The following is a 144,179-nucleotide window of genomic DNA, read 5'->3' on the forward strand; positions in this document are numbered from 1 at the left end:
CCCGCGAAGGCTGGAAGGGGCCGCAGTGACACGGGGGCACTCGGCGAACCCGCGGGGACACGATGGTCAGAGTGCCCTGAGACAGGCGCACGCTGCGGGCCAGCAGAGGGCCGCGTAACCACTCCGGGCCTGTCCCCGCTGACAGCCGCGCTCTACCCCGCCCCGCCTTACGTTCCGGCCCCGCCCTGCCCCGCCCCGCCCCGCCCCTGCCAGGGTTTCCTAGAAGGAGGGGCTGCGAGTGCTTGCCCTCTCGTTAGCCTGAACCCCAGACCCCTGGGGCACAGAGCGCTGAGGCCATCTAGGCTTGGCACTGAGGGGACTCATCAACAGTGTATTCCCAGGCTTTTTAGAATGTTTCAATTTAAAGTATCAGTTTAAATGATAAAAGCAATGGATGCTTGTGGTGTAAACTGTGCAAGCAACTCAAATAATTACAGCAGACAAGCACAAAAAATTAAAAGTTAGTGATTTCTCACCTTGCCACTTTTTAGTAGAGAGAAGAAAAATGTCAGAGCCCTTTTCATTATTAATTATTATACAATTCAACCTTATTTGAATTGTTTTTAAATAGGTTTTTAGATTATGATGTCAGATGGAAAATCTTATCACTCAATCCGAATGGGCTTTCAATTAAATGTAACAAGCTCTTACTGGGTACATCTCATCACATGGCAGAGAGAGATTGGGCTTTGGCGTGGGTTCGAATGCTAGCTTTGCTACTTACCAGCTGTAGGGCTCTAGGTGAGCTCCTTAAACCTCCCCGAGCTTGATTCATTTCAGCTGAGAAAATGGGGAAATTATCTACCAGGTACTGCAATTTTCAGAATTAAATGAAATCAAATACATACAGCACCTAACATTTTAGGCAAGCAAATAAGAGAGGACACAATAAGTGTTAGTTTCCTTGCCCTGTGTTCAAAGCTTTGTAATTGAGTGAGAGTCACGATCGGGGTGCTGGTGGGGGGAAGGCAGATACACACTAGTTATTCCATATACAGGCTTCAGTAAGCACTAAGGAAGTACAGTAACTGTCCCATCCCTTATGTCCCACTAGAGCTTTCTTCACATGTAATACTGACGTGGCATAAAAGGGTGTATTTCGGTTTCTCAAAGACATACACAACCGTGCTACTGAAGTTGAGGTACCATCATACGATGCATTTATTTACTTATCTAGCCAAGATCCTAAATGTGACAGCCTTTTAGGAAGGATGAGACTTATGTGTGAAATGACAATCAGCATGCTTCTAAAGCCTTGTTTCACAGTAATTAGACCACAAGAAAAACACACTTCAACTAACCACTTGTGCACATATACTTTAATATTTAGGCTTAGGTGAAGACACCTTAAATGGCAGGTATTAAAATATGTTTGAGAAGACAACCCAAGAATTGCACAATCCACAACAAAATTTGAACGTCTAGGCCACATAACTGTGTTTTCAGGCCTGAAAATCTCCTGAAGCTGTTCCAAAGCTGCTTTATTAACTGGACAGGTATATTTAAGCTTTAAAATTTTTTAAACGTTGATGTTTTTTCAAAGGCACATGGAGATTCTCTTAATATTAAAGATATAACATTTACTTCATATTCCGTGACCAGAACCTTTTTGGTAAGTGACCTTCATATGGATTATAAGATTCTCTACATGCCTTTACATAGCAATACATTTGCCAGCTCTAGCTCATACCTGAATGCTGTGGACAACTGCCTTGCACGCTGGGCTGGGACCCAGGCCCTCACAGGCTTGCTGAACTAACTGGACAGTTTGTCAAATAGCAGGAAATGCAACCAGGCTTCTCTCCCTCTTGCGTGTCAATGGCGTACACAGTGCTAACAGCCAACGATTGTTCAATTTAGTCACAATATTTTAAATCAAAGTTCCATATTCTTAGATCAGAAGGTACCAAAGAAAGCCACCCCTATTGATGGAATTTTAAAAACAACACAGTTGCAATTATAAAAAAGAAATTGGTTAAAAGGCAAAATGTGTCCTTTACATACTTATTTGACAAATGGCAACAAACATTCAAAAATTTAGAGTCAGTGCATTGGTGACAGCTATCACAAAATTGATTACACTGGTTTCAGCTGTCTCAGAAACAAGCTTCCTAAGTTGGAGACCGTGTCCATCTTAGCTGGGTTTTCACACCTCAGTGCTAGCACCTGCCATCAGACCAACACTCAGCACCAAAAACAATCACCAGCCCCTCACTGAGGTTTTAAGTTCTTGTGGCAGTCTGCAGGGGACAATGGCCTTGACTTCTTGGTTAGAGATTTAAAAAAAAAAACAACAGCATTTAACATTTTAAAATTGGGAAACAAGTCCAGATGAGGTTATAAACTTTTCTATCTGAAGGCGCAAAGAACAAAGTTGGCAGGTAGCTGATAAAACCAGGCATATATAAATACAGTTTAAAACACTTAAAAAGTATAAATATTTGTGTATTGTTTTTCCTCCAGTCTGGCTGTTGCTGAAAATACCTGCTAGTTCCACTTGGTAACGTGATTTCTGAAAGATGACTGCTGGAACCTTTGACGCTCGAGAAGACAGAGTCACCTTAATTCATCAAAAAGGTCATCGCAAAGGGCATCGTTGCCTGAAATTCCATAGAGTTGCCTGAAAACTGAAATAACTTAAGGCAGAATTTTTTAAAATATTTAGGTAGTTCAAATCTAAACAGAATGGCCTGATAAAGTGCAGATACATAATTATCAAACATGTACAAGAATAATACATGACGTGCGAAAGGAGACTGCAGAAAGGGCTGGCTCTTTTGCTAGTTAAAAGTTTTAAGCATTTTCTTCCTTCGCAATTGCTGATGCAGGAGACACACAGCCTAACCGGGCAGCCTGAACTCCCAGGAATGGTTGTAAGATGACCAGATGAGGCATAAATTTCTTGCCTATTAATAGTTTCCCGGCTGTTAGAAGCCTACAGACATTGGCAAGCAAATGTGATCACAGGTTTTTCTTGTCCCAGGGCAGGAATGCCACAAGGGACCACAATGGGGGTCACACTGTACATTGTTTACAATGGGCACAAACACACAAAATGACTTTTTTTCTTTTTTAGCTTATTAAATCCAGAATGTTCCGAAGAAGGCATCCACCAAGGGTAAAAAGTCCCAATGTCACAATGATGACAAATAACAGCTATATTCACAGAGACCCAATCAGGACACACGCAAAAGCCACAGGCTTTCCCAGCGGGAGGATGCAGGCCTTTCCAAAACCACCTGCCTGGGCCTTCTTCAGAGGGGCCAACGCACCCATGAGTCTACCCACCCAGCACCCTGCCCCAGCATAGGACACAGCTCGGCCTTCTGGCACCTGAGCTTACTTTTTAGACCAAGTGACACAGACGATGCAAGTAGAAGACAGGACGGGCCATGCCAGCACACCTTACAGTAGGAAGTGAGGTCAAACGACCTCAGTTAGGAGATGGGGTGTGAGAAAGGGCCACTGCCCAGATGCGACAGCCCAGCCAGGAAGTGAGCGCGGGTGCGGCCTGCGCGCGGAGTCTCAGATGAAGTGAATCCAGCTCTCCTCGCACTCCCCGCGCGGCATGTGCAGCGCGTGGTTGCGGCACGTGAGGCTGTAGTCGCGGCCGTCGTTGTTGTCCCAGTACTCGGCGCCGGCCACACAGTAGCGCAGCGCGAAGTGCACGCGGGAGCCGAGCTCCAGCAGGAAGGGCGGCACCGGGAAGCCGAAGGTGAAGACGTCCTCGGCGCCCTCAGTGCCCGCCGGCCCGCGCCACCGTGCCACAGCCTCGTGCACGCTGCGCCAGTCGGAGAACGTGTAGCGCACCACCACCTGCTTCTCGAAGGCCAGGTTGCGCACGCGCACCGTACCGCTGACGCCCAGGTCTGAGCAGGTGACGCGCTCCAGACACACGAGCTGCCGCCCCAGGCGCTCGCCGAAGTCAGGGGTCTCGACGGGCGGCGGGAAGTCAGGCACCAGGCACTGCAGGGTGAACTCCAGGTCCTGGCTGCTGCAGCACAGGTCCGAGTTGATGGCGAGCCGCGACAACACGTGCAGCGGCACGGACGGGTCGTCGCCCGCGTTGAACACCTTGACCTGCGCCAGCTCCAGGCCCAGAGCGTCGGCGAAGCGCACGCGGTTCTGCCGGCTGCAGCCCGTCCGGCACGCAGCGCCCTGCGCGCCTGCGCCCTTACGGCGGCGCTCAGGCAAGCTGGGCAGCGAGCGCGCCCGCCTTAGGATAATGGGCCGCAGGCAGGGGTCGCAGCCGGACGGCGCGGGCGGCGGCGGCGCGCTGCCCGGGCTCCCGGGGGGCCTGCAGGGCCGCGACTCCCGGGCCGCGCCGCCGTCCAGGTCCGAGAGGCAGCTGAGGCTCCGCGGGGCGGGCTTCCGGAAACCGGCGGCGGCGGGGAGGACCGCGGAGCCTGGGTCTCTGAACATGGCCCGGCCGGCCGTCGAGCGATGGGGAGGTGGAACCGAGGGGCGGCCTCCCGACCCCGCGTCCGCTCCCTCGGTGTCCCCGGCCGTGCTCAGCTGCCCCTGGGGAGGGTCCGCCGGAACCTCTGACTGCAGGGGATCCAGTGGGCCGGCTGCGCCCTCCCCTCGACAGCCACTTCGCCCCTCGAGTCCTCGCCCGGGTTTTTCGCTTTGGGCAGCAAAAAAAAAAAAATGCTGATTTCAATCGATGAGTGCTTGCTCTCGTGGAAGCTTTTCGGGGCCACCGCGGAGCGCGGGGTGGCGCCGGCCTTCTGCTTCCTCCCGGGTGCCTGGGGGAAAGCGGTGTCCGCCCAGCGGCCGCTCCCACCCCCGGGGCCCTGGCGTTACTTACACGGCTGCAACTTGTCGGTGCAACTTCCCGGCGAGCCTCCGCCCCGCCCCTCGTGACGCGACCGCGCGCTGACTCCCGCAGCCCGAGCGCCGCCGCCGCGCTTGCAGTAGCGCGCCGCAGTCCGGCCTCCCGCCCGGGCCCGGGAAGGAAGGCCGGCGGCCGCGTCAAGTGTCCTCGGCGATCGCGAAACAGGTCTGATCAATCTCTGTCCGCGTCTGCCTGGCCCGCCCGCCGATCGATCATAGTTCCGCGTCTGCACAAACGGAGGACCAGGAACGTGCATGCTGCTGGTCCTCGGATTTCTGGGTTAATGGGGGCGGGGGAGGCGTGCAAAACCCGGCCTTTCCAGGAGCTCGTCCCCAGGCTGATTTTAAGCCTCGAGGCTAGCCAGCTCTTTGGACGTTTGCACTGCAGCATGTACCCTAGGCCAGACCGAGGGAGCCTCGCTGCGTAGAGGAGAAGCGTCCTGTCCCCACGGCACCCACAATGCTTTGCCGCCCGGGACCGTCCCCGGGGGTGGGGAGCAGGCGGCGTGGCTGCGGCTGCGGCTGTCTCGTGGCGCCGCGCCGGAGAGGAAGATGTGGGAGTAACAGTTCATACCCTGGGTGACATATGCGGTTGCCTTTAAGCAAGCAGCCTCTGGCGCTTGGGACGCGTTTCTGGAGCCAGAATCTCAGACTTTCAGCTTTGTTCCGATGGGAGCCGGAACCGTCAGGGAAACCGGAGCTTGTTTTCTGCGTCCTTAGGGACCCTGCAGGCTGTCATCTGTCTCTAATTTGGTGCAGAAAACGGCACAGCCTAGGGTGTAAAGCTTGCCAGGTGAAGGCGAGAAGATGGGCGTGCACCAGGCTAATTGGAGGAGGGTTGGTAAAGAACGTTTTCTACGCCCAAAACGAATCAAGCCGTTGATTATGGTATAATTCATTCACTGTGAGGGCCCGCATGTGTTTTTTATTCCCATCGTATGTACACTGACCAAAATGGCACACGTGCTTCTTTTGAAAAATAACACAGCAAAGTTTTAGGAAGGAAATAAAAATCTTCTATAATCCCACCTCTTCCATTTTTCAGAGGCAAGGGATATTATGGAAGAAAGAAATACGTATTCACGTTCAAATGGGGCACTTTGAGTAGCCCACTCAAAATAAGAGGCGAAAAGCAACCTTGGGTGGTACAAATCAACAGAATGTCACAAAGAGATAACATCGTGTGATGTGTATGAAGATACTGATATGACTTTTTCGTGGATTGATGTGATAGTGAAGGCAGGAGACTTGAAAGAGAGCCTCCACAGCAGAGTTTAAGCTCCACAAGAGCAGGGCATGTGTGTAATCCTGCCGTTTTCTAGGCACTCCTGTAAGTGTTTGTTGAAAGAACGAACGAATGAATGAATGAATGGACATGGGAACTTCGGAGCAACACCCGACCTTAATTAGCCCCACAGATTTCCACAGCATGTTATTTCCAAGGGGATTTTGTGTGTGGGTATGTGTGGGTATGGGGAGAGAGAGAGAGGGAATCCATTTGTAGTAGTGTGATCTTGTATCTAATATCCACTGTGAAAAACAAACAAGATTAAACCGTAAATAGAAGGCAATATCCTTCCACCAGTTTTTCTATACAATTTGAATATTTAAGAACAAACAAGTGAAAACCAACAATACTGGTGATAGGACCGTTTGCAGTCAGTACTTACCGACACTTCTGTTGCTTCTAGTTCCGGTGGTAAGGAGTCCTTTCCAAATATAAGAGGAATAAAGAAGTTACTTCCCCTGCTGCCATCATCTCCCAACAGACTGAGCAAGAATATTTCGAGCGCTACAGCAAAGGTGATGTAAACTTTGAAGTAAAATCTTATTTAGATTTGTTGGGTTTCTTTTCCTGTTTGTTTCGTGTGTGTGTGTGTGTGTGTGTGTGTGTGTGTGTGTGTGTTCAGGGTATTTATTAACTACGTGTCTGTTTTTTAGACAGTCCATCAAACCCTAGATGATGATCAGCCGTGTGACTTTTTCAAGAAAGGGAATAGGGTGAATAAATCTTATCAGAAAAGCAGGTAAATCGTTTTTCATATAATTGCTTTATCTTGCAAAAGGCACGTTATCTCAGTTCTCCAGATTGATATGTGTGGTTGGGAAAAAATATGTCTGTTGATAGGAAATATATATTTCTTGTCTGGCAGAAATGATTTTAAACATTACTAGTTGGTAAAAATTCCAGAGGTCATAATTCTTGCACTGCTGGCAGAATCCACAATTTTGGGTAAATCCCTTAATCATCTGTCTATGTTAGTTTCCTTTTATATAAAAAGGATACTGTTAACGTTTATGGATGCACACAGACAGCTAGAGGTAAATGAAAGTTTTAACAATATTGGCTATGAGTTCTAAATAATGGCAATTCCTTTATCCATTTCGTCAACATTTATTGAGCACGTGTTATGCTACTGGCAATGATTTAACCTCCAACGTGTTTATTTGTTAAGAAGTGACACATTTTCAAGTAATTGCTTAGTGTGGTGGAAACACAGACGAATGTAAACCAGACAGATGAACCTCTGAGGTTTCCACAAAGCATGTTTACCACCCAATTCTTTTTTTTTTTTTTTTTTTTTGCGGTACGCGGGCCTCTCACTGCTGTGGCACAGGCTCCGGACGCACAGGCTCAGCGGCCATGGCTCACGGGCCCAGCCGCTCCGCGGCATGTGGGATCTTCCCGGACCGGGGCACGAACCCGCGTCCCCTGCATCGGCAGGCGGACTCTCAACCACTGCGCCACCAGGAAAGCCTTACCACCCAATTCTTTTAAGCCCACCAGACTGATATTGCTGAGAAGTATTATTCATCTTGGCAAAATGCTACGTTCTTGGTAAATAAGTCAAAAAGAAAATATTTTCAACTCTGATATGAGACCCTGTCTCAGAATAAATTAGAGGCAGGATCAGTTGCCATGCTGGTAATGCACACGGTATTCACAACGTCTACTTCCCCGCCATTTGAAGGATTGCATTAAACCTATTTTTTAAATTCATATTGTGTTAAAAGGTATGATTTTATTCCTATTCCTCTAAACAGTTTTTCTGAGTGTGTTTTCTATTTGAAAACACTTTGATAAGCTTTTGGTTTAAGGTGTAGGTTGTACATGCTACACTTTTCCTTAAGATTTTTGTCAGCTCAGAATTACCACCAATCAGTGATTAAGTTCTGTAAAACTTGCATTTTACATCCTGTTTACATTTAATTGAAAATAGGTATATGAAAGAAAGCTGTGGGTTTTACTTGTTCGTGTTATTAAACACTGCTCATCATTAACAGGACAGAGTCCTATGAGAGATGTTACTAATGTTTAAAATGATAATATAAGCACTTTATGAAATGTTAGTGTTTTTCTTAAAAGCTAATGTTTGATGTAAAACAGAATCCATGCATGGACTCTGGCACCTGCTCTATGATGTTTCCTAAGTAGAGTGTGAAGTGGAAAATTGTCCTGTAACTTCTTCTGTGAGTTTAAAGGCCTCACATTTTCTAATGCCTCGCGATAGCTGAAATCTACCACCAGGGGGTTCTTTTGGTTCCGTTGTTCAATCATTGGCTGGCCAGTTTTTGTCAGATGGACTAAGAATTGCAGGTTTATTTCTCGCAGCAATATGAATGCAGGCCCCTCTTGGAATAAAGTACAGCGTCCAAAGAATTCAAGAAAAAGGCAGAGTAAATCCCAAGTCCCCCATCTCTCGTCCCAGCCGAAAAGCAGTCTCGGAGGATGTGTCCCCCAACCAACTGAGGATAAACTGAAGGAAAGCATTTCCCCGGAAGGAAACCCCAAAAGGAGTCCCCTTGGCTACAGGTGTCGGGGGTCCTCAGGGAACAAGTTGTTTCTGGACTTTCAGACGATGAAAATTATCAAAGAAGATGCTGAGGAGGACAGTGCCAGTGACCTCTCTGATTCAGAAAGAATCCCCGTCCCCCCTTCTCCCCTCACGCCTCCAGATCTTCATCTTCGGGCCGAAGAGATCGATGCGGCTCACTTCGATCTGCACCCAGGGCAGGGTCCCACCCAACAGCCCGAATACTCCTACCCTGACTTCCTCCCGGCCCCGTGTAACTCCTGGGACCTGCGGGACATGGCTGTGCTCTTGCACTCTGAGCGCAGGACAGAGGCCGTGCCCAGAACCGGGGGGCTGCTGGGGAAGTACATCGACAGGCTTGTCCAGCTCGAGTGGCTGCAGATCCAGACTGTCCAGTGCGAGAAAGCAAAGGGGGCCAAGGCGAGGCCTCCCACTGCCCCTGGGACCTCGGGGGCTCTGAAAAGCCCTGGGAGGAGCAAGCTGATTGCCAACGCTCTGTCCAGGCCTCAGCAGGAAGGGCCTCCGAAGTCAGGCCCTTCACGAAAGAAAGACGTGCACCGTGAAGAAGTCCATCCATCCTATTACACATGTGAGGCTTCCACCAAACCCCTCGATGTGCTGAATAGCAGCAGACTGTGTTCTCAGAAGCAAACCCTCGACGTGCAGACAGAGGAGAAGAAAAAGAAATCCAACAAGAGCTCCAAGCTGCAGCACTGGGATCTGTCCTGTGGGGACAGCGGCGACCCTAAGATCAAGAGTAGCGTGAACCTTCGCCTTCCCAGGCAGCCAGCGGTGATCGGGGACTCCACGGACACCTACAAGGCCTCCAGAGCGCCAGCACATGCAAGTCTTAAGCAAAAGGGAAATGCAAATAATTGTGCTCGAGCCACTGTATCCAGCGAGAAAAAGCTCAAAACAAATGGAGTAAAACAAAACACACACAAATTCAAATCATAACTGAGATGATGAATTGCAAGGACCTGCAGGTGCCTCAATATTAGAGTTCTTCCAAAAGTTACAATACTGTGAATTTTAAGAGACTTTGGGATTACTGACACTGAAGAGGTTGACCAGTTCTTTAGTCCACGCCACGCCCACCCAAGCCACAACAGGGTCGTTTCCAAAGAAGGGTGTCTTTCAGTAACCATATTTTGCGTTGACAGTCTTAGGCAAATGAGAACCCTTCAGATAAAAATTAACCAAGGTCTGTGCCATATAAAGAAATAAAACGACAGCTCTCCAAGGGAAGAGTGGACTAAACTTCTGAAACCTCAGCCAGGCCACGTACAGCGCAGGTAAACTAGTGCGTCCTGCTTCAAACGGTGTAGAATCCTGAAGGTCTGAAATAGGGCTCTCTGCATCCTCATCCTAAACTATTCAAGCAGAAGGTCCGGGCATCTCACTCCTGGGGAAGCTTCGGCTCTTCCTCGAGTTACGGAGCAGCTATTATGAGCAAAGTCATTTATCACTAAGCTGCCTGCTCCTTCCAGACAGTGGAATCTAGTGCTTTCAAACACTTTCCCTGATATGGGTTTAAAAAAAACAAGGCCGGGCTTCCCTGGTGGCCGCCCTCCCACTCCCAGCAAGATTATAAAGTCCTGCTCTTGCAAATGAAGACAGATCATCATTCTGATGATTTTTCCCACGGCATCTCTTCAGAGAAGCCACACACGCCGGGGATTCTGGTGCCAACTGTTTCATTCTTCCTCCCATCACGTGCTAACAACTGTGCTTAGACCCACCGACATCCACTGGGACGAAGCCTGCACGCTATTTTAAGTTCAGCTTAGAAAATACAGAAATGGACTTCGCCACCACCTCTAAATTGAAAAGGCCTTTTTTTTTTTTTTTTTTGCGGTACGCGGGCCTCTCACTGTTGTGGCCTCTCCCGTTGCGGAGCACAGGCTCCGGATGCGCAGGCTCAGCGGCCATGGCTCGTGGGCCCAGCCGCTCCGTGGCATGTGGGATCCTCCCCGACCGGGGCATGAACCCGTGTCTCCTGCATTGGCAGGCAGACTCTCAACCACTGTGCCACCAGGGAAGCCCTCTCTGCTAGATTTTTATGCAGCTGTTTATGAAGTATTCCGGGTCGATAAATCTCTGTAAGCACATTACATATATTTACACACATCTATATACACGTATATACGCCTGATATTAATCCCACAGGGTTTATGCTGAGCTGCCGCCTCTACCAGTAATGCACCTGTGCAGGTACCCTCAGAGACCTTTCCCGGCCTCGCGTATGTCTGAGCTGATTGAGAAATGCTGAGGTAACGCCTCGAATGTTCCATTTGTTCCTAGCTCTTTGACTTGAAGTTGGTTGCTTAATTGGGGGGGATAGCTATAATGTCACATGTTAAGACAGTTTTAAAAGCCTGAAAAAGTGGCTTGTTTACTTTTTTGCCTCGGGTTGGTAGTTTATTTTAACCAACATTATTGTGATTGGATCAGAGCTCCTAATGAATACAGGTTCATTATGGAAGATAAGCACAATTTTATGATTTCTGATGCACACATCTTAATGCACTAAATGCGGCAGATAAAGATCTTGCCATTCAAGCAGACAACATTGGAGAGTTGAGTCAGGAGCTCATTCAGTTCATCAAATCGAAGCCATTGAATCTTGTGACACGAGTCATTGTATTTCTAAGAAGTGCCTCTCATTTCTGTGGAGATGTTTACATACATGTTGCATTTAAACCAATTAAAATGATCCAATAAAATAAAATAAATGGTAGCAAAAAAAAAAACCCAACGTTTAGAGAATGTAAGAAGAACTGCTTCAAGCTTAGGATCAGGGGAAAAAGTTGTAAAAACAGTACAAAAATGAATTACAAATATATATCAGTATTAGCTACAATTGTTTAGGTTGAGACTACTTCTCAAATCTTTAATGACTAAACTGGCTGCAGGTTTGTAACTTAACTGGAATAGGGTGGGATTGGTGGCTACGACAGAAAAGATGGGGGAGAGGATATCATTGATTAGTAGTGGTTCTTAGGCCTATTTGGTTAGTTTCCAGAAGGAAGAATTTCTACCTTCCATGTTTAAATATTATCTATTTCCTCTTTCCTTTGTGCTCATTTACGTGAGTAGTAAAATAAAAATATAAAACTCTTGGTGGTACCGTATTTCAAGGTAATAGAGAAGCAGCATTTATTACTTATTCATGTACATGTACAGAGCACCCTTCAAAATGGCCTGAAAATATTCAGCATGTTATTTGCTGTGTAATTATTGTATGCTTGGTTTTGTATATAATAAAACAATACACGTAGGTTTTTGTGAATCTGGACTTTTTCCTTCCTTGAGATCAATTAAACACTAGAAAAATATTGCCTGGATTTTTCTGGTATGGTTTTCATTTGCCTTTTATGCAGTTTTATTTCAGAGTTTGTCTTATTTCTCTCCCTGATTAGTTCAAAAAACTGCTTGAGGGGGAAATTCTGTTCCAATTCCTTTCTTAATACTGAGCAGCGTGCATGGCAGCAGTACTAGAGGCATCTGAGGAGCACCCCTGGCTGTACCTTTCTTGGGTCCCTCTTCCTTTTATGACCCCCAAAGGTGGTTAGGGAAGCAGATGAAAATTCAATAAAATTGACGTAACGTGGTAGAAATCTATTGCACGTGAACTTACACATCCAGAAATGAGCCCCGTGCCTTTTCGAGGAAGCCCCCCGGCTGGGAGATGGCAGTTGTGGGCAGCTACTGGCATAAGCATTCTGAAAGGTTTCCTGCCCCTCTCTCTAAACTCACTCTGACAATGAGGCGCCCTCTTTTGAGTCTACCAAATAGTGGCAGTTTAAAAAAATAATTTTGGGGTGTAAAAAAGCAAGTTCACTGAGTAAATTTCAATCTTACTGACTTTATTCTGTGATTCACGAATCAGCAGCGTCGAGTCCAGCAGCTAGAAAGGAGCTCTGCAGGGCTGTATAAAATGGAACGACAGGCAGAAGGGAGCCGGACGAGAAAGTTATACCAGCAAAAAGCAGATTGGTTGTGTCAAGGTCGCCTGCCTTTAGGGGCCAGGATGGCAGGGGGCGGACCAGGCAGGCGACTGAACGAGTCCCGACTGGGCTGTTCCGACAGACTGGCTGAAGATTCCGTCTGGGGAGAGCTGAAACTAAGTCTCGGTTTGGTGAAGTGGGGCTTAGCATAAGCGACTCATTTGGGGCCTGCTGTCTTGTTTTTAACGGGGTTTACAAATAATTTTTTGATAACTTGCAAGTTAACCATGCTGGAGGTTTTAAATCATTTGTTTGTACAGAAAACGGTAGATTATCTTTGGATGCGGCTCTTTTCTTATCCACGAGGTGGCATGTAAACCTTTTCGGGAAGCACTGAAGCGGTTCTGTGAATGCCTTCTGCCCAAATGGAGACATTTTTCTTGTAATCAAAAAGACATGGGGAGTGGGGAGGACTGTTTGATTTCAGACACAAGAAGATTAAGACTTTTCTCTTTGAAAGATTTAAGGATTGATTTGAGCAAAAATCAATTCAAATTGAGCAGCAGCAACGCCTTAGAGGTTCGGAGCACTACCTACTTCCCAGACAGGAGCTGAGGGCGGAAAATTTTATAGAGAGGATGCAGAAGCAAGGAAATCATTTGATTGGCTGTGGCTTAGGTGGTCCTGCCATTTGGGAAAGCCTGATTGGCTGCTGGTGACTGGGTTGTTTCTCCTGCTCTTGAGGCATTTGCAGGAAATACTCCGCTTAGGGTTTGGTCTGCTTAGGTAGGCGAAGAAGGGGTTAAAACCACCTCAGTCCAAAAGCCTCCCTGCATCGACTTTGATATCATAAAACACTATTTATAGCATAGAAACAATGCTCCATGAAGGAACATAAATCATTCGTTTATAAAAATCTTCAGAGAGACCCTGTTTCAAAAAATACCAATCGTATATCTGTCCTCAGCAATTTGGTATTTAAGGAATTAACTGTGATAACACTGGAAAATATATATGGAACTTTAAAAATGGGAGAGTCGTACATAGAACTGTCCCAGCTTGCATGATATTTTAGAGAAAACTAATGATGCATATTTAACTTTCGATCCCGTTCAGCTAGCACAATTTTAGGCCTTACTCCTCGTATTGTGAGCCCCACTTCAGACCCACTAATGGTGAAGGAGTTCAGAACACACCACCCCGAAACACGGCGCTCTGGCGTTTGGATGATTTTGAGTTAGAGGCACTCGAAAAACAGCAGGTACAAGACAAAACACTCCTACCTTTCTGCATTCTCCTAAAAGCAGGAAATTACATTCCTCTATGAAAGATGTGCTCCTTATACCAGGAGGAAAGTAACGTTTTTCATCGTCAGGGATGAGAAGTTGAGACCGAGAGAACTCTACACAAACTTGAGTTGTTCAATGATTCTTAACTTCCTCTAGCCGTCCACATCGTGGACGACAATTGCCCACTTTGTTCAACCTAATATAAAAGCAAGTTAGTGTCACCATTTCTCTGGGTCTTCATTCTTTATGAAGGCTTCTGGGTCCTGGAAGACCCGTGTTGAATAAATTGGCGTGCTTTTCTCCTGTTGATCTGTCTCATGTCAATGTAGCTGTCAGGCCCAGCCAAAAATAACCGTAAGAGGGTGGAGAGGGGCAGAACTTGCCGCCACAAAATATGCCTCTTTGGCATGAGGATTTTTTTAGGCTGATCATTTTTGAGAAACAGCAGACACTGGAGAGGCTTTGAAAACTGAGACGTTACCCTTTTGTAAAAAGATATTTACATTAAGGGAAATCTCCATCTGTAAGGGTGTCTTCCTCTCTGTGCCTGGAAGAGGAGGATGAACTAAATCTAGAAATTCTTATCAGTCTTATCAACTCTTATATTAAGGCAGGAGTTAAACCTGCATAACAACTATACTCCCGTTTCCTGTGCTTTTCCTGACAACTTCCTTTTTCACTCGCTCTCCCAAATCCAACATCTTTTGTCTTTAGCTAGAGATGGTATTTATGGCGGCTGGGCCGTGTCTGGGAGTTCCTCACTTTTCCTGGGTGTCTCCCATGTATGCAGGGAGCATACAGGTTATTCAACTTCTGTTGGTTTTCCTTGTGTTAATCTGTCTCTTATTACAGGGGATGTCAGCCAAGAGGCTAGAGGGTAGGGGAAACATTATTTTTCCTTCCCCATGTCAACTACAAATTGGCGCTTGCCATCCACCTCTGCAAGGGTTAAATCACATGCTGCTGCAGCTGCTGACCTTCGACACCCCCTGAAAGGAGCTCAGGGTGGAGAGCAGAGATGAGGGACTCTGTGCTCTGAAAAAAACTAGCACAACAGGTCTTCAGATAGTTAGATATTTCCATGAGTCATTTTTAAGAGCCCACTTCTTGTATCTCCTCGTATCTAGAAAAGCACTACAATCCTTCATGGTGACGTCTGCTCCTCGTTGACTAGCAGAAACCTTCTGCCAAAAGATATGTGTTTGACTGCATGTACTCCCCCTTCACCAAAATCACATCTATACTGACCTTCCCCCCAACCTCTTTGGAGCGATTTCTCAGAGCTCTCTGAGATGCTGTCTCCCAGGCTACAGTCCTCATTTTGCCCCCAGTACAACTTAACTCACGACTCTCACATTGTGCTTTTTTTTTTTTTTTTAAGTTGGCACTCACAAGGGTAAAGGTAAACGCTGGCTTCCAGAATCAGAGTCCGTGTTTTAACAACATCTTTGGAGGTTAAAGTTTGAGAAAACTGCCTTTATGGCACTTAAAGACTGCAAGGTTGAAGTGGCTGCTTTGATAGCATCTCACCTGCTGGACCAGTCCCCTCTCATGCTTTGGCCACTAACAAAGCCTTTTGCTTACCCCGGTCTACTTTCTCCAGGGCTTAAAGGCACTTAGCTGGCTCTTCACCTCAAGAATAGGTCACTACTCAGCCATCAAAAAGAAGGAAATTTTGCCCTTTGCAACAACATGGATAGACCTGAAGGGCATTATGCTAAGTGAAATAAGTCAGACAGAGAAAGACAAATACTGAATGATATCACTTACATGTGGAATCTAAGAAATATAACAAACTAGTGACTATAACAAAAAGGAAGCCGACTCACAGATATAGAGAACAGTCAAGTGGTTAGCAGTGGGGAGGGGGTAATATAGGATAGGGGATTCAGAGGTACAAGCTGTTATGTATAAAATAAGCTAAAAGGATACATGTAGGGAATAGAGCCAATATTTTATAATAACTATAAATGGAATATAATCTTTAAAAATTGTGAATCACCCATAACTTATTAATATTGTACATCAACTATACTTCAATAAAAAAGAAAATAGGACACTAACCTGCATGCTTCATGGCTCTGATGACCTGTGCCACAGGTGGGTATGAAGGAGTGGAGGTTTCTCAGAACACATCCACCTTGAGTATGTTTTTCTTACATCCACACTCTTCTATTTTTAAACTCCAGGTGTAGAGAACTCACCCTCCCTTCAGCTGACTTTTTCACATTCTTCATTCAACATTTTGGCCAGGTTTGGTAAGGTCACCACTTCCTGTCACCAAGGTTTTCCTCTGAACTCATCTCTCTGGAGATGTCCACCTTAATAAAGGAAACAGAAAGAAAAGGAAGGCTTGGCCCTTTTCCTATGTTGTTCAATTTTCTAAATACTGAAATGAAATGCTTTTTGCTAACAGGTCTTCTGCAATAATGAATGATCTACCAAGTTTAACTGAAAATATTCTAATTTAAAAAAGAAGCATATATTTTTACCTCAACAGGATAGCTTATGTGCGGAGACAAAGTAAATAGCCTCAAATCTTTACCTCCCTTCTTCTTCCCTAAAAAAGCATAAAAACATTTACATACATAAACAACTGAAGAAAGAGCTTGGTGATGCTACTATCAGAATACTTGCACAAAGCGAAAAACGCTCCAATCTGTTGTGTTTGGCAGCATCCCCCCCCCAATTGTTCATCTACAATGATTAGTTGAACAAATAGGGGCAAGAGATTAAAATCTCTCAAAGGCAATTTTCTGGCCAGCTCTTGGTGGCGGACTCAAAATACTGAAACATAAGGGACCACTTCTGATCAACCTATGTGACTACAGAGCACCCATATAGGAGACAAACATTTGTGAGTCACTGAAAATAAGACAGGAAATACAAGTGATAAATTATTTTATTCTCTCATGAAATCTAACACATTAGATGTGTTCCCCCGCACATGTGTTAGATATGGGGCTACAACTAGATACATGATATTAACATGAGTAAAACTACATTTAGTAATAACTTGGATATTTTTTTTTTTTAACTGCTGGAGTCAAATTCACTCCAGTGACTTTTTTCACCAATATTGTATTGTAAAACATTTTGAACATACAGAAAATTTGAAAGAACTGTGCAGGGAACACCCACACGCTCAGTACCCAGATCCTGCATGAACACCTGGCTCTCGGCCCGTCTGTCCATCCTCCGTCTGTCCGTCCTTTTCTGGGCACCTGGTTCCCTTTAGTTTCTGCGCCTTTGGTCTCTCTCCAGAGGCTCCAGGCAGTTGTTGTTTTATGTTTTGTTGAAAGGTGATCATTCTATAAGGCAGGGCTGGGCTTGTGGGAACCACTTCCCCATTTCTGGAAGCACAGCCCTTCCTTGGGTTGTCTTCTGTTTTGTCTCTTGGAGACTGTTCTCAGAAGTTAAGCTTTTCCCATGACTATGAAGAAACAGACTCTCCCCTCTTCTCTCTAGCTCCCACCAGCACAGGAGGGCATGGCTGTGGGTCCCACTGGGACACCTTCCTTCCCTCCTTCTTCTGTTTCCAGGTGGTCGCTTAGGTTGTCTCACCTCCGTGGAGAAGGCGTCCAAATGTCCGACTCTGGACTCCTCTATGCATATGAGGTATCCCCCCCTCCCAACCAGCAGCATCCCACTGCGGGGGCAGGAAGAAGGCTCATACCCGACCATTTCCCTTCTTTGATGTTGACTTGACCAACGGGAGAAATTCGGTTTCCTCGCCACACTCAACGGAGGAAGTGATGGGCACTTTTCCGTTATCCTTCTCTGAGTCCTGCTGGCCACCACAAGGCCCTTCAACTCAGCTGGGCACAGGGCTCGGCCAGCCAGCCACTGTCCGAGCAGAAGTCTAAGCCAGGCTGGGACGCCAGGGCCTTGGCTTGCAGCGACCCTCGTGCTTGACCAGTGATCCGCAGGAAGCTCCCGTCCCATTCACAGGAAAAATCCAACTCACCGATTTCCTGAGGTGGAAAGAAAGCATCCCATCCATCTGCAGCAGGGAAGGTGGGATCAGCTCTCACTGCAAATGAGGCCCAAGGAAGCCAGCTGACACCCGCCCCCCTGGACTCCTCACCAGTGGGTGGGCTGGGACCAGGAGACTGGGTTGTGGTGCAGGTTGCGGGCCACAGGGGCAGTCCTGCCATTTGGGGGAACGCTGAGGTGTCTGGTCCTAACTGTTGGTGTCTCTTTTCAGAACGTTGTGAACTACTGCTTCTTTATTCTCAGTTAATGACTCTACTCACCACTTCCTGGGCCAGTAGAAACCTCCCATGAAACATGCTTTTCCCTGAAAAGATGGAAGATGAACATGTTTCAGTCGTCTTGACTAACAACCCTGAAAATGAAACTCAGTGAGTGCCTGGCAATTGTAGGAACCCTGATTGACAGGGATAATTCAAGACAAAATCCTTGCTTAGATGCACTCACGATGCGTTTATCATTATAAAAAACACTGAGAAGACTCTTGGAGGGCTCACGCCAAGGAGTACTTCCCAGAACTTCTGCTGCCAGTGTCCTTGTCCCCACGGTGAAACAGAGCCACCCCCTACCTCTGTAGGAGACCCTCTAACACTAGCAGATACACCAGAAATACATCTACACATGGAACAACTCCTACAGAACACCTACTGAACGCTGGCAGAACACCTCAGACCTCCCAAAAGGCAAAAAAGTCCCCACGTACCTGGGTAGAGCAAAAGAAAAAAGAATAAACAGAGACAAAAAGATAGGGACGGGACTTGCACCAGTGGGAGGGAGCTGTGAAGGAGGAAAGGTTTCCACACACTAGAAAGTCCCTTGGCGGGTGGAGACTGTGGGTGGCAGAGAGGGAAAGCTTCAGGGCCGTGGAGGAGAGTGCAGCCACAGCGGGGCCGCGGAGGAGAGCGCAGCCACAGCGGGGCCGCGGAGGAGAGCGCAGCCACAGCGGGGCAGAGGGCAAAGCGGAGAGATTCCCGCACAGAGGATCAGGGCCGACCGGCACTCACCAGGCCGAGAGGCTTGTCTGCTCCCCCGCCGGAGCGGGCGGGGCGGGGAGCTGAGGCTCGGGCTTCGGTAGAATCGCAGGGAGAGGACTGGGGTTGGCGGCGTGAACACAGCCTGCAGTGGGCTAGTGCACCACGGCTGGCCGGGAGGGAAAAGTCTGGAGCTACCGAAGAGGCAAGAGACTTTTTCTTCCCTCTTTGTTTCCTGGTGCGCGAGGAGAGGGGATTAAGAGCGCCGCTTAAAGGAGCTCCAGAGACGGGCGCGAGCCGCAGCTGAAAGCGCGGACCCCAGAGACGGGCAGGAGACGCTAAGGCTGCTGCTGCCGCCATCAAGAAGCCTGTGTGCGAGCACAGGTCACTCTCCACACCCCCCTTCCAGGGAGCCTGTGCAGCCCGCTACTGCCAGGGTCCCGGGATCCAGGGACAACTCCCCCGGGAGAACGCACGGCACGCCTCAGGCTGGTGCAACGTCATGCCGGCCTCTGCCGCCGCAGGCTCGCCCCGCACTCCGTGCCCCTCCTTCCCCCCGGCCTGAGTGAGCCAGAGCCCCCGAATCAGCGGCTCCTTTAAACCCTTTCCCGTCTGAGTGAAGAACAGACGCCCTTCGGTGACCTACATGCAAAGGCGGGGCCAAATCCAAAGCTGAGCCCCTGGGAGCTGTGAGAACAAAGAAGAGAAAGGGAAATCTCTCCCAGCAGCCTCAGGAGCAGCGGATTAAAGCTCCACAATCAACTCGATGTACCTGCAGCTGTGGAACACCTGAATAGACAACGGATCATCCCAAATTGAGGAGGTGGACTTTCGGGGCAAGGTTTACGATTTTTTCCCCTTTTTCTCTTTTTGTGAGTGTGTATGTGTATGCTTCTGTGTGAGATTTTGTCTGTATAGCTTTGCTTCCACCATTTTTCCTACGGTTCTATCCGTCTGTTTTTTGTTTGTTTATTTTGTTTTTTGTTTTTGTTTTTTCTTTTAAAAAAATGTTTCTTCCTAATAATTATTTTTTATTTTAATAACTGTATTTTATTTTATCTTCTTTCTTTCCTTCCTGCCTTCCTCCCTCCCTCCCTTCTTTCTTCCTTCCTTTTCTTCCCTCTTTCTTTCTTCCTTCCTTCCTTCCTTTCTCTCTCTCTCTCTCTCTTTCTTTCTTTCTACTTTTTCTCCCTTTTATTCTGAGCCGTGTGGATGAAAGGCTCTTGGTGCTGCAACCAGGAGTCAGTGCTGTGCCTCTGAGGTGGGACAGCCAACTTCAGGACACTGGTCCACAAGAGACCTCCCAGCTCCACATAATATCAAACGGCAAAAATCTCTCAGAGATCTCCATCTCAACACCAGCACCCAGCTTCACTCAACGACCAGCAAGTTACAGTGCTGGACACCCTATGCCGAACAACTAGCAAGACAGGAACACAACCCCACCCATTAGCAGAGAGGCTGCCTAAAATCATAGTAAGTCCACAGACACCCCAAAACACGCCACCAGACGTGGACCTGCCCACCAGAGAGACAAGATCCAGCCTCATCCACCAGAACACAGGCACTAGTCCCCTCCACCAGGAAGCCTACACAACCCACTGAACCAACATTAGCCACTGGGGACAGACACCAAAAACAATGGGAAGTACGAACCTGCAGCCTGCAAAAAGGAGACCCCAAACACAGTAAGTTAAGCAAAATGAGAAGACAGAAAAACACACAGCAGAAGAAGGAGCAAGATAAAAACCCACCAGACCTAACAAATGAAGAGGAAATAGGCAGTCTACCTGAAAAAGAATTCAGAATAATGATAGTAAAGATGATCCAAAATCTGGGAAATAGAATAGACAAAATGCAAGAAACATTTAACAAGGACCTACAAGAACTAAAGATGAAACAAGCAATGATGCACAACACAATAAATGAAATGAAAAATACTCTAGATGGGATCAATAGCAGAATAACTGAGGCAGAAGAACGGATAAGTGACCAGGAAGATAAAATAGTGGAAGTAACTACTGCAGAGCAGAATAAAGAAAAAAGAAGGAAAAGAACTGAGGACAGTCTCAGAGACCTCTGGGACAACATTAAATGCACCAACATTCAAATTATAGGGGTTCCAGAAGAAGAAGAGAAAAAGAAAGGGACGGAGAAAATATTTGAAGAGATGATAGTTGAAAACTTCCCTAATATGGGAAAGGAAATAGTTAATCAAGTCCAGGAAGCACAGAGAGTCCCATACAGGATATATCCAAGGAGAAATACGCCAAGACACATACTAATCAAACTGTCAAAAATTAAATACAAAGAAAACATATTGAAAGCAGCAAGGGAAAAACAACAAATAACACACAAGGGAATCCCCAAAGGTTAACAGCTGATCTTTCAGCAGAAACTCTGCAAGCCAGAAGGGAGTGGCAGGACATACTGAAAGTGATGAAGGAGAAAAACCTGCAAACAAGATTACTCTACCCAGCAAGGATCTCATTCAGATTTGATGGAGAAATTAAAACCTTTACAGACAAGCAAAAGCTGAGAGAGTTCACCACCACCAAACAAGCTCTACAACAACTGCTAAAGGAACTTCTCTAGGCAAGAAACACAAGAGAAGGAAAAGACCTACAAGAATGAACCCAAAACAATTAAGAAAATGGAAATAGGAACATACACATCGATAATTACCTTAAATGTATATGGACTAAATGGTCCCACCAAAAGACACAGATTGGCTGAATGGATACAAACACAAGACCCATATATATGCTGTCTACAGGAGACCCACTTCAGACCTAGAGACACATACAGACTGAAAGTGAGGGGATGGAAAAAGATATTCCACGCAAATGGAAACCAAAAGAAAGCTGGAGTAGCAATTCTCATATCAGACAAAATAGACTTTAAAATAAAGACTATTAGAAGAGACAAAGAAGGACACTACATAATGATCAAGGGATCAATCCAAGAAGAAGATATAACAATTGTAAATATTTATGCACCCAACATAGGAGCACCTCAATACATAAGGCAAATACTAACAGCCATAAAAGGGGAAATCGACACTAACACATTCATAGTAGGGGACTTTAACACTCCACTTTCTCTAATGGACAGATCATCCAAAATGAAAATAAATAAGGAAACACAAGCTTTAAATGATACATTAAACAAGATGGACTTAATTGATATTTACAGGACATTCCATCCCAAAACAACAGAATACACATTTTTCTCAAGTGCTCATGGAACATTCTCCAGGATAGATCATATCTTGGGTCACAAATCAAGCCTTGGTAAATTTAAGAAAATGGAAATTGTATCAAGTATCTTTTCCGACCACAACGCTATGAGACTAGATATCAATTACAGGAAAAGATCTATAAAAAATACAAACACATGGAGGCTAAACAATACACTACTTAATAACGAAGTGATCACTGAAGAAATCAAAGAGGAAATAAAAAATACCTAGAAACAAATGACAATGAAAGCACGACGACCCAAAACCTATGGGATGCAGCAAAAGCAGTTCTAAGAGGGAAGTTCATAGCAATACAATCGCACCTTAAGAAGCAGGAAACATATCGAATAAACAACCTAACCTTGCACCTACAGCAATTAGAGAAAGAAGAACAAAAAAAACCCAAAGTTAGCAGAAGGAAAGAAATCATAAAAATCAGATCAGAAATAAATGAAAAAGAAATGAAGGAAACGATAGCAAAGATCAATAAAACTAAAAGCTGGTTCTTTCAGAAGATAAACAAAATTGATAAACCTTTAGCCAGACTCATCAAGAAAAAAAGGGAGAAGACTCAAATCAATAGAATTAGAAATGAAAAAGGAGAAGTAACAACTGACACTGCAGTAATACAAAAGATCATGAGACATTACTATAAGCAACTCTATGCCAATAAAATGGACAACCTGGAAGAAATGGACAAATTCTTAGAAATGCACAATGTGCCAAGACTGAACCAGGAAGAAATAGAAAATATGAACAGACCAATCACAAGCACTGAAATTGACACTGTGATTAAAAATCTTCCAACAAACAAAATCCCTGGACCAGATGGCTTCACAGGCGAATTCTATCAAACATTTAGAGAGGAGCTAACACCTATCCTTCTCAAACTCTTCCAAAATATAGCAGAGGGAGGAACACTCCCAAACTCATTCTATGAGGCCACCATCACCTTGATACCAAAACCAGACAAGGATGTCAGAAAGAAAGAAAACTACATGCCAATATCACTGATGAACATTGATGCAAAAATCCTCAACAAAATACTAGCAAACAGAATCCAACAGCACATTAAAAGGATCATACACCATGATCAAGTGGGATTTATTCCAGGAATGCAAGGATTCTTCAATATATGCAAATCAATCAATGTGATAAACCATGTTAACAAATTGAAGGAGAAAATCCATATGATCATCTCAATAGATGCAGAGAAAGCTTTCGACAAAATTCAACACCCATTTATGATAAAAACCCTGCTGAAAATAGGCATAGAGGGAACTTTCCTCAACATAATAAAGGCCATATATGACAAACCCACAGCCAACATCATCCTCAATGGTGAAAAACTGAAAGCATTTCCACTAAGATCAGGAACAAAACAAAGTTGCCCACTCTCACCACTCTTATTCAACATAGTTTTGGAAGTTTTAGCCACAGCAATCAGAGAAGAAAAGGAAATAAAAGGAATCCAAATCAGAAAAGAAGAAGTAAAGCTGTCACTGTTTGCAGATGACATGCTACTATACATAGAGAACCCTAAAGATGCTACCAGAAAACTACTAGAGCTAATCAATGAATTTGGTAAAGTAGCAGGATACAAAATTAATGCACAGAAATCTCTGGCATTCCTATACACTAATGATGAAAAATCTGAAAGTGAAATCAAGAAAACACTCCCATTTACCATTGCAACAAAAAGAATAAAATATCTAGGAATAAACCTACCTAAGGAGACAAAAGACCTGTATGCAGAAAATTATAAGACACTGATGAAAGAAATTAAAGATGACACAAATAGATGGAGAGATATACCATGTTCTTGGATTGGAAGAATCAACATTGTGAAAATGACTCTACTACCCAAAGCAATCTACAGATTCAATGCAATCCCTATCAAACTACCACTGGCATTTTTCACAGAACTAGAACAAAAAATTTCACAATTTGTATGGAAACACAAAAGAACCCGAATAGCCAAAGCAATCTTGAGAATGAAAAACGGAGCTGGAGGCATCAGGCTCCCTGACTTCAGACTATACTACAAAGCTACAGTAATCAAGACAGTATGGTACTGGCACAAAAACAGAAAGATAGATCAATGGAACAGGATAGAAAGCCCAGAGATAAACCCACACACATATGGTCACCTTATCTTTGATAAAGGAGGCAGGAATGTACAGTGGAGAAAGGACAGCCTCTTCAATAAGTGGTGCTGGGAAAACTGGACAGCTACATGTAAAAGTATGAGATCAGAGCACTCCCTAACAGCATACACAAAAAAAGCTCAAAATGGATTAAAGACCTAAATGTAAGGCCAGAAATTATCAAATTCTTTAGGAAAACATAGGCAGAACACTCTATGACATAAATCACAGCAAGATCCTTTTTGACCCATCTCCTAGAGAAATGGAAATAAAAACAAAAATAAACAAATGGGACCTAATGAAACTTCAAAGCTTTTGCACAGCAAAGGAAACCATAAACAAGACCAAAAGACAACCCTCAGAATGGGAGAAAATATTTGCAAATGAAGCAACTGACAAAGGATTAATCTCCAAAATTTACAAGCAGCTCATGCAGCTCAATAACAAAAACACAAACAACCCAATCCAAAAATGGGCAGAAGACCTAAATAGACATTTCTCCAAAGAAGATATACAGACTGCCAACAAACACATGAAAGAATGCTCAACATCATTAATCGTTAGAGAAATGCAAATCAAAACTACAATGAGATATCATCTCACACCAGTCAGAATGGCCATCATCAACAAATCTAGAAACAATAAATGCTGGAGAGGGTGTGGAGAAAAGGGAACACTCTTGCACTGCTGGTGGGAATGTGAATTGGTACAGCCATGATGGAGAATAGTATGGAGGTTCCTTAAAAAACTACAAATAGAACGACCATATACCCAGGAATCCCACTACTGGGCATATACCCTGAGAAAACCATAATTCAAAAAGAGTCATGTACCAAAATGTTCATTGCAGCTCTATTTACAATAGCCAGGAGATGGAAACAACCTAAGTGCCCATCATCGCATGAATGGATAAAGAAGATGTGGCACATATATACAATGGAATATTACTCAGCCACAAAAAGAAACGAAATTGAGCTATTTGTAATGAGGTGGTTGGACCTAGAGTCTGTCATACAGAGTGAAGTAAGTCAGAAAGAGAAAGACAAATATCGTATGCTAATACATATATATGGAATTTAAGAAAAAAAATTTCATGAAGAACCTAGGGGTAAGACAGGAATAAAGATGCAGACCTACTAGAGAATGGACTTGAGGATATGGGGAGGGGGAAGGGTAAGCTGTGACAAAGTGAGAGTGGCATGGACATATATACACTACCAAAAGTAAAATAGATAGCTAGTGGGAAGCAGCCGCTTAGCACAGGGAGATCAGCTCGGTGCTTTGTGACCACCTAGAGGGGTGGGAGGGAGGGAGACGCAAGGGGGAAGAGATATGCGGATATATGTATAACTGATTCACTTTGTTATACAGCAGAAACTAACACACCATTGTAAAGCAATTATACTCCAATAAAGATGTAAAAAAAAAAAAAAAAAAACACCGAGAACTTGAGGTGGGTTAGGCACCCCTCAACACCCAAGGTGTGAATGTAGAGTCTAGATAATTAGTTCTCACCCTCACCTTCCTTTTAATCAAGAAACTTTTATCTCACCATCACTTTCTTCATTTCAGCTTACATTGAGCTGGGAGCTGCCACCTTGTGGCCATAAGGTATTACTGCACTTCCAAGGACACAGGAACACTGATGGTCTTTCCCCCGAATTGTGGATACACAGAACAGAGAAACTTGACATCTTCCAGCTCTGACTCACCTAAGACATGAGGCAGGTGAAGCCCAGAGTCACCAGCCGAGTGAGTCACAGCCTAACTGAGAAGGACTGCCATATGGGAAACTGGCTTCTTGCTCAGTTAGTTTTAAATGTTTGAGGATGTTGAAAATTTGTTTGCTTTTTAAAATATTAAAATACTAATTTTCTTCAACTTAAAGCAAATATAAAAGTGGAACCCTTCACTCGCATTCCCCAGCCCCTCTCCGGATCTCTGGAGGCCAACACATTGTGTTTCTTTTTATTTTATTTTATTTTATTTTATTTTTTGTGGTACGCGGGCCTCTCACTGTTGTGGCCTCTCCCGTTGCGGAGCACAGGCTCCGGACGCGCAGGCTCAGCGACCATGGCTCACGGGCCCAGCCGCTCCGCAGCATGTGGGATCTTCCCGGACCGGGGCACAAACCCCTGTCCCCTGCATTGGCAGGCGGACTCTCAACCACTGCGCCACCAGGGAAACCCCACACTGTCTTTCTTGATCAACATTTTCAGCGCCAGCATTAGGAGTGTACGACCTGCATCTCTCATGAACATTCCACATGGTTTAGTTTACCTCACCTATAAATTCTGAATTAGTGACTCTAACTTAATCAAGTTTTTGAATAGACTTACATGGAATCAAAATATCCACTTTGAGGGGCTTCCCTGGCGGTGCAGTGGTTGAGAGTCTGCCCGCTAATGCAGGGGACACGGGTTCGAGCCCTGGTCTGGGAGGATCCCACATGCCGCAGAGCAACTGGGCCCATGAGCCACAACTACTGAGCCTGCGCGTCTGGAGCCTGTGCTCTGCAATGAGAGGCCGCGACAGTGAGAGGCCAGCACACCGCGATGAAGAGTGGCCCCCGCTCGCCACAACTGGGGAAAGCCCTCACACAGAAATGAAGACCCAACACAGCCATAAATAAATAAATAAATAAAATTTTTAAAAATCCACGTTGAAAATAAATGCAAGGTTGTAAATTTGATCATTACAGTTATGCTTCTCTTTATGCACAGGAAATACAGAGACGTCTTAACATTACATTAGTTACTCTTTTCAATAGCAAACTATTAATTTGGATTCAGATTATAAACTATTCGAATTAAAATGTGCAGCAGCCTCTCGTGGAACTATGATGTACGGTAAGGCAAGAAAGCCTCCCTTCTATTTCACCTGCTCAAAAACTGTTTACCATTTTAAACAAGGTGATGAGATAACAAGGTAATAGGTTAAGGTAATGAGGACTAACGGATGTCAGATTGTGTTTTAAACTTGGTCATTGCAGCCTTAAGTATTGGTATGGTAGAACCTCAACTTGTCTTTTTTTCAGAATTCTAATGCAAAGACCCCAGGTTGGTACAGAGACCCCACCCGTAGGGAGTCTCTTTCCCATCCCTCCTCCCTCTTCCTTTAACCCCAAACTCAAAAAGCCAGACTCATCTAAGCATAAAAGAGATTTTGGTAGAAAAAGTCTACAAACCCCAGAGCCTCGAGACATGGTTGGGATAAAGATTGTTAGTGCTTTGCAAAGTAAAAAGTATACTTTTTCTTTTTTCCTTGATAAAGTTATCCTTTCCTTTTCCAGTTCTTTGGTTTCAAATGATAGAGACTATAAGGAAATAAATATTAAAATACCCTGCTATAGAAAGAGATCACTGGGCATTTCACTGATTTTTGGAAACTAAAAATAAAGAAACTAAACCCCTAGTTCCTCAGAGCCACTGGTTTCACTTTCCTCTGACTGAGCCCTAATCTCCTGGGGTCAGATTCCCAGCCTCATGTCTGCTGTATGTGTGGCAGGGGCAGTTTTATTTCCGTCCACTCCCTTCCTAAGAATTCTGCTTGTAGCTAATGAGGTTAAAGGCTAAGGCTCAGCCCACCCCACTCTGATAAACCAAGAAAGGCCAGGGATTAGTTTGCCTAATCCACCAGAGGGAGGACAGCAGAAGCAAGAAGAACTACAATCCTGCAGCCATTGGAACAAAAACCACATTCACGGAAAGACAGACAAGATGAAAAGACAGAGGGCTATGTACCAGATGAAGGAACAAGATAAACCCCAGAAAAACAACTAAATGAAGTGGAGATAGGCAATCTTCCAGAAAAAGAATTCAGAATAATGACAGTGAAGGTGATCCAGGACCTCGGAAAAAGAATGGAGGCAAAGATCAAGAAGATGCAAGAAATGTTTAATGAAGACCTCGAAGAACTGAAGAACAAACAAACAGAGATCAACAGTACAATAACTGAAATGAAAAATATACTAGAAGGAATCAATAGCAGAATAACTGAGGCAGAGGAACGGATAAGTGACCTGGAAGACAGAATGGTGGAATTCACTGCTGTGGAACAGAATAAAGAATGAAAAAGAAATGAAGACACCCTAGGAGACCTCTGGGACAACATTAAATGCAACAACACTCACATTATAGGGGTCCCAGAAGGAGAAGAGAGAGAAAGGACCCGAGAAAATATTTGAAGAGATTATAGTTGAAAACTTCCCTAACATGGGAAAGGAAATAGCCACCAAAGTCCAGGAAGTGCAGAGAGTCCCAGGTAGGATAAACCCAAGGAGAAACACACCAAGACACATAGTAATCAAATTGGCAAAAATTAAATACAAAGGAAAATTACTGAAAGCAGCAAGGGAAAAAGGACAAATAACATACAAGGGAACTCCCATAAGGTTAACAGCTGATCTCTCAACAGAAACTCTACAAGCCAGAAGGGAGTGGCATGACATATTTAAAGTGATGAAAGGGAAGAAACTACAACCAAGATTACTCTACCCAGAAAGGATCTCATTTGGATTCCACAAAGAAATCAAAAGCTTTACAGACAAGCAAAAGCTAGGTGAATTCAGCACCACCAAACCAGCTCTACAACAAATGCTAAAGGAACTTCTATAAGTGGGAAACACAAGAGAAGAAAAGGACCTACAAAAACAAACCCAAAACAATTAAGAAAATGGTAATAGGAATACACATATCGATAATTACCTTAAACATGAATGGATTAAATGCTCCAACCAAAAGACACAGGCTAGCTGAATGGATACAAAAACAAGACCGATATATATGCTGTCTACAAGAGACCCACTTCAGACCTAGGGACACATACAGACTGAAAGTGAGGGGATGGAAAAAGATATTCCATGCAGATGGAAATCAAAAGAAAGCTTGAGGAGCAATTCTCATATCAGACAAAATAGACTTTAAAATAAAGAATGTTACAGGAGACAAGGAAGGACACTACGAAAGGGATCAATCCAAGAAGAAGATATAACAATTATAAATATGTATGCACCCAACATAGGAGCACCTCAATACATAAGGCAACTGCTAACAGCTATAAAAGAGGAAATCAACAGTAACACAGTAATAGTGGGGGACTTTAACACCTTATGTACACCAAAGAAAAGATCATCCAGACAGAAAATTAATAAGGAAACACAAGCTTTAAATGATACAACAGACCAGATAGATTTAATTGATATTTATAGGACATTCCATCCAAAAACAGCAGATTACACTTTCTTCTCAAGTGCACACGGAACATTCTCCAGGATAGACCACATCTTGGGTCACAAATCAAGCCTCAGTAAACTTAAGAAAACCGAAATCATATCAAGCATCTTTTCTGACCACAACACTATGAGATTAGAAATCAGTTACAGGGAAAAAAACATAAAAAACACAAACACATGGAGGCTAAACAATACACTACTAAATAACCAAGAGATCACTGAAGGAATCAAAGAGGAAATAAAAAAATACCTAGAGACAAATGACAATGAAAACACAACAATCCAAAACCTATGGGATACAGCAAAAGCAGTTCTAAGAGGGAAGTTTATAGCAATGCAAGCCTACCTCAAGAAACAAGAAAAATCTCAAATAACCAATCTAAACTTACACCTAAAGGAACTAGAGAAAGAAGAACAAACACAACCCAAAGTTAGCAAAAGGAAAGAAATCATAAAGATCAGAGCAGAAATAAATGAAATAGAAACAAAGAAAACAATAGCAAAGATCAATAAAACTGAAAGCTGGTTCTTTGAGAAGATAAATAAAATTGATAAAGCATTAGACAGACTCATCAAGAAAAAGAGGGAGAAGACTCAAATCAATAAAACTAGAAATGAAAAAGGAGAAGTTACAACAGACACCGCAGAAATACAAAGCATCCTAAGAGACTACTACAAGCAACTCTATGCCAATAAATTGGACAACCTGGAAGAAATGGACAAATTCTTAGAAAGGTATAACCTTCCAAGACTGAACCAGGAAGAAATAGAAAATATGAACAGACCAATCACAAGTACTGAAATTGAAACTGTGATTAAAAATCTTCCAACAAACAAAAGTCCAGGACCAGACAGCTTCACAGGTGAATTCTATCAAACATTTAGAGAAGCGCTAACACCATCCTTCTCAAACTCTTCCAAAAAATTGCAGAGGAAGGAATACTCCCAAACTCATTCTATGAGGCCACCATCACCTTGATACCAAAACCAGACAAAGATACTACAAAAAAAGAAAATTACAGACCAATATCACTGATGAATATAGGTGCAAAAATCCTCAACAAAAGAGTAGCAAACAGAATCCAACAACACATTAAAGGGATCAAACACCATGATCAAGTGGGATTTATCCCAGGGATGCAAGGATTCTTCAATATACACAAATCAATCAATGTGATACATCATATTAACAAATTGAAGAATAAAAACCATAAGATCATCTCAAGAGATAAAGAAAAAGCTTTGGACAAAATTCAACACCCATTTATGGTAAAAACTCTACAGAAAGTGGACATAGAGGGAAACTACCTCAACATAATAAAGGCCATATATGACAAACCCAGAGCAAACATCATTCTCAATGGTGAAACACTGAAAGCATTTCCCCTAAGATCAGGAACAAGACAAGATGTCCACTCTTGCCACTATCATTCAACATAGTCCTGAAAGTCCTAGCCATGGCAGTCAGAGACAAAAAAGAAATAAAAGGAATCCAAATCAGAAAAGAAGTAAAATTGTCACTGTCTGCAGATGACATGATACTATACATAGAGAATCCTACACATGCCACCAGAAAACTACTAGAGCTAATCAATGAATTTGGTAAAGTTGCAGGATACAAAATTAATGCACAGAAATCTCTTGCATTCCTATACGCTAACAACAAAAGATCAGAAAGAGAAATTAAGAAAACAATCCCATTCACCACTGCAACAAAAAGAATAAAATACCTAGGAATAAACCTACCTGAGGAGGTACAACACCTGTACTCAGAAAACTGTAAGACACTGATGAAAGAAATCAAAGATGACACAAACAGATGGAGAGAATACCATGTTCTTGGATTGGAAGAATCAATATTGTGAAAATGACTATACTACCCAAAGCAATCTACAGATTCAATGCAATCCCTATCAAACTACCACTGGCATTTTTCACAGAACTAGAACAAAAAATTTCACAATTTGTATGGAAACACAAAAGAACCCGAATAGCCAAAGCAATCTTGAAAGAGGAAAATGGACCTGAAGGAATCAGGCTCCCTGACTTCAGACTATACTACAAAGCTACAGTAATCAAGACAGTATGGTACTGGCACAAAAACAGAAAGATAGATCAATGGAACAGGATAGAAACCCAAGAGATAAACCTATGGTCAACTAATCTATGACAAAGGAGGCAAGGATATACAATGGAGAAAGGACAGTCCCTTCAATAAGTGGTGCTGGGACAACTGGACAGCTACATGTAATAATGAAATTAGAACACTCCCTAACACCATACACAAAAATAAACTCAAAATGGATTAGGGACCTAAATGTGAGACTGGACACTATAAAGCTCTTAGAGGAAAACATAGGAAGAACACTCTGACATAAATCACAGCAAGATCTTTTTTGATCCACATCCTACAGTAATGGACATAAAAACAAAAATAAACAAATGGGACCTAATGAAACTTCAAAGCTTTTGCACAGCAAAGGAAACCATAAACAAGACGAAAAGACAACCCTCAGAATATGTGCAAACGAATCAATGGACAAACGATTAATCTCCAAAATATATAAACAGCTCATGCAGCTCAGTATTAAAAAAACAAACAACCCAATCCAAAAATGAGCAGAAGACCTAAATAGACATTTTTCCAAAGAAGACATACAGATGGCCAAGAGGCACATGAAAGGCTGCTCAACATCACTAATTATTAGAGAAATGCAAATCAAAAGTACAATGAGGCATCACCCCACACCAGTTAGAATGGGCATCATCAGAAAATCTACAAGCAACAAATGCTGGAGAGGGTGTGGAGAACAGGGAACCCTCTTGCACTGTTGGTGGGAATGTAAATTGGTGCAGCCACTATGGAGAACAGTATGGAGGTTCCTTAAAAAACTAAAAATAGAATTACCATATGACCCAGCAATCCCACTACTGGGCATATACCCAGAGAAAACCATAATTCAAAAAGACGCATGCACCCCAATGTTCACTGCAGTACTATTTACAATAGCCAGGTCATGGAAGCAACCTAAATGCCCATCGACAGACGAATGGATAAAGAAGATGGTACATATATACAATGGAATATTACTCAGTCATGAAAAGGAATGAAATTGGGTCATTTGTAGAGATGTGGATGAATCTAGAGACTGTCATACAGAGTGAAGTCAGAAAAGAGAAAAACAAATTATCGTATATTAACGCATATATGTGGGACCTAGAAAAATGGTACAGATGAACCGGTTTGCAAGGCAGAAATAGAGACACAGATGTAGAGAACAAACGTATGGACACCAAGGGGGGAAAGCAGCGGCGGGGTGGGGGGGGTGGGATGAATTGGGAGATTGGGATTGACATGTATACACTAATATGTATAAAATGGACAACTAATAAGAACCTGCTGTATAAAAAAATAAATAAAATAAAATTCAAAAAAAGAAAAAAGAAAGGCCAGGGAGAAGGGAGGGGAGAGTTGAGATGAGAATGCCTGGGACAAAGTGACCGAAGAGTGACTGGAGGAGAGGGCCTGCTGGAAAGGCTGGGCTGCAGGTGAGCCCACGGCCCGGAGGACTGACCATCGCCCGCAGGCTCTGGGTGTATCCCAGGCATCCCCACATCGGCATGAGCTCCAGGGCCCAGTCCGTGCTGCTGCTTCTTCTCGCACTGCTGATGCTGCAGGTGAGCAGGGACGGGTACCCACAACCTAGGGTGTGGGATCTATCTGCCAGGTGCCAGGAACGGAGAGCACAGCTCCAGCTGGCTCTGCCCCTTCGAGGATAAGGGGTCGGGGGTGGACTGCATGTGATCGGCTGCAGCTGAGAGCGAGGGGGCTGGGAACTTTAGTACAGGGGAGGAAAAGGATTTTCCAGAATTTATACAAAGGAAGGGTTTAGCGCCATGATCTGTTTGGGAGAGTAGTGGGAACAGGCTAAGGGGACTCGCCTTAAAACCGGTGTACGTAGTACACACACTTTTAGATTTATATCAACACATTTCCTAAGGATACGTCTATTCACCTTACATAAGACTGAGAAAATCTCAACTGAGTATGTCAAAGACGGTTCGAGCAAACCGATGGGGGTGGGAAAGCTAAATCCCCCCGTCCCCCACCAGTTGCCTCGGCTCAACTGGGAAACAGTAGAATCAAGGTGAGAAAAGTATGGGCTTGTTCTGTTTGTACTTACAGTGGACGGAGTTAACGCTGCTGCATATGCTTGTGGGTCACGACCTGCTTAGTCACTTTCCTCAGAGTGGGAAGGAGAACCGTGAGACTCCCGCGTTGCTGCTGAGTTCCTCCTTATAAACCCGCCGAGGGCAGAGGCAGGAGGCCCTGCAGTGGGCGGGGGTCAAGATGCTGGGCCTGCGCTGGGTTAGTGGGGTGTGGCCTGGGCGTCCGGTTTTTAAAGGTTTTAACTTCACCTTATTAAGCCTCATTTCCTCCACCTGAAATTGGAGCTAATGCTTGTCCTTTTCTGTGGGAGTCAATGAGGTAATACAGAGAATCTGCATCTTTCTGTTTTCGCAGCCCTGGTGAAATGGTTGCTCTGTTTACTCAGGGCCGGGGCTGCTACTACTGATTGGCTACTCGTTCTGAGCCAGGTGCTTTCATAGCCACTGGGGTGTAACAGTAAACAAAAGAGCATACAAAAAGTTCCCAGTCCTCTAGCCAGCTCTGCTTCTGAAATTTGATGCCTCATTTGGCACCCTTTGCTTGGTGTTCGGAGGACTTTCTTGGCTACTTTTTAACATGGAAGAAACTTTTTTTATAAATTTATTTTATTTGCTTTTGGGCTGTGTTGGGTCTCATTGCTGCGTGCGGGGGGCTACTCTTTGTTGCGGTGCGCGAGCTTCTCATTGTGGTGGCTTCTCTTGTTGAGGAGCATGGGCTCTAGGCGCACAGGCTCAGTAGTTGTGGCGCAGGGGCTCAGTAGTTGTGGCACAGGGGCTTAGTTGCTCTGCGGCATGTGGGATCTTCCCGGACCAGGGCTTGAACCTTGGTCCCCTGCATTGGCAGGCGGATTCTTAACCACTGCACCACCAGGGAAGCCCTCTTGGTTACTTTTTGCCATGAGGAGTTGTGTGTTCTGGTAGAATCCTGTTTCAGTAGCCCATGTTCACCTGGATTTGAATACATCACAAATCAAACCCTGTCTCCATCTTTGTCTTGCTCCTGCCCTCACCCCTAACTGGACTCATTAGAAAACAGAGGTGTATTTTTTCTCCTTTCTGTTGTGTTAGCACAGAGCCCAGGCAGGTCAATTCACGTCGGAGGGTGTGGTGGGTTGGCTGGGCAGTAGGACTGGACTGTGGGTAGCAATTCCGTGTTTGTTGAAAGCAGCTTTATATAGATTCCAGGGTATCAAGGCCAAGGGAGAGAATGGGATGCAGCAGGATTCAGAGGTTTTGAGCAATCCACACTCTGGACCCTTAATTGACGAAGACCTTTGCACCTGGGAGGTGCCCAATTATTTGCTGAGCGGGCTGTAAGTAACCTATTCCTTTCCACCCCTACCTTTTCCTCCCACACTGGCTTCTGACCAGCTCTGACATGCAAAGCAGGCACCCCCTCCCCCTCCTCTGATCCAGATTTTAAACTGGTACCCATTCTGCTGAAGAGCTGCAATGTCTACGACAGTTTTCTCCCCAAATCCCCCACCCTTGCTTTGTCATCCTGACATGAAGCAAAGGACAAAGCTGTGACTCTGCTGCAGGTCTTTGTCTCAGATTCCACGACAAGCCACAGAAGCAGGGTCCTGCTCCCGTATTTGCCATTTCCAGTCCTGAGAGCCTGCACATCCTCAGCTTTGGGCTGTGGCAGCTTCCAGGACCCAAGAGAAGGGAGGGTTTGGGAAAGAAGTTAGTGCACAAAGTCTGTTACGGTTGGTTGTTGTTTTTAATCTGGGAAATTCTGAGTCGAGTTATCTTTGAAAAGTTTGTTAGCATTTATGCTCTGCCTGATTAACTCACTCAACCACTTCATTCAAGAACAACAGAGCTGGCGGATTGCAGGAGGTGAGGGGTCATATGGTCAGAGGTGATGCTGAGCCCTCAGCAGGGGGCAGAGTGGCTGGTCTCTGTCCTAAGAGCCCTGAGAACCCCATTTTCTGTTGCTCTATGCCAAATCCGCACCTGTAGACGATCAGCCAAGCTTCCATATGCAGAGAATGTGTTTGGACCCGTGTGCTCGTCTCCAAGGGCTGTTATTACAAAGGACAAACTAGGTGGCTTAAAGCAACTGAAACGTACAGCATGGCGACTCTAGTTAATAATTCCAAATTGCATATTTGAGACTTGCCAAGAGAGTAGATCTTAAAAGTTCTCATCACAAGAAAAAAAATCTGTTACTATAAATGGTGACAGATATTAAGTAGACTTATTGTGATGATCATTTCGAAATACATACATATATGGATTGAATTATTGTGTTGTGCTCATGGAACTAATATAATGGTGCATGTCAATGATACCCCAATAAAAAAAATTGTTCTTGAATTCCAGTGTGCTGTGAAAAATAGTTTCAGGAAAGAATTATTTCCATATAGGTCTCTTCGTTCTTTACGACCTTCTATAGACACAAAGCCTTCATTTACTGAGAAAACTTCTCCCCAGAGTTGCCACGGCTCCTCAGCCTGGCCCGCACAATGCCGGTGACATGCCCTCAAGTCAGCAGCAGCTATTATGTGATGGGCAGGCTGGACCTTACAGTGACCGCCCACCTGCCACACTCCCATAAATAGGTGGACAGTGCAGCTGGAGATGCGCTTGGAGAAAGTTTGCTCCCCAGTCGCGTTACAGAAAGCATTACGTAAATCTTTTGAATGGCATCCTCTTTGGACAAACAGCCTAAAATTGGCAGGGATGGGAACTATAATAAGCATACTTACAAGATCATTTCGACAAATATAACTGTTTCCAGTCTTCCTGCCTCACCAGTCGAGACAGTGCAAATGAATTCCAAGTGGTGCATAAAGAGAGGAGAAACAACACACATGTGCACACAAGGATGTGAAATTTCAGGTGTCTCTGGGCGAAGAACTACACTCTTTCAGACCTCTTTTCCAGCGCTCCAGCCGGCTCCTAGTGACTGTCGGCTGTGCTGTTTATGTGCCGTCATAGGAAAATGAAACTAGAGCTTTCCTGTTGAAAGGGCCCTACACCTCGCTTCACACCCTTGCTCACAGAAGGGGAAACTGAGGCCAGAGAGGAGACAAAACCTTCATGTATCCTTGTTCATGACCTGGGCCACCCGGAAATACACCTGTCTTAGAAATGGAATGAATTTCTTCATTCTGTTGCAAGACCTGCAATTTTCTCCATTTAAAAATTCCACATGCGGTTAGGCTCTTAACTTAAAATTAACAACATTAATCAGGAAGCATTTGTGGTCCGAATAAGTCGATGTTTGAGATTTTGGAAAGAGTTTAAAAAAATTCTTTGCCTTTAGGGAAAAAGATAGAAATAGAGTCTGTGGCAGGAAACAAATACGTTTATATTTGACATTAACAAAACCAGATGACCCAATAATATACCCCACTCACTGGAAGGGTGGCCGACCACAAGAAATGAAGATTTGGAGAATGTTTCTTTACTTTCTATGACGCTGTTATTTACTACACAGTCCTTTATGCTGCGACAGATCCTTATAGTGGTGGGGAGGCGACCACAACAAGGGGTGTTTGGCAGGCTCTAGGTGGGCTGGTGAGCTCTTACCCTGTCCCGGGAGATCTTAGGTATAAATCCTAGAGGAGCAGCTATCAAACCTCTTGCTCTCAGGATGCCTTTCCACTCGCAAACTTTATGCAGAACCCAAAGAACTGTTGCTTATGAAGTTACATTTACTGATGCTTACCATGTTAGAAATTAAGACTGGGAATTATTTTTTCGGCCACGCCATGTGGCTTGTGGGATCCTAGTTCCCTGACCAGGGATCGAACCTGGGCCTCCTGCAGTGGAAGCATGGAGTCCTAACCACTGGACCGAGAGGGAATTCCCAAGACTGGGAAATTTTAAACGTATTTCTCAATTCATTAAAGTTAATGATAAGTCCATTACATGTTAATATAAATCACACATGTCTATGAAAAATAAACGTTTTTCAAAATTCCATTCAGTTTGAAGAATGGCACTCTTTTATGTTTTTTGCAAATCTCTTGGCTGTCCGGCTTAAAAGCAGACAGCTGGATTCTCCTCTCTGATTCCGAATTCAGTCTGTTGTAAATGTTGTTTGGTTAAAGTATGTGAAGCAATTCTGGCCTCACATAGGTATATATGGAAAGGGAGGAATATTTTAATCGCCTGGAACAGATAATTGTGGGTATTCTTTTTGACATCACACCAAAACTTGACAAGTGGTCCTTTTTTAACACTTACTTGCAATGTGGAATCCGAAAGCATATTAATGAACTTTCCTTACTCTGTTCCATTAAAACCATTTGTGTCTCTTGCATTGCAGATGACTCTCACCTGTGCATGATTTTGGACCGTGACGTCTTAATCAGTAGGAAACTCAGCTCTCGGAGCAACGAAGATCTTCCAAATGTTGACATATTTCATTCTACAAAATCAAAAAATCACATTCATCAATCTGTCCACCGATATCAGCAGAAAACTCTTTACCTGTTGGGAAGCTGTCAAGCTCGGAGTAGCAGACACAAATTTTCCAAAATTCTAATTTTTGCTTGAGAGCTTAAATTTTACTGTCGGCAACATGACTGTCCATTGTTTTTCTCGAAGTGACGGGTTGACTCTGTTCATTACCAACGACCTGTCAAGTACCGGATCCCGAACAGCCATGGTCAGGCAGTCATTCTTTCGAGGAAAATGCTGCTTCAGAAAAAAGTGGCCTGGGGCTTCCCTGGTGGCGCAGTGGTTGACAGTCCGCCTGCCGATGCAGGGGACACGGGTTCGTGCCCCGGTCCGGGAAGATCCCACATGCCGCGGAGCGGCCGGGCCCGTGAGCCATGGCCGCTGAGCCTGAGCGTCCGGAGCCTGTGCTCCACAACGGGAGAGGCCACAACAGTGAGAGGCCCGCGTACCGCCGGAAAAAAAAAAAAAAAAAGGGGCTTGTTCAGCTGTCAACTCTGATAATCACAAAGGTGCTCTTCTTTGATTCAAACCTTCTACACTGATTGGCAGCACAGGGGTTCATGCATCCTTCCCATGTAGACCCAGAGTGCTCAAAAGATAGACATGCAGGTGTGGCAATGGGATAAATTAATAACATTTCCTGCCTCGCCCATCCTCAAGTGATTTCAATAACTAAGTGAATTCACCAATTACATCATTCTTAAAGGAGACTGGCTTTTTTTCTTTTCCTTCCTCTCTCCCTTCCTTCCTCTGTCCTGCACGTGCGCGGTGATGAAGAATGCATGACTATCAGAGGAATTTGTGCCATGGCCTCCAATGGTGCTGAGGCATCAGCAGTTTTGTCACCAATCTTTGGTACCATCAGTGCAAATGTCACACAGCAAAACAAATAGTATCTTAGATTATTATGTACGTGTTTGGCCTTGTGGAGTCTCTGATAGCGTCAGGGACCACAGTGAACCAAAGTGAAAACCAGGGTCCAGAGACATTTTCTATGTGCATATGGTGTTTATAACATTTTTTATAACATTTTTATAACATTTTATAACATTTTTATAATGTTTTTGTGCGTGTGTAATAACAAACAACTGGAAATAACCTAAATGGCCATCATTAGGAGAATGATAAATAAATTGTCCTCTATTCATATAGTGAAATGCTACAGGGCAGTGAAAATGAATGAAGTAGAACTATGGGTGTCACACACATGCACATACATGCACACACATACACATATACATACAGACACACATGTTTTGTGTTGGTTTGACATCCATTGCAGGGCTCATCTCTTTCTCTTGGTACTTCAACACTCTTACTGTACATGTTTGGGGTTTTTTTTTTGAGAGGGAAATTTGTTGAGATAAAAATGATAAACAATTCTCAATGTAAATAATTATGTAAACGTAAAGTACCAAATTCCTTAATTTTATTGATGACTGTATGATAAAGTCTAAAAATAAGGTAAACATAAAAGAAAAAACAAAAAAAAAGCCCACTTGAATCCCACCACCAATTAACGTTTGGTGCTAATTTACATGTGCCCATGGAAATACATTTGTGCTCACCCTGAACAGACAGTTTGATTACCCATTTATTATGTTATGCTAACATAACAGTAACATTTAGGGTTTTAAATGTCCCTACTGTTGGTAATACTTAATCAGAATTCTCCTCCAGCTACAGAAGGGAAGTGGTAATTATGAATTGAGATGTCAAGAACGAGAAATTATAGTTATCAAAACTGAATGCAGTTCCTTTTTTCCCCTTTCTAATTCTAGAAGATTTGTGTGACTTTAGGCAGCTTCTACCTGATTCTGCTAAGTACATTCCCTACTAATTAATGTCATTTTTATTTTTAAGGTCAACAGTGTCCCACCAGAAAATGATGGTCTTGCTAATCGAACAAAGGTGGGGTTTGGAATTCAGTTTCTTGATAAACCAAGTGAGACTGTACTTTACTTAGAAGCTGGATTGCAATTTTGAGTTTTTCAGTGCCCTGTCAATATTTGGTTGAGACAAAATAAATTAGTAACTAGATGTGGCCTTTTAGAATCTCAAAGGACTGAAGAGAATTGCAGACGATGCTTTTATGTCTAATTAGAACACGAGCAATCTGTGAACATCAGGAATCAAGCACACAGTGCTGGCCCAGAGGTTTGCCCACACTCTTTTCTTCTTTAGGGAATTAGAAACAGCAGACTTGCTATTTCCCAGTGTGTGAGCACAGGGCAGTGCAGGGATGCAGTCACCACCACCATCATGAGGTTTTGTTGTATCCTCATCCACCTTATGGTTTCCTTCCTGTAGTTCTTGTGATCTACTCACTTTCTAATTACATAATTTTTTTAAAGCACATTCTTGTGAATAAAAATGAATGTGACTAGAAACCTGCTATACTGTAAAATATATATAAAACAAATGAAACCACATAGTTAAATTCTATCTATATTCCCTTGCCTGGCAAATCTCTGACCCTAACGTCTGAGTCTAAGTCTGTTACAAGGGACTTGAGTAAACAGAGGGGAATTCAAGACCCAGCTGCGCTGAATGGAGACTTTCTCACCAAGGATTTCAGAAAGATGGAGAGAGAAATGGAGGGGCGGTAAACCTCCCACTAATTCAACAACGCTGTGCCTGTCTACTTTACAGCAGGTGCTAGCACACGCTAGGCGATGATCTTCAGTGCTGTGTCTTCATGGCCCTGAAGTCATCTCATGAGCCACATAAAAATGTAAAATCCTGGGGTGTCACATGCCCCCCAGCTTAGAACTGACTCTGTGGTTGTAGAGAGAACGGGCACTTGGAATTGCTGAGCATCGGAGACTGTTGTGAGGATGGGAGAGGAAAGGGCTATCAGTCACTGCGCCCCTGGCACCACAAACACCCTCCTCCTCACCACGGTCACTGTGATTTCCAGGGAGACAGCCGGCCTCTACGGCGACCCAAGAGAAGATGGGTTATCACGACCCTGGAGCTGGAGGGGGAAGACTCGGGACCCTTTCCCAAACTTGCGGGTGAGGTAAGGCAGCTGCTCTAAGGAAGGGCCCCATCATACCCCATCCTCCCCGATTGAGCATGCCGCTGTTGGCAGGAGGCTACGGACGCCAGGTAGCGGCGTGGTAGGGGCAGCACTGGCCAGGGTCAGGAGTCAGGAGGCCTGGGTCCTAGAGCCCACCCTGCCTCTACCTGAGTGTATGACTTTGGATAAATCGCTGCTCCATGTGAGAGTGAGCTGAGAAAGTCAGAATCACATATATACACGCAGGGCTGATTCACTTTGCTGTACAGCAGAAACTAACACAACTTGTAAAGCAACTATACTCCAATAAAAATTAATTAAACAAAAAAACAAAAACAAAACAAAAAAATTAATTAAAAAAAAATCACATATGGCAACAGGCTGGTTAGTTCCAGCCTGCAGGCCTGTTTCATATTGTACCATGATTTTAAAAATTGGAAAAAATAGGGTGATTGTATTAAAAATTCTGCACATCTAGAGGCTTTTTAAAAATGGGAAGATCTGATTCCTTGGAGAGTACATCCCCACATGGTAGGAATTTGCTGGGGCTTGAGTCACTGTCCCCACCACTCCCTATTGTCTCCCTCACTTTGAGGTTTGAGTGTCAACTGAAGCATCAAAGAAGTCCCATGGGGATGTTGGATGCCAGGATTTTTATACTCAGCCCCTGCTCTTCATTTCCACCACCTTCCTGACCTCCATGGGTCTTTGAGTTACATACTAAGTCCTCTACAGCTCTGACGTTCTATGATTCCTAGAAAAAACTTTTAAATGATTCATATTTGTTCAATATTTATAAAAATAATATATACCTACTGAGAAAAACCCATCTATAGACAGTTTGGAAGGCCCAGCGGTTAACAGTGAATACTCCCAAGGGTCAGGGGACTCAGTGGGTTCGTATTCCACAGGTACCACATCCTCACTACACAAATTAGATAGACTTTTTGCCTCCTCATCTGTACAATGGGGTCAACGATAGTACCTTCATTATAGGGTTGTTAAAAGATTAAGCAGGGCTCCCCTCGTGGCGCAGTGGTTGAGAGTCCGCCTCCCGATGCAGGGGATACGGGTTCGTGCCCCGGTCCGGGAAGATCCCACATGCCGCGGAGCGGCTGGGCCCGTGAGCCATGGCCGCTGAGCCTGCGCGTCCAGACCCTGTGCTCCGCAACGGGAGAGGCCACAGCAGTGAGAGGCCCGCATATCAGAAAACAAACAAACAAACAAAAAAAGATTAAGCAGGTTAGTGCAAGTAAGGCAATATATAAGCTGGCTCCTTCTAAGCAATTTGTAAAGTTAGCTGTAAGATTACTACTCTTCTTTGGAGGAATAATCAGTATGGACAACTTGGTATGTATCCTTTCAGATGTTTCTTTGCACAGTCACTACTATGAATCTGTATTAACAAAATGGGATCACACTGAGTATACTGTCCCGCTGGTGGCCTTTCTTGTTTTACCGTGTGTCACAGCCCTCATTCTGGGGCAGGGAATATAAATCCTGAAAGGCAGCAGAGCCCCATGCCACGGGAGGGGAGAACCACTACACGATTATTTCCATAGGGATGGACATTTATGTTGTTTCCAACTTTTCACTATTACAAACCAAACTGCTGCTATACCCCTTGTTCCTTCATCTCTACCTATCTGTTTATTTCTTCAGGGTAAATTCTCAGATCTGTAATTGCTGGGTATGGTTCTTTACAAATGCCTTTGAATCTTAGCCTAGATATTTGATAGGCGTAGTGGCTTATTCTTGCCCTCATTTTTCCCTTATTTTTTCTCCTTCCAGCTGTTCAATAATTTGTCTGCCGGCATGGAATTAGTATATTTAATCATTGGACCTGGTGTAGATTAATATCCAGAGATTGGTTTGTCTTTAGAAGAAGATAATGTGAATGGAAAAATACATGTTCACCGCCCTGTTCATCGAGAGAAAACACCATCTTTTACGGTACTTTAAATTTGATACATTCTAAGCTTGGATTTATTGTAAAAGTCTTGCAGGAATATTGTATTCGGTAAGCATTCTGTAAGTTGGCTGTGTGCCAGGTTCTGGGAGACTGACATCTTATAAAATGTGCCACGCTTCAGAAGTAAGCCTGGGACACAGAGGTTAATTTTGTAATCTTCTTTTCCAGTTCTGGACTTTGTCTTTGTAATCATATCTGTAATCTGTGAACTGCTACAGGTCTCCTTTCTAATGACCAGTATGCTGATATGATTCAGGATATCTGAAAGCATTGGGCTATAGAGAGACAGAATGTTTATAAAATGGGCTGATTTAGTCTTTGATGAGTCATAGTTGAAGTCTATGGAGAGAAGCTACAAACAGACTCCATGGATTGCATAATGATGAATGAGGAATTGCAGCCCTTGGTCATGGTTTCTTACTGTGAGTCTAGGTGTTCTTTATGATTTCATCACACCCTAATACCAGGAAGCTGAAATTCAAGTTCTAAACCACAAAGGAAATTCAAAATAAGCATGCCCCAAACCACATGGTGGTATCTCGTGCTACCAGCCTAAGCTTAGCGGGCTTCTGAGGGAGCCTGCAGCCTCGTCTGGTTTGGCGTCTGCTGGAACCTGTGCTTGGGTCTCAGGCCTGCTTGGCTACACACTGCCCCCTTCAGGGGGGCAGAAGTCATTTGTGAAGGTTTTCTCCAGTGACTCAAAACGTTTATATACAAAGTAAACTATATACCCTTAACTCATTGACGGGCTTGGACTCTCTAATTCTTAAACAGGCAGAAATTCTCCCAGACTCCAAAAGACATGCAAAGATGACTGTCTAGGTCTTCTCTCGCCACATAATCCCTCACCCACCTCCACAAAACGTGCAGTGTTTGTTTAAAAGAAGGAATATACAGTGGTCATAAAGGAGACCCTGGGACAGCACTTCTCAGTCTCTACTGAGCAAAGAGGTCACCCAGGAATCTGGTTAAAACGTGCGTTCATCATACTTGTCCTTTTACATCGATTTCTGCCATTATTTACTAGTTGGTCCCCTCTGACTGTAAACTTTCAGGAGGGAAGGTACAGGCTGGGGACTCCAAGGCCTGCCTCCACTGCCCCGAGGCTCTCGGTCCTACTACCTGCTTTACTTTCTCCTCAACACTTTTCATTACCTGAAATGTACACCTGGATGGAGGTCCTCACAGCCCTGCCGGTCCCTCTTCACCCATCACAGCACCGCCTGGCCCTGGCGACTGCCGAGCGTGAGAACCTTGCCCGGCCTCGGTGCATCTGAGCGGGACTTACATCTCCCACATTCTCTTTGCTCTATGTTCCAGGTCAGGGTTGGCCAGGAGAGTAGCCTCTGGGCCGTCTGGAAGGCAGACACGAAGCGGCGTGAAATGGGCTCTGATGGGCCGGGCCTTGTGGAAGCTCCTGCTTGTTGCCTCTGACGGGGCCTCACCTGATTGTCCCGGGGCAGCAATGGGACCAGCGGCTCCTCCAGCTCCAGTGAGTCGTGGACCAGGTGCATGGCCAGCGATGTGTGAGGGTGGCCATCCAGCCAAGCATCTTGTGGGCTTAGAGGTGGTGTGAGACAGAGGCAGGTTCTAGTCCATCCTGGGGGCTCCAGTTTCTCCCCGCCCCTCCTGCTCTGTGTGCCGCCCTGCTCAAGCCGGGAACTTCGGGCCAACCACCCGATGTAAAGGCATCAGCCTTCCGGAGACTCGCTCACCTCCTTCGTCACTGCATAAGGTCGAGCCCCATCATAAATCTTATCCCAAATCGCTCACAGGGTTCGATCAAGGAAGCACAACTTCTTATCAACACAGCCCTGGACTAGATGGTCCCCGAGGCCACGATTAAATTCTGGGGGTCACAGGTCAATGTGAGAATCACATGAAAGCTATGCGCTCCGTCACAGACACATACTTGGTTATAAGACGTTTGGCCCAATGGTGGGTGTTTGACCAGTGGGTCTCAAGCTTCGATGTGCACACATGTCACCTGGGGATCTTGGTCTCTTATTGAAATGCAGACACAGGGGCTGCAGTTCTAGGGCGGGGCCCAATATTCAGCATTTCTAACAAGCTCCCCGGGCAGTGCCAGCACTGCGGGTCCACGGACCACACTTTGAGTAGCCAGGTGTCAGAGGGTTCACGGACCGCATGTGAGGAGAGGTCCACAAAGGTTTGCCCAGTAGTTTGACTGAACAGTTTGTCCAAACTTTCACACACGGGGAGAGGCACAGTGTGATACACACAGCAGGTTCTCAATAAATATTTGCTGCACGGATGAATAAACGTGCAGGTTTCACAGGTTTACCCTAAGTTGGTGTCCCTTGGCCATCTGGACCTCCATGCTCCCTGTCACACCTCGCACCATTCGTTTGTGGGTGTTCAAGGACCAGGGACCCCTGTCACCAGCATCTTCACCACAGTCTAGTCAGAAAAGTGAGCCAACGGTTCAAAGGCTGTGGGCACGGCTCTCAGAAGCAAAGAAGAAGGGTAAGGGCAGAAGGTTCGGGTTTGGGCAAGCATGTTTAAACTCAGGCTCCCAGGGCCCCAGCCCAGACCTGCCGAAAGAGGCTCTGGAGGTGGGACCCAGGCATCTGCATGTTAACAAGCTCCCCGTCTGGCACATTCCGTCCATCGTTGCTGTGTGTCCTGTAGCCATCCGTCCTCAGCATGAACCAGCGAGGGGCTTTGTCCACTCATCTGCTACTGCAGCTCACTCTGATGAAGTGTCCAGCTCGTGCCAGGCGCCGTGTACCACAGAAGCGGGTAAGACAGCACTTGCCCCCAGAAGGCTGGCCTGCAGTGGGCTGGGTAGGCAGACAAGCCAGGAGGGGGCATACTTCCCCAGTGCCACGTGAGGGGCGGTGTGAGGGGCCGGGGGCCAGAGGAGAAACACGACCTGGTCACGGATGCGGGCCAGGCCATCCCAGCTGGCACCCGCAGGCCAAGCATGGGAGAGACAGGCTGGAGGGGCACACCCAGAGCCTGGTCTTCCCTCCAAGAACACAGCATGCGAAAGCTGCACCTCGTGGCCCCACCCTTACGCAACGGGTGTGAATGGCCCACATTCTGTAAGTGCCCGGGAAGCGCTGGAATATCGCCCGCTCTTCAGAACCTAAACGAATATCGCCCGTCTGAAGACAGTTTGCAATAAAATAGTCTTTATCATTATTGAGAGTTTGACCTGAACCTGCCAACCGCCATGCTCGATTTAAAATCCTTCCATCTGGAATTCTTAGTTAAGGGCAGTTTATCAAAGTAAAGATGGATGGTGTAAGCAGATTTTGCTGCCGGCATTCAGAAAAACATGTCATCCCCTGCCATTCAGCAAAAGTTCTTTAATCACGGTTGAATGAAGGTTACCAGCTTTGAATTATTAGTTAATGGCATCTCTGCAAAAGAATGATTTATTGGGCACCTAAACTTTGCAAACGAACGCAGATCCTGAATTGCTGGGTATTTCATCCAAAGCTGAAATGTGCATTATTTGGCCAATCTGTCTTCACAGTGAAAACAAAGTCCAAAGCAGAGGCTGACGTTTAGCCTTGAGCTCCGATCTCTCTGTGCATTCGAGATGTTGGGGATACTGAAGCCTGAGGCACAGCAGAGTCCCCAAATTTTCTGTTCACCTACAGCCTGGAAAGCGCCCCCTCAGCAGGCCTCGCCACTTTGGAGCAGCCGTCAGGAGAGACGTGTGCTTTCAGTGACTGTGACTTGGTCACCCTTCTCTAGGGCCCTGTCCTGAAACACCAGCCCAGCTGGGCCAGCACCATTCACTGTCCCACACATACCAGAGACCTGACACCAGCCCCCAGCCCAGCCCTTCCCGAGAGGGACAACTCACCATCAGGCCCCACTCACCTGGACCCACCTCAACCCTGCCTGTCAGCACAGCAGTTCTCAGGGACCATGGGGAAGGAAGTGAGGGGGACCTGTCATCTGCCTCAGCTATCGTTCTCAGACTCCTGAGCCTCAGAGCCCTCGGGAGGGCTTGCTAATACCCAGAGCACTGGCGCCACCCTGGCTTCGGAGCCTGCAGGCCCGAAGGCTCTTTAAGGAGCTCCTGGGTGATGCCACTGCCGCTGGGCCAGGGGCACCCTGCTTTGAGAACCGCTACTCTAGTCTGAGCCAGAGGCTTCTGGGCCAGGAGAAAGGTCACCAGGAGCCCTGGGTAACACCCCACAAGGGATCCAAAGTGTGGCTTCTATTTTAGCCTCAGGATTCTGGCCAAATCCTACCTTCAAAAATAACTAGACTTAGGATCATGACCTGGCCTTATTAATCAAGGCCCATGAGATCACTCAGTGCACCGAACGAGGGCTCCCTGCCTGCCCAGACCTGGGAGCAACAACCCAGGCAGGTCAGCAGTGCCCGAGGACCCTGGGCCAATCCCCACTCTCCCCTGACCAGCAGTGGGTGTAAGCAGCCCATGGGGCCCTGGTGAGCAGAGCAGAGGCAGCAAGGGTCCAGCCAGGTGAACGTGCCATCGTACGCATCGTACACATCGTACCATGTGTACGATGGCACACAGAGAAGCTCTGTGTGCTTGCCACGTACTAGGTGCTCAGTTAAAGCAGCTGCCGTGAATTATACTATTAAAGAGCCGCTCCTGCCCCACGAACGTCTGCTTGAAGAGACGGCTTGTGCTCGTAAATCATTACATAGCAGTCTCGCGTTTCGTGTGATTTCTCAGTTACGTGTCTTCCCTGTCATAGCTGGGGCATTAATCAGCTCCCCCAGCCCCTGCACCAGGCTGGTCAGGAGCAAGAGTTGGACAGAATTCCTGCCCACAGCTGTCCCTCCTCAGAAGCCGAGACATGAAAGCATGTTGCTGGCACCCAAGTTCCCGTGAGATCTACTTGTGACTTGCAGTGATCTCAAAGGCAGCTTCCCAGACACAGTGGGGGAGCATTTCTGAAGCCCTGTCGGGTTAAAGCCCCCCCCTTCCACTCGAGGGGTTCATTTGCTAAGGGGCCGGCAAAGTCTTGCCGTTAAGGTAGTAGAACAGACAGAGGGCTCGGCTGCACAGCTCTGAAAATCTCTTAGGCAAAGGAGCTGGAAGTGGCATTTCATTTGAGCCTGAGTACCAAGGCCGTCTTGGCAGAAGCTGAAGCTGTGAGCACCCTGAGCTGGCTGACCTTTGTGGCTGGGCGGCCTGCCTGCTGCCCGTGTTGTATCAGCTCTCCCCGGGGCTGCCTCTGGAGAGCAGTTTTCTAAATGCAAGCCCTCGGCCCACGACCAGGGTATTTTTAGCCCATCTCCTGGTGCCCAGGGCTCAGAGAACATTCTTGAACTGTGAGTCCCTGCTCTAGGCTGGGCTGACTCCCACGGCTACTTTAGCACTGTGTGGCCTCCCTCCTGACCCTTTCCCCAGAGCTCAAAGCTCCTCCTGACCATTCCGAGGACAGACTTTGGCCCTGCAGGTCTTAATACTGGGAACAAATCATCCCTTCATGGTTAACAGCAGCAGGGACGCCGTTGCCCGCACTGGGAAGAATGTGACATTACTGACAAAAGAGCCATTGGCACTCAGGACAAACTTCAAGTGTAGAGCTTCTAAGCTGGAACGGACAGAAACACCCTCTGGCCCAGGGTTCCTGAATCTTCAGCGCTCCTGGGCTTTCCACCTTCACTGTTTTTACCTTCCCTCTCATACTCCGTAATGTTATTGCTACTCATGCACTTTCTTAACCAGTATATTAACTTTAGCTGCATCCCAAGAACTACCATATATAATTTCATGGGTTTGACATGCTAGTTATTCTTTTTCTTCCTACAATGCTTTAAAGGAACTTCTATTAAAATTTGTAGGAAGAGAAAAAGAAACTCTTCTGTGTGCCTCTGATAAGCAGTAATGAAACCAGTGGAGAGGAAACACCACTGTAGCGCAGTTCCCACGGTTCACGCCGGAAAAAATATTTATTGCCAGGCCTTGGCATATGTTATTTCCTCTGCCATGTTTTCTCTCTCTCCCTCTCTCTCTCCCTCTCTCTCTCTTTCTCTCTCTCTCTCTCCCTCTCTCTCTCTTTCTCTCTCTCTCTCTCTCTCTCTCACACACACACACACACACACACACACACACACACACACACACACACACCTCTTGCCCACTTGGATAACTGACACCTGCTCCAGGAAGCCATTTCCAAGGCCCTAACCTCCGAGAACAGACACATGACCCCCACTACATTCTCCTTAGCCCTGGGGTGGCCTGACAATTTTACTGCCTATTATGCTCTGCTGGCTCCTTGCAAAGACCCCTTTTTGTTAAGGGGTGATAAGGAATGTGAGCTCTGGACTCAAATGTCCCCTGTTCACTTCCTGGCTATGTGGCCCTGGGCAAGTTACTCGTCTGTTGTCCCCAAGTCTACCTCCCTCATCTACAAAACGAGGGTGATAACAGCATGTGAGAAATAACGTAGGGAAATGTTTAACATAGGCCTTAATCAGTGCTCAATAAATATTCGTCAAATGCATGAACACATGAATGGATGCAGTCTGTATACAGGCTGAACTTAAACAATAATCCACAACTTATTCAAGAGCTACTAACAATCTTATTTAAAATACAGGTTCCCAGACCTGTAGCCAGACTTCCTAAGTTAGATCTAGAACCTGTATTTATGCAAGCCCTCAGTGTGATCGTTTCAGAACTAGCCTATTTCTTCGTAGGGACAGTGCTCAGAAGCTGAATGACCACTGAGAATCTGTAGATGCTTCCACAGATGCAAAGTCCCCAGCTCACCTCACATTTTCCCATTACCCTCACACTGTACGCACCACTGCTTAAACTTAAGTGGAGTTCTCTCTGAAGCTACGGCAATAGGAGTTAGAAGTTAGCATTTAGAGACCCTTCCATGGAAATGTGGTGTCTAAATAATAAGTGATTATGATGATCTTGGTGGTGGTGTTGGTGATGATGGTGATGACAGTGGTGATGGCGGAGACGGTGGTGGTGGTGGTGGTGGTGATGACAGTGATGGTGGTGATAATGATGGTGATGGTGAAGCTGGTGGTAGTAATGGTGATGAGAATGTTGATGATGGTGATACCAATGATTTCTCGAAAACCTACAGGAGAGGGATCATTGTCTTCCTCACTTTACAGACAAAGCAACGAAGGCTCAAAGTGTTGAATAAACTCAACCATAAAGGAGGTGAATGATGGAGCTGATTTCAAGTCCTGGCCTTTTCCCAAACCACAGCAGATGTTCTAAACACCTACAGTATGTCTTCCATACACAGTGTTTTCATCGTCTGTGGGACATCAGGGTTGGAAATATGTTAGGGCTACATTCAAGTTCTTCATAATTCCACCATCTAAATCTGCCAGCAATTCCCTGGCAGTCCCGTGGTTAGGACTCCACACTCTCACTGCCAAGGGCCCGGGTTCGATCCCTGGTCAGGGAACAAAAATCCCATAAGCCGTGCAGCGTGGCCAAAAAAATAAATCAAGGGCTTCCCTGGTGGCGCAGCGGTTGAGAATACACCTGCCAACGCAGGGGACATGAGTTCGAGCCCTGGTCCGGGAAGATCCCACATGCCACGGGGCAACTAAGCCCGTGCGCCACAACTACTGAGCCTGTGCCCTAGAGCCTGCGAGCCACAGCTACTGAAGCCGTGCACTCTAGAGCCCGTGCTCTGCAACAAGAGAAGCCACCGCAATGAGAAGCCTGCCCACTGCAACAAAGAGCAGCCCCTGCTCGCCACAACTAGAGAAAAGCCCGTGCGCAGCAACGAAGACCCAACGCAGCCAAAAATAAATAAATAAATTTTAAAAAACGAAAAAAAAGATTGAATTAGATTGTGTTGTTTAAATCAATCAATCAATCAGAGTCTCAAGTTTAGTTTCTGACTAACAAACACAAGAATAGAAATCCATCTCACGGTGGTGGAGAGGTACTGTGCTTTCAGCATCCATGTGTTCCACTCCGTCTCACAGCCTCCCTTAAGTTCTGGCCAATAGAATTTAAGAGCCACTGTGATTTCTTCATCTTTTCCCTGCCGCAGCAAACTTGGAGGCCCAAACTGTACAGTTACTGGCTTTTGCCTACATGAGAAATAAACCTTTGTTGGGTGAATGGAATTTGTGGATTTATCTGTTCAAGCTGCTTGCACTAACTTCCCTGACTAACGTAGAAATTAATTTCAGGGTTAATTTCTCATGCCAACTTCTCCCATTCATTCCAACACTCAGGCCTATATGGTAGCATTTTAATAATTATAGTTATTGAATTATAATACTGTTAAATTATTTTTAAATTGTTCTTAGCCTGTACGGCTTTTGAGGAACAACTCAGTGTTTGTTCCATATTAAAAACTGACTTATAGAATGAGTCAAGTCTTCCACTCCATGTCACCAATGTTATGAAAAGCTAGGAGGGGCTTCCCTGGTGTTGCAGTGGTTGAGAGTCCACCTGCCAATGCAGGAGACACGGGTTCGTGTCCCGGTCTGGGAAGATCCCACATGCTGCGGAGCGGCTGGGCCCGTGAGCCATGGCCGCAGAGCCTGCGCGTCCAGAGCCTGTGCTCCGCAGCGGGAGAGGCCACAACAGTGAGAGGCCCGCATACCGCAAAAAAAAAAAAAAAAAAAAATGCTAAGAGAAGCAGACAGCTGTCTGTTGGGGGTATCGATTTACAAATCACATGATAGATTAAGTTAATATGCTTCCAAAGTAGGAAATAAAATCTTCAAAAAGATAGATCTGGAAGGTGAAAATACAAAGACAGTGCTTACCTCCCGGCCCCTGATGAACACCCAGAGTGAGGGCAGGAATCATGCAGCCCTCTCACCTGTCCCCTTCCTGCTCTCCCTCAGACTTTCTTCCAAAGAACCTTGCATATCTCGCAAAGCTGCTCACAAAATGCAACAGATGGGCAATTACAAACAGAATTTCATGAATATTACCTTCCTTTCATCTAAAGAACATGAGGAAGTTTTTACAAATAATTAATTAAATTCAATTAACTCTCAAGTATTAAATTTCAGATGCCTGAATCCATAACCAAACCTTTCTAAGGAGGAGAAATCTATTACATGCACAAATATAGAGACTCAAACCTCAGTGACAATAAAGAACTTTCTTGAAAGGGGCCATTTGGGTCAAAGCCCAGTGTTTCCATTTCCCAGGCTCTGCTAGTCTTGGTTTCATCATTTCCTCATAAATATTCTGATGCAGCCCTTGTCAGCTGTGGCCCAACTCAACAACACCGTCCCTTTAAGCCACTCAAAGCAGGGGCAGTAGCTCACGAGGAGGGGTCTCTGGGAAAGTTTGACTCCTAGTTAAAACTTTTGAAGCAAGTCATTTCATTTGAGGAAATTTTCTTACTCAGGCTGGTTTCTAAAAACCTGAATTAGGCACAAAAGTAACCTTATCAGTACAGGTAATTGTCCAGGGGAAGTTGTGGAGTCACAACTTGGTGCAGGACAAAAGCAAGGTTATTAGGAGCCAGGCTCTGTCCTTCTCTCGTCTCAGCTCCCCTTCATACTGCCTGATGCGGTGCCCTCTGCCCCCAAAGCTCTGCAGCTTCCCCTCATGGTTGCAAAGTGGCTGCAACTGCCCCTGCACTTATACCCACTCAGGTTCCAGCCCTACCCAAAGACTTGAGTAGAACTTGGCCTGACCCTCATTGGCTCAGATTGGCTGACATGCTCATCTCTGAGCCAATTATGGTTGCTACGCTAACTAGCCTAGGTCATGCATGATCCACCCCTAGAGCGCATGTGAGCAGGGGATGAAGAGAAAGGGAACTGCGCGTAGGAATTCCCATATGTGCTTTCCCAGAAGAAGGGTGAGGAGATGCTTGTGGAAAGACAGACATACAGATACCTATAATACCAACAGACCAAAGTTCCTCTGCCATAGTTGATCCTGGGTCACACTGATGTCCCTGAAAATGCTGAGACTCTGGGGAACTCAGGTGGGAAAACCATCCACCAAAATGAACCCTCAGTCTTACAGGTAGATGCTGATGCCCAGACCAGGGAAGTCTCCAGCAAGGGGGTGGCAGAGCCCTGCACAGCCAGGAGCCGGACCCTTCTTCAGACCACGTGTCCCATTGTGGGCCTGTGCCTGCCTCTGGGCTCTGAGAACTCTGAAGATTCCATGTAGACTTCCTGTTAAGCATAGTGTTTAGCACAATGAGTTCATTTTTCTGGGTTGAAGGCATGTAACGTATGAGTTCTGTCTACTCTAGGTTGATTTTGGTCAGGGGCGAGCAACTCCTGTCTAATTATCTTTATTCTGTTTTCAGTCCCCACAAGCAGTGGCTTAAGAGCATTTTGATGACAGAACAGTGTAAACCCAGGGTAAGTCGTGTGAGGGTGGCAGCCCTGGCCCAGAGGGAGCCCTCGAGATACACAGTTTACTGTACTGCTTAATATCATGTCTCTCAGCTCATCTCAGAGAGGCAGTTCTTTTAAAACAGAGGTCATTAGCTTCTTGCCGTCCGCACGGTATTTCAGAGCGGGTCTCAGTGGGTCTAGGGCAGGGTTTTTCAACCTTGGCACTGTTGGCCCTCTGGACTGGATCATTCTCTGTTGTGGGGACCATCCTGTGCCCTGTGGGACGTTTAGCAGAATCCCTGGCTCTACCCACCCCTTGCCAGGAGCACCCTCTCCCAAGTCGTAACAACCAAAGTGTCTCCAGACATCACCCAGGGTCCCTGGGAGCAAAATCGCCCTGGGACACCTGGCCTGTGGAAGGAGCCTTTAAAACACAGCCTCCTAGAGCTCTCAGCGGCTGCTGACTTCATTAAACTGGGCTTCTCCCCACAGACACTGCAAAACATAGAGTGAATTCCAGCTGTTGGAGGTGGTTCATTAGGACGATGTGAACAAGAATAGCAATAAAATCATTCTTTTTTTCCCTCACTTAGTTATGTAAATGATTAGTTAAAATGGAAACTGCAGGGTCTGGAGACCCTGAACAGTGGACCCTGGCGATATCATTCCTCAAACCCGGGAAATGCTCACCGACCTTTCCCTGGTGAAGGCCTCCTTCATGGGTTCAGATCTATGTGTGGATCCTCCTGATGGCCAGACACAGCACCATCTTGGTTGACACAAGCATCCTGGTAACACCGCCTCTCCAGGCATGTGAATTCATTCTGCCACAGAATCCTAGGGGGTTCTGAACATCACAAGGCAAGAACTAAAGAATAAAATTGATTGAGCTCACCTGGCCCAGCTGCACAGCGATGCCCATGGGCTCAAACGTTTTACGGGTTGTGGGCCCCATCCTCCACCTTCAGCCCCATTCCCAGCCCACAGTGCTGTCACTCAGGCTGATCCCTCACCTGCTTACCCGGCGAGGCCCTGAACGCCTTTCGGCAGTTTCCAAAAATCAGACCCAAGCTCAAAATGATACCGTGTGGACAGAAAAAAGGATATTTAAAAGAGTCTTGTCACAGGGTAGTGACAACCGTTTTGGAAAATAATCTTAGAACTATATTAGCCTTCATGCAGCACAGGGAAGAATGAAACATTCATTGTACAAATATTTGAACATAATGGAAAAAATCTGTTCAATGAATAAAATTAACTACACAGGTAATCACTCTGAAGCATAATGCACATATTTTGTTATGTCAATGTTTTTTCTATTTATTGGTTTGTTTTTTAGGTTATGTAACCTGAGTTAATTAGTACGAAGTTTGGCTGTGAACGACAGAACACGAACCCCCTATAAATAGAGAGTGTCTATTTCTCTCTTGTAAAAAGGGAGGTGATTCAGGCTCTCATGGTCTCCAGGGTGAGGGATGAGGCTCTAACACATCATCCCATGGTCGGAAGCCTCCGTTCCCAAGGTCTCCCGATAGCCTGCTTTTACAGCCATGTTCCAGCCTACAGGGAGAGGAGAGGGCTGGAAAGAGGCATCCTGTTCTCCTCAAGGACCCATCTCAGCACCTGCACATATGCTTCTGCTTCTGCAATGTGAGTCCCATTGGCCAGAACATGGTCACCTGGTCACATCTAGTTCAAGGAGGGCTGGGAAATGTCATTTTCACTTGAGGAGGCCGTAGCCCTCACTCAAACTTGGGGAAGAAGGAAAGAAGGGACAGTGGGGGTTGGGGGACAGCAGTCTCCGCAGCCGTCCATGCTTTGGCCGCCCACATATCTGCTTGCCCTTCTTCTACACACAGAACCCCTCCCACCCCCGCCCCAAGGGAATCAAGTGCAAAGCCCCACCCAATTACTGCATCTGGCTCACAATCCAAGATCCCAGGGTAAAGCCCAGTCCTCTCCAACAGATATGGACGAGGTTCTTCATGGTTTTACAACCTACAAACTAAATCGTAAGTTCCTGGTTCCCAATACACCCAGCATAAGGTAGGTAAGTAAGAACAGTAAGACGCCTGTAATAAAAATGCCCATTTGGAGAAAAGCAAACTAATAAACACAATTATCATTGATCCATACACATGAGCGAATCCTGGAGGCAGGAACAGTGAAGACACCTCTGCAGCCGTCGCCACCCCCGGCCCCTACCTGCGTGCTTGCTGTTGTCTCCCCTGCCACAGCTGACCGGCGTGGGTACCGGAGGGGATGCCCTTCCTGGGACCTGCATGGTTTTCACAGCTTGCTCCTTGTTTTCAGGGATTGCTTTGGGGTTGAACAATCGCAGGCTTTTTCAGACCATGCTGTGGCTTCTTTGGCAAAGCATTTTTTCAGAAACGTAAAGATTTCTGATCTATTTGTTTCCAGACAGTTCTCTCTGTTGAGACATAGTTTATAACCCTGGAGCGTCTGGCCTGTCCTTGTTGGCCTCCACGCTCGCTTGGCCAACGTCTCCTGTCCCTCAGCACAATGGCACCGCCCACCTTGAGTCACCTGAAGCAACAGGCCTGGGTAGGAAGGCAACATCCTTAAAGTGACTTTTGCCACAAGGCTTACAAATTGGTAGGACGGGGCACTAGTTTTATTTTCCACTAAGTGCACTGCTTTGCACAGAACCTTTCCAATGATTGATGTCATCTGAGAGATGCAGCGGTTGCTTTTTTCAACCCTGCAAGGCTCCAAATTACCCAGTTCTCAGTCAATTTAGATTGCGGGCTTCAGGCAGAGATGGTCTCCATGAGCATAGCTGCCTTACCTTTCATGCCACACCCGCCCTGGCCAGCAGTCACCCATGTCCATCTCTTTTGTGGGACTTTGCTATAAGCAGTGAGAAGCAGCTAATGCATTTCTACATTATGAATTTCTCCTACCATTTCCTTCCTCAATCCTTGTTCAGAGCAAGGGCTGCTTTTCAAAAAACAACAGAGGAGAGTGGTTAGCAAATGCTTTGTTTCTGCCCTTATGGGTCACCTGTCCTCCAGCCCCCACTATCTGAGTCTCTGCCCCCGACCACATCCATAAGCCAACGCCCCAAGTTTCAGCTCTCCTACTTACAGCTTGCTTACCTTGGTCCTATATTTTGTATCAGTTAAGATTAGAATTGGCCATGAGTGACAGAAAATCCAAAATAGCATGGCCTTGAACAAGACATATTTAATTCTCTTTCAGTTTGAGTCCAGAGTAAGGGAGTCCTGGGATGGGTCCAGTAGGGCTCTCTGGTGTCAGAGACCTCCACCCCTTCTATCCTGTTGGTGTACCATGCGTCAGCTCTAACAACGATGTCCAGGATGGCTGCTCCTATGCCAGCCATCACATTTTCATTCCAGCCAGTAGAAGAGAAGAGGGGGAAGAGATGAGTCTACATCTCCATGCTTCAAGGACACTTCCTGGAAGTTGCCTTCCATTGGCCAGAACGTAGTCACATGGCCATACCTGGCTGCAAGGGAGGGTGGGAAGTGTCATTCCCATTCTCGATGGCCAAAAATTCAGGGTTCTTTTATTGAGGAAGGAGAAGTGACAGATATTGAGACAATTAGCAGTTGCTGCAGCCATTCCAGCACCAGTGTCCTCATGCTGGGAAAAATGAAAGGACAAGTCTTTCCTGTTTTTATATCTCCAGCATTCTTTCTCCTCTTCCTTCTTCCTGATGGCAGATTTGTTTGGCCTCTGACACACACATTTCAGGAGAGACAATGACTACCCAAGGTCTGCAGTCTTCTGCCCACATGCCATCTTTGAGGGGACTGTTGCTATGCCTACTTTACAAGCACATAAAATAAAATTTCCTGGGTTAGTGTTTCACTTGGGCAAGTTTTTTTTTTTAATACTTATTTATTTTATTTATTTTTGGCTGCGTTGGGTCTTAGTCACGGCACGCAGGATCTCCACTGCAGTGCACAGGCTTCTCTCTCTCTAGTTGTGGTGCGTGGGCTTAGTTGCCCCGCGGCATGTGGGATCTTAGTTCCCCGACCAGGGATCGAACCTGCATCCCCTGCATTGGAAGGCAGATTCTTTACCACTGGGCCACCAGGGAAGTCCCTCACTTGGGAAAGTTTTTAACAACCAAGATAGCTTCTGTGTTTAGTAAATCATAAAAGTAAGCAAAACAAACTCCTCTGATGAAAAACTCCATAAAGCCAATGAGACCGTTAATATAAATGGAAACCCAAAATTGATGAAATGCAAAATAAATATTTAATTTATGAGATGGCAGCTATCTTTGGATTGCTAAGTAATTTGGAGGCTAATGTTCTTAATAAAATCACATTTTCTAGGAAAATATTTACTATTTCTGTTTTATTGCCTTCTTCGTTGCCATTAGTAAGACTTCGTTTAGTTCATGAGTGTACATAAATTCCACTGGAGGCTAACATTTTTTTCCAAAACCTCCTGGTGCTGATGTTTCTAATGGAAACCTTTCTAAGCATGTAGATAGACTTGAAAATGAACTTGTGGGGAGAACCGGCCAACATCCAAGGATGTTCCCTGCAGACATCAGTTGGGACAGGTGATAATATATAATATAGTCTGGCGTCTAAAGGGAAGAGTCAAAGTATTACATGCCAGGTATGCTTCATAAAATGCCAACAGGGCCAGTGTCTCCACTGCACAATATATCCCAAAGGCTTGAGACCTACGAAAACTTATATATAGGATTCAAAATACACAAAGAAAGCAGCAAAATCAAAATTAATACATGTCTAATTAAGTACCTACAAAAGATAACATTTTGTTCTTGCTAAGTGTTAAATTTGGGATTCATGAATTTTTCATGAGTATTTTATTACTTTTGAGAACAATTAGCTGGAGAGAGCCTCATAATGCAAGAATTCACAAATACGCACAACTGCCCAGATTTCATAACCATTAGTGAATGGGCCAAGTTACCCGTAGCCCAAAGCAAAGTTATCTAAAACCTTCCTTAACTGTATGGCAATGTATTTGTTTTTAACATAGAGTACGGATATATCTTAATACGTTTGTTACAATGTGGGGTTCCCAAAAAGAATGCCTTAGACAAGGGGGTCAGCATACTTTTTTTCTTTAAAAGGCCAGGAAGTAAATGTGTTGGGCTTTGTGAGCCATACGTCTCCATCGTGACTACTCAGCGCTGCTATGGCAGCACAAAGGGGTCATGGAGGCCCTTAAACAACATATGAGCACAGATGTGTGCCAATAAAACTTTATTCACAAAAACAGACGGTGGGCCACATCTACCCCATGGCCATAGTTTTCTGTCCCTTGCCTCAGATCCAGGAAGGTCCAGTGACCACCTATGCTGATCCTTAGCAACCATTCAGACTCAAAAAGTATACTATCCTAAGATATTACTGTTATCCTGAATTACCCAGAAAATGTCCTATACTCTCCTCGGAATCATTCCAGCATTAGCATAGCTGTTCTACACGACTGTGAGTCAGCTTTAGACTTTCCAATGCTTTGGAGATGGTTTTTCTTCTTTTTCAGTTACTCAAAGCAGTAGGTGATACATGAAATAACTATGTACAAATTCTTGAGATCTCTTTAAAGTAAGCATTTGCACAGCTTCTTTAAAAAGAAAGGGAAAGTTTTAAGCTTGCGTCAGCTAAAACTTAGGTTTAATATAGCATTTCACTCATTTGACATAAATGTGCTTCTCCTGATTTATCCCTCAGGTTCAAGAGGGGACTAACAAAAGACTACGCTCATTAATTATATAAATTTTGTAGAATTTGCCACAGGCTTTTAGATATCTAATATATACATTAAAGTGTCCTGGTAGCATTTAAAATTCTGCTTAACCAGTTTCTTATCTATTACTCAGACAAGAAAACTGAGTATATATAGGGCACATGTCCTACTATTTACATTTTTTTAGATATTTAAAGGAAACTATCCCCTCCCCCACAATTTACACTAGTGATAGGTGGACATGTAGAAATCAATTAAAGTTTGTGGTTTTGTGTGTAGATAAAATTTAATCAGAATCTATTCACTCAAAGTCTCCTAAGTTATTTTACTTACATAATACATGCAAGTTAAATTATGTCTGTTTGGTTTTTTTAGTATGTACTGCTCATAAATTTTAAGTATAATCATTTCTCTCATGATAAAATATATTATCTATTTATCTACTCAAAAAGTACAATGGGACTAATATTTATGTTTTTTAAAAAATCACTAAAAATACTGATCACAAATGTTCTAGAAAACATTTCCCTATTTTTCACTTAAACTGAAGCAGAATCATAATTATAGAAATTTAAATAAGCACTTAAAAAATCTGTTTCCCCAGTTTTTCCCAAATAGCTGGGGGTAATCAGTGGATTATATTTTATTTACCCTCAGAGTTGGGCTATGAGCAGCCATGAGCTGCTTCCACGAGCTGAAGCAAGGAATTACACAATTCAAGTTTCTCTAGAAAATCTGCCTGACAAATCGAATTTTTATAAAGTATAACCTGCTGTTTCACTTTGGTTCAAGATGTCTGGTCTGCAAATGTCCAAGCATTTAATCCAGACTCAGTTTAACCTCATTCAAGAACTAGAAGGTAATTTTTTTAAAAAGGAAGTAAGGAAGAAACATTCTAGAAAAGTGATTTCCCCTTCATGAGTTATTCCAGTTCACCATAATATGCAGTTTTTAAGAAACGAAAACCTGACTCAGAATATATTTCTTCGAGTGGAGCAGCCTTTGGCCCCAAAGAGTCCAGCAAGTCAGGCCACAGGTCATGTTCGGAGAAGGCGAGAGAACTGCGGGTCTCTACTCGCTCACACTTGCCCTGCTCTGCGTAGACGTGAGGTGGGTAATCAGGGTCTCCCTTGGGGATGTCAGCACCACTGAGCTGCTGCAGGGGAGCCGCGAGAGAAGGTAAATGCCATGGTGGGCAGGGCCTTGTCCCCACTGTCGCAGACGTTTCTACAGACTGGTCTTGAATGAGGTACCTAATTTCTTTGTCCCTGAGTTTCCTCATTTTATAATAAGGAAAATAATAGCACCTGCCCTGGTGGGCTGATGCAAGAACTGAGTTAATACCTTTTGATTCCTTAGGACAGGGCCTGGTACACAGTGATTATCATCCACGACTTTGCCAAGTAAAGTAACTCTTGGCAGACGACGCCCATCAAGCATTGATCTATTCCTTTGCACTTATTATTTCACAGGTCTGAGCCCCAACTTTCCTGCAACGTATGGGGCTCCTTAGGGTCGGAAGCAGCACCTGAAGCCTCTGTGTGCATCCCTCCCTGCGTGGGTTGGGGGCAGGCACACACAGAGAGCGTCTCTCCACAGCACCTGCTCCAGCCCCTTCCATTTAAACTACCCATGCGTTTGCCCCAACTCCCAAATCACTGTTTAATTTGCCCAAGAATAGAGGGTGGCTGTGTTGAGGAACCTTCCAGGAGAGACAATGTTATTGTCCAATAATTCCCTCCAGCACAGTCAACCCACATCTTTCATAATTTCACAGAAAGAGACCATTCACTGTTGTCTGAGGCTGTGCTGATCTGCAGAAATGCCCCTGGAATGAGGATTCCCATGAAAGCACTTGCTATGGGCTGAATTGTGTCCACCCAAACTCCTGTGTTGAAGCCCTAACCCCCAATGTGATGATATTTGGAGGTGTGGCCTTTGGGTGGTAATTAAGGTTACATGAGGTCATGAGGGTGGGGCCCTCACGACGGGAATAGAGTACTTATAAGAAGAGACACCCGAGAACTTGCTCTCTCTCCCTCTCTCTCTGCCACATAAGGACACAGCATGACAGTGACCATCTGTGAACCAGGAGGACAGCTCTCACCAGAACCTGACCATGATGGTGCCCTGATCTCAGACCTCCAGCTTCCAGAACTGTGAGAAAAATAGTCTGCTGTTTAAGCTGCCTATCTGTGGTATTTTGTTATGCAGCCAAGCTGACTGACACAGTGATTAGGAGGAAGTGGCCCCAGGTCAGTGTGGGGCCAGATGGGGAAGCAGAACCCATTCACCACCAAGGAGAGGCCTTCCTACCTGACTCAGCATCCCTGCCATCACTCGTACCCTCACTTCCAGGGGTCCTCTGGGCACCACAGTATCCAGGTAAACCTACAAAGCAAAGAAGCAGAGTCCTAACACCACCAAGGACTCACAGCTCCCCCCAAGGTGATGGCCTCTTCTGGCCAGCACACAGGGGGCCACCGCTGGGCGGAGGGCTGCCAGAGCTCTCCTTGAGGGACAGCGGGCCAAGGGCAGTTTGATCAGATGTCACCTATGTGTGTGGTGGGAGAGAGGGCAGGCCCTGCCAGTTTTGACTGATAGACCCTTCAACGCCTTGGCTTCTAGGGAAGAAGTGAGCCGAGCAAGCCTGGCCAGTGGGCTTTGGGACCATTCCACAAACGAGATTTAGCAAACAGCTGATTCCCACAGGGAACCTCATCCCACTTCCTGCTCCCCCGACCACATGGCTCTTCCCCAGGTTCTAATTTCTCCTCTTCCTGTCCTTGCTGGGTCAGCCGCACCTCATGTGTGGTCGTGGGTGTGCCGCCCTCCACTCATTCACCGGGCAAGTGCTCATGGACCTGGGTCTTGGGGTACCGGCTGAGGAGTGGGCTAGAGCAGTGAGGAGATGGACGCAGCGTGCACCATGTGGGGGTTGCCTGGGAACCCACAGATTCCCCAACTGCATCATGTAAGTCAGGCCCACACAGGGTAAGGTGAGGCAGCCTCACTCCTGGGCTCATGCAGGCACGGGGCCAGCACCCAGGGTGAGAGAAACACAGTGATGACCGTGGAAGGTGCAAGAGAGACCTCACCCAGCCTGAGCCTGGGGACCTCTCAGGAGCAGGACCAGGAGACAGGAGCAGAGCGGCCAGGGAGAAGGAAGGGCCAGCAGAGGCCTGGAGGCTGGCGGGAGCTCAGACCTGCAGGTGGAGGACAGAGGCCACCACACGGCCTTAGGCCTCAGGGCTGCAGATTATTACAGGGCAATGGCCAGCCGCTGGGAAGGTTTAAACTGGAGAGTGACATGATACAATCTGTGTTTCTAAAACACTGATGGCTTTATGGCTGAAGTGACTTCTGATAACCCCTGGGTTTAGGGGTACTTAGTGCACTCCAGAAGATGTATGTAAAAAAATTGTAAAGCTTGGAATAATTTTACATGTCCATGAGGATACACACATACACACACACACACACACCCCTATCTGTACACATATCTATCTATATACATAAACGCAGCACACCCCACCATTGTGAATTGAACTAAACACACTTAGCGAAAGAGAGAGCAAGGGGTGACCCCTACAAACAGCCCTGAGGACCTGCTGCCCAGAGATGCTGTGCCCTCAGTTGGCCACCCTCTAGCTCCCGTGGGCCTCTAAGAGGACGATCCCAGAGACATAGGCCCTTCTTCCAACGTGCTCACGGGTCAGACACCACGGTCCTTCCCGGGCAGTGGAAGAGGCTGCGCCAGTCTCCAAACTTGCCTTGAGCCAATTTTAGGGCCTACCATATGCTGAATTTTGCTGCATTTTGCCCCGTGTGTGTCCACTCTGGCCTACAGCACCATTTCCCTTCACCCGGCCTCTCTGCACTGAGACCCTGGCTTCAGCTGTGTCCCCAGGACCTGTGAGTTCTCAAAGATACTTCGGCAAGAGTATTTGAATTTCATTTCAGGGAAGATTATTTTAATAATAATACTTAATGTTATTTTTCTAATATAATGGAGAAGGGTTTACATCTTTTACACTGAGTCCCCCCAACATGTTAATAAAAGCAAAAATTTTATAATTTGCTTTTATGAAACTTGAATGATGCTTTTTGTCTCTTGTTTGCTGAATCAAAGAGAACCTGATATGATCAATTGAGCTCCCTAAAAAATATTTGAAACTGCTTATTGGCATGAATTGAAGTTTTCTTGATACTTTAAGAACTAATTTCAACAACGTGAGGCAATGAATTAGGTGCTAAGGTAAAATTTCGCAAACTGCCTCCACAATGCCTAACTTCTTTTTTGTTGTTGTTTTCAACCGAATCACTATTTTTATTTGTTGCTTTGGCAATATGTATATGTTATAAACGTTAATGTACTTCAAAATTGGTACTAATAAAAAACACCTCTTTTCTGTTTTATTTATAATGGCATTCTTTGTAGGATCTCATTTGTAAGGAAGGATTCTGCTGCTAGTAAGGTTTAGGGAAAAGATGGACTAGATGGCTTCAATGGCCCCCTTAGCTCAAAACTTCTACAAATCTGTAAAGAATCAAAGCAAAAGAATATTCAGGCCTTCACCAAGTTCTTAGCTTCTCAGCAGCAAAGGAAAGTTGCCAGGGACTGAAAAACTCTGATGCTTTCAAGTCTAGATGTAGGTACTTTATTTACTTCTCATCTGTTTCCCACATTCACTTCTTTTGGCCTATTTGGATATTGGGTGGGTATGTTTTTTCTCACCTCCTCCCTTCCCAGTTTCCCATTTTCAGGGCTTCCCATGGCTATCAGGACAGTAAGGTAACTCTTTTCATGATAACATCTTCATCTGTACTTACAGGAGGAGGGTATTTGTTTCTCACACTTCTTGGATCAAAAAACGTGCCACGACCCTTAAATTTTTTAAAAAATGAAAAATTAATTAATTCAAGTAAAAAGAATGAAGTCTTCATTGGTTTCATATAAATTACCCAAGGATACAAACACACAGCCAGAAATTCTTGTAATCACATTGCCTTTTGTTTCTGCGCTAAAGGTATAATAATTCTAACGATAGCCGTGTAGGTGTTCATAGCTGAAATCCATGGGTGAGTTTTATAGTTGCTTTGTGGGGATGGAGCATGAGAATATAAGATTTTTGAGCCCCATCTTGGGTCCACAAAATCCCTATAAGACTCATTTTGTGCCATGAGCATGGCCTCAAAGTCTGTGAATGAGACGTACGCAACCCCTAAGACTCAGGACCGGCTACATAATTTGCAGCACCCAGTGCAAAATAAAAATGGGAGCCCCTTGTCCAGATACGCAGAATTTCAGGATGGTGACCGTAGAGCATTAACCAAGCACAGGGCCTTTCTGAGCACAGGGCCCTGTGGGACTGACCGGGTTCCACGCATGTGAAGCTGGCCCTTCCAGGACCAGAGGGACACACCTATCATACACAGGCCCTTTCAAGGATTCATGGCACCATGTCTGCGCAGAAAAGAACAGCACATTTGTAATCTTGGTGCAAACTCAGCCTGAGAAAAGATAATGAATTATAGAGATCTTGAATTATTTTTTAGAAGTTTCCATCATAAAAACTGTGGCTCTTTGGACCTTGAGAACCTCGTTTAGTTCTTGTCAGAAAAGTAAATTTTTTGTTAAAATAATAGCTAGTTATACTAGTGAAGTCCAAATAAGGTCTGTGTTTGAGACCTGTGCTAATAGTGTTGTACCACAGTCAGTTTTCTGGTTTTGAAAGCATACTATGGTTATATACAGTGTTATTCTTGGGGGGAGCTGTGTGAAAGGTATACAGAAACTCTCTGAACTATTTTTACAACTTCTTGTGAGTCTGCAAAGTCATGTTAAAAAGCAAAGCCACAGTTGTAGAATTTGTACATGGAGTGTATAAAGGGGAGTTGGGGTCCCATTTGGCAGGAGGTATGGAATCACTGGGCTGGAATTTGCCCAGGGCCAAGGCCATTGCTCTTGATCTTACAGATGATCTCTATAAGATGGACACAGGGAAATGTATCTATCTGCGGCTGTTCTGAGAAGTGTCGTATTTGATCTGCACTATCAAATAACAACTCAGTAACAACCAACGATCACAATAACTAGGTAGACAGATGAGAAGGTTTTCACTGACTATGTGTTTGTTCTACCCATATCACAGAATCTTCTAGAAGGGCCGCCTCTCAAGGGAACCAGCTGTCAGTCATCAGTGAAGTCCCAGCAGGAGGGAGTGAGCTTGTGGAACTCACCAGAGTCCCCAGCACGAAGTGGACTTGGTCTGATGCACTTGGCGAAGATGGCAGCATTTCGCCTAAATCCTGGGGGAAAACGCTAGGGGAAACTCCAAAGACTACACGTCTCCCTCCAGTTGAAAACGAAGGCACAACCTTTCCCTGCTCAGATACTCATATGCAAATAAAACTGGCATTATGATGGGGGAGGTGGTGGAGTGGGAGTAGAAAAGGAAAGGTGGAGAGAAGCAAGGAAAAGGGACTATAGTGAAATGGAACTGCATGCCCCAATGTGACTTGAAGACGTCGATTCTAACATTCTACCGATGACGTTACAGACACCTGACAATTGAATATGCCCACGGACAAGATCTAGAGGGTAACACAGACAAATGAAGTTGCTTAGATTTAGGGATAGGAGTGTGGACAATTTTTGCTTTGGGTTTCTATTATTTTAATATAAGCCCTTCAATCATGCAATAAAATTTCAAAGACAATAAAGCAGGCAATGGTCCTTAGCAACAGTTTTAAGATAGTTCATGTCTTGTCACAGATTTTAAAATATCAGGTTACCTGATAAATCATAAGTGACAACTTCACTTAGGGCAAGTATGTGAATGGCTGTCGACTCAACCAGCCACCACAGGTGCACTTGCTATTTGCAGGACATCATAAAGGGGACCCAGAGACACTCCAAGAAATAGAAGCCACAGGCCTTGGTGTCCTTTCTCCTGCATGGGTCTGGTGAAAATGCAGTGGGATTATGCTCGTAGAGTGCAAACCCCAGGGCACGCTCAGTGGATCAGAGCTCTTAGTGTGCTTACCAGGAGCAATGCTCTGGCCTCCCGAAGCTTACAGACCAGTTAAGGAAAGAGAGGCCCCCGCCAGCCCCCCAGGAGTCTCTGCACTCCCTTGCCCTGGGAGCGTGGATTGGTGGGCAGATGCCCTCTGGACCTGGACCTGCTCACCCCAGCCAAGCACCTGCCCAATAAATGATGGCAGCCCTGGGTCAACTCGCTCTTTTTCAAAGTGGGATCATCGTCCTCTTAGAGAAGGGAAGGTTCAGCCAGTTCGGGAACAGGGTTTTAAATGACATTGAATTGCACAGCAAGAAAATTAGTCCCTTTCTAATTCCTCTTCCATACTCCTAATGACAACAGGAGAAAGTCTCCATCGGGTGCCAGCCTGGCTTGGCTCTCTCTCTCCTTCCACATTTTCTACCTGGAATTACTGGGTTCTATTTCTATGAGCACTTACCTGCTCTTTATACAAGCAAAACTGGTTTTTCATTTACAGTTGAAATATAAAATTTCCTATTTAAAGAAGTGTATTTCATTGGTATGCAAGTCCATTTAAAGAAAAACAAGTTTTTTAATACACTAGTGCAAGTGGCATCTGCATGTGGCAAAAAGTCGTAATGGTAGCAGTGGACGGACTGGAATGTGGGCCCCGGGTCATCTGACACCTGAGCTGGGAGGCGAAGGCATGTGAGCTTGAGCAGAATCGCAGGGCCTTTGCAGGTGGGGCTGGGGTGGAGGCAGGTGTGGATCAGGCCTGCAGGGGATCATCCTGGGTTGGGGGCTGGGGGAGCAGCCAGGGTGTCCCCCACCAGGGGGACCATCAGCAAAGCCACCCCTCTGTTTCAACCCAAGCAGCAAATGAGCCACACTTACCTTAGCTCCCAGCGTGGCACCTGCCTCGGCTGTGTTGACGGACAGGGCTGACATCTGATCCCTGACGAATGACCTTTCCTGTGGGACACAGGGAAAGAAATATGACAGGAGCTGAAATTACAGATGGCGGTAATAAATGCAGAGGAGCATTTAGAGCAAGGAGTATCATCTCCCCCAGATGCCTTGTTCTGTGCCATCACAGAAGCATCCAGACACCTGTCCTATGAAGCAAGAAGACATACTTGGGGAGGGGATGCTTCTGTAATTGCTGGTTAGGAAGTGGAGCTTCTTGTTGTTCAGTGTTTCAGGTAAAGTGATGGTAAAAACAAAAACCAACCAACAAAACCAAAAGCCTTGTTTCACTAGGGCCTCGGCATCTAAAAGCCTGTTCTCATCCTCTTCGAAGACTCACAGTGAAGGCTCTTGGGGTCACCGCGGTTGGGCAGTGCTGTGTGCAGCCTTATCCATTCCTCATTCAACCAATATTCACTGAGGGACTCAGAAGCTGATGGGTGCTGGATTTCCTTCTGTAAGAGCTCACCAGCTTCCCCACAGAGAGGGCAGGCCCCTATGCTATCCTGCAGAACCTCTTGATTGGGGGTGTTCGGCGGCAGAGTAGGACAAGGTGGGTGGAATCAGTGATGGCATCTGGGATGAAGGAGTCTTCCCAGGAGTGTACAATGTCCCCGGTGTGTGAATGCAGGCTGGTATATTCAGGCTAACGGAGATGGGTAACGGAGAAGCGTGGACACTTTGGGGTAGCCTTATTTACCAATGGCTACAAAGACATAATTGGTAATTACTGTTAATAACACTAGTAGTAGCAGCCACTGTTCGCTATGTGCCAGTAATTACTAATTTACCTGTGCTACTGATTAAATTGTCCAATAAGCTTGAGAGAAAAAGAACATCATTGATCTCACTTTATATGTGAAAGTCGAGGATTGGTTAGATTCTGTATCTGATAAGACACAGTTTGGGAACCGAAACCCAGGTTTGTTGGGTCCCCGTTCTCATAGCCCTAAGATACTGTGGCAGGAGCGGGGGTATGTCCTGGGGTGTGAGTAGCAGATGAGAGGAAGGACATCTTCTGGGACAAGATGAGCTAGAGGCCCCTTGTCCCGGATTGGGTGCTCATGTCCCTCTGACAGCTGGCCCTTGGTCAGTGCCACCAGACCCCCTCCAACCTGCCGGCCTAGCCCTGCAATGACCAAGCTTCCCTTCCACACACTCTGCTTCTGTAGCTGCTCCTCCTTCCCCAAAAGACAACCACTAAGCAGCTGGCCAACAAGAAGAGGCATCACCAGCTCCTGTCCCACCTTGGCAGTGCCCTCAGCCAGTGCCTGGGGAGACGCCCTCCCCACTGGCCTCCTTCCAGCCGGGCAGCCTCAGCTCCACCCACCAAGCGGGAGGCTAAGCACAGCCCCTGTCAGGAGCTCTTTCCATTTTCCTGGATGGTTGAGCATCAGAGCAGAGTAGAACTGCTTGAGGCAGGGGATTCTATCTGTCCCACAAAGCACTGTTGTTCGTCAGGATGGTTTCCTTCTTAAAATTACACAAACAAATCAAAACAGGTAGCTGCTATTCTCATAGCTGGGGGCAGGGGGCATTCCTTCTGGGAATCCAACTATCTAGCTAGTTCGGACCATGCCTCTACCTTCCTGTCCCCACGACAGGCAGGGCTGAACGCAGGCCTGCACAGACATGGACTTACAGGTGTGTGCCTCCTCAATGTGGTCCAAAGCTCTTACTTCCCCTTCCTTTGTGCCAACAGAGGAGAGAAAATGTGGGAAGAACCCTAGGAGTCTTGGTCAACCATCAGCTTCTCCAACCACCAATCATCTTTTAGAATATCTCCCTATTTATCCGAGCCAGGGACCAAAGTTAACTGGACTCTCTTTTCCCAAAATCATCTCACTAAGTCTCTTCCTTCCAGGAGAAAACCGAGGGTAGAGGTCTCAGACAACAGCAGATGAGGCAACCTGCATCTTCTGCGTGAAAGACAGTGTTCCCTTTGGACATTTCTTGGCTTTCGTCTTTTGGATCAAGCAGCCTTAGTTCAGAGTGAAGTGAAGACAGACAGGAGCGCTCACAGCGCTTGTATCTCACGGCCCAGCTGCTAACGAGGGCGATGGAGCCAAGGCAGGGCCAGGATCAGAGGCGGCAGGTGTGAAAACCCAGCAGTTGCTGGCTGATTCCACGTTGTGTTGGAGGCTTGTGAGGTGCTGTCATGGGCTTCGTCTTCCTTGACCCATAACCAACTTGTGAGGCTGGTTTCATCCTCCCTCGCTCACAGCTGAGGATGCGCAGAAATGACTCGCCCACCGTGACAAAGGCCCAGGGTTGTCCCTGCAGGGCCAGTGGGCTCTCTGCTCCACCTCTGCTGGAGACGCTGCGTGAGTGGGTTCTGCCTTACTTCACCCCACACCACGGCCAAGAAGCCAGCGTGGGCTCACTTAATTAGGGAGCATAGCATGTTTTCCATTTAGAGAAACTCCACCTGGCAAAAGTCATTTTTCCTAAACAAGGTTTCTCAGCCTTGGCACTGCTGACACTCGGGCCAGTGACTTCTCTGTTGTGGGGACTGTCCTGTGTCCGGTAGGATGCAGCCTCCCCGGCTCCTACCTGCCAGACGCCAAAAGCATCATCCCCCCACTGCACTCCCAATTGAGTTGTGACCACCAAAATGCCTCCACACTGCCCACTGTCCCCTGGGGGCAGGGGGCAATGGGGGGGCAAAATCACCCCCAGTTGAGAACCAATGCCCTAAAATAATAAATCAGTTTAGTGGGGTTGGACAATTTTCACAGGACTTTCTTTCCCATTTGCTACTCAAATATGGTGAGATGGTGAAATGAGAAAGAACAGTGAGTGAGAACAGTACGGCCGTGCCTAACTCGCATCGACATGAAACATAAGCACTGAGTTCACTGCCTGGACGGGGCAGCTCCACTCCCATCGTTCCACATGATCAGGGTCTGGATGCCTTCCTCACATGGGAGAGAGCAGCCCTGCCTCTGGCTTCAGACACAAAATAGCATCTCAGCAGGAAAAGCAGAGCGGCTGTGATGAGAGAAAGGCGCAAACGAGGTGCACAAGCTCATCTAGATCAGAGGTTCCAGCAGGATCCTGTGCTGCTAACTTGTAACTCAGCCATGAACTCAGGGGTCAAGTGCACCTTCAGCATCTTTGTAGCCACAGCACTTAGCGCAGCTTGGGGCACAAGGAGGTGCCAGATGACTATCTGTTGAACTGATTAATACCATGTGAGCAGTAATATTTTATTATTTCCTTGAAAACTGAGCTTCCTCGTTAGCCTTTGCCAACCCTGGGAGCTTGTGTTCATGGCTGCCCTCAGCTATTATAAACCATACAGTCACCCTTAGACAGTGTGCATCTATAGGTTCCATGGCTGTAAGTTGCTGTGTACTAAGTAGAAGCTGCCTTTGCCAGGCAGGCAGCATTTCTGACCAGGGTGGCAACCTCTGATCCGAGTCTGGGACTCTGACGAGCCCAGGGGTTATTCTCAAGGGCATCACGCTGACCTCGGCCATCATCTGCTCCCCACCCCCGAGGTCTCATCCCCCTGGCTGGGGAGAGGAGCCGCATTCCCAGGGTAGCTCCTGTATCTGCTGACCTGCCAGAGCTATGAACGCTGCACAGAGAGAGGCCAGGACCCCCTGGAGGAGCCCGGCTCCCGACGGAGGGCTCTGCACATGTGAATCCACCGGGACAGGAACAGACCTTCACATGGACAGTCTGCTTCCGGGAAAGTCCCTGTTTGTCTCCGATGAAAAGCGGCACCAAGTAGTCGCCACGCGGAGGCTTCTCAGCATAAGTTCCACTGAGCGACCTGCAGAGGGAGAGGGACCTTAGCTGCACTGACTTGTGCATTTGTTCAGCTGCTCGGTGGGTACTTCCTAGGTGCCTCTCATGTGCCAAGGCTCTGTATGAAGTTAGGTCGTCAGAGCGACCCTCACTCGGACACCAGCTGCAAGTGCAGGGGTTCCCAAGACCACCCTCAGGTTGATAATTCTCTAGAAGGACTCAGGACTGGCTGAAAACTGTATACGCAGGGTTAGGGTTTATTACACTGAAAGGATACGGATTCAAACCAGTCAAGGGAGGAAGTACATGGGGCAGAGTTTAGAAAAGTATCAAGTGCAGAATTTCCAGTTCTCCTGCCCATGGAGTCGGGACCACGGCACCTCCCGGCATCCATGAGTGACAAGATGCGTGGAATGTTGCCAACCAGGGAAGCTCACCGAGCCCTGTGTCCACAGTCTTTATCAGAACTTGGTCTTGTAAAACTGGTTAGCCACCCAAATGGCTGATTCACTGACACCCACACGCTTACATGACCCAAAGGCCACACCCTAAATCACATTGTTCTTATTGACAGACACAAGATCCCCTCCCCTAGGTAAGCAGAGACACTTTTATCAGGCAGGATATTCCGAGGGCTTGGAGATCACCTCCCGGAAGACCAGACCTCTTTTGGGGTACGTTTCAATGCTTTACAGCACACTCTGGGTCTGGGAAATATAAACATGGACTCACAGTTTCAACTAAAAAACAGGTTACATCCTAGAGACCAGTTAATAGAAGCACAAAGTAGGATGTTGACACTGGATGCCGGTGGTTCCTCCTGGTAAAAGCACCCCAATTTTCCTTTGGGGGAGCCCACACTTCCTGAACTCTCAGCCCGTGTGGGTCAAGAGAGGCTAAGCCCAGATCCCAGCCAGATCCAGATGTGGGCTCAGAACAAGCCAATCAGCACTTCTGCCCTCCCCACCCACGATGCTGAGCAGGACAGGTAACTCAAGCCTTGCAGTGAGGTACACCTTCTTGCTAGGTGCCAGGATGAGTCCCAGGGACTCCCAGCTGCTACCCTGCCACCTCCAGAGGAGAGCCTGCCTTAACATGAAAGGACCCAGAGAAAGGCAGGGCCAAGGTCTGGAGCTGCCTTCTCCAGGAAGTCCTCGGGGTCCCCAGCTCTGCTGGGAGACAGGCTCACTTAGCCTCTTTCTCGGTTACATAGCTAACACATTCCTCTTTTGCTTAAGTCTGTGGAAGTCAGGTTTCTGTCTTTTTCCATCCTTTATCCCCGACCAATGCGAATACTCACCATGATTTTCCGCCAGTCTCCACGTGTCTTCTGTGTTTGCCCACGTATTGTCCAATCTGAAGGTGAACGGGTGGGAGTAGGGCTCCTGGGCCCAGTCCTCCACCTCGATGGGGCGGGGCCTGCCTCCTGCAGACTCCAGACCTCCAGGTATCGAGACCATGGGTGGAGGGTGGGCGTGTCGTCGTTGGTGTCTGACAGGAAGAGCAGCATGGGCCCATCCCCGTCTGTGGCGGGACACCTGTGGCAGGGGGATTCCAAGAGGGTTGCTGATTAACTAACGAGGCTGCTCCATGCACACAGAACCCTGGGAAATTAGCATGCTCAGCCTCTGGGAGAAGAACCACTCCATGGAAACACTGAGGCCGCTTCCCTCTCAAAGTCATAAGCTTTACTGCAGGGGCTCAATCTGTTTTCCTGCTTTTTTGAAAATTCAGAATATCTGGGCAGGATAAGTTAACAAACACTTTGGCTTCCCTGGTGGCGCAGTGGTTGAGAATCTGCCTGCCAATGCAGGGGACATGGGTTCGAGCCCTGGTCTGGGAAGATCCCACATGCCGCGGAGCAGCTAGGCCCGTGAGCCACAACTACTGAGCCTGCGCGTCTGGAGCTTGTGCTCCGCAACAAGAGAGGCCGCGATAGTGAGAGGCCTGTGCACCGCGATCAAGAGTGGCCCCCGCTCACCACAACTAGAGAAAGCCCACGCACAGAAACGAAGACCCAACGCAGCCAAAAATAAATAAATAAATAAATAAATAAATAAAATTTTAAAACAAACAAAGAAAACCACTTGCCCTTTCACATCATTTGTAGAAAGAGGTAGAATGTAGAATCATCGAGTAGATTAAAACATCAGTCATGGGCTTCCCTGGTGGTGCAGTGGTTGAGAATCTGCCTGCCAATGCAGGGGACATGTGTTTGAGCCCTGGTCCGGGAAGATCCCGCATGCCGTGGAGCAACTAAGCCCATGCGCCACAACTACTGAGCCTGCACTCTAGAGCCCACGTGCCACAACTACTGAGCCCTCGTGCTACAACTCCTGAAGCCCGGGTGTCCAGAGCCCGTGCTTCACAACAAGAGAAGCCACCGCAATGAGAAGCCCGCGCACCACAACGAAGAGTTAGCCCCCGCTGGCCAGAACTAGAGAAAGCCCGTGCACAGCAACAAAGACCCAACACAGCCAAAAATAAATAAATTAAATAAATTACTTTTAAAAAAAACAAAAACAACCATCAGTCATGCAAAGTGTTAAGACAGGAGGCTGGGGGGCAGGGAGGGGGGGATGGGTGTGACGTGGTGATGAAAATGTCTGCACCTGGACTGGTGCTGCGTCTTGTAGTCCTGGTCGTGATCCTGCACTAGGGTTTCGCAAGGTGGTACCACTGGGGGACACTGGGCAACGGGTACTCAGGACACCACTACGTTATTTCTAAAAACTGCATGTGAGTCTACAATTATCTCAAAATAAAAGCTTAATTTTTTAAAGCCATTCCACTGAAAAAAGTGCCATTCGTGAAACCATCCATAACAGAACCATGGAGCCCTCCTCACCTAACACCAGTTAGGAACACAGATTTGATATCTCCCTAACCAACATGCTACTGTTAATTATACAAATGGGATATACAACCACATAGCCCTGGGAACCTGGGTTTTTACAGATTTTTCTTAAATACAATCACTAAAGTTATTTGAAATTTTTTATTTATTCAGCTTTATGCTTTGGTAGGTTTAGAAATCCAGCCTTGGGGGATTATAGAGAAAAGTGTTAAAACATGCTCATGAGACCACGCATCCTGGTTTATAACAAATTTGTCCTGTACGGCCACATTTACATGAGCTTATAAGCTGGTCCAAGTACAGGGAAGCTGTGCTAATGTTTATCATATGCAGTTGGCTTTGACAAAGAGCTAGAGGGTTGTCTTATGAGCAGATGAAAAAGATGCTGGGACAGTGGCAGCGCCCTAATCAGGTTCATCATCTCTGAACGAATGCTGCCCCTCTTTCCATGGCAGAGCCCCTTAGTTTGCTGTTTCAAGAATTACCATCAAAAATAATCACCAGTATGGATTCACAGTGATAAAAAGGTTTATTTTATATTTTTCCCAGTGTTCTGAAGACATTCAACCATGTCATTTTCCCTCAAGAAGCAAGAAAACACATCCCCACCCCCCTGACAATTTTGGGTCAACCCTTACCATCATCAACAAGTACGAGCGATGATCATGTAAAAGCTTTCATTCACATGCGGGGATTCGCGGTCAACTTGCTTCCTGGTGAGCACTGCCCCTGAGAGCTCATCTACACTGACCCAATCTGCCGGATCATAAGCCACTTCGTATCTTGTAGAAGAAAACACATGCAATTTTTAAAATTAACACGTTACATCAAGAGAGACAAATCCAAATGTATCACAGCAGACACAATTCCTATCGTGAATTTAGGAAGTTAGGAGTGTTCACGAATCTGACGAAGGCCCAGGGATCTGAGGCCAGACTACAGTGTTAAATCGGTATTCACTGAGCAGGAAGAGCCCTGTCCTTGTTGGGCTGCACGTAACTCTGTCCACCTTAGGGAAAACATTTCGTCCTGGAAAAGAGCCAGCTTCAGTTGCCTGCAGGTGCTGGTGGCTTACTGTTAAAACCAGGCTGCCCTTGCAGAGAAGCACAGGACTTTCTTTATTACCCTGGAGCCCAAAGGATTCAAACGTGGGTAATCCAGTCAGGCAACGTGGTCGTCTACATCCTCCCTCACCTGTGCACACCTGATGCCATTTTAATGGGCGGGCACACCTAGCCTTCCGGAATTCCCCAAGACCTGTTGGAATCAGAAGGCAGCCATCCAGGGGCTTCCCTGGTGGCACAGTGGTTAAGAATCCTCCTGGGCTTCCCTGGTGGCGCAGTGGTTGAGAGTCCGCCTGCTGATGCAGGGGACACGGGTTTGTGTCCCGGTCCGGGAAGATCCCACATGCCACGGAGCGGCTGGGCCCTTGAGCCATGGCCGCTGAGCCTGCGTGTCTGGAGCCTGTGCTCCGCAATGGGAGAGGCCACAACAGTGAGAGGCCCGCGTACTGCAAAAAAAAAAAAAAAAAGAATCCTCCTGCCAATGCAGGGCACACGGATTTGAGACCTGGTCTGGGAAGATCCCACATGCTGCAGAGCAACTAAGCCCACTCACCACAACTACTGAGTCCACTCACCACAACTACTGAGTCCGCTCACCACAACTACTGAAGCCCGTGCACCTAGAGCCCGTGCTCCGCAACAAGAGAAGCCACCACAGTGAGAAGCCCGAGCACCCCAATGAAGAGTAGCCCCCGCTCACCGCAACTAGTGAACGCCTGCGTGCAGCAACAAAGGCCCAGCGCAGCCAAAAATAAATAAACAAAGTAAATTTATAAAAAAAAAAAAAAACCCTTTTAAAAAAAAAAAAAAAGAAGGCAGCCATTGGAACCAAGCCGGAATGCCAAGCACAGCTATTGTTCCTCCTGAGGGACCCGCAGAAGGAAAGGCCTGTACCCACAGGCAAACACAGAAAAGGTGCAGCTCCACCAAAGGGCCAGAGAAAGGGAGTTTCCGTGCCTTATCTTTCATGCTGTGTAAAGGCTTTGGAAAAGGTCAGTAACTATCTCTCTGATATTTGACAGGTCATGGTTTTTAAAGGGACCAACCATACTGTAGGGATGGGAATACAGCACTGAATCAGATACAGGCTCTACATGGGTGTTCCCAAAGCAAGGTCCAGGGACCAGCAGCTTTAGCATCACCTTGGAACTTGCTAGAAATGCAAATCTCAGTCCCCACGCCAGGCCTCATAATCAGAAACCACAAGGGTGAGGCCCAGCAACGGGCATTTTAACAGGCCCTCCAAGTGATTCTTATTCTAACTCAGCATGCACCTGCGTGGACCTGTGCTGGTCTGGAGCTCTTGGTTAGCTGCCCACAATGAGACAATAGCAGAAACTGAGAGCAAGTGTTGGGGAATTTTTATAGTCAGTGGCATTACTGTGACCCCCAAGCACATAATCATCTTTTGTAATTTATTTTTTCATATTTTATAAAATTATTACTCCACAGTGAATTGGAAATTCAAAGAAGCAAAATATGGTCCTTCTCAATGGTTGAGAAGCATTGCTCTAAGGAAGAATCTCAAACTCTCGTGCCCGCGACGGTCCGAGCACGTGGCAGAAATGAGCGAACTGCTCGGATGGGGATTGGAGCCAGCTGCTGAGTGAGAGGTGGAAGGGACATGATGCAAGACCCTCTCTATGCCCCAGATGATCGTGACCTCGTGGGACACAGACCCAGTGATGCCGAATCTTCCTCTTTTTCAAGACCAACCAGATAATTTGGGTTGTTAGCTTAATCTCTTGATGTTTAAATGATGGCAGCTTTATTAGTTTTTTCTTTTTTTATTACAGTAAAATACACATAACATAAAATTTACCACCGTAACCGTATTTAAGTGTGCATTTCAGTGGTATTAAAGATTTCACATTGCTGTACAGCCATCACCACCATCCATGCCCATAGCTCTTTTAATCTTGTAAAACTGAAGCTCTGTACCTATTAAACAATAACTCTCCATTCCCCTCCCGCCAGCCCCTAGAAATTGGCATTGTATTTTCTGTCTTTATGACTTTTGACTACTCTAAGTACCTCCTATAAGTGGAATCACATAGAATTTGTCTTTCTGTGATGGGCACATTTCACGTAGCACAATATCCTTAAGGTTCATCCATATTGTAGCATGTTGCAGAATTCCCTTCCTTTTTAAGGCTGAATAATACTCCATTGCACGTATAGAGAACATTTTGCTTAACCATTCATCCATCAGTGGACCCCTGGGTTGTTTCCACATTTTAACTATTGTGAATAATGCTGCTATGGGTGTGGGTGTACAAATAACTCTTTGAGACCCTGTTTTCAGTTCTTTTGGGTACATACCCAGAAGTGGAATTGCTGGATCATACGATAATTCTGTTTTTAATTTTTGAGGAACTGCCATACTGTTTTTCACAGAGGCTGTACCATTGTCCATTCTCATCAGTGGTACACAAGGGTATCAATTGCTTCACATTCTCCCCAACAGTTGTTTTCTGTTTTTCTTACGGTAGCCATTCTCCTGGGTGTGAGGTGGTATCTCACTGTAGTTTTGATTTGCATTTCCCTGATGATTAGTGATGGTGAGCATCTTTCATGTGCTTATTGGCCACTTGTATATCTTCTTTGGAGACATGTCTATTCAAGTTTTTTGCCCATTTTTGAATCACAGGTTTTTTTGTTGTTCTTATTCTTGTTGAGTTTGAGAAGTTCTCTGTATTTTCTGGATATTAATCCCCTATCAGATATATGACTTGCCAATATTTTCTCCCATTCTGGCTTTGTACTCTGTGGATAGTGTCTTTTGGTGCACACAATGTTTCCATTTTCACGAAGTCTGATTTGACTATCTTTTCTTTTGTTATCCGTGCCGTTGGTGTCATATCCAAGAAATCGTTACCAAATTCAGTGTTGTGAAGCTTTTGTCCTATGTTTTCTTCTAAGAGTTGTCTTATTTTAGGTCCTTGATCCATTTTGAGTTAACTTTTGTATACGGTGTTAGGTTACCTGTTTTTGTCTTTGGATCTCAAGAAAGCCTCTTAAAGACAACATAGAGTCAGATCATGTGTTTTTATCCATTCTATCAATCTCTGTCCTTGGATTGGAGAGTTTAATCTTTCTATATATAAAGTAATTACTGATAAGAAGGGAATTAACTTCTGTTAATTTTTTGCCCACCCCGGCTCCCACAAGCAGTGTGCGCGATTCCAGAGACACGTGCACAGCTGCCTTCCGTGGGGCTGGAGGTGGGGAAGGGTAGCCGCTGGGGAAGGTACTGTGCTAAGAGTTGAAATGGACCAAAATTAACCACAGTTTATAGTCTGCCTTCCCCTGGAAGGTGCAAGCCTTCAACAGATTCCTGAGGTCCAAAATAGGTACATGAGACAGATTCTGCCAGCACGACTGTCTGGATGGGGAGAGAGATTCCTGTGCCTCCCACTCTGCCACCTTCTTGGGGATTATCGAAACTGTGTTTTTAAAAACAAAACACTAAGCAACCCAAGTGTCCATCAAGGGATGAATAGATAAAGTGTGGTATATACATAGAATGGAATATTACTCAGCTTTAAAAGGAAGGAAATGCTGGGGCACATGCTAGAACATGGGTAAAACTTGAGGACATTATATGCTAAGTGAAATATGCCAGTCACAGAAGTTCAAATCCTGTGTGATCCCATTTATACGACATAATTAGAGCAGTCACATTCATAGAGACAGGAAGTTGAATGTAGTGCCAGGTCCTGGGGGTGGGGGGAACGGGAAGTTATTGCTTACTGGGGGCAGAGTTTTAGTTTAGGAAGATGAAAAGAGACAGATGGAAAGATTCTGCAGATGGACAGTGGTGAGGGTACACTGGGAAGTACAATATGAATGTACTTAATGTTCCCGAACTACACACCTGCAAATGCTGATGGTGGTAAACTTTACATACATTTCACCACAATGAAAAAGAAAACACTTCTGTCGCCCAGAAGCCAGAGGGCTGCCAGTTTACAACCTTTGATAAAGGGGAACTAGAAATACATAACAAATTCTTTTAATACAAGAAAAAACTGTAAAAGAATTTTGTGCTAAATGCAAAGGAAACGGACAAGTGGATTCCACCTTTGGAGGTCAGAGACCGCTATAGAAACAAGAAGGCATTGAACCTGGGGAAGTGTGTTCTGGGTGGCTTCTGGTATTCTCATAACTGGAATGGAGTCGTCCTCAGGAGCACATGAAAGGAGCTAATTTCCAACAGGGATCCTCTGGGGCATGTGGCTAATTCTGCATAACCCGCCACCCGTCCCGCTCCTGTCTCCCCACCTTATCCGGCTGGCAGTTCTGTCCGGATCAGTAGCATTAAAAATTCCCACCTGAGTCCCAGGCCCAGCACCGACGCCTTCACTGATGATGAAGGTTCCGGGGAGGAAGGCGGCCGGGTCGTTGACGCTGGCCACCCGCACACTCGCGGTGGTGCTGGCCGCAGCCTGCGGGGCCTCTGCAGCCGCCCCCCTTCGCAGGAGAAGAGCAGCTCCTTGTTCTCCACGGCCACGACCAGGCACCGCACTGGCTGAGTCTCACAGTCCAAAGGCGGCCGCCGCAGAGAGAAGATCGCATTAGCACCCGCAGCTCTGCTGGCCAGACGAAGCCTGCTCAGCACGCGTGTCACTGTCAACCCAGCGCCTGTGGCTTTTGTGCTTCATTTATTATTTACATCGTCTTTGATAACGATCAAAAGACAGTCATCAGCCCATTTTCAGATCACTTATGGAGTTCTTTTTTTCCCCTCCCCGCTCCTGGTTGAAAAGAGCCACCATCCATCAGAGGGTAATGAAAAATGCAACAAAAACCATAACCTAATAAAACATTAATGTGACAACTCTACTGCAAAAAAATTAGGGGAGCTTAGGGAAATATAGATATTAATGATCATAGCTATTCAGGGTACAAAGTGGTCAGTGATTTAAAAGGATTGAAAGACTCGGAATATTTGGGAAGTTCAGCCCCAGGCTGAATTCAGCCCCAGGCTGGTGTAGAGAATCCACAGAGCCTTGCTATTCACAGGGTGGATGTGGCCTGTCGGCATCACCTGGGAGCTTGTTACACTGACAGGCAGAAACGGGCCCCACCCCAGACCTTCTAACTCAGGTCTGCCTTTGAACCTGACCCCCAGGTTGACTCACCTGCACTGCACCAGAGGCACTGGTCATTCTAGGGTCTACTGAGAGCAATTAAGACTAAAGGCACTGGAGTCAGACTGCCCCAGTTTGAACCACTATTCCAGCTGTGTGACTTCCTGAAAACAACCCAACCTCTCTGGGCTTTGGTTTCCTTATCGGTAAATGAGACAATAATACTTTACTGCAGGGCCAACTCTCCACTAGTCACAGCAGGCGAACTGCCAGGAGCCCACAATATTTTTACGGGTCCGTGCAAATGTTCTAATTTCTTTCAAGCCCAGGAGGAAAAACAATGAACTCATAGGGTTAGAGAAAATATTTTAAGTGCTTTTATCACAACAGGAGAAAAAAATGTTAGGGACTATATAAATCTATTATATTTTGTCTAAAACAAAAAATTTAATGTTGGAGTAATTAGTCATATCAAAAATAATCTTTAAGGGACTCCCCTGGTGGCGCAGTGGTTAGGAGTCCGCCTGCCAATGCAGGGGACATGCATTTGAGCCCTGGTCCGGGAAGATCCCACATGCCGTGGAACAACTAAGCCTGTGCACCACAACTACTGAGCCTGCGCTCTAGAGGCTGCATGGAACAACTACTGAGCCTGCATGCCACAACTACTGAGCCTGCATGCCACAACTACTGCAGCCTGCACCTAGAGCCCAGGCTCTGCAACAGGAGAAGCTGCCGCAATGAGAAGCCCACGTACCACAACGAAGAGTAGCCCCTGCTCACCACAACTAGAGAAAGCCTGCACACAGCAATGAAGACCAAGCGCAGCCAAAAATAAATTATTAAAGAATTAAAAAAAAATCTTTAATATTGATATGTATAATTTTGGTGGGAGGAGCCATGGAGGCAAAAGGGCTGAGGGTCCATGGCAGAAATCACTGTGCAGCCCTGCCTTCCTCACCGGCCATGGGGGTCGGAACACAAGGATCATCACCACCGTTGGCGCCTATTTCATTGTCAGGAATTCTACAGAAAGGGCCTCAACATCTATAGCTACCTGCGGGGATGCATTTACCTTGATTACATTTAAAATCCCTTCATTGGTCTCAGGATCAGTCAAAATGTCAAAATGCCCCTCTTCATTGCCATTGAATATATTGAACTTCACTCTCCATGCTGACGTAAAGGGCGAATCACCATCTTGGACCTCAAGACATAACACGCCCTGGCTGGCTCGGCCATCCGCTATCTAAATGTTGTACTGACAGAAGCAATCATTATTTCAGTGTCATGGAGAAAAAGAAACGCAATTGAAAAAGAAAAAAAAGAAAGAAGAAAGAAAACATAGGCCTTGGAGACAATGACCTGGATATTTGTCTTGTGATTGAACTTGACCCCTAAGGATCTGCAACTCAGCCTGTTACAGCAGAACAAGCATCAGTAACAAACATCTCCTCCCTGGTCCCTGTGACTTGGTGTCTGAATAACTGAATAGCTGAGTAACTTTAAAAGTACCCTTCAATTCAACGTGATGCACTACTTTTTAAAGAAGTTTTAAAATAATAATACATACCTCAGTTTATGCTGCCTAAAAAAAATCTAACTCTTCTCCTAAAATAGAGCTCTTATGATTATTTCAATTAAGACGATCGTTTTTCTAACATATAATAGATCTTTCAAATAGCTCCTTATTCAACACTTTTGGTGACAAGATAATTTCTCTAGATGAGCACATCAAAATAACAGCGTATATTTTCTCCAGCCCTACTTTTGGGAGCACAGCTTTTAACTAAGCCAGAGAAGGATTTTGAAACAAGACTCAAACATAATAAATATGTTTCAGCTATTATATACTGTTAGGTGAGATGCTTTCATTGAAAACATTTCAACTTTGGTCTATACAATTAATTTTTTTAAATGACAGTTTAAAAAAATAATTGTAGCATTTATTTATTCAACAAAGGCTACTGTGTACCAGATCCTGGTTTAGGTGCTGTGAACAAGACAGCAAAAATCCCATCACCAGGGACCTGAGAACTGAGTGTGTGTATGTTGCAGGGGTCAGGTTGGGAATTTAACCAGGTCATCAGGAAAGGCCTCCTTGAAAGAGGTCAGGAGAAGGACACAAATACAATGGACATTTTCTTTTTAAAAGTTCATATGGAAGAATGAAAAATTAAGAAATTGAAGGTAGATCATGATGGGTTTTTATTTTCTCTCTTAGCAATCTTCTGTATTTTAAGTGGTATGGTGTTTCCAAACTGATGGGAACAGTGGGTGCCAACACTTTCTTCAAGCCTGAGGACCTAGTGGCATGTGAAATCCTGTGTGGAACCCAATATATATAAAATCAGGTGAGCTGGGAAAAGCCAGGCCCAAACCCACCTACCCATCTTTCCTATTTCAGAGCTCTGAACATTGTGCGCAAAGCTCAGGCCCGGACTTCTCAGCCAGGGCCAGTTCTGCAAGGTCTGCAGATATTTTCAGTTGTCACACCTGGGGGAGCTACTGGCATCTAGTGGGTAGAGGTCAGGGAGGCTGCTCAGCATCCTACAATTCACTGGGCAGCCTCCCCTCCCCTCCCCCGTACCCTTCCTCCAGCCCCAAATGTCAACAGTGTGGAAACTGAGAACCCCTGACGTGGATGGAGCAGGGATCCTCCGTCTTCCCCGAGCCTCGGTTCTCTTACCTGCAGAATGGAAATCACGCAGCAGCTCCAACCAGTAAGCACCTAAGGATCCATGTAAATGCTCTGAACACAGTTTCTGGCACAAAATAGTAAAAATGCAAGCTCACGTGACTGTTATTAACTGGTTCTCTATCAGTATAGTTGACATCTTGATTCTAATTTACGTTATTTTGGAGCATTGCACACATCTTGGGTGATATGGGGAATTCCCTCAGCAAAACCAAGCCTAGGACGTGGAGGCCATCCGTGTGGGGACTTAGAAGCCGAGGCCGCGCAGGCGCCTTACACAGTCGCGGCTGAACGTGGCACGTGGTTGTAGCCGTCTCGCACACGTATGTGAACCATGGCCGTGGATGACAACGGTGGTCCTCCACAATCCCCCGCTCTGATGAGGAATGCAAGCCGAGGAGCAGTCTGAGTGGAGAGGAAAAGGAAAGTCAAGCCCTTCAGACACAGGAAAGGGGAACGTTAACACAGAAATATTCCATTTTAGCAATTTCAGTAGCCAGTCTAGCCACAGAGGGTTTCTCACTGCAAACATAAACCCTAAGTCTGGGGCTCAGAGAGCGAGTACCCATTTCATTTTTCCAAAACAATAAAGTGCACATAACCTCGTAATCTAAGCATCCTGACAGTCGTATTTCTCCACTAATACGGTCAATCCAGAAGGCACTTTCTCTCAGTAACGGTGTTTGGGAAACAAGGACGTGAAGGACATGAGAATTTGGAGTATTTTCTTGATCCAAATCCACTGTTAACATCTCAAAAATAGGTTGACTTGGAAAGAATGTTTTCAATTGTTACTGTCGGCCAAAGGCAGCCTATCAAACCAGTAGGAAGATGATTCTTTGCTAAATGGCATTGAGGCATACGCCAGAGTGGATTAAATACTTAAATACAAAGTCAAGCTGTAGACATACCGGACAAAATAAAGAGGGATAAATAGTCATAAGGTCAAGAAGCACTTTCTAATCATGATTGCAAATGTAGCAGGCTTAAAGGACAAAACTGGTACCTCGATTTTTTAAAGTGTGGCAAAAAACTGTAAGCGAAATTTAAAAGGAAATGATAAACCAGGAAAACATATTTGAAATACATATTGGCAGACAGAGACATACACATTGTTAATATATATGTAGAAAAGTGACAATCACACCAGCAGAAATGGACAAAGAAAAGAACAAGCAACTGATAAAAGAAATAAAAGTGGCCAAGAAAGCTATCGTGTGTTCAAGCACTTAATAATCAGAGATGAACACTGAGCCCTCTCATATGTTGCTGGGAGACGGATAAATTGCAGCACGTAAGTTGTGTGTGCGGTTCGAACCAACAATTCTACCTGTCTGAATCTGTGCTTAGTAAATACTTGAATGGCACACACATTGAGCTCAGATATGTTCACTGAAGCATGTTTTATAAAAATAGCAGAAGGTGGCAAAAAGGTTGGTTAAAAACCTTAAAGCACACCAGAAAATAAAACATGACACAGCAGGATGCTGTGGGAGAACACTGTTAGGTTACAAACAGCAAAACTGCATTTTTAAAGAGAAAACTCATAAATATGCACATATAAAAAAGCATGCCCATATATTTATAAATATTCGATATATATACATATACGTTTCGTACTACCATAAGGATGAAAATAAGCATGTAGATATACGAATACACATTTGTAATTATATGTATAAATCTGTGAATATATACACACATATAAATATAACATACCATGGGTATATACATACACACATATAAAATGCAAAGAAAAATATTGAAAGAATATAAACTAAAACATTAATTGTACTTACCTCTAATTGGTAGTAATAGAGATGCTTGCCGTTTCAATTTTTTTGTTTCTTGGAACTTTCCTAATTTCCTCGAGACAGTTTTGCAAAATAAATAATGCTTTTGTGTTATTAAAATAGATGCACATTTTAGTGAGGGTGGTTTGGATTTAAAGACTCACAGATTCATAGAGATTTTAGATGCTATCTTGCTGCCACTTTACAGATGAGACATTTGCAGAGATATTCAGGATCCTACCACCCACCTCTGCCTCTTCTTCCCTCATTCATTTGGCTTTATTGTAGATTGATATTTATGTATCAGCTCTTCCAACTGACAATTTTCACATCATTTCATTGCCAGTACAAAATGAGGCTTGCAGACCTCAAAGCATTTTGCTCTAATCCACACCCTGTAACCTTTGGGATGTGAACAGGGAGAAGTCTCCCTGAAGACAGCTAGGACCAAGTGCCCTGTCACTAGGCAAGCAGGAAAACCTTCATGGAACAGAGAGGACAGGAAGCCCCGAGGCCCCGCCGTGCATACCTGCAGCGTGGTTCTCCTTCACACTGATGTTAAATTCCTTCTCAGGGAACTGGGGCGCATGATGGTTCACATCGCTGATCCTGATGTTGAAAATCAAGGATTTATCTACAGTTTGTCCTGTTAAGCGATTAACAACATCAAAATAAACCTAGGATGCAGAGAATCACATTAATGTTGTACAAACCATTGATTAGATGACACTAACCCCATACCTGTCGGTGTAATTGTGTCCTGCATCTGTATCCTCCATAGACTGAAAGTCCCTGAGGGCAGGGATCACAGGCTCTCATTCACCCTGTGGCCCCAGGGATTGAGCACAGTGCTGGCACAGACCGGGTGCACAACCAGCATCTGTAGAACAAATCAATGCACTGACTTGAAAAAATACTTCATTCGTTATTATTAGGTTCCAATCTCAGTTTCTCCACTTGCGTCAACATAGGCAAGTTGTTATAAGTCTCAGTTCCTACATCCTATCAGTCTTCTGATGAGAAATGAACACACTAATGAATATTGGTGAAACATCACAGAGGGCAGACACTTAAAAGCTTTGGGGAAAGTGAACATTTAAAGTAACGAGGACTGGGAATTCCCTGGTGCTCCAGTGGTTAGGACTCTGTGCTTTCACTGCTATGGGCCTTGGTTCGATCCCTGGTCAGGGAACTAAGATCCTGAAAGCCGTGTGGTGTGGCCAATAAATAAATAAATAAATAAATAAATAAATAAATAAATAAAGCAACTATGACAGCCATTGACATATCGTGGGTTCTTAAACGGTCACTGCTGTTACTTGTGTACTTGAATAAGGAAGGTCAATTCATCTCAAACATGCAGTTGAGAAATCTTTCCTTTTAGAAGGTCTCAAATCAGTAATTTAAGCTTCTACCATTAGTTTCTTAAGAAACTTAAAAAAAGGAGCAAATTAATCTTAAACAGAAAAAAGGAAGTAATAAGGATAAAAGCATATATCAATAAGATTGAAAACAGCAAAATCAATAACGTCAATAAAACCAAAAGTTGATTGCCTTCCCATATAAATCTTGGGATCAGCTTATGGATGTCTACAAGAATTCTGCTAATCTTTTGAATAGGCTTGCACTGAATTTAAATTTGAGAGAATTGTCATCTTAATAGTCAATCTTTCAATCCATAAACGCACCACATCTTTTCATTCAATTAAGTCATCTTTGACTTCTTTCATCAGTGTTTTATAAAAGTTTTGAGTAAACACATCCTGCACATATTTTAGATTTGTACCTAAGAATTTTAAATTTATACCGAAGCACCTCATTTGTCTGGTGATATTGTAAATGATATTGTTTTAAAAATATTGATTTCCAATTATTCATAGCTGGTCTATAGAAATACAATTAGTTATATGTAGTAACTTTAAAATTGATTTTCATATGTTAAAAATAGGCAAAGGATTTGATCAGACACTTTTCCAAAGAAGCTATACAGATGGCAAATAATGCATCATTTGTCATTAGAGAAATCCAAATTAAAACCCCAGTGCGAAACCTCTACACAACTATTAGAATGGCTAAAATAAAAAACCTGACAAAGATGCAGAGCAATTGGAATTCTTACATATTGTTAGTGAGAACGCAAAATAGCTCAGTCATTCTGAAAAGTAGTTTAGGAGTTTCCGATAATGTTAACATATGCTTTTCATGTGATCCAACAAGCCCACTCCTAGATATTTACCCAAAAGAAATAAAAACTTATGTTCACATGAAAATCTGAATGCTTTTAGCAGCTTTGTGAAAATTTTGCCAAAAATTGGAAAGTACTCAAGTGTCCATCAAATGATGAGTCGGTAAATTATGGTACATCCGTAAAAGAAATACTAATCAGCAAAACAAAACAAACATAAAAACTTTTGCTGCATGCAACAATATGGATGAATATCAGATGCATTATGCCAAGTGAAAAATCCAGATTTAAAAAGTGACATTCCCTTCCCTGGTGGTGCAGTGGTTAAGAATCTGCCTGCCAATGCAGGGAACACAGGTTCAATCCCTGGTCCGGGAAGATCCCACATGCCGCGGAGCAACTAAGCCCATGCACCACAACTACTGAGCCTGTGTGCCACAATTACTGAAGCCTGCACGCCTAGAGCCCGTGCTCTGCAACAAGAGAAGCCACCGCAATGAGAAGCCCCTGCTCGCCGCAACTAAAGAAAGCCTGTGCACAGCAATGAAGACCCAATGCAGCCAAAAATAAATAAATAAAAATAGATAAATAAATTTATTAAAAAGTGACATTATGTGTGATTCCACTGTACCTTCTAAACAAGGTAAAAATGTAGGGACAGAGAACAGATCAGTGGCTTCCAGGGGTTAAGGGTTAGGGGAGGGTTTGATTATAAAGGAGAAGCATAAAGAAATTTCAAGGGTAATGGAACTATTCTGTAGCTTGGTATATTAAATGTAAAATACTAAATGTTTTAATTAAAAAAAAACTAGTCAGACAAAAATATAACTATGTGCTTCTTATAAGGAGATACACCTTAAATGTAAGAATATGAAAAACTTGAAAGTAAAAGGATATATATATATATATCCTCTCTATATATGAACTTCTCTATATATTATCTTCTTTTGGTTAGTCTTTGAAGATAGATAGATAGATAGATAGATAGATAGGTAGATAGACTGATTTTCAAAGACTATCCAAAAGAATCTCATCTAGTTATCTAGCTACAGATACAAAACTTTAAGGCAAGAAGTCTTACTAGTCATCAATGCGGACATTTAAAAATCATAAAAGGCTCAATCTATGAGGAAGATATGACATAGCAATTCTAAATCTGCATGCACCCGATAACACAGCCTCAAAATATAAGCAGATAAGATTAACAAAACTAAAATGGCAAGCAGAGAGTTTACCACATTCCTCTCAGATAGAACAAGCAGATAAAAACAGGTAATCCGTAAGGATATCAAGTATTTAAACAACATAATTAACTGACTTGATGTGATTGATGCCATAAATAGAACAATCTATCCAACACTGCAATATACACATTCATTTCAAGAGCACATTGACTGTTTATTAAAATTGATCATATGCTAGGATATAAAGCAAGTCTCAACTAATTTCAAAAAATTACAACCATATAGAGTATATTAAGCTAGAAATCACTAAGAAAGATAATTTACAACCCCAAATGTCTGGAAGTTAAGCAAAGCACTTCTAAATAACGTATGGGTCAAAGAAGAAATCACATTGGAAATCAGAAAATATTTTGAACTGAATGGTAGTGAAAACACAATAAATCAAAATGCATTTTCCTCTCATCATTCAAACTTCAAACCCAGGCTTTATATGCATATTTTGATTCTATAGAGGCTAGCAGGTCAATAAAAGCTTGCAAAATGATTGTTTACAGACAACCAATCATTTTTGTATTTGGCAATAAGGGATTTTTGAGATTTGCCCATGCCATGACTCCTAGGTCTCAAGTTCCTTGTTGAAAGCATGTTACCAAAAAACTTTCTTCCCGAATTATATTCTGCTCACACAAAAGGCTGGGTGATATAAATGTGTGATCTTTTATTTAGTGTATCAGAGGCTTGGGTGTAAGGAAATAACCAGAAGTCTTTCTAAATCTGACAGGGCGGTGGTGTAAAAGTTTCTGCTTTGCTAGCTTCTTGGGAGATGTTGGAGTCTTGCAAAACTCACCTCATAGTGAATTGGATTGAAGAAGTATTTATGGACTGAAAAAGCAGAAAGGCAATAACCTACACATTTGCCATTGACAAAGGAGCAAATGTGGTGAAGTCTCCGTTGATGAAGGAGTCATGATTGTACAAGGCTTTGTTTATGTCCCTGATTTGGGCACCGTAACAGAAAGACTGCCAAAAGCAGAAAGATTGTGGGCCACGTCCACGTTCATCATTCTGCTTCAGCCAGAACATACGTCCAGGAGATTCAGGAAATGCATCATCACCTACTTATACAAAACAGCTATTACATGTGAAAACAAACGAAAAAGCTGCCTGAACCACAACAAAAGCCTTGATTCTGTTTTTCCGCAAATAACAATACCACCTAGCACTGCCTAATGTTTGCTTGCAGGAAAGGGCATTCTCTGGAACTGCTGAAGATGTAAGCAAACTGAAGCATCTTGAGAGAACAAGTGTTTCTCACCTGATCCCTGCGGCAAAGATCCTCGCATCATTCTGCTCTGAGCAGATGCTAAAATTGGTGTGCATGTGTGTGTGCCTGTGTTCCTGTGTGCGTGCCTGTGTTCCTGTGTGCAATGAAAGCTGAGATGCCAGTGGGAATCCTCAGGTCATTTTGTTTCCTTGAAAGCCAGTTACACCCCGTCATTACCATATTTTTTGCAAATGATTATGTGAAGCTGTAAGGACACACAAAATATTAGATACAAAAATATATAAGCAAAGGCAACAATCTTAAGTCCACTTCTGAGAGCACCTTCTTCAAGTGGTTCATCTGGGGGGATGGACCATGAGACTGCATCAGCACCAATGACCAGCTCTTGAAGACCAAGGTTTTAAGGGAAGAGGCACCATTGTCTTAGTCATTTACCTTTAGGGCAGAGGAAACAGCTAAGGACTCAGTGATCACATCAGAGGGAGCCAACAATGACCCTGCTCCTCCAAGTGAGCAGTTCTCTAGTATCACAAATGTACCTGTCATGTCACTGCAGGCCGATTTAGAAACTGTGAAGAGAAATTATTGTTCTTGCAGTAGGTCAAAATGTTTAAACGGAATCCTTAATTTTCATAGAATTGTAATAAATTTTGAGCTTATGTAGGTTGACAGCATATAGTAAAAATGCTTGGAAAGACACAGATGTAAGGTGATCACTTCTGTGAGATCAGACCAGAGTGGAAAGTTGGGGGTGAGGGAGAGGTTTTTAATGACTATTCCATTAAAATAAATAAATAAATAAAATCTTATGGAATTTAAAATTCCATAAGAAGCCTTTATTAATTTTACACCTAAAAAGTCAGATAAGCAACAGGAACTCTTGTTCACTGATGGTGGGAATGCAAAGTGGTGCAGCCACTTTGGAAGACAGCTTGGCAGCTTCTTCCAAAACTACACTTACTCTTACCACGTGATCCAACAGTCCTGCGCAGTGGTATTTATGCAAAGGAGTTGAAAACTTATGTCCACACAAAAACCTGCACACAGATGTTTAAAGCAGCTTTATCCATAATCATCAAAACTTGGAAGCAACCGAGATGCCCTTGGGTAGGTGGAGGGATAAACAAACAGTAGTCCATCCACAGTATTCCCCAATGGAATATTATTCAGCAACGAAAAGACATGGAGGGGGCTTCCCTGGTGGCACAGTGGTCGAGAGTCCTCCTGCCAATGCAGGGGACACAGATTCGATCCCTGGTCCAGGAAGATCCCACATGCTGCAGAGCAACTAAGCCCGTGCACCACAACTACTGAGCCTGTGCTCTAGAGCCCATGAGCCACAACTACTGAGCCCACATGCCACAACTACTGAAGCCCGCGCGCCTAGAGCCTGTGCTCCACAACAAGAGAAGCTACCACAGTAAGAAGCCCACGGACCGCAAGAGTAGCCCCCACTCGCGGCAACTAGAGAAAGCCTGCGCGCAGCAACGAAGACCCAACACAGCCAAAAATAAATAAATACATAAATTTATTAGGGAAAAAAAAAAGTAAAGACATGAAGGAAGCATCAGTACACATGGCTAAGTGAAAGAAGGCAACCTGAGAAGGCTACAGACTGTATGATTCCAACTATATGGCACTCTGGAAAAGGCAAAACTATGCAGACAGTAAAAGGATCAGGGGTTGCCGCGGGCTCAGAGGGAAGGAAGGGATGAATGGATGGAGCACAGAGGAAGTTTAGGTCGATGAAACTATGATGCTAGCAGGGTGGATACATGTCACTAAACACCGTCAAAATCCATAGAATGTACAAAACAAAGAGTGAATCCCCATGTAAACTATGGGCGTTAGTTAATAGTAATGTATATTAGCTCATCGATTGTAACACGTGTACTCCACGAATGCAAGATGTTAATAATAGAGGGAACTGTGGGATGAGTCGGAAAGTGAGGGGGTATATAGGAACTCTGTACTCTCCAATCTATTTTTATGTAACACTAAAATGGCTCTAAGAAATAAAATCTATTAAATTTTTAAAAGGGTCCCTACTTGTAAAATAAGGCATGGGCAACCATATATATATATATATATATAGTCAGTCTACTTTGACTTGTTGCTGAATCTCTCATTGCTCTAGGATAAATAGCGATTTTATTTGTTGAAGGCTGAAAAGATTTCAGGGAGTCCGCAGAGAGGCAGAAGAAGCCCTGAGGAGCTCTCAAGGCAGATGACCCCTTACAATGGGAATGTTGGTCTCTCAAGGGGCCTCTGGTTGCCAGGTACACAGCCCTGCTTGGGGATGCTGAGTAAGTATGGGGTTTATTCCCAGAGAAGAAGCTTCAGTGAAGCCCAGGGAGGGCGGACTCACCAGGGGACTGGCTGAGCCCTTGCACAGATCAACTCCTTTCTTCCTTCCCAAGTCCTGGAGGGATGCCCCCTTGTCACCCTGCTCTGCACCATATGAGAGGTTCCCTGGCTGGCAGGCTCTGACCCTGGAAGCAGAGCAGCCCAGATTCAAGTCCCGGTAGGTGTCGACTTGACTGTGCCACCAGCCGGTCGTCTCTTCCCTCTGTGGCCCCAGAGTCCAGAGCAGAGGCTGCTTCACCAGACGGGCGTCTCAGGGCCTTGGCAGCTTCACGCAGCCATCTTCCCACCCCCCTCTTCCTCACAGCTCACACGGTCTCCTTTACTTGGCTGTATGTGCCTCCTTGGGCCTCCTTCCCAGCAGACTTGCTGCCCTCTCACCGGCAGCCACCACAGTGGTCCCACTCGGCATCATAAGATGCTGGCCTGGGCCCCGGGTCTACTCCTGTTCAGCTCTCTCCTCTCTCCCTACGAGACAAAGGATGCGGTGAGGCTACTAGTACTGAACTCATCTGCTTCAGGGACTCCAACATACATTTTTAAACTTTTGTGCAAGCAAATCGGCTTTCTCAAAAGCAGCATTTTCACACGCTCCTCCAGAATTTATGACTGTGCTGCAACGCTCTGCTCCTTAATCACCCTGACTCTGGCTCTGAATCTGTGCCAACTGTAATCCTTCCACTTAAAAACAGGAACCACATGTTTGTTTTATGTTTATTATTCTATATTCCATTTACTATCCTAAAAGCTACATCTGAGACCTTTAGTTCTGTAAGATGCCTGAGAGGCCTATGTGCTATTTATTCTTTGGCAAGATGCTGAGAATTTCCGGGGGACTCAGAATCACAATGTTAAAAGGACATGTCATGGATATTTTCTGCACTTGTAAAGGGCTTTCAGCCTTTTGTTATAGCCTTGAGACTTACATCCGTGGATAAACACACCCCAGGGCACTGACATGATGGCTACTTGAAATTACATGTACAAGATGTTTACTCTTAGACACTAATGAGCATACAGAAACATCTTAAATGCCAAACACACAATACAAAATCACAACTATGCGTAGGTTGTAAGTAGGTAAAGATGACTGTGTTGAGATAAAGATCCACAAATAATCGTTACAAGGAAGATAAAAAGGTGATTTTCTTGCGTGTATTTGTATCTTATGAAATTGAGCATATTTTGATATAAATAGATAAGATTCCTATACAGAAAGAAGACGTTTCCCTCTCCGGCTCTGGCTCCGATTTTCCAGCAATTCTTGACCGGTGCTACTGCTTTCTCGTAGATTTCTTATGGGGTTAACAGGAAATTAGCTCCCACCCCCCCACCCCCCACCCCCCACCCCCGCCCCCGGGCCCCTGCCACCTTCGGAACACAAGTTTTTTAAGGTTTTAGTCCGTTTTAGTGACTCCTTTGCTATCCTCAAGGATAAGGCAGTGCTACTAGAACTGTCTTTCTGCCAATACATTAGGGTTACTTAATTTTTAATAACATCCTCTCCTTATGCACAGCCAAAAAGCCATAATAAGCATTCTCACAGAAGCAGATGGTGAAGCTAGAACACTCGGTTTGTGTACTGTGCCTGTGACACTCTGCTTATCCCACTGCCATGGCTGGTAATCCTCATCAGCCTGTTTCAAACCTTCCTAACTAGTACGGTAACCCCTGTGGGTTAGTTTCCTATGGCTGCTGCAACAAACTGGGTACCTATGACAGGACTGTATTCTCTTACAGTTCTGGGGGCCAGAACCAAAACCAAGGTGTCTGTAGGGTTGGCTCACTCTGGGGGCTCTGAGGGAGAATCTGCTCCAGGCCTCTCTCCTTACTTCTGGTGGTGGTGGTGTCAGCGATCCTTGGTGTTTCTTGGCTTGTAGACACATTGCTCCAATCTCTGTCGCCAGCTTCCCATGGCCTTCTCGTCTGTGTCTTTTTCTCTGTGTCCAAATCTCCCTCCCCATACAAGGATGCTGGTTACTGGACTAAGACCCACCCCAATCTGGTATAACCTCATCTTAATTTGATCACACCTGCAAAGACTCTATAACCAAATAAGGTCACATTCACTGGTACCGGGGTTAGGAGTTGAGCATATCTTTTTGGAAGACACAATTCAACACTCGGGAAGTCTGACACTACATTTTGCTGTTCTCATTCACTCATCCAACATAATTAATTGAGAATCTACCATGTGCAGAGGCCAATTCTTGACTCTGGGGTAATAAGAGCAAATAAGGCAGGGTCTCTCCCTTCTTAGAACTTCCATTCTAATGGGGAAATTGACCATCATTAGAGAATCAAACAGGAAAGTAGGAAACATGGGCCTGGGGATGCCAGATCTCCTAATTTTTCAGGAGACCTAGAATTTTGAGATTTTAGGTCAATTTTCCTTTTTTTTTTAAGAAAAAAATTAGAAATAAATTTGGTTTTTGAAAACTGTTAACCAAACAAAATGCTTTTGCCGGCCGGAATTTTATCCTTCTGACCATGCCCATTCCCTCATTTTATTCCCTCAGCATCACCTGGAGAGAGTTAACGTGATCTCCTTGCTCAGGCTGCACCGCAGACCACTGAAATCAGAACATGGGGAGGGGGAGGGTCCCAGCATCAGGACGTTTTAAAGCTCCTCGAGTGATTCCAGTGTGTGGCCAGCACTAGATTAGAGAAAGTGGGTTCACACTGAGGCACTGGGGGAAGTGGTTCAAGGCAGGAGGGGTGCACGGAGAGCTTTCTGCAAGAGCAGCTTCTGAGTTTTCAAGGGGAGGTCTTGGAACTGCAGGAAAGTAGCCACGGGATGGTAGATGGTTCCTGAGCACCTGGTATGTGAGAGCTGATTGAGCTGTGCTGCAGTCAAAACACACCCTTGATTTTTGAAGACTTAGTATAAAAGAAGGGAAAAGATTTCATTAGTCACTTTTTTACTGGTCACATGTTGAAATGATATATTTGAGATGTACTGGGTATATTGGGATAAATAAAGCATATTTAAAATTTAATTTCATTATTTCCTTTTACTTCTTAAAATGTGGCTATTAGAAAACATCTGAATTGTAGTAAAATACACAGCTATTAGAAAATTTTATATTACAGGACTCACATTGTATTTCTTAAAGTCTAAAAGCCACAGAGCTAGTTTAGAACTATTGACATAGCTTTTCTCCATGGTCCCTGGACAGCAGCATCAGTGTGACCTGGGAAATTGTTAGTGATGCAGATTCCTAGGCCCTATCCCCAGACCCACTGAATCAGGGCCAGCAGTCAGTACTTTAACAAGCCCTCCTGGAAAGTCCGATGCACGCTGAAGATGGGGAATGGGGTCAGGCAGGCTTCCCAACTCTTCCCAGGGGGCAGGGCAGTGTCCCAGGAAGATGAGCTGCTAGAGCAGAGGTTCTAGCATCAGCCCCAGTGGGGTAAGCTTTGATTTCTTTAGGAAAATGAAAGTTTAAAAGGAACAGGACGTAAGCTGTGACAAAGCGAGAGAGAGGCATGGACATATATACACTACCAAACGTAAGGTAGATAGCTAGTGGGAAGCAGCTGCATAGCACAGGGAGATCAGCTCGGTGCTTTGTGACCGCCTGGACGGGTGGGATAGGGAGGGTGGGAGGGAGGGAGACGCAAGAGGGAAGAGATATGGGAACATATGTATATGTATAACTGATTCACTTTGTTGTAAAGCAGAAACTAACACACCATTGTAAAGCAATTATACTCCAATAAAGATGTAAAAAAAAAATAAAAGGAACAGGACGGAATCTTCAGAAGCCAAGTAAAGTTGTTGGAACTGCTGAAAGTGACTGAAAAGCTAAGAAACCCAACTGACTTGAGGGAGGAAGGGGTTTGGGCAGCACAGTAACAGCTGTTGGAAAACAACACCATTTCAACTTTGTAACCGAATGTGGGAAGACTCCCCAGTAGGCTGTTCTCCCATCCGGGGGCACAGCCGCGACTGAAGGAGACGTCTGATTTCATTCCCTGAAAGCACAATGTCTGTGGCCACCCAGAAGCTGACTATGTGCGGGATGGGAACATGGCCCCCACTCCAGGGAACCCTTCTCCTCCACGACAAGGGCAGGACAGTTTACTGTGTTTAATCCCAAAAAATATTATCTTGAGTTTTCTCTTCCTGCATTGGCAATCTGGTTATTTCAAGGTTATAGCATGCATCAAGACAAGGACCCATGATTTACCCAGCCACATCCCTCTGGGTCCAAATCATAACACACGCTTGAGTTTTATCTCTACTTTGGGGCCAGACTTTAGAGTCATGTTTGAATAGCAGAAGAGAGAGGAAACAAATTACCCCTACTGGTTTCTGAGGTTCTACCAAACCCACAAGTTGTTGGACACCAAAGTGAAAGTCGTTTTAAAATTTAGCACATTTTGATTATCTGCCACGAAGAACAACCTAGAAGATGACAGACTTGTGACCAAGATCAAGGGGATTAGCAGCTTCTTCGGTAGCCTCCCCCCATAAAAGGCTGGCTCGAGGTCTTCCAAACTTCTCCCAGTGTGGAAGTGGAGAGCCACAGCGATCTGCTCTGAGAGTGGAACAGGACCAGGAGATGGTCCTCCTTAAAAACTGCGCATAATCTATGCTGGCTGCATTAGGAAGTGGAAGGAAAATTCACTGCCTGAGAAAACTCTTTGTTGGGTTTATTTGTCACGAGAAGCAAAATACAGGGTGCTGCCTGGAATGGGGACATCTTGGCCACGTTATTCCGAAGAATCAGATAAATGTGAGTCCCCCATGTTCCAATTAGAAATGTTTTTCACTCTCTTGGATGGCAATGTTCCCTATTGTAGCTTACACTTCCTGGTCCTCTGAGCACTGGCTCCTAAATGCAATTCTTTGGGGAGGCCCCAGAGACAGAAGATTTGAGGTGGGGCACGGGACACCAGGGAAGTGGGGCTGGGGGACCTGGGAAAACAGGACCCCATGTGTGTGAGGTGGGGGAGACAGCAGTTAGGAGCTCCTGTGATAGGATGAGGCTGGCTTACTGTGCCGGTATCCTCTGACATCCGGTTTTCAGCTGTTTTCCGTTTTGCGGTATCGTATGCCTTTGTCATGTTCCTCCTACGCCAAACCATTTTGCAATTTTATGTCCAGTAACTCTGCCTGAGCCTTGGTGGGGTGGTAAACTTGGTGTACTGGGTAAAGAAAAAGAGACCGTGTTCAAGTTTGGGGCAAAATGCAGCAGTGCATGGGCCCCAACGATGACAAAGACATTAAGGGTACTGGACAGAAGCAAGAGGAAAGGTTAGGTGACTGTCAGAAAGTATAAGCCCTCCTTCCCAATTTCTTAGAATCCTCAGAAGTATTCTGGAGAGGACTGAATTCACCAGAGAAATGTGTGATGTTGAGCCTTGGGTTATTGAAACTGGATGGTGAAGGACAGGGTGGTTCTAGGGGCTGGAGGATTGCTGTCCAGGTATTCAGGAAACATGTGTGCTGCAGTTAAGAAATATTTCCACCCTAGAAAGCCAAAGCCATAAAAAGGAACCCCCTCCCCACCTTCCCATATTTATTCCCAAAGAGGTAAAGTCTTTGCTAGCCAAAAAATTTGACTTCCTGGATTAAGTAAATTTCTGGAGGGTTCCCCACAGTTAAGGCCTTCCCAGATTTGACTCTTAAGGATATTTTTACAAATGTTTGTTTCCAACATTCCAGATTGCCTGCCTTTCCCCGAGGGCTGGGACTGTCCCTTACTCACCTGTGTGTCTCCAGCACCTAGCACAGTGCCTGGCATATGGTAGGGCTCAGAAGGTATTTTTTCCTGGTGAGTGAATCCTTAGTAACGAAAGTCCTTTGAAGATTCCAAGGGCTGCATTCGAGCGCAGGACGCCGCCTGACTGGCCAGCAGCCCGGGGGGCCCATGAACAGGACTATTCCTGAGTAGTGTGGTGGAGCGTCGGGGCCTCATGAATCCACCCACAACTGTCCCATCCTACCACCTGCTATGTCTGCAGAACTGAAGCACCGAGGTGTGACACTGCTTTAATGTTCTCATCAAGAAAATGGGGGTAAAAATGCCTTACCCGGCGGGCTTATGAAGAGGATTAAACTGGACAGAGTAACTGTCCAGGAAATTTTAGTTTCCCCCTCTTCCCTTCCTGTCTTGTCTAACACTTTCCTTCGGGGAACTTCCCTCCTCTTCTCTGCCAGTTTCTGGTGGGACTGTTAACCTGGTTGGCCCCAACCTGGCCAATCAGAGTGTCCCATTGTTCCAGGACCCAGTGATTGGCCCAGGGGTGAGCATGTGACCCAAGCAAGCCAATGGGAATCTTTTGAAAGGGTTGATAGAGATGCTGGGTTTCTCTCCTTCCCTGGGTCCCTGGGCTGCAGGGTGATGGAGCCATGGAGTGGGTTGTGGCCAGCATTGCCCCATGGTGCCTACTGGACATGTGGCAGATTTGAGAGATGGAGAGGCTGGGTGCTGACACGTTGTTTCCACTCCTGCATCCAGCTTTGCCTGAAGCCTATGCATCTTTTGATTTCTCCATTCCATGAGTTCAGTATCCTCCTACTTCCTGTTAATCCAATTTTGTCACTTCTAATCCAGAGGGTCCTGATAATACTTTATCTCTGTCCTTCTTTCCTCTTTTCTTCCTTCCTCTCTCCCCCTTTCTACTCTGTTTCTCCACCCTCCTCCCATGCTTTCCTTTCTCTCAGTACCTAGCCAGGACCTCGGCTTTGTTCTTATCTTCCTGTCCATTCGTCACTTCAATGGTGTCCTCATATAACTGAGACAGTGACTCCTGCACATTTAAAAAAAATAATGAAAAGATCCTTTCATGACTCACAGGCACACAGCTCTCTTAGGAGCACAATGGGCAGGGATGTTGACATTTTGGATCAGGGAATGGTTATCCTTCAGCCGCAGTCCAAGCCATACTTCACATTGCTGGCTTCGACCTCACTCATTTTTGTCTTCATGTAAATAAAACCATTTTGTTTTCACGTATCACGAGAACCAGGCTTTGTTGATCCCCTGTCCAGGTGTGTTCTGAATGCGTCTCTAGCTCCCGCTAGTGGCTGACATGGCTAAGGGCTGAACTGGCTGGGGCTGAGCCTGTCAGGTGAGAAGTCCCACCCTGGAGATGGGGTTGAGGATGATTGAGGCCGACTGTCCCATCTCTGGGTCTGGCACCCCAGGACTCCACTGAACAATCACAGGCAAAGGATGTCATCTGCCTCCTGGGGTCTCTTGAGCAGTGGGTGGTCTTGTCTGCCAGTGGGGAGTTCGTGGCTATTGACAGCGTTGAAATATTGTTCTTAGAGGAGCGGGGATGAATTAGTCCGTTAATTTGCTCGTGGTCTAAAACCCAAGGAGCACCTGTTTGAGCCATAAGGGGCTTTTTTTTGTGGCTGGAGGGAAGCCCAAGTTGACGGTTTGATTACAACCATCAGCAGGGGTTGTCTGGAAGCTTCATGGAGAGGAGGCAATGAATCACCACCAGGCACAGTGGCTCAGGTCCCCTGTATAGTTATCCCCATTGCCCTCAGAGCCAATCTCTTTTTCCAGAGGGCGGTGGCTGGAAGTGGGTTAGCACAAGCCGGCTCCTTTGCTCTCCCTGGGCCAGCTAACCAGGGCTAATGATCATAATGACAACAGCTCTGCTTTACAGCACACTTACTGTGTTCCTGCTGCGCTACATCCATTATCTCTGGCCTTCCCAACTTCTGTCGTTCAAATACCACCTTCAAGATCTTTGCTGTTTGTGGAACGCTGGTCCTGTTATTTTCTTCATTAAAAAATACAAGTTATTTTTTTCCCCTTAAAATAAATGTACTTAAAAAGTAAACATTCCAAATGGAAAAACATCTTCTAAATGGAAAACTAATAACACCTGCCATGAATGGGAGGAAACCATAAAAATACGATGTGAAAAATATAATTAGAGACTTCTGGTTTCTGGCCCAGCGTGTAAGAAGCTGAAAGACGCCACTCCATCCTAAGAACAGGTAAAAAGCTGAACAAACTGAAAAAGCACCGGCTCTTCCTCTATCTGTCAGAGAAGTGAGGTCACAGGGCAAACTGCCGCCCCCCAAACTGGAGATACTGACAGGCAAATCCAAAGAAACACAACTTACCTGAGCAGAAACTTCCGCAGAGGCCAGCACTGGGGTCGGGAAATCTGAACTCTGGTGATTTGCTGAAGCTCAGTGTGAACAAGCCTGGGAGAGAGAAGCTCCAGGAGTACCTGTGTCAGGGCCCCAACACTTGTGTGAATTTTACCTGGAGGAGCTTGGCCATGTTTCCACAGTGAGCATGGGCTGGGCGAGGGGTGGGGATTGTGGACTCACTCTGGCTTCCAGCAGGGGAGGGAAAAAGGAACCATTTTGAAATACACCAGAGCATTCAGTTCTTAATCAGGCCTGCCCTCGGGGAGAAACGAGTTCACCAAAGTCTAACCTCCTGGGGATTTACCAGCCCCTAACTGACCTGGAGGAAGGGAAATGCCCAACTCCCAGCTCACAACAGCCATTCTGTCCCACCTAAGGGGAAGAAAAAAAATCAGAAACACTTGTGAAGTTCACAGCCCAGAGGCACAGGCTCATTAAAAGACTGACACCTGAGTATAGGCTAAAGGACCCTTCCCCTCCCCCAACTCCTCACCATTTTACCAAAGGCCTACTTAGAGCATGTCCTTTTAGCCACCTGGTACATCATATTCACTTATAAATAAAAAAGTTACAAGGCATGCCAGAAGACAAAAAACACAATTTGAAAAGACAGAGAAAGTATCAGAACCAGATTCAGATATGGCAGGGATACTGGAGTTATCAAACCAGGAACTGAAAACAACTATGATTAAGATGCTAAGAGATCTGATGGATAATGTAAACCGCATGTAAGAACAAATGGGCAATGTAAGTGGAGAGAAATTCTAAGAAAGTACCAAAATGAAATGCTAGAGATCAAAAACACTAAGAGAAATGAAGAATGCCTTTGACAGGCTTGCTAGTAGATTGGATATGGCTGAGAAAAGAATCTCTGAGCTTGAAGATCTCTCAACAGAAACCAGCCAAAGTTAAAAGCAAAGAGAACAAAAGATTAAAAAAAAAAAAAAAAAACCAGAACAGTATATCCAAGAACTGTGGGGCTACTACCAGAGGTGTAACACACGCATAATGGAAATTCCAGAAGAAGAAAGAGAGAGAGAAACAGAAGAAATATTTAAAACAACAATGACTGAGAGTTTCCCAAATTAGTTTTAGGTAACAGACTACAGATCCGGGAAACTCAGAGAACATTGAACACAGTGAAATGCCCCTAAAACTACATCTAGGCTTATCATTTTCAAACTACAGAAAAATCAAAAATAAAGAAAAAATCCTGAAAGAAGCCATAGGAAAAAACCACAATACCTACAGAGGAGCAAAGATAAGAATTACATCCAACTTCTCCTGAAAAACTGTGCAAGCACGAGAGTGAAGTGAAAGGTTTAAAGTGTTGAGAGGAAAACACCTGCCAATCTACAATTCAGTTCCCTGTGAAATTATCTTTCAAAAGTGAAGAGGAAGTAAAGACTTTCTCAGAAATTGAGGGAATTTGTTGCCAGTATACCTGCCTTGCAAGAAATGTTAAAAGAAATTCTTTAAAGAAAAGGACAATAATGTAGGTCAGAAACTCAGATCTACATAAAGAAAAAAGAGTATCAAAGAAGGCAGAGGTGAAGGTAAAATAAAAACTTTTATTTTTATTATTAATTGATCTAGAAAATAAGTTTATTTAAAAACACAGTAGCAACAATGTATTCAAGTATGTGTATCTCTCTACATAACCTTTTGTGTGCTTATGTATAAGTGAAATGAATGACAGCAATGATACAAGGGACAGGAAGGGAGACTAACACTAGCCCCCAAGTCTGAAGAAGTGGGTGCCAGCTCAGTGCCATGTGGGCTGTCTGCCACCCCACACAGGTAGCAAGAAGCCCCCGGAGAGACGGCCAGAGTTGGTCACATCATTTTCGAGCAAGAAGGGATCTTAGGGAGCCTTTTAGCTCAGCTTCCTGAGCCCTTGGTGAGGGGCGGTTCTGGCATTCCCTTCCTGGTGTGACACCGATAGACCTGCACACCCTCCAGGACCCCAAGCCCCCTGCAGCCTCCAAGCTGCTGTTCATCTCAGCCATTCTCTTCACAGAGGGGCCAACCCCGATTCAAAACAACACCATACAATTGCAGCCTTATTCCCATTATCTAAGAAATGAATATCTTGGTATATCTTTTCCAATAATAGGTTTCATTAAATTAAACCCACGGCACTTAGAGTCCCTGGAAATAGCAGGCTGATTCAGTTTGGCAGACCTGTGCTGAATTTCTTTAGAAATCATCACATTGGTTTCTGAGGCTTCTGGTGATCAAGGGCATAGGCTGCCAGGGTTTAAATCCAGGCTCTGCCACCTGTGGCTGTGTGACCATGAGCAAGTCACATCACCTCTCTGGTCTTAGCATTCCCATCTCTATAATATGGCAACAGCAGTTCCTACCTCCCAGGATTGTTGTGAGGATTAAATAAATTCACATTAACGCTCCACAAGGTTAGCTGTAAACATGTACACACAGACTTATAGTGCAGCTCTTGTAGGAAAAGAGACGTGGCCAGGAAACTCATTGCCACCCAACAGGATGCAGGGAAAGTGGTTATTTCTTTAAAGTTGAGAGCAGGAGGAAGCTGCCCTAGACCCTCTCCCCTCTCCTTGCTTTGTTTTGACTGTCAAGCAGAGGCCTCCTTTCCACTCTATTTCTTAACTGAGTAAACTTCATGATTCTAAACGCAAACACACCCAGAGCAGCACAAACAAGCACTGTTCTCTGCACACACAGCTTCCGGGAGAGCAAGATGAGTGACGGGTTGGCTGCTGAGAGACAGAGATGGAGCCCGAGCAGCTGCTGCTTTTTGCCAAAAGGCCCTGCAGGTTCAACCCATTTGCTCCTTCTTTGTCAGATTGTTCATTCACTCATTCATTCATTCATTCATTGACTCATTCATCCATTTATTCATTCATTTATTCAAATATTTGGTTTCCTGTTTCATGGGCTGGGATTTTGGCCCCTCATTCTCACTAATCTGTTAACTCCTTGATATCTTCAAACGGGTATTTTTAAATTTTTGTCCAGATTTTATTATTTTTTAAATTTTCTATTTCTTTCATTTCTTCTCATATTTTATTTATTTTATTTTATTTTTGGCTGCCTTGGGTCTTTGTTGCTGTGCACAGGCTTTCTCTAGTTGTGGCGAGTGGGGGCTACTCTTTGTTGCGGTGCGCAGGCTTCTCATTGTGGTGGCTTCTCTTGTTGTGGAGCACGGGCTCTAGGTGCGTGGGCTTCAGGAGTTGTGGCACGTGGGCTCAGTAGTTGCCATGCGAGGGCTCTAGAGCGCAGGCTCAGTAGTTGTAGCTCGCAGGCTCTAGAGTGCAGGCTCAGTAGTTGTGGCGCATGGGGCTTAGCTGCTCCGCAGCATGTGGGATTTTCCTGGACCGGGGCTCAAACCCATTTCCCCTGCATTGGCAGGTGGATTCTTAACCACTGTGCCACCAGGGAAGTCCCCGATTTTGTTATTTTTTTTAAATGAGAGGATTGGTTCAGAGACCCTAGCCTGCCATTGTTGGAAGGAGAACTTTCCCCAAACTACGTACGTGAAAACTTGGAAGCACCTTAACCCAAACAATGGGGGTCCATTATGGTATATCCAGGTAAACAGAATAATACACTGCCACTAAAAGTGTTAAAATATATTATTATTATGCTAAAATACTAAAAATAAAATTTTGAAGAAAAATCAGAATATAAGTTTTTTATATTATCCCCATCTTTTGCAAAAATAAAATGTCTGTCTGAGCATAGATGGCTAGGAAGAAAGAGATCAAACTATTTATAGTGGTTACTGCTCAACAGCCGGGTTTCTTCTCTATATGCTTCTATAAATCCTAAATTTTATGCCTAGAGAATATATTACTTCTATAGTCAGAAAAATTAGGAAGAAATATTTACCTTTGCTTCAGACATGCAGAATTGCTGGGTTATATCGTCAGTACATGCCCCTGTGTCCCACCTGTACGAATGTCCACAGGGAGGCCAGTGTTGCTTGGTGAGGGTCCTTGGTCGTTTCAAACCAAGAAGCTTTGTAAACCTGATTTTCTCTGAGTCCGGGGGGAGGTGAGGAGGGCGCTGGCTGTGTCTCCTGGATGTTTTGCTTGCTGTTAAATGTCTTATCCTATCTCTGTCTCATCGGTACCTCTTGGTGAGCATTTATTGACAAGTCATTGCATGCTAATCACCACACTAAATGGACCCAGTTATGAAATGTTTGTGCTGGATGGGAGCTGAGATACTGTAACTAGATGAAGCCTTTGGCATGAGACACACAAGCCCCAGCTGGGCTGCTCTAGATGGGTGTGTGTGTGTGTGTGTGTGTGTGTGTGTGTGTGTGTGTGTGTGTGTGTGTGTGTGTGTGTGTGTGTGTGTGTGTGTGTGTGTGTGTGTGTGTGTGTGTGTGTGTGTGTGTGTGTGTGTGTGTGTGTGTGTGTGTGTGTTCGTTCAGGGGCAATTCCACCCGTCCCTGAGGTCCCCCATCCTCTCCCCAGCAGGTGGCTTCTGGGGCAGGCTTGTGGGGCCCAATGTCTGTAGAACATCCTGTGAACACAGATGCTCTGGGCTTCTCCCTGTGGAGGTGGGGCTCTCACCCCCCCGCCCCCCCACTTACCAGGTGAGGCCACCATGTTCTCTTCACAGCACACTGTTCAAAACCCTCCATGCTGCCCCGCCCGTGGCCCTGCCCACCAGGCCCCTCCATGTGGCCCTTGACGCCCCATGCCTTGTCAGTCATTCTGTCCTTCAGATGTACCCTGGCCCTTCCTGGCACAGGGCATCCTATGTCACAACTTCTCCCTCTGCTGGGTCACCCCTTTCCACTTATCTGCTCCCTTCACCTGCCCACCCCTCCACTCTCCTCTGAGATGCCCCACTCGGTGAAGTCACCACGTTCACTCTTCGCAGCATCACGCAAAAGGGGCACCGTGACTCACCCGTGTGGGGAGAGCCCCCCGGCATCCTGAGGGCCTCGTCTCAAGCTCCTGGCCTCTCCGTGTCGTGTCCCGTTTTACTAACGGGGGCGGCCCACGGGGGTCTAAGGAGAAGAGTCACTCTAGGAAAGAGCTCAGAAGGCTGGCTGGGGGGTGTGAAATGCAGGCACGTAGCCGTCACCTGGAGCTGGTTACTGTCACAGCATCAGGGCAGGGCTTGCCCGCCGTCTACATCCAGGCCTCCTCACCACTCCTAAAAGCTCTGATTTCTGGTTCAAGGCTTCCTCGCCCTGAAAAGGAAATGCAGCCCTGCAGCCTCTGCAGCCTGGCCCCTTGAACTCGCCCTCCTACTCGCCTTCTCTGCAGACATTGCCTCAGATGCCGACTCACTTCCCTCCTCTCGACTCCGACCCCAACAGAGAGGCTGGTCACTGGCTTTCTCCATCCATTTCTGGGGTGTTGCCCCAGCAGGAAGGAGTGGTTTCCTGTCCACATCCTGTGCTTTGGGCCTTGTGAAATCCTGGTGGACAGCGACGCCCAGCAGGGCTGAGTGTGCCTGACGGCTGCCGTGGTCCAGCTCACCCGTCCTGAGAATGAAACACTGAGAAAGGGTGTCGCCCCAGCGGGTCAGGCCAAACCAGTAGTTACCACAGCCCGGGGCCTGGGGACCACGGGTCCGCTGTGCAGCCATTTGGCTGATGGTAAACTTTTACTACACAGCGCAGAAGCCATTCAGCACCTTTGAAGAAATTGGAAATGTGTGTTTCACGTGTGGTGGTGCTGAAAATTGAGAATAATGACAGAATTATTAACAACAGGCTTCCCGGGCTTGGACTCTTAATTGCCTGTGGTCTGTAATGCTGACAAGCGCTGCAGAATCCAAACGTGAAATACTTAGTCTTGGGAGCCTGAGAGAATGGCTCCTAATTCTTTTGTTTATTGGTTGTGAGAACTGCTTTTGGGGTAGGGAGATGTTGCAAAAGCAAGAAAGAGCATAGAGCTCAGAGTCAAGGGGCCGGGGTTCCCACCCTGATTCTGCTCTCAGGAAGCAAGGTAAACTGATGCGGGCAAAGGCACTCTGTGCAACAATGCATCTTGCAGGGTTCTGCCATGGCTCTGTAGGCAGCTGGGCTGGGGAGAGGCTAAGCTAAGGTTGAGCAGCGGGCTTTCCTGCGGGACTTCTCAGAGCCTTTAACAGCATTGTAATGACAGGTGATATTTATTAAGCACTTACTCTGAGCCATCACAGTGCTAACAGCTTTGCACCTGGCCTCATTTTATCCTCATTAACAGGTAGGAGAGGAGAAGCTGGGGCTTAGCGATTACACAGAACTTCCCTCCTGTTCACAGAGCTAGTGAGTGGAAGTGTCTGGTCTTTACCTTGGGTCTTTCTGACCAGAGAGCCTGGGCTCTAACCATTATACCTCTGTCTCTCTATCCTGTCCAGAGAACCCTGGGGGGAACCTTTAAATCATGTAGTTCAGTGCTCCCATTTTCCAGATCAGAAGATGGAGGCTTCTCTAGGCCTCCGAGAGGATGAACTGCAGGGCTCCTCTCCTCCGTCCTCCACTGTGCCCACATCCCTCTTTCTTTGGTGCTTCCGTGGGGCCCCATGGAGTAGGAGGGGGAGGGCATCTGGGCCATCTGCACAGGTGTTGGTAGAACGTGCCCTCAGGTGCCTTACTGCCTGGCTCCACCCCCTGTGCTGTGCAGCTCTGAGCGGCTTACTTAACTCTCTGTGCCCTAACGCCTGCGTCTGTAATAGTGCCCCTGACTCACAGGCTGGAGGTTGATAACAGAGTTAATATGTGAAATGGGGAAAAGTCATAGCTGCAGGGCCAGTGACTTTCCCAACCCACCTGTGGCCTAGAACCTGCCCTACTCAAGGGATGGGTCAGCCAGGCGGCTCCTGCCAAGGGAGGAATAAAACTGGCAACGACTTCTTCCTAGAAGGAAACAAAAGCTTGTGTGAGACTGGAAAATAAGGCATGTCAGTGAGTGGCCAGCAGATGGCAGAAGCAAGCCAGCAAAGGGAGCCTCTGCCCCGCCTGCTGGCAGCAGCTGCCTTGGAAAAATCCCGTGGTGTTTGCTTGTTGTATTAAGAGATCTCCAGTGTGAGAGCCATCCTTCATCCTGAGCAGGATTCTAAACAAACAGCATTGGCTTTGTGGCCGGCACCAAGGACCCCTGGGCTCCCGTGTACTCCCAGTGGGCACCGATGCCCACTTGCTCCCAAAAGTCAGTCCCCTGCAGAGAGGACTGACTGTTCTCTCTGCTCCTTGACCGCAGAGAGCATTCCTACTGGTGCAGCAAGGCTCAGAGAGATGCTGCCTTTACATAGGGGCTCTTGACAGTGCTTCCATGAGGCCCGTCCTGCTCCTGTGGTTGACCAGTCACTCACCAACACGGATTTATGGGCCTCAGCTGTGTGCCTGGGCCTCTTCCAGGTCTGGAATGCAGCATGACCAGCACACACCAGCTCCATGACCGCCAGGAAGCTCACATTCCAGGAGCAGGGGAAGAAAATAACTAGCAAGGAGTTAAGGTAAAGTGGGATCCCGCAAGGCACAAGAAAGAAAACCGCATTAGTGAAGGTGAAGAGGGTGTCGGGTGGGATTTATTTGAGGCGCCACTTTAGGGAGGGTGGCCGGGGAAGGAAGGCTGAGACCTGAGTGGCCAGAAGGAGCCGCCGCCCGGGGAGCTGGGGGGCTCCCAGGCAGAGGGGGCAGCTGGCTTGACTCTGGAGGCGGGATGGGCTTGGGTGTTCAGACCAGAGAGGAGGCCAGTGTGGCTAAGCAGCATACACTGGGGGGAGGGGAGGGGAGGACGGGGGTGGCAGGGGCCCAGGCACCTGCAGGGAGGGTCAGGGGTGGGAATTCCACCTGCAGAGAATGTGAAATTGTCCAAATGGTTCAACCTGACCGGTTCTGTGCAGTTCCCTGAGAATCCGGTTGTGACCCTCGCAGACCCTCTCATTCCGCCGGCCCCTCCCTCCAGTGGATCAGGCTGCCCAGGCATCTGGAAATATCTTCAAGTCTTCAAGCGGCTCCTCGCTATGTCTTGCTGACATCATTTCCAGCGGTCTCCTGTGGGTGGCTGCCCCCTCTCTCACCTGCACATCTGGCTCTCGCCTCCCCACCAACCCCCCTTTCAGCCCCAGGTCTAGGGAGGCCCGGAGCAGTTTCCTGGGGCCTCTTGGGGGTGCTCAGGCCAGGCGGAGCTGGCGCCAGAGGCCTCCATCCTCCCTTCTCCAGTTTGACACGTTCCTCTCCCGGCGCTTTAAAGCCGAGACGTGGTCTCCACATCTGAGAAAACAGTTAAACTGACAATTCCTCGCAGACTCTGGTTCAAATCCTTATTAGGCTGTTAAGTGACAGGGGATTTCACTTCCTTCCAGGGGCCTTCGTTTCTGCCAGTTCCCAGGCCTCCCCTCAAGGCCTTGCCCATCCTGTCCTCCTGCAGTCGTCTGATGTGGCCAGGGAAGCAGCCGGGGGTCCTGGCAGCCTCTGGGGAAAGTGGGACCCGTGCAGTAGGGCTGAGGGTTGGGAGTCCCAGAATGGGGCCCAGGGGAGGGCGGGGTGGGGACCCAGTAGTGACCAGCAGGTAGTAACTGAGGGGTCCTTGGGGAACGTGTTCTGGTGACACGGCCGTGGAACGCCTGCCTCCTGTCTGTGCTCTGGACATGCACAGAGAAGTACCTGTAAGCACGCATCCATACATACAGACACACATATATATACTTACACATACACACATAGACCTACGCATAGACATACACATATACACACACATGCATAGGCATGTACATATGCATACACAGACACACATACATGTACATGTACACCTATGCCTACATGTACACATAGATACACATATACTCCCAGATCTGTGTATACCTACATGTACACACAGCTATGGACACACACGGATGCATATATAAACAATGTAGATATATACCTACATAAATCATCCAGCCTGGGTCCAAACCCAGTTCACTGAGGTCGGCAGGGCCTTTGGGGAGCTGCCTGCCCGCTCTGGGCTTAGTTCTCATCTGCAGCGGGACAGGGTGACGGTGCATTTTCAATGAGAAGATGCATGTGGCACACGTTCCCAGTGGAGACACGGCCACAGCATCCAAAGGGCAAAGGCTGCAGGTCCCTGTACCCGGGAAGCACAGGTGCACCTGCTGCAGGTGACCAGGCATTGTGACCCTGGCCCGTGCCTTTGGGGCACACTTCGAACACGAGACTTCCCGGGGGCGCACACAGCCTGCTGCACAAAACAGTGGATTTGAGGACAAACCGAAACAAACTTTCCAACAGAACCCGGGGCTCTGCCTGTCCTGTCTGAAATCAGTGTCCCACTTAGGGAGGCACAGTCCAGCCACCAAAAGCCCTCAAGGTGAGTGAATCCCCAGTGTGAATTTCTCAAGGAACTTTCAAAAGGTCCGGTTAGTATTCCTCTCCACACCTTAACCCCTCTCCTGGCTTTCCCCTCCCCCACGTTCTCTCACTGGTGCCTTTTCCAGGGACTTCCTCTCCCCCAAACTCTCCGGCTGAGGCATCCTCAGGGGTCCTTGTCCTGCTTTCTGCTCCACGTTTTCCTCCTGCCTCGTCCCTCCTCCTGGTGATGTCACACCAGCCTGGGCTGGCGTGGGGATGAGGTGGATGTGGGGAAAACAGCGGAGGGGCCGTTTTCTTGAGCAGGTAAGGGGAAGAGGAAGGCTGGTCCCTCCCCCCGTGGTCAGAGTCGTCCCTGTGACACACAGTTATTGCTCAAGGAACTTTGGGGAGACGAGACCAAGTACTGAGCCCCTCACCACACACACTTCCATGACCTGAATACTCACCTAAATGACTTGTCAAAATATCCCCCAAATTCATTCATAGAATAAAACTTCCCTGAGATGGATCTGTGAGGATGTGCAGTGGAAAGCACGGCGCGGGTGTGAGGCCGGATGCAGGCCGGGTGCAGGCGGGCGAGCGCTGCCAGTGCATCCTGGCTCTCCTCCCATCAGGCCTCACACACAGGCTGCGCAGGCAGGTGTGTGTGTTATACCCCCGCCTCCCGGGCTGAGCCCTCCGTGGTGCCCTGCTTGCTCCTGCAGGGCACTGGGGGTACTCCCAACTGTGCTCTAACTTAGGGAGAGCCTATCTTCAATCTGTGTCTGCATTTGTGGGGTTACGTTTTATACCTGCCCCTTGCAGTGTAGAAAGAAAATAGATTTCGAATCTGATTCTGTTCAGTGCAGTTAGATACTGCATGTAAACATTCCCCTCCATGAGTTCATTCGGTGTGGACTAATTAGAAAGTAGGTGTTTTACATACTTGCATTATGCAAAAATCCTTAGTGTGTTGTTATATAGGTGTTTTGGAGTGTTTTAGTGATACCTGGAAAACTGGTTGGGGGTTTTTGGACGGTCTGGGAATGTGTTATTTTTTTTTCCCATTTCACATAATGGGATATGAGCTTCTGATGAAAATTTGCCTGCAAAGCATTTCCAGGAATTGATAATATATGGATAATAGGGGTTGCCTGCATTTTACTTGATCTGCACTGCCGGTCGGGGGTCGTTCTCACACGACTGGCCGAAGCCAAACAGACAGAGAGTCAGGGAGAGAACAGGGGTTGACACAATGAATCCCTACCTCTTTTTGTTATTAACAAGAAAATTAATAAGTGCCTCAAAGAACCCTGCTGGGTGAGCAGCTGATGAAAATGCTCTCTTAGGGGCTCCCCTGCGAGTTGTCTGGTAGTGGCTCCCCTGCCACTACAGCAGGGGAGGGGACTTTGCAGCCACGCTGCAGCTGGACGCTGGTCCAACTGAGGGCTCTGCCAGGCCGGGATGCAGAGCCCTGCCTCTCATGGTGCCAGGCGTGGGGTGAGCTGAGCCTGTAATTAGTTAGAGCTGCAGCTGATTGATTTTCTCAAGGCTGGCACTCACCTCGGGGCCTGGGAGGCCCAGGGGGCTTCTGTTGTGCCAGTGTGCAGCCTGGCTGCCCATGTGCCAACTGCAGCTGGGATTTCACTGCAGCCTTTCCTGCAGCAAACCAGGGATGGCCTCAGCCCCGCCTGTCACCGTGGCATGGACTGTGTGAGCCCGCTGCACCTGGCGGCCGAAACAGCCCGGATTCTGCCGGAAGATGCTTGTGGCCTGCAAGCTCACTTTGCCGTCACTCTACCCTGAGATGCAGCTTCTGTGCTGGCAGGATTCACGCAAACAGAAGTTGCTCTGCTCTTTCCTCCTCGGGCCTCCACTGCTGCCATCTGCCAGGGAGAGCCACTTGGTGATACTGTTAATTAAAACCATGGCACTCGGGGGCAGGAAACACGCTTAAAACTCTGAAGCCATTTTTCCCTAATAGAAATCTTATTGTGGAGGTGTTTGTGGAGGTCGGGCTGACCAGGAAAACCTGCCAGCCTCAGATGAACTCCAACAGCTTTACCTAATTTACTCACCTGGGGGCCTCGAGGCAGAGCGGGGAGAAGGGCCTGCCATCGGCAATGGATCAGGGCGGCCACCCTCACCTCTCACCCTAGATTCTGTCCTGGGACTGGGAGATGGGAGGAAAGAGCCAGGCTTTCGTGGAGGAATCAGGAACTGCGGAGTAGATGCTTTGGAAATCGCTGACCAGGCATCTGGGAGTGAGCCTGACTGGCCATCTCTGCGCTGAGCTGTCTATAGTCAGACGGCTGTTGTCACCTGGAAATTAATTTTAAAGTGGCGGCTGTGACGGGGGAGTGGCTCTGTGCTGGATCCATTAGTCACCCACACAGAACTCCCCCTTTCCATGTTTCCTGGCCCAAGTCGCTACTTTGAATGCTGACTACTCCTTGGAGCTGGTAGCATCCAGCAGACCTAGCGGGCTCCTTGGAGGGAAGCTGGAGTGATTTGAACAGGCCCAGAGGCAAAGGGCAGCAGAAAGCCTCAGGAATGTGCGGGCCCGAGCCTTCTGCAGTGGAGGGAGTCGTACTCCTGCCGCAGAGGTAACTCATTCAGGGTTCTTGGCTAACTTGTGAAATTACCTCTTCTCACGGGGCTGGGAGAGAGCGGTCTTAAACAGGAGCAGTTTAATTCTTGGATCCTGGTCCTAGTCAACGAAAAGCCAAATTTTATCCTCTCTCCTTCACTCGCCCATTTAAAGCCTGAGGCAGTGGGGCTGGGAGGGTGAGGGCCTGGAGTTGCTATGGAAACTCAGGGCCTGGAAGTGGACACAGCGCTTGAGTGCAGGTAGTGGTCCCTGTGCCGGACACGGCCACTCCTCCTCTCCCCCGCCTTCGAGCTCTGCCTGCCTGTGGTCCTGGAGAGACATGGAGACCACAGAGCCCGGCCTGCCCTTCAGGCACCCTGGCTTTCCCAGAGACTCACATAGCCCTCCTATAGGCTCCTTCCAGAATGTTCTCCAAATTCTCTCCCAGTTCAACTCCTTTATCTCCATAGCAAGCAACACCCCATGATTAACGGCCAGACCCAATACTGTCTTTTATTCCTGGCACCTCGGCCTCTGATAAGCAGGTGGGGGTCTCCTATGCCTAGGGGCTGCATCCCACTGGTTCTGTTGAAGCTCAGAATCCTTCAGTGGCCAGCATTTGTGCAGTACAGACGTCCCTGCAATACAATAAAGGATTGTCTGGCCTTTATCCCTGGTTTCAGAGAGGAAACTTCTAAATCTTTAGAATTTCCTGGGTGATAGCAGTATCTCTGCTATTCATGGGGGCCCCTTGGACCAGACCTGGGTTTATGCTAATGAGATAAATCAGGATGAGGCTGCTAGAAAGATCAATCATGTGGTCAGAGGACTGGGGCTTAGACCTCTGTGATATCACACATTGCGGGAGGGGAGGGGGCTAGAGGGTGAGTTCAGTGGTGCAGCCCGTGATCCAGTCATCCTGCCTACAGAGAAAGCTCTGGACCCCAGGTGCAGGTGAGTTTCCTGGGTGGTGATATACATCCATGTGCTAGAAGGGGGACGGGACGAGCCCTGATTCCAAAGGGAGACAGCACAGAAGCTCTGTGTTTGGGGCCCTCCCAGGCCTGGGCCTAAGCACCTCTTCATCTGGCTCCTTGTCACTTGTGTCTTTCGTAGCAATGCTAATCCTAAGTGTAACGGTCTCCTGAGTTCTAGGGTCCTCCTGGCAAATTACTGAACCCAGGGAGGTTGTGGGACCCCAAATCTGTAGCCAGTGGGTCAGAAGTGCAGGTGGCCTGGGGACCCAGGAGCACTGGGCTGGCATCTGAAGGGAGGGGCTCTCATGGGGACCACCCCCTCGCAGCCTGTGAGGCCAGAGCTAAGCCCGGGCCGTGCACGCCAGGTCGCGCTGCAGTCCCGCAGTACGAGTTCGGGGAAAGGAAAAGGAGGCACCTCTGCACTCTGACACGTCGGCTCGGTGCTTTCCTACGCTGGCTGCTCCTTGAGGTCTCCCGAGGGGCTGTTAGGGACACGAGCTGCCTGGGGCCCTTCCTGAGCGGTCTGCTTTGGTGGGTGTGCAATGGGTGCCTGCAATCTGCATGTTTAACAAGTTTTTGCAGGAAGTTCAGAGGCATAATCGCATTTGAGAGTGACTTTCTCAAGGAGCAGAGCACACGTTCCGGGCAGAGAACATCTGCTTGAAAGGAGAGAACTTGCAGGAGGCCATCTGCCAACATTCAAACCAAAGGGAACAAAGGGACGGCGGAGAAAGAGTTAAGTGCTGGGCGCAGGGCACATTAAGATCTGTGTCTGGGAGGGCACAGCTTGAAAGCCAGGGTCACCCGGCCTGTGCTGTGACACAGCAGCCACGTGAGAGGCCTTCTTGCCTCTCAGGACGCTCTCCCCTGGCTCCAAGGGCCTCCGGATTTTCCTTAGGGTCAAGGCATAGTACCCTCTGAGGGGACCAGGCTGGAAGCCACGAGCTGCTGCCAGCAGGGCCCGGGGACCTCAGCAAATGGAGCTGTGAACGTCTGGATGTGGGGCACAGGGCAGAAATGCCTAGAGAACTGGTGGCACCTGATTAATTGGCCGTGACACCTTTCTCATGTCTGACCCTTTTCCCTTCTCCCCGGCCACTGCCCTGAGCCACTGTCAGCTTCCACGGGGGCGATGCCCACTGGCTCCCTCTCATCTCCCTGCTGCTTCTCTTGCCTCCATGCAGCCTTTCCTCCTCACAGCAGCCAGGGTGCTCCTTTTAAAAGTCAATCAGATCATGTCTCTTTTGCTGAAAATCCTCCAATGGACTGTCCTCTCACTGGGAAAAATAGGAGCCCCTGTGATGTGTGCCCGCCTGTATCCTCCACCTCCCTTGGTCCACGCCTGTACCAATTCGCAGCCACACTGGCTCCCTTTCTGTTCCTTAGCGAGTCCCACGCTCTCTTCTACCGCAGGGCCTTTGCATAAGATGTTCCACTGCTGCAATGCCCTGCCCTCCCTCCCACACTTGGCAGGGCTGGTTTCTTGAATTTTATCATCTCGCCCTAATGTCCCTCTTCAGAGAGGCCTTCCTTGAGCAAAACAGATAGACAGGTTACCCCTACTATTGTCCAGGACATAATCCTGTTGTCCTTCAAAGAATTGATCAGGCTTCTTAATATGTGTTTACCTGTTTGCTTTTCCTGTCTTTTCCACTATGCTGTTGAATGTTGCATCCAGTGCCTGGCAGATAGTAGGTCCTTATTTCAGTTCAAGTGGCAATAGGAGTGTGGCAGGCGATAACCCCGACACCCTCGGTGGCTTACCTCAGAAAGGGCTCTTTCTTGATCACAGGGCTTGCCCAGCGCCGATGGGTGGGGACTTCTGCTCGCCACACTTCAGCTAAAGGGGGTTCTGCCACCATGCAGCCGCTTCATCCCGACTAAACGTCCTGCAAAGTTTGCCAAAGAAGAGGAGTCAAGAGAAAAAGGAGATGCATGGTTTTCGCAGCATGGCAGCCCCATGTGCCACTTCTATTCCTGGTCTATTTGCCCCATCCAGACATATGGCTCCAACTTACTGCAGAAGGTCCGGGAAACGGAGGGGGCAGGTGGGATGCCGGGTGAGCACGAATGGGAGGACCTGGGGAGCCAGAAGATCTAGAAGCCAGAGGTCCCATAGGGGGCGGGAGGACCACACCCACGGCAACGAGCACAGAAGCTTCCCCGAGATTTTTCCTGCCTGTATTCTTCTAGAAACTAATGGTCAGGCTGAAGAGTGGGCAAGGACTCGGGACAAATCCTCCATTTCCTTTTGCACGAGCCCTGGCCTGTGTGACGGAGTAGCTGTGTCTTCTGCGGGCAATGTAGATGTTAGGAGGTGGACAGAGACTCTGCAGCCATTATGAGGCTCTGCTTGCCTAATGTTCCATGAAGCACCTTGGAAAACAGACCGCCGGGGGACATAAGTGATCGCGGGGGCACCAGCGACCTCCAGCTGGCTTCAGGGGTACTCCCGTTCCCTGTGCGGCCTCCCGCCCTCCTCGTGGGTTCCTGGGAAATGGGCGGCAGAAACCAGCCCAGTGATTCACCTCCCACCTTCCTGTGACTTCCTCCCTGTCCCGTGCATGTCACGTTTAATGATAAGGCTGTGGATGGCGGGGATATTAATTATAGGGCCGAGGCTGTGTTACCTAGAGAAAGTCGGTGCACGTGGAATCCTGCTTTCCTCAAGGAGGAAAATTGTATTTTTCCTGATCTCAAAAAGAATGCCAGGGAAAGGAGCAGAGTCACACTTAGGAGTTGTAAGCTAATGAGATTCAGTTTTAAAAAATTAAAAATCTTTTTATATGCAGAAGATTGGGAGAATCCATTTCCGGCATTTGGAGTCTCTCCTCAGCTGCGTTACCTGGCAGTGGTCTGGTGAGGGGCAGTGGCTTTCCTATGGGGAGGGTTGGGGTGCTGTCTTAGGTAGAGCCAGCTTGGCTCCTGGTGTAAAGCCAAGAGCAGGTTAGGCTGGGTTTTCTAAATACATAGAGCAAAAGCGTTCCTTGGCAAGAATCTTTCTGGCAAAAAGCAAGCATGTATGTTCCAAAGAGTAAGATGGGGTGAGAGTTTGACATATTTTGGTTTGTGAATAAATAAAAACCAAGCTAACATTGATAATAATAACAAGAACTGTTCTTTGAGCTTGTGTTATATGCCAGGCCACATTCCAAGTGCTCTGGGTGCACTCTGCCATTTAGTCTTCACAGCAGTCCTGAGGTGGTTCCCACTTTAATCCCATCGCTCATGTGTGTATGTGTATGTGTGCACACACACATGTTCTTGCACTCATATGTGCATGCATGTGTTCCTCTGTGACACTTCGTACCCCACTTGGTGTCAGGCCCTTCATGTGGTCTCTTTCCTGGATCCCCCAATAGCACGATGAGGTTGGTACTGTCACCTGCTCCACTTTGCAGGTGAGGAGAGCACTGATTTTCGATGGAAACGGAGGCTGCACGGTGGAGGTGGGACCCGAACACAGATTAACCCAGTCACAATCCTGAGGACCCCCGGTCCTACACTACTCTTGGAGTTTAGTATTTTTCCTGTTTTTTTCTTTTATTCTCTTCTGCTTGGTGGGTGGTGGCTGGGACTGTTTGGGTGCAGGCTGTTAGAGGGTCAGGCCACTGGCTAACTTGTTCATTTTGCCTTTCCCAAGACTCGTGGGGCCCCATGAAAAAGTCAGCTTAAGTGATCAATTATTCAACACAAGGACAGAAAGCTCTGCATTGAGGCCAAAAACGGGGGTAGACAATGGTAATTTATTAATAAAAGGAATTCCACCACGTTCCTCATCCTGTACTAGGAGAGAGAGTCATGGAATCGACTGAGTGAAGGCATCAAGTTTAAGCCGCTAATTACTTCCTAATCATGCAGAATAAAAGCTACATCCCTTAAAATACATCAGACAGCTAAACATAATCTTTGCTTTTCCCGGTATCATCTAAGGCATCCAGATGTTACTGTAATAACTGCTCCATAAACAAACACAAGACCCAGCTGCAGGGCCGACTTCTCAGCATTCTTGTGCCTCCCAAAGTCTCTCCCCAGGCTGGGTTCTCCATAGCTGCTCAGCGTCGCCGCAGCCCTACTGGGAGGGGACGGGCTGTGGGTACAACCACACGCCAGAGGGAGGCCAGCGGGGAACCTGCCAAATCTGAGTGTGATTGAACCCGGGACCCACCTGAAACCTTTCGTCTGTGGTCCTTTAGCAAAGCTGAGGGGTTTGGGCGTAGAAGAGGATGACTTGAGCAGATTGGAATAAACGACCTCAAACACTGAGACGTACTTAGGTGGCACAATTTAATTTAGGGCCATCAACATTAGTGATCGTGAAAGTAGCGAACACTGACTGGGGGCTTATCACGTCTTACTGCGTTGAAGCATCCACTCTGTGAGATGGCTGCGTCACAGAATGAGATTCAAAGAGGTGAAGTGATTTCCCCGAAGTCCCTCTATAAGTAGGTGGGGAAGGTGGAATCCGAGTACCAAAAATCTGGTTCTGCTATTTCACACGTTTCCATTTGGTTCAAGCTGGCCTTTCATCTTTCCAAACAACTTCTGTAGAATTCATGATTTGGTAAACTAAAGTTGGTTTTGACATTCAGCAAAAGATCGCATTTTTAGCGTTCATTCTTTTTTATCTTGTGTGTGTATAAAATGATACCTGCTCACTTGCTGTAAACATTTCGAACAACACAAAGCACAAAGACAAATTAGTGACCACCCAAATCCCATCCCCTAGTTTAATAGTTTGTTGAATATTCTTCTGGGCATACTCCATCCCAGAATGTTCCATGATATGGGATACCCCAAAGTGCTCCAAGCAAGGGGCTCTGCAGTCATGATGGCTGGGAGACTCTTGGAGGGTCATGAGGTGTATCCTCATGTTAAAGGATCTAAGATGTTCTGCGGTAAACGAACTCATTTGTCTTGATCCCATCTCATGCTCCCCAACCCAAATTGTCCACGGAATGCCTTATCCCATAACATGGATTTGCGCTCCTTCCAGAGAGCGTGCTCTGGGGAATGCTGGCCTCAACACCCTGCACTCATCCACAGGCGTTTATCAAGCAGAGACTCTGGGCCAGGCCAACGCTAGGCTCTGCAGGCTCAGGGCTGAAGGAGGCAAGTCCCCATTCCACAGTGCCCACTTTTTCTATTATTTCGAGATTTTCCAAGAATACAACCTTATTATCTACAAATTATGATTGTTTTGTCTCTTCCAACGTTCAGGACTGCTTTTATATTCTTGTCTAATTGCTCTGTTTAGCACTTCTGGAAAAATGTTATACAATAGTAGTGACAAAGGGCACTCATAACTTTGTGACTCTAATGGAATACTTGTAGCATTTTCACAATGAATTATGATGGTAATTTTTGGATTGAAATGTGTATTTAAAAAATATTTAGAAAGCATATCCCCTATTTCCCTTTCAAGTATCAGAAGTGGATACTAAATTTTATGAAGTGTATTTATGGCTTATAAGAAAAGAAGTGATCGCATGCTTCTTTTCCCCTTGTCCTGTTAATTTGGTAAAGGCATTTTTAAAAGTTTCCTAAACGGAACAGTTCCTGGACTGTGCTCACCATCGTGGTGTGTCATTTGCTTCTATTTGCTAACTACGTTCAAGCTGTTCGCATAAACCTTCTCTAACTACCTTTTCTGTGGTGATCTATGTCAGCCCTGGCTTCCAGGTTATACAGCCTTCATAAAAACAGTCAAGTGATTTTTGTCTTTCTCTATGCACTGGAACTGTTGAGACAGTGTAGGAATAATCAGTTCCTTGAAGATTTGAGAAAACAAGACTCTGCCAAGCAGCAACTCCTGCCCTGCTGTTATTGATAGTGTAAATTGTTTCAGCCACTTTGGAAAGTAACTTGTTAATACCTAGTTAAGTCGAAAACATTTATACCCTATAATCCCACAACACACTCCTATATCTGTAGCCTAGAGAAACGCTCTTACGTGCACAAGGAGACGTGTACCAGAATTTTCACTGCAGTGTTGTTTTGGTTAACAAATCGAAAATGACCTAAATGTTCTAATAGGGGATTGGATAAGGTAATTGATGCAACAGACTAATCTGTGGCAGTTGAAGTGATTGAATTAGGTCTCCCATATCAACCTGGAAAATTCTCAAAAACAAAATATGAGGGGGAGGGAGAAGAAAGTGAAAAAGAACATGTCCATTTAAATACAATTTGCATAAAAGTAACACAGGAAACAATACTACGTACGATTTTTGGATGCACATCTATTATCAGAAGTACAAAAGGGAAGGATATTCATCACTTTTAAGAATCCGGTTTCCACGGAGGAGGGAAAGAGAGGAACAGAAATGGTACTTGAAATGTCTTGGTATTATTTTATTCACTAAATCAAAAAGGTCTGCTGTAAGTACAGAACAACCATGGCATCTCCTAAAGCTGAGTGGTGGGACATGGGTGTTTGTTATATTAACCACATTTCGTTGATGGCCTTACCACATCCTCTGCTGCCTTTATTAATTTTTACCTGGTTTCTCGAGAAAGGGCTGAGAGAGGTCTTCCAAAGTCACCTGTTATGTCTCTAATCCTTTCTTCTGTTTATGCTCTTTTCAGAGTTGGAGATGGAGGCTGGATGGTGACGACTGACATTCTCTGGGTACCCTGACCTGGATAACACGGTGCTCGGGACACAGCAGGTATCCCGTAAACGCGAGGCGACATCACCCCCACCACCAGCATCACCCCCACTGCGGCTCTACACTTGTCTCCCCAGATTCTCTGCACCACCTGCCTCGGTATGGACTGTGGTCACTTCCCGGCGTGGGTGGGAGCGGCACCTCGTGAGGAGTGGGGGCATGGGCCCGGCACTCACTGGGCCCTGTGCGTGTCACTTCTCTGCTCCGTCCACTTGCAGTGCTGATTCCCAGGTTATTCTTCAGGACCTGTCCCACCGGGTTGGTGGCAATAAGGGGGCTGTAGCTTTGCCCCCTCCTCTGTCCTGCCCACACACAGCACTTCCTCCTTCTCCCTGGCAGCCTGTTGCTCCGTCCCCAGCTTTCACAGCTTCTCCTCTTGCTTGTCCGTGAATTGAAATCATGTGTGTCCCCTGGCAGTCTCCTGCTGTGAGCCTGTTCTGATTGTAGCTGGTGGACTTCTGTCAGCATCTATGGCTTGCGGGGGAGGGGGGGGGCAGTTCTTGTTCCCTGATTTCAGAGGAGGCCAAGTTTACTTGTCCATGTGTAGATTCCTTAGGTCAGTGGTTCTCAAGTGGAGCAATGGTTCCTGCATCCCAGGGACATCTGGCAACGTCTGGAGACATTTTTGGTTGTCACACCTGGCTTGGGGGTGGTGATGCTTCTGGCATCTGGTAGGGAGAGAGCAGGATGGTGCTCAACACCCCACAAGGCAGCGAGAGGACAGCTCCCACCCCAATAAAGAATGATTCTGCTCCAACTGTAACCAGCACCGAGACTGAGAAGCCTTGCTTTAGGCTCAAGGAGCCGTTTATTCAGGTCTGCCCCATTTTACGCAATGGCTTGGAGCCGCGACATGTGCTTCATCTGGTTTTATTTAACACGCACCAGGCACCTGGTGCTGTACTATTGCTGGGTGACCTTCCATCTATCTTGTAACTTTGCTAATGTGCACAGTACAAAATATCCACTTGAAGTCAGAAGATGGGTTTGAATCTTTGTTACGCCACTTTCTTCTGTGCGTTCACTTAACACATCTTTGCAGCGCGCCTACGAGGCACCAGATCTGGAGCCAGACTATGCCCTTCTGGTGCTCACAGCCCAGCGGGAACACAGGAAGTAAACAAGTAAAGGGATAAAGCAAGGCACATTTAGGACAGCAGTGTTCAGTAGGAAGGAAATAGTTCCGAGAGTACACAGGCAGGTGGTGTATTAGTTTCCTGGGGCTGCTGGAACAAACTGCCACAATTTGACTTAAAACACCAGAAGCATATTGTCCCCAGTCTGGAGGCCAGACCTCTAATGCACGTGTGGGCAGGACAGAGCTCCTCCGCAGGCTCCGGGGAGGGTCCTTCCTCCCCTCTCCAGCCTCTGGCGGCTCCAGGCCTTCCTTCGTTGTGGCTGCCTCACTCGGCCTCTGCCTCGGCTTCAAATGGCTTCTCTGTGTCTTCTCCTCTGTTTCTTATAAGGACACGTGTCATTGGATTTAGGGCCTGCCTGGAAAATGCAGAACGATCTCATCTCAAGATCATTAACTTAATTACACCTGTAAAGACCAGACCCTTTGGTCCAAATAAGGTCACATCTACAGGTTCTGGAGGTCGAGGTGTGGACACATCTTTCTGGAGGTCAGCATTCAACCTTTTACGGATCCACATAATCTTCCCTGGAAGTCCCCAGCTGATTTCCTTTTTTGATCTTTAACCATCAACAGGAGAGGCTGGATTAGACCAGGCAGGATTCATTAACCCTTCCAAAGCACACTGATGCTCAAACACGAACAGAGTTCTAACACCAAGAATAAGGCAGGCAGAAATCCTGTCTGTTGGCTGGACAGAGAAGCAGCAGGCTCTACCACCGTAACCCCCTTCCCCTCCTCCCCGCCTTCCAGACCTGCCAAGTGTCACCCTCCCTCCGTGCTCTTTATCTCATTTTTCCTGAAGCAGAGGCTCTGAGGCTGGAGCGTGCATCAGAAGCACCTGGAGGACTTGGGTTTCAGGTTCACAGCCTGCACTTCTGATGAGTTCCCCGTGACGCTGAGCTGCTGGTCCAGGCACCACATGTTGAGAATCTCTGGGCTGAAACTGCTTCCTGCTGCTGCCGGCTTCTTGGCCTCTTGACCCTGGGATTCCCGCTCAGCCCCGCTTCCACCCGGCCCCTCCAGGTCCTGCCTCCTTTCCTCTTGTGTGGCATTCACTCTCGGGCTCCGCCGGTCACCGCACTCGGAGCTCGTGTCTTGCGGCCAAGGACAGCGTCTGGTCCCCGCGCCGCAGCATCTAGCCCAGCATCCACGTGGATGGCACGCATCAGGTGGGTGGCGCGAGTGACGTTCATGCAGCCTTCCTCCTCGAGGAGCCGGTGGGCGCTGACCTCCAGGCTTCCTGCCCCCAGCTGGCTCTCAGCACGGCTCCCCGGGGAAGCCATTTGCCCTCCCTGGGCCTCCGTTTCCTCATCTGCCAAAGGGGCACAGTAGCACTTCCCTTAATGTCAGGACTCTCAGATGTGGGGAAAGCAGGGGGAATGCTCACGGCATGGATGAAGGGCCCGTCAATGTTAACTGTGGGGAATACAGCCTTCTCTCTGGGACGAGGCAGGCCACACGCGCGTGCTCCCCCGGCTGTGCTGGGTTTCATCGTCAGGTACAGCTTCTGCAGCTAGGCGTGTTCCTCAGCGGGTGCAGGGCTGAGAGAGGCCAAGCAGGGCCACCGGAAGAGCCTGGTGTGTTGACTGGGAGCGCTGGTCTCCTCCATAGCGAGGAGTCACTTCCGCTTTTGAAGACCGTAAGCCAGGCGCAGTTACGTTACAGCGTAGAATGGAGATGCTCCTAAGTTTGAAGGTACAGTGTGCAGATTGTAGCAGTTCCTTGGGCAGAGGCCCTGCCCCTACAGGGGCTGTTCCTTCACGGCCCCACCCCCACCCTAGGGCGCCCTGCACAGAGCTGCACACAGGCCAGGGGCTCAGGCCTGGGAGAGGAGAACAGACTAGTGAAGCTGCTTTCCAAGCACTTCTCTTACCCTAACACAAATGCTTTTGCAACCCCTGTGCCCCAAGGCCATGTTTCACAATGAGGCAGGGCCTGGAGGCAGGAGTTGACACCAGGCAGCTCTCACCCTTGGAGGAAAAAAGCATTTGATTATTTGAGGCCAGAATGGTCCAGCCTTCACCTCCCTGGCCTCTTGCACTGGAACAAGGCCAGTCAGTTCTGTCTGCTCCTGCCGGTGGTGACTTGGTTGAATCACACAACTGCGTGTCTGGGAGAGCTCCCTGGCTGCCTTGACTACACATCCTCACCCCTGCCCGGCCTCGCACACACTCCCCAGGTCACAGTCAGCCGACTTCACTCCATTCTGGATGAACTGCAGGAAGGGCTATGATACAAGCTGCAGCCCAGTGTCTTGGAGAACGTGTTTTCTGAGCACAGCAGCTGTGTGAGCTCTGCTTGGCACGTCTTTGCTGCACCGAGTGGTTTTGGGTCCCGAGTGGTGGGAGCAGGCCAGCCTGGCCGGCTCCCTGCTCTTCTCACTGCTGTGTCTGTCCACATCTGGCCACGCCCTCCCGGCCCCTCCGCATCGTCACCCCCTGACGTGTGGGGTGGCTGGCAGGGAGCTGGGCAAGGGCCGGCTCCTCAGGCACCTCTTCGAAAGCAGTGCCTTTCAGCCCTTTGAAGGGCCAGCGCTGTAGTTGTAAGAATTGCAACCAAGGGCTCCAAGACAGGATTTCTCAGCATTTGGGGCTGGTCGTTTTCTGTTGGGGGGCTGCCCTGTGCACTGTGGGGTGTTCAGCAGCAGCCCTGGACTCTACTGGATGCCAGTAGCAGCTCCCCCCCACCCCACGTGACAACCGAAAATGCCTGCAGACATCGCCAAATGTCCCTGGAAGTTAAAACTGCCCGGCTGAGACTCACTCAGAGACAGCGAGGTGCAGAGCAGGGCCAGGCCGCTCAGTGGGCGAAGACTCGGGGGTCAACCCAAGGGACGCCTCAGAGCTTAGGCAAAGGAGGGAGCCTTTCCTGGGCCTTGCTCACCCCCAACCAAAAGCTCGTGCTGCACCGCAGGCCCGTCCTCGGCTGCTCAGGGGGCCCTGGGGCGGAACAGCCCTCACCCCGGCCTTCGAGTCTCCGCATCGCTCCTTTCTGAGCACGATCCTCCACTGCGGGCGGTCCTGAGACAGCTCCTGTCCCTCATCCCCACTGCTCTGCTCCCACGTCTCCCGCTCCCTCGTGTGAGAGCCCCGAGGCTCGTGGCTTAGGGGTCAGAGGTTTCCCTTAAAAGCAGGTGATGAATCTCGGCAGGTGCTTCTCTCTTCCCTTGGCCGGAAGCTCTGATATTATTTCCTCCCTTTATTAGTGTATTTTTTAAGTTATTCAAATAATGAGATCAAAAATATGTAAAAATGTGGAAAAACTGGCACTCACCCTTCAGGAGGCACTCACCTATTCAGGTGATGGGCTTTTGATTAGGAAGCCATAAGGGCTGGACTTTTCCCACAATTATCATTTACAGATCAATTTAACCAACCTGTCCCAATTTACTGATTGCGCCTTCAGGTCCCTCTATGCGCGTATAGAATAGCTTCGTCTGACTTACGAAATTAAGAACGAGAAAGGCTGACCCTTATGGACGGTGCGAGGACTTGGCCCAGACGGTCGCCTGTAAAAGGAGCCCATTCATTATGCAGTTGCCTGCGAACGGCGCAGGTGTAATTGGCACATTTGACTTCATATTGCGCGGTCCTTTAAGTGTCTCTTCTGATGTGTTAAAATTAGCCTTTTCCTAAACCACAAAAAGAGGAAGGAACGTCCTTTTTAAGCAAATGTGTAGAGAAAGCTTCCATTTGTCTGGATCAGTTGAAAGTGGTCCTGTCTAAAGACGGGGCTGTACAGCAGGTGACCTTTCAAGGCGGCATCCAGACTTAAGATGTTAGAATTCTCCCCTTTTGATTAAAAAGAAAAGGTCTTTCTTGACACCTCAGAATGACTGTTATCACAATGGGAATTGGAGAGAAAGAAGGGCAGAGGAAGGGGAGAGAAGAGAGATGTGAAACAGCCATGGGGTCTAGGTTTTGAGTTAGGGTGCCAGGAATGGGAGGGGTGAGTAAATGGTTTATTGCACACAGAAAGGATACTATTTGACTTAACAGCCCTACCCCCCGGACCTGAAGCAGCTGCCTGTGGTCCCTCACGTGCAAGGGAAGCAGGGACTTGAACCCACGTATGTCTCACTCTGGCACCAACCTCATGAAATTGTATTGCTCCCGAGGTCCAGGGAAAATTGATCATGCTTGTTTTCTTCCATAAGTAAACAAAGGTCCCCCCAAAGACCTAGAGAACACACTTGAGACTATAAAAATAAAGTTAAGCCCTTTGGGAATGCTCCCAGCCTTGAACTTCACCTGGTGTTACTGGTGGTGGAGGTGTCCACAGCTTCCCCTGCAGATACCAGGTCTGACCCTGACAGCCTGACTGCAGTGAGCTCTGGCCGAGAAGCTGCAGGCAGCCGTGGCCGCCAGAGCAAGGGTGGGCAGGGCTTGCAGAGGCAGGTGTGAGGCCACTGGCCTTGGGGCACATGGGTGGAAGGAGGCACTGAGAAGGGTTGCAAAGAACACATTTTTCTGATTTCCTTGATATTTCAAGGGTAAGTGCTATATATACAGCAGAAAAAGAGACATGAAACAACTAGTACAAAGTTTTGATCATGTATCATGGGACAAGAATAGAAGAAGCAAATATCCATGGGTCCTACAGTTAATTGAACAAAGTCAAATGCCAGATTTGTCAGTTTTTGATTGTGAGACCTCATGCAAGTTACTTGAGCTTTCTAAGCCTCGGTTTACGCATCTGTAACACGGGGATGATTGGAATAGCGTCAGCTCACTAGTGTGCTGTGTCAGATCGCTAGTAAACTGCTAATTGACAGAGCTGGCGCCGGGGGACCCCGGGGTCAGAGACTGTGTTGTCTAATCCTAGTTCCGTCCCCTGTGTGCTGTGACTCTTGTTTGGTCACTTCACTTACCTGAGCTCAGTGTTCTCATCTGGAAAAAAAGCAAAAATGAAAATAAAAAAGGTAGAGGCAGAGGGAGAACCACCTCCCAGGTTTGGCCTGGAGACACACAGATGATGGAAAGGAAGCTTCCCTACAAACTAGAAAATGGTGCAGAATTAGAAGCAGGACTGCCAATGAGATATGACTGATGGGGGTTGAAAATCCTCAGACTTCCTCCTACTGTACCGTCCATCCACTAAAGATGACCTTGCTTTTGCTAGCCCAAATTCTTCCCCTACCCACAATTTGGAAATGGGGTTGAGGAGTCAGGTTCTGGTGCAGGGACAATGAAGGGATGCTGGCTAGCTGGGAAAGTCCCAGGGTTCTCCTTTGTTATAAAGAATCTGGGTTTTAGGTAAACTTGGAGATGCCGCAGTGGCTGGAGAATCTACATAATGACGGGGGAGGCAGGAGAGGAGGAGAGGGAGAGAGGATTACTTTGGGGTGTCAGGAGATTTATTTGGGGGTTTGGCAGGTGAGAAACATGAAGGGTATGAGGTGATGGGGAGAAAAGGAAATTTGGAGAAGAGATGCTTTGGGTTACTAACAGGATCCCCATTAATGTTTGTGGACAAGCAAGAAAAGATTGCAATTTATTTCTAATCATTTTTGGTTGTGGAATTTGCTTCTTTTAACATGATTCCTTGCAAAGCCTGGGCCACACACAGCACTGGCGTGTGTTAGGGCATACTGCAGTAGTGTTCTGGACCATCCTCTGGGAAAGGGCTTTCTCACCACGGGGATGGGCACTGCTTTGTAGTTCATCAGGTATTTTTACAAGCGTTTTCTCCTTTGAGTTTCTGCGGAGCACTATGGAAAAGGCACAGGTGCATTTTTACATGTGTGGATACTTACGGCTGTGCTCCTCATGAATATTAAGCTCTGGCCACTCACTGAATGTACATAAACATTCACCCTGTGCCACACACTGTGTTTGGCAAACAAACGTGGTCAGGCATAGCTCCTGGAAGAAGCAATATTGAAAAAGACTCAGGAAGGATGAACGGGAATTATTTATGAGATGAATGACCTGGGGAGTGTGTGCGAGGCCGGGCAGGGGTGAGGATGTGTAGTCAAGGCAGCCAGGGAGCTCTCCCAGACACGCAGTTGTGTGATTCAACCAAGTCACCACCGGCAGGAGCAGACAGAACTGACTGGCCTTGTTCCAGTGCAAGAGGCCAGGGAGGTGAAGGCTGGACCCTTCTGGCCTCAAATAATCAAATGCTTTTTTCCTCCAAGGGTGAGAGCTGCCTGGTGTCAACTCCTGCCTCCAGGCCCTGCCTCATTGTGAAACATGGCCTTGGGGCACAGGGGTTGCAAAAGCATTTGTGTTAGGGTAAGAGAAGTGCTTGGAAAGCAGCTTCACTAGTCTGTTCTCCTCTCCCAGGCCTGAGCCCCTGGCCTGTGTGCAGCTCTGTGCAGGGCGCCCTAGGGTGGGGGTGGGGCCGTGAAGGAACAGCCCCTGTAGGGGCAGGGCCTCTGCCCAAGGAACTGCTACAATCTGCACACTGTACCTTCAAACTTAGGAGCATCTCCATTCTACGCTGTAACGTAACTGCGCCTGGCTTACGGTCTTCAAAAGCGGAAGTGACTCCTCGCTATGGAGGAGACCAGCGCTCCCAGTCAACACACCAGGCTCTTCCGGTGGCCCTGCTTGGCCTCTCTCAGCCCTGCACCCGCTGAGGAACACGCCTAGCTGCAGAAGCTGTACCTGACGATGAAACCCAGCACAGCCGGGGGAGCACGCGCGTGTGGCCTGCCTCGTCCCAGAGAGAAGGCTGTATTCCCCACAGTTAACATTGACGGGCCCTTCATCCATGCCGGGAGCATTCCCCCTGCTTTCCCCACATCTGAGAGTCCTGACATTAAGGGAAGTGCTACTGTGCCCCTTTGGCAGATGAGGAAACGGAGGCCCAGGGAGGGCAAATGGCTTCCCCGGGGAGCCGTGCTGAGAGCCAGCTGGGGGCAGGAAGCCTGGAGGTCAGCGCCCACCGGCTCCTCGAGGAGGAAGGCTGCATGAACGTCACTCGCGCCACCCACCTGATGCGTGCCATCCACGTGGATGCTGGGCTAGATGCTGCGGCGCGGGGACCAGACGCTGTCCTTGGCCGCAAGACACGAGCTCCGAGTGCGGTGACCGGCGGAGCCCGAGAGTGAATGCCACACAAGAGGAAAGGAGGCAGGACCTGGAGGGGCCGGGTGGAAGCGGGGCTGAGCGGGAATCCCAGGGTCAAGAGGCCAAGAAGCCGGCAGCAGCAGGAAGCAGTTTCAGCCCAGAGATTCTCAACATGTGGTGCCTGGACCAGCAGCTCAGCGTCACGGGGAACTCATCAGAAGTGCAGGCTGTGAACCTGAAACCCAAGTCCTCCAGGTGCTTCTGATGCACGCTCCAGCCTCAGAGCCTCTGCTTCAGGAAAAATGAGATAAAGAGCACGGAGGGAGGGTGACACTTGGCAGGTCTGGAAAGCGGGGAGGAGGGGGAGGGAAGTCAGCGAGGTGGGAAGCACCCAGAGTGTCAGGCCTGACTGGGGGAAACTCCGAGTCTGCAGAGATCTGCTCCTTCAGGCTGTCTCATCATTGCTCCATTTCATGTTTTATATCTTAACTTGGATGTCAGTGACATAGAGCTCAACCTATCTGCAATAAATCACAAATTACATTTTATAAATACAATTTACCAAAAGGCAACAAGAAGTTGTTTTACTTTATTCATTATTTTAACCTACTTTTCCCATGTGTGTCACTGATTTTTGAATTTTTAATATTTTATCTAGAATCCGTGTTAGGCTATACCCGAGCCCAGCAATTCTGTGTTGCTCTGTTTTTCTAAAGATCAGCTATTTTTCAAATAAGAAGTTGGTAATGACATGTTAATAGATAAATCGACAAAATAACTTATTTAAGTGTATCCTTAAGTTTATTCTTTCAGCAGTGACATGACATCCACCATCTAGGTCCTTTCAGAATCCCTCAGTTATTTCCATTTAAAAGCAGAGAAAATGGAGGCAAGGGATGATTAAATGATCTGTCTGTGGTCCCCCTACTGGGAAGGGTCAAATTGGGATGAGAAGCCAGCTCTTCTGATGGAAGCTTATGTCTGTAAAATCGCACATGGGTACTGTGCTAAAGGACTCGTATGTCCCACAGTCTAAGGGCCTTTTCTCTGGACTTGAAGCCCTGCCTGTTTCCCGGCGTTCATGCTGGGAGGGGTGTTTGTGCAGAGGGACCCTTGGTGAGCTGCCACATTATGCAAACTTGATCATCCCGTCCGACGTTATTGATGTCGGCAGCCATTGTGAAATGAAGTTTGGGAGGTGGAGTGTGGAGGACAGCACTTGTAATTTTTAATAACCATCCTCTTTTACTTCTTATGGGAAGGTTGTGGGTGCTTTAATGGAATCCGTCTGTCATGATGAAGAAGTGGACACAGTGTCCTGGCACACTCCAGGCAAGCTCGGGGCTTCAGTCCACTCGTTTCTGGTGAACAAGTTCCTCAGGAACCTCAGATATTCTCCACCGTTAAGGCAGACTGGGAACAACTGAGGGGCTAGTGAGATTGTGACCCCTTGATGTTTAGTCATCTCTGGAACTGGTGCTCTCCATAGGCTTGGTACCCAGCAGGTGTTGGCACAGTGATGGCTGATTCCAAACTAAAAGAACCTTTCCACCTAGAGTTTCAACAGCTCAGTTATCCACTCCTTCAAGTTCAAAATCTCCTTATCTGACTACCTTGTCAGGTTCTCCCTTCGCATGTCACATGGCCAGGACAGGACAGATGATCTCCCCTTGAAGGATGTTTCCTTCAAGATGGTGAACGGCATCACCATCCGCCCAGTCACCCAAGCAGGATGACGCCCTGGCATCATTTCTGATTTCCAGTCTCCTTTGCACCAGGCACCTACTCATTTATCAAGCACTGCCTCTCCTATTCCCTCACTATCACCTGAACCCTCACACTTCTCTCCATCTCCACCACCAACTCTCTGGACCATGCCAGCTGCAAACCTAATTGGTTTCCCTGTCAATCCATGTTCCACATAGTAGCCAGAGTGACATCTAGTCAACTCCTACTTAAAACCTCCCATGGCCCCTCAGGCCAAAGTTCAAGGTCTTCACATGACCTAAGGCCCTGCGAGCTGTGTTTCTCACGAACTTCTTCACCCCCATCTCCCACCCTGCTCCCCGCCTCCCAAATCCACAGTCTCCAACGTGCCGCGCCTCCTTGAAGCCAGCCTTCACACACGCTGTTCCCTCTGCCCAGAGCATCCTTCCCCTGCTCCTTGTCTGGCCAACTCTTACTCATCTGCCAGGTCTCAACTTGACAATCTTCAAGCTGAAGCCTGTCTTCAGTGAGGACTTCCCTGCGTGACAGGAGAGGCAGACACTTGTAAAGCCCTTGCTCTCTCCCCGGGACCCACCAGAGCGCTTTATATACACTGACTTGTTTAATCCTTGCAGCAACCCTATGGCATAGCTAAAACATATTGTCTGCAGCTTGCAGATGGGGAAACTGAGGCACCAAGAGGTAAACGAACTTGCCAAGGCCACATGTTTAATAGAAAAGCCAGGCTTCAAATGCATACCTCTTGGCTCCCCAGCCTGTGCACCAATCTCCACACCACAGGTCTCTCAGCTCTGACTGCAGGCAATGGCTGGTGATGCACTCACTTGGACCCCACGCCCTGGAATTCACTTCTGCTGCTGCTGCCGCTTACCCAGTGATAGTCTCCCCACCACCTCTAACGCATCACATGGGAAGGACTTATCTTCTTGTTCGCTGGTGCATTCCCATTGCTCAGGAACACATTCTTGACTCAATGAATAAATGATTACGAATCCTCCCTCAGCACGTTTTCCTGTTGGAGCCACTGTTGCTCTCCCAAAGCATTCCAGGTTCACTCTGGGGCAGAAGCAGGGGCCGTTTGTGAACACTCTTGGCTGATCAAAGGTGTCCAAACAGGGAGGGGAATTGCCCACCAGGGGCTTGGACGAGGTCCCTGTGTCATAGAATAATTTGTCTTTTGGTTGGTATCTCTTCTCTCCCAGCCCAGGAAGCGTCCAAGCTTTCATTTGGGAGCTCTAAGCCTCTCCTCTCTAGAAAAAGGAGGTTTTAGTGACTTCTCTTGCCAAAAGCAAAAACTGCTAGGAACCTGGAAGGAGCACGGTGCCCTGATTCCTGTGGGGGGGGGGGTGAACTGGAGACTCAACAAAGGGGAAGCGGACATCCCCTCCTCCTTGGCCAGGGTCTGTGTGGAGACTCGGCTGCAACAAACAGATGGAGATCGCTGCAGAGGCTGGAAAGGGGGCTGGCCTGGAGAGCTGCCGGGAGGCTCCCGTGGGTCCTTTTGCACTGGACTGGACAACGGTCAGGGGCAGCCGAGCGCGCTCCCTGGAGCTCAGTGACAGCCCAGGGTTGGGGACCACTGGTATCTGGGAGCTGAAGAAGCCCCTGGGGCTGAGGGCCTGCCCCGGGGTCCCCCCCAGTGGGGCCTGGTGCCTGCGAGCTCAGGTCCTTAATGCCACCCCAGGGTGGGGGAAGCGATGTACCTGAAGCTGAGTGTGCTGTCCCTGGGCCACGCGGGGATTACTGGCGACTAAACTGGGCTCAAAGATGTCGCGTGTAGTTCTCCCCAGTGTCGTCAGCACACCCGAAGCCCAGACAGGGGCCTTGGGACCTTGTCTTGGGTGCTGGGCACACAAAGCAGACTGGATGGGGGAGGGGGTGTGGGCAGAGCCTCGGGCGCGAGTGGCATCATCCCTGCAGGATGAGCGATGGTGACGGGCTGCCTTCGGTGCTGGTGCAGCTCCGATGGCCTTGAGCAGGAAGATGTGGCGATGCAGCTCTGAGCTCTCTGCTGCTGCTCTGTGGGTTCTCCCCACCCACCTCCTGCACCCAGGGCCTTGCAAAGTCTGGTTTCAGGGGCTTGGGAAATTTGCCCTGCCCAGTGCCTCTGGATGTCTGTGTCTGGGGCTCAGGCCGGAAGTCCCTCTTCTAGTGGGGCAGTGAAGCCTCTTCTGGGGCAGGGAGAGCCTTGATGGTGAAGAAAGTCCTGGAAGCCCCTTCGGGAGGGCCCGCCGGTTCTTCAGAGTGTCGTCAGGTTCATCGTGTTTATTCAGCTACGCTCGCTTTTCCTTCTGCCTGTGACTCCCCCTCTGTCACAGGGGGACGCCTCCACAGTGGGTCCTCGAAGGGAACCCATCCTCAGGGACACCCGAGGGCCCAGCCTGCCAGGCGAGAACGGGGCGGGAAGGAACAGTGGCTGGTGGGTGAGACAGGCGAGGCAGCTTGACAGGAGAGTTTTATTCAATAATTAATAAGCAGTGGGCCAAGCAGATGTGACGTTAGGAAAATTTAATTAGAACATGCAACTTATATATGTAATTGGATGCCTGGGGGTAATAATAATGCATTTTCACAATACCTCTCTAACCCAAAGGAAATAAAAGGCTTTGAGTCATAAAATGGGATCAGTGGTGAACAGCTGCAGATGCTGGGCTGTCCTTTCTGCCGTCCTGAAGGTCACTTCTGTGGCCCAGCCTGTGGTGCATGGCACGGTGCCTAGTAGGTGCTTGTGATATTTGCTGTTACAGAGTTTTCTGATGAGATTAAATAAGTTAGGGCTTTCAGGACTTCGCTGGATGGTTGCACATTTAATCCCAGAATGAGTCTAATCAGCTTGAAAGTGGCTCTTCTTTATTTGTAGCTTCCTCTTTGTTGAGGCACCTGAGCTAAGAGCTCATGATAATTATCTCGGGTGGTCCTCCAGCAGCATGGCAGGTATTCTCCTACGTTTTACAGCCCAGGAACTTAAGGCCCCAATTCCTCTCCAGTCATGGCCAAGTTCACTAATAGGAAGTGATGGAGCTGAGACTTGAACCAGGTCTTCGGGCTCCAGAGCCCCTGCTCTGAACTGCTAAGTAAGTACCTTCTCCAGGGGCGTCTCCGTGTGGCGACCCTCAGCCCTGCATGCTTGGCTGCTGGGATTAGGAAGGCATAAGGCATGGGGGACGCAGACAGCTGAGGTTTTCATAAAGGGCAAAAGCTGGATTTCACTGCTTTTCCTGCGTGAGGCTGCCTGGTGAGCTGGGGCTCCAGGGAGCAAGGTGAGGCTGTCAGCCCTGTCTGGGGAGGTGGACGCCGGGAGGCTGTGGGGTGTTGGGTCAGACAGTCGAGGCCCAGATCCTAGCTCTGTGCCCTCGGGCTGTGGGATTTGGCATTTGGGACTGTGGTCATCTCCAGGAGGTTGATTCCTGAGAGGGTGGGGTGAGATTAACGACGACCTGTTGCCCATGATGCCCCCATTCATTCCATTTCCTGCAGCAGCCGGAATCCCACTCTCTAAACTACCTCTCTGCCCCGAGGCGACGATGGCCTCCCACATCACAGGGTGAAACTCACATCCCTGCCTGGCCCGAGGCCCACGTGCTCTCCCTCCTGCCTCTCCCTCCAGCCTCCTTCTCACTCACCCCTGCGGCCCTGCGTGCCTGCCTCAGGACCTTGGCATGTGGTGTTCCCTCTGTCTGCCCACCCCCATCCCCCATAGCCTCATGGTTGTTTTTTTATTTCCCTGCTGTCTCAGGTCAAATGCCACCTCATCAGAGAGCATGTCCCCGGCACCACAACTAAGGGAATACCCCCCACCCTGTCCCTGGCACGCCTGGCCCCTTCGATGCGCATTACAGCTCTGCATAGCACTTTCTGCCATCGGGTTCACTTGCCCACAGGGAGGCCTGGACCTCACTGCGGCCCCTGTAGTGTCCCTGTGCCTAGAACTAGCTCATAACAGGCATGGCACGAGTGAGTGAGAGAATGAAAAGTGCTATGTGGTGAGAGCGGAATCAACAGTAGTGGTTCCTGATAGTTTGTTTCTTATTTTTTAAAAATTTTCATTATCAATTGGTTTATAGTTACTGCATGGAATTTTGCTGTTAATGAAGTCATAAAGAATTCTGAAACTGTCTATAAAACCAGTGTGTGTTTATAACTTTTCTAATGTTAAAGACTACTTTTATGGAAAATTTAGAAATCGCATTATTGTATGAGTAAAATAAAAATCACCTGTAATGTTTTTTAACATTTTCATTCCATCTCATTTAAGGTTGGGTAAATGTTTACAATTTTGGCTTTTCATTTTCTGCTTTTTTAAAAAAATTATGGTGAAATGCACATAATATAAAATTTGCCATTTTAACCATTTTTAAGCATACAGTTCTGTGGCAATAAGTACATCCACATTGTTGTGCATTAGTTATTTTTTTAAACCCACACAATCCTCTCACGTTTTTCATCTCTGTTGGAACAGAGAACAGTTTCAATGGGAGGAAAGCACGTTTCCCTGACTTACGTGTGCGACGCTGGGTTAGAAGGAGGCCTGGCAGGTGGTTCTTCTTGAGGCTCTGATGGGGAGGCTGCCTCCCTTTCATGTCTCCAGCTTCCAGGGGCCCAGCCTCCAGCTTGCTCTCATTTGGTCTCTTGCCTGCCCTCCCACAGTGCCTTTCCAGGCAGCAGCTGTCCCCACCATAGCCGTGATAACTGAAGGCCTAGCGTGGAGGTCTGCTCTGGCTGCTGGAATGTGTCTGGTTAAAGTGTGGTTTGGCGACACCCCGCTCCCCGGATCATTGGGGCAGCTCCTCGGAGGAGCAGACCCCTGCCCACCCACCCGGGCCGCGGGGTGGAGGGTGCAGGGCAGCAGAGAGCCCCTCACCAGACCCAGGCTCACAGCATCCCCGCAGGTCACTTTTGGCTCTCCTCCGTTCTTGCTTCAGATTTCATGGAAAAGCAAAAGAAAGACTTCAGATGTTAGGAGATTCCACAGATAAATAATTTCACACTGTGGCAGATGCATGGGAGGGACAGGCAGCATCTGACTCTCCTGGCAGGTCAGGGAGGGCCTCTCTGAGGAGGTGGCATTTCAACTGGCCCGTGGGGACCAGAAGGAGCACACAGCGGGGGGGACAGTGGGTGCCAGGCCCTGGGAGGCACACTCGCGAATTCGGGACTGGAGTGAGCAGGCGGCCTGTGGGAGTAGAGAGGAAGCACTCGGAAGCTGGGGCGCCACAGGCCTGGCCACCGGCAGGAGAACCCCACTCTGGAGTATGAGAACCAGGCATCACGTGGCCAGAGGAGGTGCAGCTGGGAGCAGAATGGACCTAAAGCTGACTGCAGGGTGTCGTGTTGGGGTCACACAGCAGGAGCAGAGGAGGGCAGGGCCTTGGGCATGCCCACTCCCCGGGCCAGCCAGCAGGTACAGTGGCCTGCCTCCGGGGGTGATTGTGTGGAGGGACAGGTGAGCGTGTGGTGCAGTCACCCCACTCAGGAGCCCCTCAGCCTCCCCCGTTCTGCAGGAACGTGGGCAACAGGCAACCCTCAGCTAGCGGGGCAAAAAGCCACGGCCAGGAGTCCAGCCAGCCTAATCGTGGAGACTGTGCCACTGAGGCCTCCTGCAGGTTTGCAGTTCTGGGAGCCGGGCTGTGGCTGTTTTCTCTCCTCTCTGTGTCATCCAGGGCCCAAGGGAGGCTCTGGCCAAGGTGGAGAGGAGTCCAGGGCTGTGCGAGTGCGTGTGTGTGTGCGCGCACGTGTGTAACAGAATGGCTACTGCAGCTCCCTCTCCAGGTCTGGCTACCCCAGCGGCTTGAATGAGTCTGTACACACCGGCCTACACCACTTGCTCAGTGAAGCGCTGAGGCTGCTCCTGGATACAAATTCTATTCGTTTCTCAGTTATTTTCCTAAAATGCCAGTGTTGCCACTCCCTCTGCTTCATTAATTCTTCGTTTTCTGTCTGGATCCACAGCGGGGCCTCCACGCTCATCGCTGGCGCCATCTTTACTTCTAACTCTCTCAAGATTCTTCTGAGATTCTGTCCCAAAGGCCTGCCAGGTGGCCACGTGGGAAATATTCCTGGAAGCTTAGGATCCCGGCTCGCTGCCTGGTGCATGCACCCAGCCTTCCACAGGTAGCTGGCTTCAGAGCTCAGTGTCAGGGAAACACTGCCTGTCTGATGAGGACTAGGGTGGGTCCCAGTCCTGTCTGTAGGGTGTTTGTCATACACAAAATCAACTACATCTTTGGGTTCTTAACCAGAATGGAATTTCCCAGAAATACTGGGCTGTCTCTGTGCCTCAGGCCCTTGCAGTTATGAACAGATGGTTTAAGGGAGCCAAGGGGTCCCCAGGTTTCACGAGCCTCCCGTGCTGTGAAGTGGCCGCGTGGGGTGGGGCTTCCACTTCCGCACTTGCCAGTGATGGAAACCGTCGTAGCCACCCTGACGTGGCCTCGAGGGGACGGCCTCCTGCCGCCCCTGCCTGGCCATGAAGCTACGGGCTGTTCCCGTGACAGGCATCTCCGCACCAGCCGCGGAGTGATATTTATGGTGCATTGTGCCGTTGCACCCACAAGATATTTCACTGAATCTGAAAACCTCCTTACTATCATTCTCTTAGTTCTCTCCGGCAACGAGATCGGGGGGGAGACAAGGAACCCTAGTGGAGACACGCACAAAGTCACGGCAAGGGACGACAGGGCTGACCGTGTGCTTTGGGGGTGGGCTCAAGCCACTTCCCTCCCAAGTGGCACTTTAGAAATGTGTTTCCCCAGAAAACTCTTTGTTCTAGACAAATATTGCCAATTTCACTGATACTGGTTGTTGACTGGGATGACTTACTGTGGATCTCGTTAACTGCATTTTGGGCACGAGCTTTGAAAGTGGTCCACTACCTTCTGACGCTGAGGAGGAGCCATGCCCCTGCCCCCTGCCTCCATTCGCCTAGGCTGGGCCCCCGTTTGCTTTGGGGACCCACCCACCCACCCACCACTCTGCCGGGGTGGCCATTTGCCGCCTGCCCTTACATCCACTCCTTCTCCTCCCTGCTCTTCCCTCCATCACGAGGAACTACATTTCCCAGCCAGCTGACGTCAGCTAATGGGGCACACAGCTGGAAGAGAGGAAGGAGGGAGGGAGAGAACTAAGCGGGCTTCCCTGCTCTCCCGCAGCCTTGGGAGGGGTCTCAGCACCGGCCCTAGCTCCCACTGGGCAGCCACCCTGCCTTGTTCCCAGCTCCAGCCATGATTCAACCTCAGCAGGATGGCCTTGGCATCTGTGTTCTGGCAATGCCACCTCCTCCTTCCATTTCTTCTTTGTCCTCGGGGTTATTTCACCAGTGATGGAAGAGCAGAGAAGCCAATGGGATCGGGAGGCAACTCAGAGATGAGAAACACAGGAAGCCACTCCCACCTCTTGCTGAACCTACCCAGAATCCGGAAAGCAGGAAGATCTAAGCTGGCTTCTGTTTCCTTGAATGGACCCTGATTAACCATTCATATGGTGTTCATGTGACCCAGGCCTGTCAATCAAAGAGCCACACCCTCCTTAGCAACAATGAAGGAGTGAAGGGTACATGACTTAATGAAGCCAGTCAGAAGCAATAAGACTTAATTCTGAGTCTTTTGCTTGAATTAAGGGGAAGCTGCCTCTCTCTTCCGTACCGAGGGGCCCAGGAGCTGCTTCAGACCAGCATCCCAACATCATCATATGAGCTTGGTCTGTCCTGAAGACAGATCTCCTAAACTTTGCTGAACGCAGGCCAATAGCGTCCTCTTTCAAAGGGGTTGGATTTTATTGCTTGAACAGAAAGAGTCTTTTAACAGCCTCCGTTACACATAGTGGGAGTCACCCAGGCGATGGGACGAGGTGAGAAGAACATGAGATGGCATCAGTTACAGTTGGTCCTGGGCCAAATCTTCTGCTTCCTCCTGGGGACCTCAGCTCCATTCCCTGTCATTTGAGAGGTGGACTGTGCCTCTGGGCCTGGAGTCAACTGCTTTGAAACGTGAGGAATACATTCAGGACTCCGAGGTCGAGGTCGTGGTGCTGGATGCCCCACCACACTGCTCTTCTCAGCCTCCCCCCTTTAAGATGAAAGGCATGTCTTACAAGGAACTCACTCATTTAGGGCTGCCTTCCTTAGCGGCAGGACAACGAGTGTGTATAACAAGCCTGGATTTGAGGGAAGGGAAAGGTGCAAAAAGTTGCCAAAAGGGCTGCTAGATTTGACCAGCATCACATTTTGACAAAAAGTAGGCTCCCCACAGAGGAAGTGCCCACCGCCCGCTAAAAGGCATGGGCTGTTGCTATCAATAAGAATGCACTTGCTTATGCTATCACTTACTGCCAATTCTTAATTCCCATTTACTGTGTTAAGCATTTTATGTACGTTTTTTATTGACTCGGCACAACATCCAACAAGCTGCATAGGTATTTTCCTTGTCCCTGGTTCACAGACAAGCACGTGGAGTCTCAGCTGAGTCAATTTCTCACGGCCAGAGTGGAAGGCCGAGGGAGTTAGTGTAGAAACACCGACACTGGGCCTGTGTTCTCAATTGTACTGTTCTTGGGGATTCTTACTGATTAAAAAAAATTCTCCTCTGCTTCCGGTAGCAACATGAGATTTATCTGCGCCAGTACATAGTGACGATTGTGCTAACACTTCTTGAGTCTTAATCATGGTTGTCAATGCTGCCCGTCAGCATCCCTTCCCCACCTCTGTGCCCACAGCTGCTCCCTGGCCCCTGGAATCCCACCTTCCCACGGCGTGGCCACCATCTGTTTTGGCGTCACTCTGGGTATGAATTCCTTGGGAACTGCTTTAGCAGAACATGCGGGGAGAGCCTTGGAGCCCCGGGGAGCACAAGGTAGTGGAAGGAACCTGGGATTCGGAGGCCGGGTCTAATCCTGGGTCCTGTCCCTGAGTGGCTACTAGCGGCTCGCTGAGGAAAAGCCCCAGCTGCGCCTTCTCATGCAGTTTTAAAAAGGCATCCAAAGGTGGGGCTCTGCTAACGCCTGCAGGTTCTGGAGGTGGAACACTTAGCAGTTTTGAGCACTGACTTCAGAGTCCGGCAGAGCCGAATTCAACTCCTGGCTCCCTGACGAGACCTCACTGCACCTCACTCAGATTCTTCCACTGCAAACTGGTCTCACAAGACCAACAGAGTCACGTAGCTGTGGCCCCCAGTACAGCGCCTGCCACCTGCAAGTGTCCAGAGATAGTAGCGTTATTGTTGCTGCAGCTGCTGTTAGTATTATTGTTATTGCGAGTTTGTGGTTCTGCAAACAGTTTCCTTTCTCTCATTCCTCTAGCACGAGGTGGCTGTGGTCCACCAGCCGCCCTTCAGCAAGTGCTGTTCAAGGGTTCCTGAAGTTGCGGGCAGCCCTCACTCGCCTCGGTTCACTTTGAATTGCTTTTTAATGGGAGAGAGATAAAGTGAAATTACAGCCTTGGGTAGCTGCTTGCTTGGGAGGCCGGGAACAGCCCAGGCCTTTGCCTCATATACTATAGCTGCATTTACAGCCCCAAGAGCAAAGGGACAGATCGCAAATCAGATCATTTATTGCTGCTGCTAGCTCAGCGAGGGGAAAATTCCCGAGGGATGGAGGCGGGGGCTCTGGCTGTGAGTGTAACACTTTGGTCCCAGGGCTGTCGAGGACCAGACTGGCATGCTGGTGATACTGGCTTATGAGAGCAATAAACGGGCGCCAACATGCTGTGTGTGTATGTGTGGGGGGGCATCCATCTATCTTCTGCTCATCAATCAACCTGTGATTCTGTGTGTGAGATGGGGAGGCGCTCTGATCAATAGTCTGCAAAAATGAAGCACAGTTGGCAAAACAAACACATTGAAAGTATATTAAGAGCCCCAGGCCTCCGGCTTTAACTGTGACCTTCAGGGCTCTGCTAGCTTGCTTTCAGGAGCAGATGCCAGGAGAAGCTGAGACCCCAGGGGGCCTGAATCAGGAGGCATTTGGTCCACAGACGGATCTCAGAGTCTTCACAGACCAGCCTATTTTGTTCTTCAAAGTCTCCCTGTTGCCCAGCACGGGGTGTGGCACAATGCACAGGGTGCCTGCTGTAGGTGTATTTACTTCGTAATTTTTGTGAGCCATTGTTGAAAGAGTGATGTGTTCAGAATTCAGAAATCTGTGTAAGTCCCTTTACTCCCCTCCCCTTTGTGTTATAGTTGTCTGATATATTACATGTACATACACTGAAAACCCATCCAAAGCTGTAATAGCTATTTCCAAACCGTAAACATATTTTTTTTAAAAACTCAAGGGAAGAATAGTCTGTTGTATTTACTCAGATGGTTACCATTTTTGTTGTTTTTCCTTCATTCCTGATTCTTTGAGCTTCCTTCTGTTTGAAGAACCTCCATTAGCATTTCTTGTAGTGAAGATCTGCTCACAGTAGGCTCTCTTAGTTTTCCTTCATCTGAGAACATCTTTAATTTGCCTTCGTTCCTAAAAGTTATTTTTTCTGGATATAGAATTCTGGGTTGACAGTTCTTTCCTTTTAGCTCTTTAAAAATGGTGTGCCACCTCCTTCTGGCCTCTGTGGTTTCTGATGAGAAAACTGAAGCCCTTCAGACCATTGTTCCCCTATGGGTCATAGACTGTTTTTTCCTGGCTTTTTCAAGATTTTTTTTCTGTGACTTTAGTTTCAGTGGTTTGATTACAATGTGCCTGGATTTCTTTGGGTTTATCGCTTTTGGAGCTTACTAAGCTTCTTAAATCTGTAGGTTTACATCTTTTGACATATTTGGGAAGTTTTCAGCCATTATTTATCAGATCATTTTTCAGCCCTATATTCTTTCTCCTCTCCTTCTGGCACTCCCATGACACGAGGGCTAGAACTTTTGCTATGTCTCATAGGTCTTGGGGGCTCTTTTCATTTTTTAACTCATTTTTTTCTCTCTGTTGTTCAGATTGGATAACTTCTGTTTATTTATCTGATTTTTCCTCCTGTCATCTCTTACTCTGCTTTTGAGCTCATTCAGTGAGTTTTAAAATTCTAGTTGTATATTTCCAGTTCTAAAAATTCTATCTGCTTCTTCTTTACATTGCCTATTTATTTTTTGAGATTTCCTCATTTATTAATCACTTTTAAATGTTTATTATTGCTTTTTCTGAAGCATCTTTGTATAATAATTGTTTTAAAGTTTTGGTCATAAATTCCAACATCTGCGCCATCTTGGTTTTGGTGCTGTTGATGACCATTTCGCACGGAAGTTAAGATTTTCCTCATTCTTCATGAGCTGAATCATTCCGGATTGTATCCTGGACATTTTGACTATTATGAGACTCTAAGTCTTGGTTATGGAGACTTTTGGAAAATGTTGACATTTTTGTTTTAGCAGGCATTTGAACTGGTTACGTCCAAGCCACAAGTTCCAACCCACCTATGGGCTGTAGTTCCAATCATCAGCTCTGTTTTCAGAGTCTTTACCTGCTTCTGAGAACTGCCCTGTGTGTGACACCCCGGGGCCAGTGGCTAATAGATCAGCTCTCAGATTACTTTGCATGAGGATCCTGGTAGGATCAGGTGCTCCTATGTGCCACTTGGATTCATAAGCATCTTATAGGGCTGCTTCCCCAGCTCCTTCTCTCGGCAATCTCCATGGGGCTTTCTGACTCTCTGGAGATCTTCTTTTCCATCCTTTATCCAGAATGTTGGCATTTCAGTTATCCTGCTCTGCCATATGTTTCTGTAACTGTGCCTGCCCTGGGTCCAAGTGGTGGGAGGACAGAGAGAGAATAAAAAGCAACAGGGGTTCACCCCACACTCCTGGTACCACAGCTCCACAGACTGGATAGGAAGAATCCCACCCTCAGGATTTTGGCTCCTGTGTGCCCCTAATTCTGCCACTGTTGCTTGCTTGGGGGCTGAGAGAATGGAGACAAGAAAAAATTTGCGGGGGAGGGGGGAAGGATTTCTGCAGTCCTTCAGAGCCTGAAGAGTTCCCTGTCCATTCTTTAAGCCAGAATTAAAGGTCTTCTCCAGAGTCCTCTCTGTCTGTGTCCTGACGCCCACTTCCAGGTCTCAGGCTGTGCTGAGGCTGGGGATTCTGAAGGAAAAGGATAGTAGGCTAACTGCTAGCTCTGAGGTACTTCACATTCTGCTCTCCTTCCTGGATTTGCCTACCACTATGTGCTTTTTAGAGCCCTCACATGCAATTTTGTCTAGGTTTCATAGCTGCACAGAACCTGGGAGAGACAGGGTAAAGTGTGCTTTCTCCATCTTTCCTGAAACTGGACCCCAATTCAGTTTTAAATACAAACTTATATATGTTTGTGTAAATTAAATTTCAAATGACACAGAAATATATAGAGTAAAAGGGAAAAAAGAGGTCCTCTCTTCTCCATTGAACCCCCTGAAGGTAAGGGCTGTTGATGTTTTAGTGCGTATGATTTTCCAGATCCTTCTCTCCTGCACACTGTGGCATCCTTGTGGGAGACACTGTGGTCCAGGGGTCAGAGGTGCCAACTCGAGCCTTAGAAGGGGTTCTGATTCAGGTTCCCCACAACGTTTGCAACTTACTGAGCTTCACCAAGTCTCAATTCTCAATGACGTAAAGTAGGACAAATAACACCTGCCCCTCAGGGAAGTTTTGAGGGTGAAACGAGCTAAGTAAGGCATATAGGATTCCCCAAACAGACCTTGGCATGTAGTTAAGTGCCAATAAATGTCTCTACATTATGAAATTTATAAGACATATGTCTATGTTTGAATATCACCCAATGTGATAAAGTCACGGAGGGTTGCTTTGCTCTCTCTTTGCCTTGGACATCTCCTGTGTTAACAGCTATAGATTCACATTATTCTTTGGGACGGCTCCATGCGACTTTGCTGTGTGGACATGCAGTAGCTTATTTTCCCTCCTTCCCCGGAAACCCTGTTTCCTCAGGATCTTGCTCTCCATTTCCCTCTAACAGCAGAGGGGCAACTCCCATCCTCTTGACTGTTTTCATGCTCTTCCATAAACAGTGGTGAGTTGTGATGGAGCCGCAGGAGAAAGGGCTCTAAAACTCCCAAGAGAGAGGTGGCCACCTTCCGTCTTAGTTCACCGAGGTCACTGGCTGACCCTGTCTGGATCTGGGGTGGGGGACTCATCTGAGTGCAGATCAAGGGCTCCAGGGTTTGTGTGTTACATAAACTGCAGGCCAGGTATTCACTGGTTTGCTTCCAAGAGTGCAGCACATTGCTGTTTTCCCGGGCCAGAAATGGCTCCCTATGGAGTGTTCTCGTTCATTCCAGGAGCAGAGTTAAGGTCCCGGGATGGCTTTTCCAGGCAGTGAGTGAGGAGCACGGAGCACCAGGGACATGTTCGGGACTCAGCACTAGATAATGGTGCACACAGGACTAGCTCCCCCTTCAGTTCCATTCAGGCTCTGTGGGAGCATCAGAGAGTGTCGTGGATGGGCCCCAAGTCGTCTTTACCGGCCCTCCAGTCCTATTTCCTCCCCTTCTTCAACAGGGAGAATGGATTTGGGGGCCCAGAGTTGGACAGGCCACAGTATCTAGGCAGAACTTAATAATCTTCATTGGTTTTCATGGTATTTACTATTTTATTATTGCTTTCTATTTGTGGCAAGTTTCACTTGTAGGTGTATTTAAGTTTGAAAAGTGAGATAATTTGAAGAAAAACATGAAACAAAATGGCATAGGTTGTACGTGGAGTTGATGTAATTCACGTAGGGGGTTCCTAGATGCTTTAAGTTTGGGAACCATTGAACTCAGGTGTGAACGACTAATGGCAGGGCTTTCCCTGAGAGCAAACTTGGAAGAGGGAAGGGAAGACCAGTGCAAATGAGTGCAAGAATGCGGTCCAGAGTAACGTGGGAGAACTCCACCCGTTTTCTGTATTTGCTGAGAACTGGCTCTTCCTTTGGGCCCCAGGCTGCCTGCTGAGGGGAGAGAAAAGGAAGGAAGTGGGCCAGCCCAGGGCAGGCAGGTGGACGGGCAGGGCAGGTGACCACAGCCTGCTGGCTGCACTGTGCTGCTGAAACCTGGCTTCACCGGAGAGGAAGTCCTCTCCCTTCTGTGCTCTTGCTCTCTGCTGTCTTATTCCATCCGTTCTCCACTCCCCAGTTCTGCAAGGCCAGCCTCCGTTCTCTCCTGGGGGCGTATCTCTTTTCTGCTGTTCCTCACATGGTGCTCACAGGAGTACCAGCTCTGGCAAACGTACATATTCTCAACTTTTTGACTCAGTGATTGGATCAAGGCTGGGCTTGTTACCCAAGACAGTCCAAGCAGGCTGAATCTGGAGGCTGCTCTCCTGTCCAGTTGGGGTTGCTAAGCTGATGGGGGCAGGCAGGGAGCTCCCTGTGAACACAGGGTCCTGAGACTGAAGCCACCCCCCACGAAAGCACAGCTGAGAGAAGGAGGAAGGCCTGCTCCCGGTGTCCCCATTCGAGCAACTGCATCCACCTGGGACTGGACTTTCACTTGTGAGCCAATAAGCCCCTCCTTTCCCGTTTTATTTGCTGACACCCGTTTGAGCTGGATCTTCGTTATGAGTAACTCAGTCTTAATACACCTCTTTAGTACTTGGCAAAACTCCTGTGCTCTGGACTGTTGTCATTATAGCAAAGAAGTCATGGAAACAGGCCCTGGAGATGGGAGATGGGACCTGGGCTGAAATCCCAGCTCGGGAACAAGTGGGCTGCTTGAGTCTCAGCAAGCCCTTCCATGGGCCGACATCAGGGTGACGCACCCATGCGGAGCACGTGGTGAGATGGTGGCACAGACGTGCTGAGTCAGTGTGGCTGCTGATGGTGATACTGGTGGTTAGGATATAATCTGAATTACAGTGAAACACCTGCTGCCTCCAGTGGTGAACGTTGTTTCACTCCCTCATCTTTGGTGAGGGGTGTGTGCTGTGAGGAGGGGGCTTGGAATTATGGCTTCCACACACTCCAGGGTACGTTTTGATAAAGGCTAAGGCTGTAGCAAGCGTTCAAGGGTAGAGAGACGCCCCTGGTTAGTCCTGCCTGAGTGCCACCCAGGGCTGCGGTGGGCCTTTGGGGAGACAAAAGCTTCATCTCCCTCCAGATGGCGTGCTGTGTTCACTCACGCGGAGCCCAGGTCCTGCAACCACTCTCATCCCTCACAGAAGCCAGCCTGCGGGCTGGACAGACACAAAGAGCCTGGGGACGGCCAGAGCAATCGCAAAGCAGCGAAGCGTCCTGGTCACGCCCTGCTGGAGCCTTCCTTGCACTGTTCCACGTATCAGCAGATCAAACTTCTGGGAGGAATTCAGCCTTCAACAGCTTTTCTCACCAAGTGTCCCCCAGCCTGGCAGCCTTGCTGTGAGGGTCTGTGGAATATTCCATTTGTTGGCATATTCC

General features: G+C 47.1%; 3 protein-coding genes across 4 annotated transcripts; 1 reads left to right on the forward strand and 2 right to left on the reverse strand.

The window, feature by feature from the left end:
- Window positions 1–1,197: 1,197 nt before the first annotated feature.
- On the reverse strand, window positions 1,198–5,281 carry PPP1R3D (protein phosphatase 1 regulatory subunit 3D). Its single transcript, XM_060285111.1, has 2 exons — window positions 4,811–5,281; window positions 1,198–4,627 (listed from the first exon to the last, which is right to left on the reverse strand). Exon 2 carries the CDS (start codon window positions 4,420–4,422, stop codon window positions 3,526–3,528), a length of 897 nt encoding a protein of 298 aa, XP_060141094.1. The 5' UTR covers window positions 4,423–4,627; window positions 4,811–5,281; the 3' UTR covers window positions 1,198–3,525.
- Window positions 4,866–11,404, forward strand: FAM217B (family with sequence similarity 217 member B). Of its 2 annotated transcripts, none has more exons than XM_060285110.1 (4): window positions 4,866–5,002; window positions 6,528–6,639; window positions 6,778–6,863; window positions 8,450–11,404. In XM_060285110.1, exon 4 carries the CDS (start codon window positions 8,454–8,456, stop codon window positions 9,606–9,608), a length of 1,155 nt encoding a protein of 384 aa, XP_060141093.1. In that variant the 5' UTR covers window positions 4,866–5,002; window positions 6,528–6,639; window positions 6,778–6,863; window positions 8,450–8,453; the 3' UTR covers window positions 9,609–11,404. The 2 variants fall into 2 exon arrangements, with proteins under 2 accessions (XP_060141093.1, XP_030697333.1); XM_030841473.2 differs by lacking the exon at window positions 4,866–5,002 and adding an exon at window positions 5,423–5,673.
- Window positions 11,405–49,895: 38,491 nt separating this feature from the next.
- On the reverse strand, window positions 49,896–121,020 carry CDH26 (cadherin 26). The gene is given in 20 exon segments (XM_070043730.1): window positions 49,896–50,122; window positions 60,027–60,216; window positions 61,377–61,451; window positions 66,959–67,036; window positions 69,584–69,669; window positions 69,912–69,980; window positions 69,983–70,021; window positions 70,596–70,666; window positions 70,668–70,811; window positions 72,083–72,224; window positions 72,227–72,324; window positions 74,282–74,425; window positions 78,992–79,157; window positions 79,160–79,260; window positions 80,877–81,049; window positions 82,799–82,903; window positions 83,101–83,266; window positions 84,817–84,968; window positions 85,026–85,083; window positions 120,938–121,020. Coding segments are annotated over 20 exon segments (2,367 nt in total).
- Between the last annotated feature and the right edge of the window lie 23,159 nt (window positions 121,021–144,179).

The sequence above is a fragment of the Globicephala melas genome, chromosome 15, assembly GCF_963455315.2.
Source record: "Globicephala melas chromosome 15, mGloMel1.2, whole genome shotgun sequence".
NCBI lineage: Eukaryota > Metazoa > Chordata > Mammalia > Artiodactyla > Delphinidae > Globicephala > Globicephala melas.

Coding starts and splice junctions, on each gene's coding strand:
- PPP1R3D (XM_060285111.1), bottom strand. CDS start 4,422: ATGTTCAGAGACCCAGGCTCCGCGGTCCTCCCCGCCGCCGCCGGTTTC.
- FAM217B (XM_030841473.2), top strand. CDS start 5,423: ATGCGGTTGCCTTTAAGCAAGCAGCCTCTGGCGCTTGGGACGCGTTTC. Junction 5,674..6,527: donor ACCAGGCTAATTGGAGGAGG/GTTGGTAAAGAA, acceptor TGTTGCTTCTAG/TTCCGGTGGTAAGGAGTCCT. Junction 6,640..6,777: donor TTTCGAGCGCTACAGCAAAG/GTGATGTAAACT, acceptor TCTGTTTTTTAG/ACAGTCCATCAAACCCTAGA.